The 144,179-nt window shown below is 40.0% G+C and overlaps 1 protein-coding gene across 1 annotated transcript; it reads left to right on the forward strand.

The window, feature by feature from the left end:
* Positions 1-1,405: 1,405 nt before the first annotated feature.
* Positions 1,406-113,097, forward strand: prkd1 (protein kinase D1). Its single transcript, XM_063006890.1, has 19 exons — positions 1,406-1,582; positions 48,248-48,386; positions 58,102-58,233; positions 63,109-63,260; positions 65,148-65,171; positions 76,600-76,798; positions 78,961-79,038; positions 80,381-80,579; positions 81,639-81,762; positions 83,766-83,843; positions 87,245-87,524; positions 90,097-90,149; positions 91,214-91,286; positions 92,946-93,052; positions 97,619-97,780; positions 97,967-98,065; positions 98,761-99,028; positions 103,450-103,535; positions 112,640-113,097. Exons 1-19 carry the CDS (start codon positions 1,406-1,408, stop codon positions 112,856-112,858), a joined length of 2,649 nt encoding a protein of 882 aa, XP_062862960.1. The 3' UTR covers positions 112,859-113,097.
* The last annotated feature ends 31,082 nt before the right edge of the window (positions 113,098-144,179 follow it).

A 144,179-nucleotide genomic window follows, 5' to 3' on the forward strand; every position in this document is an offset into this window, starting at 1 on the left:
CTTCTCATGTGAATGCGCCTTTACTAAACGGAATACAGTATTCCAAGATCGAGCATCTCCATGTTTAAGAAGCATAAGGAAACAATAAAGAAGTAAAGGTAAAGAGCAGGTTCTATTGTATTTTTATTGATTTTTAACTTGTATTTCGGGCGGCACGGTGGCTAACTGGGTAGCACTGTCGCCTAACAGCAAGAAGGTCCTGGGTTCGATCCCCAGGTGGGGCGGTCCGGGTCCTTTCTGTGTGGAGTTTGCGTGTTCTCTCTGTGTCTGTGTGGGTTTACTCCGGGTGCTCCGGTTTCCTCCCACAGTGCAAAGACATGCAAGTGAGGTGAATTGGAGATACAAATAAATGGCTTGTATCTCCAATGACTGTGTTTGACATTAAACTTGTGAAGTAATGGACCTTGGGTAATGAGTAACTACCGTTTCTGACATGAATGTAACCAAAAGTGTAAAACATGACGTTAAAATCCTAATAAAACTTGTGTTTTAGTGTTTTTATATTATATTTGTGTTATTTTAGTGTATAAGTGTGGAAAACAACCCCATTATTTTACACTAGTCTAAAATATATGCAGTTTCGCAGGACCATGGAACGCATTAACAGGTTTCCCGAACATCCTTATGGAAAAAAAATACCTTGAAACTCCACGCCTTTAAAACTCAACCCCACTCCCAGAACCAATTGAAGTTGAGTTTCAAGGTATCACTGTATATACTGTAGAAAGTGATCAGTTGCAGTAATTAAGGAGCAATCGCTTTACTGTCCTTTACAGATATTAAATTATGTTTTAGAAATTGTTTTACTTTAATTTTCAAAGTGCAAAATGCATTTTAATAATCTGAAATCATTCAGCATGACTAATATAAAGTAATTGAGGCAATATGAAGGGTGCATTACTTTTTCACAGCACTATACTTCCTAACGGTTCACAAACTTTTTCTTCATCTTGCATACAAGCCCTTATTTGCGAATTTCAAAACCCCCCAAAACGCAAAACGTGATGAGAAATGACTTTAACTGACTGATGATGTACATAAATGCAGTGATTTGAAGTCATTAATGTAGCGACTGAGTGGAACAGGCGGGAGGCGGTGTCTATCAGAGCCCAACATTAAGCCTATCTGACGCTACAGCTCCATCATCATCATCATCATCAGCTCTCATCCGCCAAATAACTTCATTTTTTTTAATGCAGTCAGCTTTATTAGTATATTTCCTTTATTATTTATCGTTGGCTTCATGACACGGGCGGGAATTCGGAGTGATCGAGGGAAGTTTTGCTTCTCGTTCAGGCAGCAGCGGAGAGCTTGTTAAAAATAGAAAGCACATTGAACACCCTGAGAAATCAGACTGATCCAGCCACCACCACCGTTTAGCTGTTTTATACTGAACGGATTCCTGATGAGTGTACCTCCGGTGATCCGGGCTCCAAGCCCCCTGGCTAGCTCCAGCTCCGGCCCCGGCTTTGTCTCCTTCCACATTCAGATCGGCCTGAGCCGCGAACCGGTGCTGCTGGACTCCGGAGACTTCAGCCTGGCGCAGGTTCGCGAGATGGCATGTTCCATCGTCGATCAGAAGGTACCTAACGCTTATCTCTATGACGATCATACTCCTGTGATGTTATGACATAATAGCTCTTAAAGTAAACGTCAGAAGGTAGTTTAGAGTGTATAGACACCAAGTGTAAACTTTTTAAGAGTGTAGAAGTTTATATTAAGATCCAATATCGACAACACGACATAAAAACAAAGACATTGGAAAGAATTATGAAATAGATTAATTAAAAATCCACTTTTACTGAACACAGAATACACAGTTTTAATATAATCGGTACAGTAGTTTGATAAAATGTATAAAATATGTAACATATTCAGAATACGTTTTGAAAAAGATAGTGGAGCATTGTAATTATTAATCATAGATTATCGATTTATTATCCAGGTCTTGGTGGGTCTGGAAACATTTAGTGCATGGCAAGAGTATACCCTGTAGAGGGCGCAAATCCATTGCAGGGCACCATACACTTATGTATTCACTCACTCACTCACTCACACACCAACAGCATTTTAGAGCCAAGCCACCTTCTGTATGTTTTAGAAATACTTGGCAAAGTGGGAAAACATACCAAACACAGACAATGACAGGACTTTTTGTATAATCTTTATTGATTCTTTATTGTACTTCATAATACTTTTTATTAGTTGCAACTACTAGGATGTTTTTATTAGTTGCAACTTCTAGGATGGGTATTTGAATTATTTGGGTGGGCATTTTTTGCGAGTTTGGGATCTTTTTAAATAGTGTAATAGTAGGACTCACAAGAGATGTTCACAAGTCACAAAATACGAGTCCGAGTCTTTAGGCTGGAGTCCGAATCAAGTCACGAGTCTTTAGGCTAGAGTCCGAGTCAAGTCACGAGTCTTTAGGCTGGAGTCTGAGTCAAGTCATGAGTCAATATAATAAACACAAAACATATATTGCAAGTGTAGCATAGAAATAAACAAATAATCTGTAAGTTCAGATAAAAAACAACAACAGATTAGCGACTGTATTTTGCCGTTTTACTTCATGCCTTTACTCTTTTAGGTACCAGTTAAAAGCTTAAACTGACATTATGTTTTCATTGCAAATTACTGCACAGCGGCCAAAATCCCAAACATAGCAAAATATCCATAACCAGTGCTTAGCTTATGTTGTTCCAGATGCTATTAAATTTAGAAGCGTGTGTCCGATTAGGAATATAATCTGTTATTTTGTAAATGTGCTTATAATTAAAACCTCCAAACTTTTCCCGGTTGTGAAGTAAAACACTAACTTATTAGAATGCCAATCAACCGTTTCATTGACAATCATCTGTGTGATGCTGCAAACTAAATACATGCATACAACAGCATTTCTTACTAACAATTACAATCAGAAGGTCTTACTGGTTCAGAAAGCGGTTCTTACAATCATTAGCGCCAATTCTGTAGGCGTGTTCCATTCACATTATCTGTTACTGTGAAGTGCACTACATAGGGTATTCCACCATTTTAAGTAGGGAGCGACTCTTCATTACTTTGCCGGAAGCTGGAACATTTACCCATTGCGTGCGTTGGGGGTTAAGATGGCTAAAGCGTTATTAGAGAGCAGAAAATGACACAATCAGAATGATGTCGGATCATATATATATATATATATAATTGTCACACACACGTAACTAATGTTGCTGACTGTCCACAAGTCATTTTTGTTAGTCATGAGTCGAGTCTGAGTCATTTGAAATGAGTCCGAGTCGAGTCTGAAGTCGCTGTGTGTGCTTAAGACATGCAGTCAGGTTAATTGGAGACACTGAATTGCCCTATAGGTGAATGGGTGTGTGTGTGTATGTGTGTCTGCCCTGCGATGGACTGGCGCCCCGTCCAGGTTGTTACTGTATGCCTTGCGCCCATTAAAAGCTGGGATAGGCTCCAGCGACCCTAATTGGATAAGCGGTTAAGACAGTGAGTGAGTGAATGTGAATTATTTTGACTTATGGGTATTGTCAGATTATATTGTCATACAATGATATAATAACTATAAAAATGAATCAATTTCAATGAATCAAAGTGTCTTATGACACTTTACAATGAGAGGCAAAGCAACAGTGGGGGAGAGGTTTATAATGTAAAGTTTAATAAGAAGGTGGGCCACACCATACCTTCCAGTTCTATGATGGTCTATGATGATCTGTTCTGCAGTCTGTGCAACTCTATCCACCATAGGACCATTTTTTCCACTGCTCAGGGGTACAGCTTTTGTGCTCTTTACACCAAGTTATATATCTTTTTGCATTAGCAATGGGTTTCATTCTCACTGTGCTGCAGTGTTAATCTCCTTGTGTACAGTTTTTTTGTCAAGACTGGGTCATGTTGGTGCTTCCCTAATTTTATGGTAGTTTTTTCTATCCTGTAAAGTGGCATCTGTTCCTGTCAGTGAGCTTCTACTTTATAATTACTGTTCGTGTTTGACAGAAGTTACTACACTGCTAAAATTATTAAGGGCAAATTTCATCATTACAATATGCAAATTCACCTGCTTTAGGTAGAGATGTAGCAGAAAGACAACCCTCACAAAGGGAATGGTTTTGCATGTGCTGACCACAGTCAATTACGCTTTCATTATCCCTGAATGATACTTCTCTAGTTGTGCTAGTTGTGTAGTCTTTGTCACTACTGGTAGCATGAGGCGGTACCTTCTACTACTGAGTCATTCATACACACTACTGAGTCACATTATGAGTTGCCATGATGAAATTCATGCTAAATGGATCAGCCAGTGTTTTTTTTTTACTTAGAATTTCATTGTGATTTTGAATCCAGGCCTCAATGGGTTAATTATTTTGGTTGCCATTGACTGTTATATAATTTTATTCTCATCAAATGACGCAATTTCAGTAAAAATGTTCTAATGTGTGAAAACTGAATATACATTTTGATTACATAATTTTGTTAGATACACTTGCAATGCTAAAACCTTTTGGCTTATTTAACATGATATACAACCCACCTGTACAGCTGTGTCTGTAATGTGGTTTAGCACTTCAAACTTAAGCTACATTTTCATGTGCTGTTATATTATGCAATCTGTTGTATAGTATACCTCCTGTATTTGGGAAATTCCTACATTACCAATGTGACAATCAGCCTATGGTGATGGGGCAGCACGGTGGCTAAGTGAGTAGCACGGTGGCTAAGTGGGTAGCACTGCCGCCTCACAGCAAGAAGTCCTGGGTTTGATCCCCAGGTGGGGCGGTCCAGGTTATGTTTGCATGTTCTCCCCGTGTCTGCGTGGGTTTACTCCGGTTTTCTCCCACAGTCCAAAGACATGCAAGTTAGGTGAATTGGAGATACTAAATTGTCCAAGACTGTGTTTATATAACCTTGTGAACTGATGAACCTTGTGTAATGAGTAACTACCGTTCCTGTCATGAATGTAACCAAAGTGTAAAACATGACATTAAAATCCTAATAAAACAAACAAACAAACCCATTTCCTGCAGAAGCTCTGCTTTAGTTAAAGAGGGTGCACATTTAATCATGTGACTTCACAAGAGAATGCAGCCTAACATTAAACAGTAAAATATTTATTTACAGATTTATGTTTGGTAACTGCACATTTTATCATACATTGTAAATACCTTTATGAAAGAAAACAATATGAAGTATGTTATAATTAATCACTAAGGTGGTTTTTATCTGACAAATGGTTCCAGTGTTTGTCCTTAAAACTATTCATATGAAAAAGCCAGAAACCACACCAATGACATCAGTCAAGCAGTGAGAAAAGTGTTCCCTAGACCACCTAGTATTTTTATATCCAATCTTTTTAATGACATCAAATTAATACTATGGCTTTAGTTTTCATTATTCAAACTGTACTGTTTTACCAGAGAAACACAGAACCATGTTGTAAAGTATGGCAGTAGAATCCCTTGTTAGAACAGTTCACTATGACTTTAAATTTCACTGTTAGAATACTACTTCTTCTTCTTCTTCCTCTGCCTTTGTCCCGTTGGTCGGCTCTCGGTGGATCATGATCTGCATTGATTTGGCACAATTTTTATGCCGGATGCCCTTCCTGACACAACTCTCCCTATTTTATCCGGGCTTGGGACTGGCACTACAATGCACTGGTTTGTGCATCTAGTGGCTAGGTATCTATAGGACAATTCAGTGTTTCCAGTTAGCCTGGTGGCATGTTTTTGGGCTGTGGGAGGAAACCGGAGCACCGGAGGAAACCCACGCGGACATGGGGAGAACATGCAAACTCTGCACAGAAAGGACCCTGACCGCCCCCACCTGGGGATCGAAACCAGGACCTTCTTTCTGTGAGGGGACAGTGCTACCCACTAAGCCACAGTGCCGCCCGCTGTTAGAATACTACAGTATGACTTTAGATTTACCTGGTAAAACAATACTGTATGGTTCCAGGTTCCACTGTTAAAACAGTAAGGTAAGGCTCTAGATTACATTGTAAAAACAGTATAATAACACAGTATAGTATGACTAAAACAGTACAATATGGATCTAGATTCTGTGGTTAAAACAGTACAGTATGGCTGTAGAATTTCTTGTTAGAACAGTTCACTATTACTTTTAAATTCACTGTTCACAATAGTACAGTATGGCTTTTGATTTCCCTGGTAGAACAATACTGCATGGCTCTGTTAAAACGGTAAGATAAGACTCTAGATTACATTGTAAAAACGGTATAGTATTGTAGAAATACAAAGTGCTTCTATATGGTAAGTGGAGCTGATAAAATGGGCAGTGAGTGTAGAAACAAGGAGGTGGTTTTAATGTTATGGTTGATCAGTGTACACACACATACACTCACCTATAGGGCAATTAACCTGACTGCATGTTTTTGGACTGTGGGAGGAAACCCATGCAGACACAGGGAGAACATGCAAACTCCACACAGAAAGGACCCGGACCGCCCCGCCTGGGGATCAAACCCATGACCTTGTTGCTGTGAGGCGACAGTGCTACCCATCAAGCCACTGTGCCACCCCTATGTGCATATACAATAAAGCTATTACATAAAGCACCCATTTATAAATGTCAGTATTGTTAGCACAGTTTATTTGCTCTGAATCAGCTGTACTGTGATGTGCTGTTAAAATGCTATTAATTTGGTTGACATTTGTCAGATCTCGACAGGGAAGCAGCAGGTGTTGGCAATAAAATCATTATGCACCAGATCTTCTACAATACACTTATTTGTTATTGTTTTGCTTAAGTTTTTAACAGTTTCACTCTGTTTATGCTCTGTCTTTAGAAGTATAGGTGTTAGATTGCGACGCAGCATTTTAATAAGCATAATCATACAAGGCTGAACTAGAAACACCTTTTTTAAGTTCTGAGCTTGTCAGCTCGTATTTGTGAAAAAAAGACGGAAGTGTTTGATATAAAGAAAAGAAAAAAGAGAAGGGCTAAGAACAACAGATTTAACCCTAACTACTTTAGCACCTTGTAGACACTTCTCAGATGTGCAGGGTCTCTGGTGTAAAAGCTCTGAGCTCTTATCACTTTAAACACTCACATGTTTTTATACGTGTAAGAAAATGATGGTGACATTGGTGTGCAGACAGATACTGAAAATGGTGTTTCATTGTCACTGTTTTAACATGGTATGTATGAGTGCATTCATTTATTTCTCTTTGCTAGATGTAGCAAGTTAGACGGCCTTCTGTGGATGTCTGTGTTACAGAAGAAGGGCACAAATATTGTTTTGTATATGTGTTCTGAGCACAGCCAGATAGATGTGAGAAATCTCTGGGTATATTGTAGTAACTCTCTCTGCCCACACATTGAATTACACCTGTCTTCAGCTCCACTGTAATGATACATGTATCACAGTGTAGAGCAGAAAAGCTGATAGGTGATAACAGTGCGTGAACATACAGTTAGCCATTGAACTCTTCATATGCCCCATCCCCCAGTGTCACATTAGGTAGATACATGCGGCTGCACCGAGCACATCGATAGATCCGAGACAATGAATAACAGTTTTCAGAATTTTAAATGCATCCATGTAAGTGTGTCTCTGTTAGCTGTAGCTCAAAGAGATGCTACTTCAGCGGGGCACAATGCGAGACCTGAGTAGGCGGTTAGTTAAAGTGAGTCAGAGCTTTTTGAGTCTGGAGCTACAGAAAGCCCGAGTACTGTGGCAACCTCAGAGGAAACTGAAAAAAATCAAAAGAATAATGTTACAGTCTGGTGGAGGTTCTTAAAGATAGGAATTACACTGATCAGTCATAACATTAAAACCACCTCATTGTTTCTACACTCACTGTCCATTTTATCAGCGCCACTTACCATATAGAGGCACTTTGTATTTCTACAATTACTGACTGTAGTCCATCTGTTTCTCTACATACTTTTTTTGCCTGCTTTCACCCTGTTCGTCAATGGTCAGGACCCCACAGAACCCCCACAGGACCACCACAGAGCAGGTATTATTTGGGTGTTGGATCATTCTCAGCACTGCAGTGACACTGACATGGTGGTGGTGTGTTAGTGTGTGTTGTGCTGCTATGAGTGGTATGGTATGAATTTAAATACAGAGTCCACTCACTGTCCACTCTATTAGACACTCCTACCTAGTTGGTCCACCTTGTAGATGTAAAGTCAGAGACGATGGCTCATCTATTGCTGCTGTTTGAGTTGGTCATCTTCTAGACCTCCATCATTGGTCACAGGACGCTGCCCATGGGGCGCTGTTGGCTAGATATTTTTGGTGTGTGGGCTATTCTCAGTCCAGCAGTGACAGTGAGGTGTTTAAAAACTCCATTAGCATTGCTATGTCTTATCCACTCATACCAGCACAACACACAGTAACACACCACCACCATGTCAGTGTCACTGCAGTGCTGAGAATGATTCACCACACAAATAATACCTACTTTGTGGTGGTCCTGTGGGGGTCCTGACCATTGAAGAACAGGGTGAAAGCTATTTAAAAAAAAAAGTATGTAGAGAAACAGATGGACTACAGTCAGTAATTGTAGAACTACAAAATGCTTCTATATGATAAGTGGAGCTGATAAAATGGACAGTGAGTGTAGAAACAATTAGGTGGTTTTAATGCTATGGCTGATCGGTGTATAAGCAGGTCAAATACCTGGTCATGAGTGCTAAGCCACTCTTTGGGGTACAGCAGGTGATGCGATGCCGCACTCTTCCAGGGTCTCAGTTACCTGATTTTGAACCTTGCCCTGGGTCATTAAGGTGTTTGCCATGTTTCCTCAAGTCATGATGGGTCATAATGTAGAGAATGGCTAACATATCAATTGCTAATGTACTGACACACGCCCCCTCCGAAACGTGTGCAGTAGTCGACTGCATCTTTTCACCTGCATGAGGCGAGTTCATATGCGGATCGGCTTTTTGTACGGAGAGCCACACCCTGACCGCAGTATTTCTCTAATTTATGCAGACGCCATCAACCAGCCAGTGGAGGTTATAATTGCATCAGTTATGAGGTCCCAACCAGCTCCCTCCTGGATGAACAGCAGTCAAACGTTGTAGCCGCCCAGATCTGAGATTTCGATACGATGTGTTCGAATTAGCATAATAATTTATTTAAGATTTGACTTAACAGAAACTTGTTTTCATAAATTCTAATTAAAGTACATAAATAGTCATTATTTAATCAAAAATAAATATGTTTATGCTTCAAGCTTTCAACCTTTCAGAATATTTCATACTAATCAGCGTTTGTGACAGGGCATCAGAATGAAATTAATGTCAGATAGTTCTTCAAAACAAAGAGGTTCTGCTCCGACACGTGTGCAGTAGCCGACTGCATCTTTTCACCTGCATGGGGTGAGTTCATATGTAGATCAGCTTTGTGTACGGAGAGCCACACCCTGATCAATGCATTATTCCTTGCCAGCCAGCCAGCAGAGCTCGTAATTGCTTCAGTTATGAGGTCCCGTCTGGCTCCCACCCTGTATGAACAACAGCCAATCGTTGTTCGTGTAGGCGCCCAGCCTGCCGGATGGCAGAGCTGAGATTTGAAAGGACGAGTTTGAAATGTCAGCTCTGGTGTGCTAGCGTGATCATTTATATTAAAACCCCTGATTAGGCAAGCCGAAAGTGACCACAGCATCAGAAGACCAGAATGGTTTGTTCAGTGAGAGAGCAGCAGCCTCTGCACAGATACAGAGATACATAGAAGTGATTTTAAAGGGCAAGTAGATGATTGCAATTTTGAGAATTATTACAGGAACAGCAGGGTTAAAGTAATAAGAAAAACAAAAAAGAAATCAATACCACGGTGTATCAAAAGTTTACAATGCTATAGCCTTTGGTCTGGATCGTTGTGGACAAGAATTCATCCTGCAGCAATATAGTTGTGTAAAACACACCTCAAAGCTTTGGAATAACTAGTTACAGGCTAAACATATTAAGTGTTTAAATATGTAATAGGTGTTTAAAGACAGAGAAAGCCAAACATTAACACAGTAACATACAGTCATCATTTCACATATCAGATGCTCAAGTATCTGTCACTTGTATGAGACAAGGAGTGTGATTGAAACAACACCTTTTGCTAGTTATGTGCTTAGCATAAAAAGAGGCAAGCTGTTTTGTTTTTAAATCTGCAGAGGTGGTCCTACCAAGTGATAGAGTATCCAGATCTGCTTCATGCATACTGTCCACTGGTGTCCCTCAAGGCTTAGTGTTTGGGCCACTTTTTTTTTTACACAAATTTTCTTAGTTATGTGATTACTGTTTTTAATATTATAGCTATTGGCCACTTTATTAAAAACTCCATACTAATACTGAGTTGGACCGTTGTGCTCATAAAACAGCACTAATTCCTTGTAGATTCAACAAGTTTTTGGAAACAAACAAAAAAAACATTTCCTATACTATTACCCCACAAGCAGTCTAAACTGTTGACACAAAGCAAGTTAGGTGAATATATTCATGCTGCTTTACACTAAATTCTGGCCCCATGATCTACATGTTTCAGCAGGAATCAAGTCAGATTTGATCAGACAATATTTTCTAATGTCAAACTGTTCAGTTTTGATGAGCGAGTGTCCATCATAGCAGCTAGTATGTTGTCCTTGGTCACTGTTCTTCCTAGCACTCTTGCCTTTAAGCTTTAGTAGGTTTTATTATTTGTGTTTTTATTCTTGCAGTGCTTTTCTTTGTACTTGTCTCCTACATACACCGATCAGCCATAACATTAAAACCACCTCCTTGTTTCTACACTCACTGTCCATTTTATCAGCTCCACTTACCACATAGAAGCACTTTGTAGTTCTACAATTACCAACAGTAGTCCATCTGTTTCTCTGCATGCTTTTTTAGCCCCCTTTCATGCTGTTCTTCAATGGTCAGGACTCTCCCAGGACCACTACAGAGCAGGCATTATTTGTGTGGTGGATCATTCTCAGCACTGACATGGTGGTGGTGTGTTAGTGTGTGTTGTGCTGGTATGAGTGGATAAGACACAGCAGTGCTGCTGGAGTTTTTAAACACTCACTGTCCCTGCTGGACTAAGAATAGTCCACCAAGCAAAAATATATCCAGCCAACAGCGCCCCTTGGGCAGCGTCATGTGACCACTAATGAAGGTCTTGAAGATGAGTAACTCAAACAGCAGCAATAGATGAGCGATCGTCTCTGACTTTACACCTACAAGGTGGACCAACTAGGTAGGAGTGTCTAACAGAGTGGACAGTGAGTGGACACGATATTTAAAAACTCCAGCAGCGCTGCTCTGTCTGATCCACTCATACCAGCACAACACTCACTAACACACCACCACCATGTCAGTTTCACTGCAGTGCTGAGAATGATCCACCACCTAAATAATACCTGCTCTGTAGTGGTCCTGTGGGTGTCCTGGCCATTGAAGAACAACATAAAAGCAGGCTAAAAAAGCATGCAGAGAAACAGATGGACTACAGTCTGTAATTGTAGAGCTACAAAGTGCTTTTATATGGTAAGTGGCGCTAATAAAATGGACAGTGAGTGTAGAAACAAGGAGGTGGTTTTAATGTTGTGGCTGATCAGTGTATAAAAAATAGTCTAAATGAGCAACATACAATGGGTTTCCTGCCCTGGACAAGTTTGGCTTTCATCTCTTGGTACCATCTACACCTAACATGTTTAGATACTTAATATACAGTGTATCACAAAAGTGAGTACACCCCTCACATTTCTGCAGATATTTAAGTATATCTTTTCATGGGACAACACTGACAAAATGACACTTTGACACAATGAAAAGTAGTCTGTGTGCAGCTTATATAACAGTGTAAATTTATTCTTCCCTCAAAATAACTCAATATACAGCCATTAATGTCTCCGGTACGCACAAGCAGTACAGATAGTGCATTTTTCACCTGCACAAGTCGAGTTCATACAATTGATGGGCACTGTGCACGGAGGGCCACACCCTCATCAGCATTATTCCTCAGCCCTGTGCAGGCGCCATCGGTCAGCCATCAGGGGCCGCAGTCGCACCAGTTATGAGGACCTATAATCCGACTTTCTTACCCCTAACCCTGAACAACAGCCAATCGTTGTTCATACAGCCGCCCAGCCTAGTCGGAACGGCAGAGCTGAGATTCGATACGATGTATTCGAAACCCCAACTCTGATGAGCTGGCGTATTTTACCACTGCGCCACCTGAGCGGCACCATGTTTAGATACTTTATGAAAAGCACAAACTAAGCATTAATAGACCAGTATAATCTCTATTTTAGGCCAACTTTAGGCCAAACTTTGCAGTTAGTCATTATAGGACTTAGTGATATACAATAGCTAGTTATAATATTTATCTTTATTTAACCAGATTGCACTGATTTCTGTTTTACAGCTCTGTTTTTGTATTTGTGGCGTCGGCACAATGTTCCTCAGTAAAATCCTGATATGAGCTGTGGTGGCTTCATAAATGAAATTTCTCTTAACCCTCTTCTTTCTCACACTGCCAAAAGTCCTTAGTGCTATCAAGGGGCCTCCTAATAGACTGCGAATCCATTAGTGCTCGTTATTATCAGGTTTAATTACAGTGATGGCGCCTTTGTTTCAAGTTTGCACCTTTTTGCATTACCACTTGTGCATGTGTTCTTATTAATCAGTGGGGTAGCTGCACTTCTCCTGCTAAGCGCTAAGCATTTGAATTGCTCGGTCAAGACATGGCGGAGGAAGAAAAGAACAATGGTTGGAGATTCTGCTAGTGTTTTTTATTATCTATGTTTGTGTCACCTTGTTGGTCCAGTGTCACAATACCACCACAGGACAGTACCAATACAACATTTAGTACTATGATACCTACAATAGCATGATACTATTATACAGAAGCTTTATAATGATAGTAATGATGGTATTAATGAATGTATGTATTTGAAAAATGACTACATTTAATCTTGAATCTTGGCACTTGGGTGGTGCAGCTGTCTGTTATGCTAGCCCTCCACTGCTGAGATCCATGTTTGATTCTCAGTGGTGCTATTGGTTGGCCAATCAGAGATTGGCTAGGATTGATGTCTTGGAGGTTGGTTTTGGGAAGAGGGGTTGGGAGGTTAAAGCTCGGTGATGGGTGGCAGTGTCCTAGGTATTCCTGCCTTGTGTAAGTGAGTATGAGGATTGTATAAGGCAGGCATTTCTAGTTTTAATAAAATTAGTGTTAAAAGGGTTTGTATATTTCATACTGAATGTTATGGTGAAGAGTAACCAGCTTTTGACTATATTAAAACAATAAAACCCAACCCTGTCTGGAAAATGTTTGGACACCCCTGGTATTGGAATTAATTACATAAATTCAGGTATAAAACAATGGGGCAGTGGTAGCCTAGTGGATAGAGCCTTGGACTATCAATTAAAAGGTTGATAGTTCAAATCCCAGCTCTGCCTTAGAATAGAATAGAATGCTTTTATTTGTACAGTAAATTATTTTTCCGCATATCCCAGCTAGCTTGGATGCTGGGGTCAGAGCGCGGGGTCAGCCATCATAAGGTGCCCTGGAGCAGAGAGGGTTAAGGGCCTTGCTCAGGGGCCTTGCTCAGGGGCCCAAAGCTCTACCCACTAGGCTACCACTGTCTATATGCAGCCACTGTTGGGCTCAACAAGGCCCCTATATATATACACTATATTGCCAAAAGTATTCACTCACCCATCCAAATCATTGAATTCAGGTGTTCAAATCACTTCCATGACCACAGGTGTATAAAACCAAGCACCTAAGCATTCTTCTACAAACACTTTCCATAGGTTTCCATGGCCGAGCAGCTGCATCTAAGTCTTACATCACCAAGCACAATGCAAAGCGTCGGGTGCAGTGGTGTAAAGCACGCCGACACTGGACGTGCAGTGGAGACGAATCACGCTTCTCCGTCTGGCAATCCGATTGACGGGTCTTGGTTTGGCGGTTGGCAGGATAACGGTACTTGTCTGACTGCATTGTACCAAGTGTAAAGTTTAGTGGATTATGGTGTGAGGTTGTTTTTCAGGAGTTGGGCTCAGCCCCTTAGTTCCAGTGAAAGGAACTCTGAATGCTTCAGCATACCAAGAGATTTTGGACAATTTCATGCTCCCAACTTTGTGGGAACAGTTTGGGGATGGCCCCTTCCTGTTCCAACATGACTGCACACCAGTGCACAAAGCAAGGTCCATAAAGACATGAACGAGTCCTTACCTCAACCCGATAGAACACCTTTGGGATGAATTAGAGCGGAGACTGCGAGCCAGGCCTTCTCAACCAACATCAGTGTCTGACCTCACAAATGCTCTTCTGGAAGAATGGTCAAAAATTCCCATAAACACACTCCTAAATCTTGTGGAAAGCCTTCTCAGAAGAGTTGAAGCTGTTATAGCTGCAAAGGGTGGGTCGACATCATATTAAACCCTATGGATTAAGAATAGGAAGTCACTCAAGTTCATATGCATGTGACGGCAAACGAGCGAATACTTTTGGCAATATAGTGAATGTGGATGCTTTCAGAGTGGATTTGAGGGTTATTTCACACAAAAGCATATTCGTGTCATGGTGCCCTTAGATGGCGTTACCGGACCACTCAAGCCAGGCGTGGCAATTTGCGCCGAGGCTCGCAGTGGGCAAAGTGCGAAACGCCTCTCATGTGAATGCGCCCTTATTGGTTTGGTGTTGCTCTTACACCATGACAGTAATAATATACTGTAAGTATAATATAATAATAAGTCAAACACTCTTAATAATGCACAATATCTTTATGTATCTCTACAAAGTTTTAAGGCATACTGGTATGTTGTGGGAATTCAAAATAACCCTTAAAGATTGACACAGACAACCGGGATAATGATAAAAGCAAATAATCAATTTATTACTCAGCTGAGGGCCAATCTCAATGCAAACGCACACATGCCTTTACAGGAGAGAAAGGGCGACTCCGTCTGCCCTATCACAGTATTTATACCCCCCTTTACTGCCCCTTCAGGCTAACTCTTCTCAGCAACCCAGCTTAAGGTCAACCTTCCACACTAAACTTGTTTATCATCCTACAAGAATAGTCAGTTTGTTAGAAACATGGCGTACTTCCACAAGAATGCACCACTTTCAAAACCCCGCGTGCACCCCCGCACACACAATCCTGACACCCATGCATTCCCACGGAAGCAAGATGCCCATGCCAAGGTCAACATATCTCTGGACCTAAGAAACCTTCCAAAAGTCTCTTCTACCTCTGCTAATTGAACTAAGAAAGCAGAAACTTATGAGTTTAATGCAAATAACTAATAAAATATAAAATTTCCATTCACAGGTACTACAAACTGCACTACTGTTATCTCGAGCACCCATACCTGGCCTAAGTTTAAATGATATTGTTTTTGCACTGAGCCCAGCTACAATGACAGAGCTTCTGAGCTGACAGAGGTCTTTCATTCATCCTCACAAAGGAGTCGTTTTTACCATTAGGCATTGTACGAGTCTTGAATGGGCTGCGACACGTTGCCCTCGTTTTTGAAAGACATCTGCATTAAAGTAAATTATATATTCACACGGACAGAGATATTAGCCGTGAATTGGTGATATTAGCTTATATGGTCATCTTAGCAACACTGGTAGTTTTTGCGTGAGTTGCAGAATGGTCGCTGTAGTTGCTTGGCAACTGATTATGATTGCCGGTGAAGTACTCATTTGAGTGCCATTATGGTGACGAGAGCCATGTGCGCCAGGGTCATGCACTCACACAGGCAAATGCGCACACACACGCTTACTCGCTTGCACATGCATGAAGCGAGAGGCCATTTTGAAGCAGCTGTTTTGGAACGGAATCAAAAAGCCGCCTTCATGTGCGCTCAGAGACTTGATAACGTGTGTATGTTTACGTTCCGTGTGTACGGACAGACGCGTACGTGGCTCGTCTGTCTTGGAGGGTCACGTATCCTGCTACCCTGATCGAGCCCAAGTTCCCAAGGATACGTGAGATCTTTACAAAAGCTTTTACAGTATATGTTCACACAAGATGGCAGAACATAGATTTTTTGACAGCGTATTATATAGATAGGGTTGTTACTCATAAAAGCGAGCAGCTGAGCCTTGTTTTTCATCTCCCTTTCAGCAGCACAGAGACAAGGACTCTTCCTCTTTTACACCACAGAAGCGAGAAGATGCAACAAAAGAAATCCTTTAATTGCTTTTGGTAATAAAGTAAACATTGCATATTGCAGCAGCTAAAATAGGCAAAATATGCAACATTTTCTCTCAGTGTTAATGTGCTTTGCTGAGAGGTTACCTCATTTCCATGGTTGTTTAGGCAAAGCCTGCAAAACACAATTATCTCTTTGCACGAACGTGCTGCTACTTCACAAACTGAGACGCAGCGCCGCAAAATTTTCTCACCGAGCTTTCATCTCGCCAAAGGCCTGTGTAAAAAAACAGATCCTTCAAATGCATCAAGCAGATATAAAATATACGTTTGACCTGTGTGTATTATAATGGCATATCTAATGTGACAATGGATGGCCAACAATTAACCATGCATATGTGGTGAAGCATCAGTTTAGATGTGCAAAATAATAATGTAACTGCAAATGATCAGATTTTGGTAAATATCCGAACATACACTCAACGTTGCAGACTCTAATTTGTATTAAAGTAGAATTGATGATAGGTCCATATATGGCTAAGGTTTTGCCTCATAATTATAGATTAATGCCACAACTTGTATTAAGGTCATTATTTTAATAATCCAGCATATGGACTTCAATTTGGCTAACTGGAGATTCATTTTGCTATTAAAAATCTATGATAATAAGATGTTAGCAGAATACAGTCCGACGTTACCAGTCACATATCAAATAAAATCTCACTTGCGTGCCATGCCTTGTTTTCCTAATGGCAACTGTAAAACAGGGAACACTGTCCCCAACTGATATAGCAATATATTGATGTTTAGACATATATAGTGTATGTGTATATATATACTGGTGCTGGTCATAAAATTAGAATATCATGAAAAAGTTGATTTATTTCAGTAATTCCATTCAAAAAGTGAAACTTGTATATTATATTCATTCATTACACACAGACTGATATATTTCAAATGTTTATTTCTTTTAATGTTGATGATTATAACTGACAACTAATGAAAACCCCAAATTCAGTATCTCAGAAAATTAGAATATTACTTAAGACCAATACAAAAAAAGGATTTTTAGAAATGTTGGCCAACTGAAAAGTATGAACATGAAAAGTATGAGCATGTACAGCACTCAATACTTAGTTGGGGCTCCTTTTGCCTGGATTACTGCAGCAATGCAGCATGGCATGGAGTCCATCAGTCTGTGGCACTGCTCAGGTGTTATGAGAGCCCAGGTTGCTCTGATAGTGGCCTTCAGCTCTTCTGAATTGTTGGGTCTGGCGTATCGCATCTCCCTCTTCACAATACCCCATAGATTTTCTATGGGGTTAAGGTCGGGCGAGTTTGCTGGCCAATTAAGAACAGGGATACCATGGTCCTTAAACCAGGTACTGGTAGCTTTGGCACTGTGTGCAGGTGCCAAGTCCTGTTGGAAAATGAAATCTGCATCTCCATAAAGTTGGTCAGCAGCAGGAAGCATGAAGTGCTCTAAAACTTCCTGGTAGATGACTGCGTTGACCTTGGACCTCAGAAAACACAGTGGACCAACACCAGGAGATGACATGGCACTCCAAACCATCACTGACTGTGGAAACTTTACACTGGACCTCAAGCAACGTGGATTCTGTGCCTCTCCTCTCTTCCTCCAGACTCTGGGACCTTGATTTCCAAAGGTAATGCAAAATTTACTTTCATCAGAGAACATAACTTTGGACCACTCGGCAGTCCTTTTTGTCTTCAGCCCAGGCGAGACGCTTCTGACGCTGTCTCTTGTTCAAGAGTGGCTTGACACAAGGAATGTGACAGCTGAAACCCATGTCTTGCATACGTCTGTGCGTGGTGGTTCTTGAAGCACTGACTCCAGCTGCAGTCCACTCTTTGTGAATCTCCCCCACATTTTTGAATGGGTTTTGTTTCACAATCCTCTCCAGGGTGCGGTTATTCCTATTGCTTGTACACTTTTTTCTACCACATCTTTTCCTTCCCTTCGCCTCTCTATTAATGTGCTTGGACACAGAGCTCTGTGAACAGCCAGCCTCTTTAGCAATGACCTTTTGTGTCTTGCCCTCCTTGTGCAAGGTGTCAAAGGTCGTCTTTTGGACAACTGTCAAGTCAGCAGTCTTCCCCATGATTGTGTAGCCTACAGAACTAGACTTAGAGACCATTTAAAGGCCTTTGCAGGTTTTTTGAGTTAATTAGCTGATTAGAGTGTGGCACCAGGTGTGTTCAATATTGTACCTTGTCACAATATTCTAATTTTCTGAGATACTGAATTTGGGGTTTTCATTAGTTGTCAGTTATAATCATCAACATAAAAGAAATAAACATTTGAAATATATCAGTCTGTGTGTAATGAATGAATATAATATACAAGTTTCACTTTTTGAATGGAATTACTGAAATAAATCAACTTTTTCATGATTTTCTAATTTTATGACCAGCACCAGTATATATACAGTGTATCACAAAAGTGAGTACACCCCTCACATTTCTGCAGATATTTAAGTATATCTTTTCATGGGACAACACTGACAAAATGACACTTTGACACAATGAAAAGTAGTCTGTGTGCAGCTTATATAACAGTGTAAATTTATTCTTCCCTCAAAATAACTCAATATACAGCCATTAATGTCTAAACCACCGGCAACAAAAGTGAGTACACCCCTAAGAGACTACACCCCTAAATGTCCAAATTGAGCACTGCTTGTCATTTTCCCTCCAAAATGTCATGTGATTTGTTAGTGTTACTAGGTCTCAGGTGTGCATAGGGAGCAGGTGTGTTCAATTTAGTAGTACAGCTCTCACACTCTCTCATACTGGTCACTGAAAGTTCCAACATGGCACCTCATGGCAAAGAACTCTCTGAGGATCTTAAAAGACGAATTGTTGCGCTACATGAAGATGGCCAAGGCTACAAGAAGATTGCCAACACCCTGAAACTGAGCTGCAGCACAGTGGCCAAGATCATCCAGCGTTTTAAAAGAGCAGGGCCCACTCAGAACAGACCTCGCGTTGGTCGTCCAAAGAAGCTGAGTGCACGTGCTCAGCGTCACATCCAACTGCTGTCTTTGAAAGATAGGCGCAGGAGTGCTGTCAGCATTGCTGCAGAGATTGAAAAGGTGGGGGGTCAGCCTGTCAGTGCTCAGACCATACGCCGCACACTACATCAAATTGGTCTGCATGGCTGTCACCCCAGAAGGAAGCCTCTTCTGAAGTCTCTACACAAGAAAGCCCGCAAACAGTTTGCTGAAGACATGTCAACAAAGGACATGGATTACTGGAACCATGTCCTATGGTCTGATGAGACCAAGATTAATTTGTTTGGTTCAGATGGTCTCAAGCATGTGTGGCGGCAATCAGGTGAGGAGTACAAAGATAAGTGTGTCATGCCTACAGTCAAGCATGGTGGTGGGAATGCCATGGTCTGGGGCTGCATGAGTGCAGCAGGTGTTGGGGAGTTACATTTTCATTGAGGGACACATGAACTCCAATATGTACTGTGAAATACTGAAGCAGAGCATGATCCCATCCCTCCGGAAACTGGGTCGCAGGGCAGTGTTCCAGCATGATAATGACCCCAAACACACCTCTAAGACGACCACTGCTTTATTGAAGAGGCTGAGGGTAAAGGTGATGGACTGGCCAAGCATGTCTCCAGACCTAAACCCAATAGAACATCTTTGGGGCATCCTCAAGCGGAAGGTGGAGGAGCGCAAAGTCTCGAATATCCGCCAGCTCCGTGATGTCGTCATGGAGGAGTGGAAAAGCATTCCAGTGGCAACCTATGAAGCTCTGGTAAACTCCATGCCCAGGAGATTTAAGGCAGTTCTGGGAAATAATGGTGGCCACACAAAATATTGACACTTCAGGAACTTTCACTAAGGGGTGTACTCACTTTTGTTGCCGGTGCTTTAGACATTAATGGCTGTATATTGAGTTATTTTGAGGGAAGAATAAATTTACACTGTTATATAAGCTGCACACAGACTACTTTTCATTGTGTCAAAGTGTCATTTTGTCAGTGTTGTCCCATGAAAAGATATACTTAAATATCTGCAGAAATGTGAGGGGTGTACTCACTTTTGTGATACACTGTATATATATATTAGGGCTGTCGAAGTTAACGCGATAATAACGCATTAACGCGACCTCAATTTAACGCGATTAAAAAAATTAGTGCCATTAACGCAAATTCTAGTTCATGTTGACACTTGACTGGTAGAACAAACGTTTTAATGTCGGACTTGCCATCGTTTTTCATTTGCGGTTTGTTAACATAATGTAACCGATCGTCGTAGTGATGTACTTGCTTAATAAAGAAATAAATACACGCTATATTCACAAGTTGTCGGGAGCAGAACACTTTATTACACTTAATTAATTTCTTCTTCTGTACCGAATACCGGAAAGCTGAGTCAAGCACGTTAGTTCATGAACTATGGAAGCCCCAAAGGGTCAAAACACACTCACTTCGTGTAGAAACGTCCATCAAACCATCGTCACGATACAACCACAGACAAGTCTGATACAATAACTACGCCTTATCCCACCTAAAGCACCGCTGATCTACAATGTTTGCTGATGGAGAAATTCTAACCTACAATCTGACATTTACTGCCTAGTATGTGAGTGAATAAAACTCCCTTACAGTTTTCTCTTGTCCCAGCAGTTTTTAACATAAGTACATTTAGCATAATATGTGTTCACCATTTTAATTGTAACATTTCACTTAAAAATCCTTGTTTTCTATAACATTTACACAGATTTTTTTAAATGCGATTAATCGCGATTAACTATATGAAATTCTGAGATTAATCGCGATTAAAAATTTTAATCGTTTGACAGCCCTAATATATATATATATATATATAACGTAAAAAGTGAACATTTTATCCTCGAGCGCTAACAATGGGCACGTGAGCATCTGAACTGGACCATGGAGCAATGGAAGAGGGTGGCCTGGTCTGATGAATCACTTTTTTAGTAAATCTTCTGAACTCTGGCTAGCAGAAACTCCCTAAATATTTTTAGGAAGAAACTTTGAGAGGAACCAGACTCGACAGGGACACATATTCCTGTGGTGGCCTAGAGGATATTTGGACAAGTTAGGATTAGATTAAATTGACCGATACTACAAAGGTAAAAATAAAATGGATTATAGCTAATGTTTTAACCTATAAAAATATAATTAAACTAAAAATAAAGTTTTATATTAAGTTTTTAGACATTGTGAGTGCAGAGTCACATTCTGCAGTCCTGCTGAAACAGCATTGTTGGTTAAACAGCCATAAATCTATTGGCTTTAGCTTCTGGTGGTTGAAAAGGTACATTACCTTAGGGTAAAAAAAAAACAAACAAAATAATTATTAATAATGATACGTCAAACATGCAGAGCATAGCATGAGACTCTGGCATCCACAATTATTACAGCATTTTTTTTTCTATTTATTTATATATTTTCTCCCCTTTTTCTCCCGATTTAGCGTGATCAGTCTGTCTATCTAAAGAGATAGAGTAGTACCAATATGATCAAACTTTATTCTGCTTGAGCTTTTTCATTCATCTACCTGAGCATACAGTGACAAGAGCATTGCAATAACTAAAGGACAATAAGTTACATTACATGCAGATACATGATTCTTGCTATTTGTGTGGATGTTGTTAGGTTTGGTTGATATAGAACACTTGTCATCTACATAAGAATGAAAATTCTTAATAATGGTAGCTTTAAAGTTTACATAATCGAGGTCCCAACACTGACACCTGTGTATCACCATATTTTACTATTTCAGTTACGAACAATTTACTATTTACAAACTAGTAGCATTCAGTCACATAGTATATTTTTTAACTGTCTGCTCAGCAAAATATTATGATTTATAGTATGGACGTGTAATTAATCTAAAATTTAATGATGAATCATCAGAGGACATGAATAGATCATTAACTAGCTTAAGGCTGTTTCATTTATATGGTTGGGTCTAAGTTATTGTTGGAAAACCGCTTTCTATTGAATTTTGGACTGTACTGTATAATTAAACAGCACATGTAGCTGCACGTTTAAAGGATTTTGGTACATAATTAAGGCCAAGGGACTTTCAGTAAGCAAGGGTTCTGTGATGACAGTATGTACACCTATAAGTAAGCTTGCTGGAAAGGTCAGGTAGACATGATGGTGACTTAGAATCAATGCAGTTAATTTAATTTGGGAAATTGGATTAAAGGAAATTAGGTGTATATCTGCTGAAAAAACTACAAAAATAGATTCAAATGTGATGGTGAGTGGATTATGCTTATTTTCTTAATAATTAGTAAAACGTTCAACATTAAAGCTTTGACTGTTTATTTTTATTTCTGAGTTAGCCACATAGACATATACAGGTCCTTCTCCAAAAATTAGCATATTGTGATAAAGTTCATTATTTTCCATAATGTAATGATAAAAATTTAACTTTCATATATTTTAGATTCATTGCACACCAACTGAAATATTTCAGGTCTTTTATTGTTTTAATACTGATGATTTTGGCATACAGCTCATGAAAACCCAAAATTCCTATCTCAAAAAATTAGCATATCATGAAAAGGTTCTCTAAACGAGCTATTAACCTAATCATCTGAATCAACGAATTAACTCTAAACACCTGCAAAAGATTCCTGAGGCTTTTAAAAACTCCCAGCCTGGTTCATTACTCAAAACTGCAATCATGGGTAAGACTGCCGACCTGACTGCTGTCCAGAAGGCCATCATTGACACCCTCAAGCAAGAGGGTAAGACACAGAAAGAAATTTCTGAACGAATAGGCTGTTCCCAGAGTGCTGTATCAAGGCACCTCAGTGGGAAGTCTGTGGGAAGGAAAAAGTGTGGCAGAAAACGCTGCACAACGAGAAGAGGTGACCGGACCCTGAGGAAGATTGTGGAGAAGGGCCGATTCCAGACCTTGGGGGACCTGCGGAAGCAGTGGACTGAGTCTGGAGTAGAAACATCCAGAGCCACCGTGCACAGGCGTGTGCAGGAAATGGGCTACAGGTGCCGCATTCCCCAGGTCAAGCCACTTTTGAACCAGAAACAGCGGCAGAAGCGCCTGACCTGGGCTACAGAGAAGCAGCACTGGACTGTTGCTCAGTGGTCCAAAGTACTGTTTTCGGAAATCAAGGTGCCAGAGTCTGGAGGAAGACTGGGGAGAAGGAAATGCCAAAATGCCTGAAGTCCAGTGTCAAGTACCCACAGTCAGTGATGGTCTGGGGTGCCATGTCAGCTGCTGGTGTTGGTCCACTGTGTTTTATCAAGGGCAGGGTCAATGCAGCTAGCTATCAGGAGATTTTGGAGCACTTCATGCTTCCATCTGCTGAAAAGCTTTATGGAGATGAAGAATTCATTTTTCAGCACGACCTGGCACCTGCTCACAGTGCCAAAACCACTGGTGAATGGTTTACTGACCATGGTATTACTGTGCTCAATTGGCCTGCCAACTCTCCTGACCTGAACCCCATAGAGAATCTGTGGGATATTGTGAAGAGAAAGTTGAGAGACACAAGACCCAACACTCTGGATGAGCTTAAGGCCGCTATCGAAGCATCCTGGGCCTCCATAACACCTCAGCAGTGCCACAGGCTGATTGCCTCCATGCCACGCCGCATTGAAGCAGTCATTTCTGCAAAAGGATTCCTGACCAAGTATTGAGTGCATAACTGAACATAATTATTTGAAGGTTGACTTTTTTTGTATTAAAAACACTTTTCTTTTATTGGTCGGATGAAATATGCTAATTTTTTGAGATAGGAATTTTGGGTTTTCATGAGCTGTATGCCAAAATCATCAGTATTAAAACAATAAAAGACCTGAAATATTTCAGTTGGTGTGCAATGAATGTAAAATATATGAAAGTTTAATTTTTATCATTACATTATGGAAAATAATGAACTTTATCACAATATGCTAATTTTTTGAGAAGGACCTGTATATATATATATATATATATATATATATATATATATATATATATATATATATATATATATATATATATATATACAGTGGGGTCAAAAAGTATTTAGTCAGCCACTAATTGTGCAAGTTCTCCTACTTAGAAAGATGAGAGAGGTCTGTAATTTTCATCATAGGTACACTTCAACTATGAGAGACAAAATGAGAAAAAAAAATCCAGGAAATCACATTGTACGATTTTTAAAGAATTTTTTTGTAAATTATGGTGGAAAATAAGTATTTGGTCAATAACAAAAGTTCAACTCAATACTTTGTAACATAACCTTTGTTGGCAATGACAGAGGTCAAACGTTGCCTGTAAGTCTTCACCAGGTTTGCACACACTATAGCTGGTATTTTGGCCCATTCCTCCATGCAGATCTCCTCTAGAGCAGTGACGTTTTGGGGCTGTCGCTGGGCAACACGGACTCCACAAATTTTCTCTGGGGTTGAGGTCTGGAGACTGGCTAGGCCACACCAGGACCTTGAAATGCTTTTTATGGAGCCACTCCTTCGTTGCCCGAGCGGTGTGTTTGGGATCATTGTCATGCTGGAAGACCCAGCCACGTTCCATCTTCAATGCTCTCACTGATGGAAGGAGGTTTTGGCTTAAAATCTCACGATACATGGCCCCGTTCATTCTTCCCTGAACACGGATCAGTCGTCCTGTCCCCTTTGCAGAAAAACAGCCCCAAAGCATGATGTTTCCACCCCCATGCTTCACAGTAGGTATGGTGTTCTTGGGTTCTTCTTCTTCCTCCAAACACGACGAGTTGAGTTTTTACCAAAAAGTTCCATTTTGGTTTCATCTGACCACATGATATTCTCCCAATCCTCTTCTGGATCATCCATATGCTCTCTGGCAACCTTCAGATGGGCCTGGACATGTACTGGCTTAAGCAGGGGGACACGTCTGGCACTGCAGGATTTGAGTCCCTCTCGGCGTAGTATGTTACTGATGGTAGCCTTTGTTACTTTGGTCCCGGCTCTCTGCAGGTCATTCATCAGGTCCCTTCGTGTAGTTCTGGGATTTTTGCTCACCGTTCTCATGATCATTTTGACCCCACGGGATGATATCTTGACCCCAAGGGAGATTATCAATGGTCTTGCCATTTTCTTACAATTGCTCCCACAGTTGATTTATTCACACCAACCTGCTTGCCTATTGTAGATTCACTCTTCCCAGTCTGGTGCAGGTCTACAATTTTCTTCCTGGTGTCCTTCGACAGCTCTTTGGTCTTGGCCATGGTTGAGTTTGGAGTCTGACTGTTTGAGGCTGTGGACAGGTGTCTTTTATACAGATAACGAGGTCAAACAGGTGCTATTAATACAGGTAACGAGTGGAGGACAGAAGAGCTTCTTAAAGAAGAAGTTACAGGTCTGTGAGAGCCAGAAATCTTGCTTCTTTGTGGGTGACCAAATACTTATTTTCCACCATAATTTACAAATAAATTCTTTAAAAATCCTACAATGTGATTTCCTGGATTTTTTTTTCTCATTTTGTCTCTCATAGTTGAAGTGTACCTATGATGAAAATTACAGACCTCTCTCATCTTTCTAAGTAGGAGAACTTGCACAATCAGTGGCTGACTAAATACTTTTTGACCCCTCTGTATCACATGTAAAATCATCACTAACAATTGGGAGATAATAACTAAACATACCACGCTTAGCAGGAGAAAAGAGCCATAATGAAAATAAACAGAAAACTAAGCTCTGACTGATGAGCTGAAGTGCTATTTGGGATGGATCCTCTCTTTGAGGTCCATAAATACATGGTTTGATTAGTTTGTTGTGATCTGACCTCAAACCATTTGGACATATAAGGGATAAATTGGAACACTGTGAGTCGGGCCTTCTCATGCAGTATTGCTTGGTGTCCACATACTTTTTTGGGCAAACAGTGTAGCTAGAATGCTAGTTATAACAATAGTGACATTTCATTAATCCCTCTGCATTGAATTTACATGGCTTTCTGTGCTGGATGTTCACAGAGCTGCATTCTTGTGTATTCAGGGTTGGTCTCAAATGAAATGGTTCTAGACATTCCAGTGAGACTCACAGAAACACTTAGTCTTCTGATTAAACAGTGCTATTTGTTAAATATTTATAAAGAAATCTGCCACACCGTAGCTTTGGAGAAATGTTTTGAGAAGTGAGACACTGAAGCCATACATATTCAGCAGAGCACTCAGTTTGGAGACGTGCCTTTCTGCGAGACCTAGTTTGGCTGGCAGAGGGAGCACAGAGTCACAGAGTGAGATGTCATTCTCCTTATGTGACTCATAAGCACTGATGGGCTTTAGATGCACGGTTTCCTAAATATTGCGATTTCTCTCTATCCTTTTTGTCAGTGCATTGGCTGTCACACCTGCTTTCTCTGAAGCTGTGATGCCGGCTGTATAAAGGTCAGTGTCCTGGTGAAGGGCCTAATGAGAGGAATGCACTGGATGAGTGGAATGCCCCAGTTGTGCCTGATGTTTCTGTTTTCATTTGGGTGCGAGAACGACCGTAAAATCATAGAAATTGATAGCGGTGTCTACCTGGAAGGGTCAAATCCAGGTAGTGCAGAAAGTTCTTGTTTTGTTCTTTTTTCAAAGTGATTGGTTTTGCCACAGTTGATTGCAGGGTAAGGTATTGCGACATCCAGCTCTCCCTCTTTATGCTATCACTAGTCTGTCCCCTTTCCTCCATAGGTTGGTTTTATTCTTTGTACAGTTATTGCTTTGTTAATATATATACACACCGATCAGCCATAACATTGAAACCACCCTCTTGTTTCTACACTCACTGTCCCTTTTATCAGCTCCACTTACCATATACAAGCACTTTGTAGTTCTACAATTACTGACTGTAGTCCATCTGTTTCTCTGCATGCTTTGTTAGCCCCCTTTCATGCTGTTCTTCAATGGCCAGGACCCCCACAGAACCACCACAGAGCAGGTATTATTTAGGTGGTGGACCATTCTCAGCACTGCAGTGACACTGACATGGAGGTGGTGTTTTAGTGTGTGTTGTGCTGCTATGAGTGGATCAGACACAGCAGCGCTGCTGGACTTTTTAAATACAGTGTCCACTCACTGTCCACTCTATTAGACACTCCCACTTAGTTGGTCCACCTTGTAGATGTAAAGTCAGAGATGATGGCTCACCTGTTGCTGCTGTTTGAGTTGGTCGTCTTCTAAACCTTCATCAGTGATCACAGGACGCTGCCCACGGGGCGCTGTGTGCTGGATATTTTTGGTTGGTGGACTATTGTCAGACCAGCAGTGACAGTGAGGTGTTTAAAAACTCCATCAGCAGCACTGCTGTGTCTTATCCACTCATACCAGCACAACACACACTAACACACCACCACCATGTCAGTATCACTGCAGTGCTGAGAATGATCCACCACCCAAATACCTGCTCTGTGGTGGTTTTGTGGGGGGTCCTGACCATTGAAGAACAGGGTAAAAGCAGGCTAAAAAGGTTTGTAGAGAAGCAGATGGAGTTGATAAAATGGACAGTGAGTGTAGAAACAAGGTGGTTTTAATGTTATGGCTGATCGGTGTATGCTTCACTTATCATACTGAAACAGTAAAAGTTTGAATTCATTGAATTCTTAGCACTTACATGTAGGAGATAACATCTAGTGCTCATTTTGTTTAATGATTGTTGCACCACATACTGTGGTGAGGAGTTCAATAAAGCTCATCAAAAAGGAAATATCAGAATTACTGTTAATTTAGAGGAGTACCACCTGCTAAGCCCGTCACGTAATTCTAATGATCTGCCATAGCACCTTAAAGCCCAATAGAACCTGTGTGACGCCTAAGCGTCAGCTCACAGTGCCAGGGGTTAGTTAGTGGGCATGCTGGCGCTGGCTATGAGAGCTGCAAAACACTCACGAATAAAGTGTGAACGTACAGCTATTAAGGTGACAATGAGAATCTTAGCAGGCCTAAAAGAGTGTTTTAATTAGATACAGTGTGTAGTCTTGCTTTAAATGAGAGTATGCTTTTTATGCAGGTTGTCCTCTGTATTAACGACATGCTAATGTATGCAGGCAGTGACTTTCTGTAGGGTTTGGAACAGACACTCAAGGTCTGAACCTTTCAGTAAAATTCGTTCTCATAGTTTTGTTGGTATTTAACTGTATGTATGTATATGTATGTTTAGATAAGCAAGATTTACCATGTCAGATTTATTTTCACCTTTAATTTAACCTACAGTTTAGAAAAGTAAAATAAAAGTAAAATAATGTGGTTGCACACACTCTCTTATTGTTGGGTATGTGGCTGTGTTCAGAAATAACCAATCACATTCAAACTAGTAAATAGTGGTAACACCTACCATCAATTCAAGTGATCCTGATAACCCCATAATATGTATTTATTAGGATTTTAATGTCATGTTTTACACACTGTGGTTACATTAATGACAGGACAGGTAGTTACTGGTTACACAAGGTTTATCAGTTCACAAGTTTAATGTCAAACACAGTCATGGACAATTCAATGTCTCCAATTCACCTCACTTGCATGTCTTTGGACTGTGGGAGGAAACCGGATCTCCCAGAGGAAACCCACACAGACCTTAGAAAAGTTCAGCTGTTCTACCACCCCAAATCAGAAAAACTTGGGACAGTATGGAAAATGCAGATAAAACAAAAATGCAGTGTTCCTTACATTTACTTTGACTTTTATTTGATTGCAGACAGTCTAAACCCAAGATATTTCATGTTTAACTTTATGTAATTTGTTAATATACCTCCATTCCTGCATTTTAGGCCTGCAACACATTCCAAGTTGGGACAGTGTAATGAGGTGAAAAAACTAAATAATGATGTGATTCCAAACAGCTGATGTCAACAGGTGATTGTAATCATGGTTTGGAGTCTTTGATGAGGAAAGATGATCAGAGGATCTCCAGTTTGTCAACAAATGCGTGAGAAAATGATTAAAATGTTTAAAAACAATGTACCTCAAAGAAAGATTGGAAGGGGTTTGCATATTTCTCCTTATACAGTGCATAATATCATTAAGGGCGCAAGCTTAAGCTGAATGCCTGTGATCTTTGTTCCCTCAGACGGCACTGCATCAAGAACTGCCACTCAACAATAGCTGATATAACCATATGGGTGAGAGATTACTTTGGCAAACCTTTGTCAAGCACTACAATACAGAGTTACATGCACAAATGCCACTTAAAACCTTAGTGTGCAAAAAAGAAGCCTTATGTTAACCATGTCCAGAAGCGGCGTCAACTTCTCTGGGTTCTGAGGCATCTGGGATGGACCATCACACAGTAGAAACGTGTATTGTGATCAGATGAATAAGCATTCCAGGTCTTTTTTGGAAAAAATGGACACCGTGTGCGCTGGAGAAAAGATGAAAAGGACCATTCAGACTGTTATCAGTAACAAGTCCAAAAGTCAGGGTCTGTCATGGTATGAGGCTGTGTCAGTGCCCTTGACAAAGGTCATTTACACTCCTGTGATGGCAGCATTAATGCAGAAAAGTACATTGAGATCTTAGAGCAACATATGCTGTGCCCAATAGAAAATTTTGAAACGAAAAATGCGACGACGACGACCCCGTACTGTTGCACATCTTAAGACGTGTTTGCAGGAAGAATGAGACAAAATAAGAGCTGAAACACTAAATCACTTGGTCTCCTCGGTGCCAAAACATCTTTTAAGTGTGGTGAAAAGCAATGGCAACATTACAAAGTGGTAAATGCTTTACTGTCCCTACTTTTTTTGGAATGTGTTGCACGCCTGAAATGCAGGAATGGATGTTTATTAATAAATGAAATGTAGTTGAGCAGATAAAACATGAAATATCTCAGGTTCATCCTGTCTGCAATCAAATAAAAGTCAAAGTAAATGTAAGAAACTCTGTGTTTTTTATTATTTGCTTTTTCCATGCTGTCCCAACATTTGGGGTTGTAAGATTGGCATGACAGTTTTGTGAAGTGTGACAGTGCTCACTATGTACATGTTATGTGTTTGTGTACAAGCATATAAATCTATGCATAAAGAATTTCATCCTGTAATGAATAATAGTAGTCACTGTATGTACTGTATGATTAAAGCTATAGTAAATGAAAACATTAAACACAACAGTTTGTGTTTGTACGAATAGAGCTGTAGTTTCCAAACATGAAACGACATTTGCAGAGCCCTGAGCGTATCTGTTTGCCCTTTTTGCAATGTCTTGAATGTGACCCCATGCCTGCCATTGGCAAAACGTTTAGGCTTTTCTGGTCCTGTAGGCACAGAGGGAGGGAGAAAAACAAAAGCACAATGCTCCAACAGTATTGACCAGTGGTTATCACAGCACAGCTAGCACCTGCTAGCCTGCAGACTCAACATTGCTAGGGACGGCAGTGATTGGTGAACGGTGTGTGTGTTTCGTGGCTTGTTCTGTAAAAGGACGTGGCCTGGTGAGTGAGTCTCTCTGAATGAAAAGATTGACTTTTGCAGTCAATATTTCCTGTTCTTTGTACTGATAAAAGATGTTAACTGCTGTACGCAGAGACATAACTAAATAACAAACATTTGAATACAGATCACATGCAGTATAGTACATTCATTTACTGTCACAAAAGCAATAACTACACCGATCAGCCATAACAGTAAAACCACCTTCTTGTTTCTACACTCACTGTCCATTTTATCAGCTCCACTTACCATATAGAAGCACTTTGTAGTTCTACAATTACTGACTGTAGTCCATCTGTTTCTCTGCAATGCTTTGTTAGCCCCCTTTAATGCTGTTCTTCAATGGTCAGGACTCTCCCAGGACCACTACAGAGCAGGTATTATTTGTGTGGTGGGTCATTCTTAGCACTGCAGTGACACTGACGTGGTGGTGGTGTGTTAGTGTGTGTCGTGCTGGTATGAGTGGATAAGACACAGCAATGCTGATGGAGTTTTTAAACACCTTACTGTCACTGCTGGACTAAGAATAGTCTACCAACCAAAAATATCCAGCCAACAACGCCCCATGGGCAGCGTCATGTGACCACTGATGAAGGTCTAGAAGATGACCAACTCAAACATCAGCAATAGATGAGCGATCATGTTTGACTTTACATCTACAGGGTGAACCAACTAGACAGGAGTGTCTAAAAGAGTGAACAGTAAGTTGACACTGTATTTAAAAACTCTAACACACACTAACTCACCACCACCATGTCATTGTGACTGCAGTGCTGAGAATGATCCACCACCTAAATAATACCTACTCTGTGGTGGTCCTGTGGGAGTCCTGACCATTAAAGAACAGGGTGAAAACAGGCTAAAAAGGTATGTAAAGAAACAGATGGACTACAGTCAGCAATTGTAGAACTACAAAGTGCTTGTATATGGTAAGTGGAGCTGATAAAATGGACAGTGAGTGTAGAAACAAGGAGGTGGTTTTAATGTTATGGCTGATGTGTATCTAGCAGAACACAGAGAAGTCAGTATGGACTTAAATTAAATTGCAAGCAGGTGAGATTAGGTAAATTATGAGCAGTCAAAATGCATAATATTAGAATTACAATTGGTCAAACACAGACCAAGAAACAAGGCACCAGATACAGAAGTCCACTCATGAATGTATGTTGGATGTTATTCCCCTTCCGTTAAAGTGATTTCTTGGCTGCTGCTCTTTTTAAAAGATCATTCCTGATCTTTTGGACTAGAAGGGTGTCCCAATGAAGCTGCCAGATGTTGAGCCAGGTCCTTGTTGGACTTCTTCCAGTCTCTGAATGAAGAAACTCTGAGAAACTTCTCATCAAGTCCTCTTTTTGTCCTTGACCTGATTCTTAAAATTTCTTCATAACAGCTTTGAATACCACATCTTAAGCTTCTGATTTGTTTTCTGATATACCTTTGAGAGTGGCCTGCTGATGCAAAATTATGATTTTATGTCTGTCAAATTCTCTGACTTTTGATTGAAAGTTGGTCTTACTCATATTGGCAAGCTTCCAAAAAATTAAACTCATACAACATGTTCATGTAATGCTCAAACCTGCTGTAATAGAAGTTTTTACAGCAGTGATTTTAACCTGAAACAGTAGAACAAATACAGATGTTATCAATGACATTAATTAGGATGCAATTTCATATAGGTTACAGTAAATACTTGCAACTTAAGCCTATAGAAGCTGTTTTTCAGATTTCTTTTCTGCTTTTGTAATACTGGACACAAATTTTACTTTACTTTCTTGTTGTATTCTAATAAATAGACTGAGAAATAATGAAATTGTGGTTATATAATTATACCATTGCTAAAACAGCAATTGTAAAACGGATAGTTCCGGTCCTAAAATCTGATTGGCTGAGCCGCGTTCAAAGCCGTTGTAAAATCCCTGATAAATGCCTCACATCATTCCATAGTAATACGCCACTGAAAAGAAAAAGTGAATGTTATGTTCGCCCTCATGTTGCCTAGCAACACTGTTAACGAACTACCTGGGGTCGCGGAAGAATGCTTTTTGTAAGTGTTTTTGTAAATAAAAACATTTATAAATTGAACATTGTTGTATTTTATTACGTTTTATGTTGACCGCCGTTTTATAAAAACAATAAGCCACTCGAGACCGTGCATTACTGCTATGATTTTATCACGGGAAAGACGTTTTAGGCACTCCACTTCGCGTCGTGCCAAAACAACCTTCCCCGTGATAAAATCGCAGTCTCTCGTGGCTTATTGCTTTAATCTAATGGTGGCCTAAGACTTTTGCACAGTACAGTGCATCCCTTAATTAGTTACAGAGTATACAGCTACAGTGCTGATTTATTTCTCTCACATTTACAGTGTCTAAACATTATTAGTGTACAGTAAACATATGCTACCATTGTATTTCAATAGAATCTACATGGGTAATGGAATACATATGCAGGCCTTGTCACTTTGAAAAAGACCACCTCCATTAGGATAAAAATGTGACATCTCATAAATCTTCTGCCTGGTACACTACTATAAAATATGACAAAGGTCTTTACAAAAGCTCCTGCTATTCACACTCTAATATTAAACCCCTTTTAGGGCATTTTTAAACTTGTCCTTTAGTTCCAGACTTACTAAATTTGGTACGTTTGGGCATGTTTAGACAGTTTTTGTGTCAGGGTGCAGTCCTGGGTACTGAACTCTAGTTCAACTAAATACAAAAGTCTGGGGTTTACTTCAAAAATGTGTAAATGGGATACACTCCCATGATCAGAAACTAAATAATGTGATTGGCTAAATGCTTTTGTGATGTAACTAACAAATCATATTTTAAAGACAAATATTTGATCCCAGATTTTGCAATCTTTGCAAAGAATTAAAATAAAAAATCCAGCAATCCAGCAAGCCCAAATTCGAACTTGAGTACATACCTCAGTATTCTAAACAAGTGTAAAACAACCTTAAAATGTACATTTGATCTGTACTATCACCATCTGCTTCAGAATAATAATAAAAAATACTCTGTACCTAAATAAATAGGGCTAGTTAGACTGCATCTATTAGAATAAGCCACATATATTACAATTTAAAAGTTCTGGCAGCTCTGCATATTTTTTTAAATACCAGTCAGGATTATCACTTGGAGCCATTTCTATGCAAATGTTAGTTCCTTACTCGGGAAGAAAACCAAACTTTCATCTTATACAGATGGTAAGTTTGTCCGGATGGACTAATAATCTAAAAAACCAAACAACAGCCATGAATTAGGAAATGCTTGAACACAGGGTCACTAAATGTGTTGACATGCACACTAATGCACAGTTAATGTTGACATTAATTTTATTAAGCTAAATTGTATTAAGTATTTAAAGTCTGAATAAGCTACATTTATCTATTGCCTAGTAATATGTGGCTCATGTATACATGTATTCTGATTTGCTGTGGCATTCCAAATACTAATCAGGGGCATCCTGTTCGCTTCAGTTCAGTTGTAGTCCACCTCTTGCAATTAAAATTGATTGAACATTCGGAAAGTTCAGAAAGGCTCACATATGGGTTTATAAGGACGTACCATTTACAGTGCATTGTCCAAGGAACTTTCTAAGGGTGTCCTCGAACTAACTGTGACGAGGCATGAATATACAGTCATTGTCAAAAATAAAAAAGCCATACTTGTGTTTGGCAGAAGCCACAATCTTTCTGGGAAAATTAAAGACTAAGAAAATGAGCTGTTGGAAAAATGAACTGTTGACAGATGTGACCATAATACACTTTTTTTCCCCCACAAAAGGTCACGTTGATTAAAAGAACCAAATAAACTGATATGGCATTCATCACTGTGATTCCTCAGTTGTCATCAATGTAACTAATTTTCAATATTGAACTTTTAAAAGTATTGATTAATACCATATCAATATTTATACATACATATACAGTACGTATACATATATACACTTAATCAGCAGTTTTACTATTTACTATATTCCAGCATAATTCCAACATAATTATAATAATATAACGTACAATACTCAGATTTTTAAGTGATTAATATTTCTGAAACCTTTTGTCAATACACACAGTTTTTAACTTTATTACAATGTTTCCAATGTTTAAGGGGTTTAAAATGAGCCATGTACATACCTGAGCCATTAATAAATTGTTTGTTTAGATCCTTATATTAGTACCATTGATATAAACTATATCTTTTAGAGTATATGGTGTGTGTCTGTTAGAATATGTGCCTATTCCAAAAAGCATTTGTGAGGTCAGACACAATCGATTCCAAATTGATCCCAAATGTGTTTCATAGCTGCTGGAACATGTAAGAACCTTCCACAAATTACTGCCACGAAGTTGGAAGCATAAGAATTATTTTATATAATTTATTCCATACACCCATTATCAGTGGGTGTGTCTAAAACACTAGGACTCAGCAAGTAGGAGTGGTGTTCACATACCTATACACTGATCAGCCATAACATTAAAACCACCTCCTTGTTTCTACACTCACTGTCCATTTTATCAGCTCCACTTACCATATAGAAGCACTTTGTAGTTCTACAATTACTGACTGTAGTCCATATGTTTCCCTGCATACCTTTTTAGCCTGCTTTCACCCTGTTCTTCAATGGTCAGGACCCTCACAGGACCACCACACAGCAGGTATTATTTGGGTGGTGGATCATTCTCAGCACTGCAGTAACACTGACATGGTGGTGGTGTGTTAGTGTGTGTTCTGCTGGTATGAGTGGATCAGACACAGCAGCGCTGCTGGAGTTTTTAAATATCGTGTCCACTAACTGTTAGACACTCCTCCTTAGTTAATTCACCTTGTAGATGTAAAGTCAGAGATGATCGCTCATCTATTGCTGCTGTTTGAGTTGGTCATCTTCTAGATCTTTATCAGTGGTCACAGGACGCTGCCCACGGGGCGCTGTTGACTGGATATATTATTTATGCATACATGACCACAGGCACTTCATGGTGTGCTTTGAGTTTGAACTTATAAACCTTATCTAATTAAGCCTCTACCGCTCAACAATCAGACTTCACACCTCTGCCACACCAGAGCTGTGTGCATCACATCAATGCACCACTGGACAGCATTTTCCCATTAATGAACCTTTTTAACACCTGACGATAACACGTGATGCAACAGGACATGCTCAGTGTTCAGCGTCTTGAAGACCTTCATGAAAAGGTGAGGGTCTTTTCTTACCTCCGTGTTTATTGGCAAAATCAGATCACAGTGTTTATGAGATTACAAAGCAACAGAGGACAGAGGTTCCTGGGTAAAATATAAATAAAGCTAGATTTTTTTCATTACTGTAATTACAGACAGTTTGACCATATGGTCTCTACCTCCAGTCCTTTACTGCACAACATTGGTTAATATGCTAATTATGTTTTTTTTCTCATTATTATTCTCTATGTTTGTCTTAAAAAGCATGTTTAACACAGTCTGGTATTCCCAGTTTATTGTTTTACAAAACCAAATACATACAAAATGGATAAATAGATCTGTCATCTCTTCTTACATTTACATTACATTATTGTTTGAGTCTGGTTCCTCTCAAGGTTTCTTCCTGTATTTTTTAAGGGAGGTTTTCCTTGCCACTGTCGCCCTCGGCTTGCTGAACAGGGATTTTTGGTCTGTTGGTCTTTGATTCTGTAAAGTTGCTTTTAGACAATGTCCATTGTAAAAAGCGCTATACAAATAAATTTGACTTGACTAGGTCTGCCACTAACGACTATTGTTCTATCAATTAATCTAAAGACTGTTTTATCGATTAGTCGATTTTATAAACAAACTGTATGGCATAATAATATGTAAACAGGGTTTATGTTCACATTATTAAAATCTCAAGTGCTCCATATTAAACAAAGTGCAACATGTGTTTATGGCATTGCGTACACAAAGCAAAGTGCTTAAACTTATAGCAGAAATAAAATAGAGGTAGGCACAGCTCATTAAGTCCAACATACAGTAACGACAGAATGAGCCCAGATTCTAACCTACACATTCACTCAAAACTTTCTTCACATTCTAAGCCATGTCAACACAGTGGTAACCAATGGAGCAAGTGTGCGGCGCGTGTGAATGCGCCCTAACTGAACTCGCTAAGAAATACGGTATTCCAAGATTTCTGCAATTAAAAAGCTTAACGGAACAATATAGAATTAAAAATGCGTTCTAACTAAACTTCTTAATCGTGGAGATCCTAAAATACCGTATTCCTTAGCGAGTTCAATGAAACAGTATAGACTAGCAACATCGCGCTAGTGCTGCTGTGGTACCATCAAAGCTTTTTAGCGGCAGCCCTAGACTTGACTTCTTAAATAACTTCTTTAGTTTTCCACAGGTTCTCTTTGTCAGTCCAAAGCAAATTTTCCGAGAAGGACTTGGACAGATAAAAAATGTCAGCTCTATGTGCACAAAAAATTAAGCATTCAAAAAAGAACAGAATCTCTACATTTAAACATGTGAGTGGCTCACTTTTGTTTTGGGGTTGCTTTGTTTGTTGTGGCACTAATTTATAAAGCACTATCAGAGGGCTCTTACTGAATTTTTAAAAAGAAACATATAGCCCACTGTCAGAAAGGTCATGGGTTGTTCAGCAGGTTAATTATATAAAGCATATCTCAAAAACTCCTTGGAATAGTTGAGTAAAACCACTTGACCATTTTAATAAATTGTATTATTATAATTTTATTTTGTATAATTTAATGTAATTATATATTTATAATTTATTATATTTATTATATTATATATATTATTATAATTATATTATATAATTTTATATATAATTATATATTTATATATAATTACATTTATATGTTTATATTTATAAATTATATTTATACATAATTTTATATATAATTTATATAATTTTACATATAATTTTATATAATTTATTTATTATGCATTTTCTCCCTATTTTCCTCCCGATTTAGCGCACTTAATTATTCTTCCGCTGCTGAGAGATACCAGATTGCATCCGAGAAGAGCGCGTCGCTGTACACGCCTCTTCCGACACGTGCACAGCCCTCCTCTTCTTGCCCCTGCATTCTGCACAGGCATCTCTTCCGCCAATCAGGGTCCTTACACAGCGTATGAAGACCCACCCACCCACACATAGTCCGGCCCCCCACTCACACATAGTCTGGCCCCCCACCCTGCAGATATGGTGACCAATAAGTATCTGCTGCAGGCACTGCCAATTATGCCTGCTAGATGGCGCTCAGCTGACCGGATGCAACACCGAGTTTCGAACCGAGGAGTTCAGAAACTCGGTGCTGGTGTGCAAGCGGAATATCCCGCTGCGCCACCTGGGCGATGCCACTTGACCATTTTGATGTAGCCTGAAAAATCTGTGAAAAGAGTAAACTCACAGTTTGGGAGAATGGAGTTTGCTCAAAATTACTAAACCAAGCTACCAGTGCAAACAAAGCTCTAAATTGCACTCATTGCCTCCAAAGGCTTTGCCTTAAAATATTGTTTAAAATGAAATATTCAATAATAAATACAAGTTTTTGTTCAGTTAGGTGTGAAATAATATTTAATACCAGACAATTTGGTAAATTTTTGTCACAGGATTCCTTAAAAATAAAAAATAAAGTAAACAAGGTCAAATAATTATTTTGCCAATATTGTATATTGGTTCCCATTTCATGGTTTGCAATCTTAAATTCATGGGATTTCAAAGGAATATTAAAGTTATGTCAAGAGAAAAATAGATACATAGAATTAATTACTTGATTACTTATCTGGCAGCTGATTGGTTTAGCAGATAGTAATGGTCAGTGGTCCTGAACTTATTCTTTTGACCTAACAGTGAGCCTGATTTTGTTAGGTTCTTAGGTTCTTAATAGCTGTGCCAGCTTCACACCACTGTAGAGTGTTAAGTTTGCTAAACAGCAACAATTAAGGACTGAAAAAATGAAAAAGGGACAGGTCTATTGGTAAGAAATTATGGACACATGAATGCAGCCAAATACTTTCAGCCTGATTTGGCCTATGGAATAAACACAGATGAGGCATAACATTATGACCACCTTCCTAATATTGTGTTGGTCCCTGTTTTGCTGCCAAAACAGCCCTGATTTGTTGAGGCATGGACTCCCTGAAGGTGTGCTATGGTATCTGGCACCAAGATAAGTTGTGAGGTGGGGCCTCCATGGATCGGACTTGTTTGTCCAGCACATCCCACAGATGCTTGATTGGATTGAGATCTGGATAATTTGGAGGCCAAGTCAACACCTCAAACTCTTTGTTGTACTCCTCAAACCATTCCTGAACATTTTTGCTTTGTGGCATGGCGCATTATCCTGCTGAAAGACGCCACAGCCATCAGGGAATACCGTTTCAATGAAAGAGTGTACATGGTCTGCAACAATGCTTAGGTAGGTGGTACGTGTCAAAGAAACATCCACATGGATGGCAGGACCCAGGGTTTCCCAGCAGAACATTGCCCAAAGCATCACACTGCCTCCACCGGGTTGCCTTCTTCCCATAGTGCATCCTGGTGCCATGTGTTCCCCAGATAAGCGACGCACACGCACTTGACCATCCACGTGGTGTAAAAAAAAAAAAAAATTCATCAGACCAGGCCACCTTCTTCCATTGCTCTGTGGTCCAGTTCCAATGCTTACGTGCCCATTGTTGGCGCTTTCTGCGGTGGATGGGGTCGGCAGGGGCACCCTGACTGGTCTGCGGCTATGCAACCCCATACGCAACAAACTGCGATGACACCTTTCTATCGGACCACACGGGCCAGCCCTCACTCCCCACGTGCATCAATGAGTCTTGGCCGTCCATGACCCTGTCGCCGGTTTACCACTGTTCCTTTCTTGGACCACTTTTGATAGATACTGACCTAATATATCCCACCCACTAACAGGTGCCGGGATGAAGAGATAATCGATGTTATTCACTTCACCTGTCAGTGGTCATAATGTTATGCCTGGTCGGTGTACATGTGTAATGTTTCTTCTCCACTTCATCTTCTGAATGTTGTAGTTGACAATGTGACAAGCTGCAGACTTCCTTCCCATATCAGTCAGTGAAGTATAAGCCATCTGTTAGCTTTTTAAACTCATAGCCAAAATATTGAAGAAAACAGTCGTGTCTTATTTTTATGCCTAACAATCAACATGATGGCATAGATTAGAACGTGCATAATTTGTCAGTGCAAAGACCATCTGGGTAATATAGTCAAGTTATTATTATTAGTGTAGCATGATATAGACACATTGATTCAATTGTTACAGTTCTCTGTCATTTGCTTTTAAATTGGTTGAAGGAAACATTTATTTAATAAGTCTAGCATTACAAAGCATTTTACAAAGCACTTAACAATAGCCAAAAGCGACCTGTATTGACATCATTTTGTTCCTTTTTTTCCTACAACCCCAAATCAGAAAAAGTTGGGACAACATGGAAAATGCAAATAATAAGAAACACAGAGTTTCTTACATTTACTTTGACTTTTATTTGATTGCAGACAGGATGAACCTGAGATATTTCATGTTTTATCTGTTCAGTTTTCGAGCCCAGAGAAGTCGATGCCGCTTCTGGACATTGTTAACATAAGGCTTCTTTTTTGCCAAAATAATCCCTCACCCATGTGGTTATATCAGCTATTGTTGAGTGGTGGTTCTTGATGCAGTGTCGTCTGAGGGATCAAAGATCACGGACGTTCAGCTTAAGCTTGCACCCTTGGCCTTTACGCACTGAAATTCCTTCTGATTCTTTGAATCGTTTAATGATATTATTCACTGTAGAGGGAGAAATATGCAAATCCTTTTCAATCGTTTTTTGAGGTACATTGTTTTTAAACATTTCAATCATTTTCTCACACATTTGTTGACAAACCGGAGATCCTCTGATCATCTTTGCTCATCAGAGACTCAGCCTTTCCTGGATGCTGCTTTTGTACCAAACCATGACTACAATCACCTGTTGACATCACCTGTTTGATATCACCTCATTATTTAGTTTTTTCACCTCATTATTAGCCCTAAATTGCCCTTGTCCCAACTTTTTTTGGAATGTTTTGCAGGCCTTAAATACAGGAATGGAGGTATATTAATAAATGAAATCAAATGTTGAGCAGACAAAACATAAAATATCTTGGGTTCAAACAGTCTGCAATAAAATAAAAGTCAAAGTAAATGTAAGGAACACTGTTTTTATTTTACTTGCATTTTCCATGCTGTCCCAACTTTTTCTAATTTGGTGTTGTAATTGTCATGCATATTTTACTACAAATCTTATATCTTTTTAGTCAGGGTGTTTAATTCACTGGGACCATTGGTGTCTACACCAGCTGGTAAACCCAAAAGCGGGTAATTTTAAATGTATTTTTTCTGTGATCTAAGCCAATATAGTTTCAATATTTTTATATATCGATATAAATTAACGGACTGATGGATGAATGGATTGATTAGTGGATGAGCATGAGGTAGGCTACATGGATTGAGTAGTACAGGGTGGATTGGCAGTACAGGGTTAGCAGTTAAAGCAGAATGCATGATTCACTCGGAGTGCTTTCAGAGTGTCTCTCTGTATCCATCTCTTTTTCTGGCCTGGCTGTCCTCTGAATTGGCACACCTGCCTTTTTCAGCCTCGCTCACAAGTGCTTGTTCCACCTTGACAGCCAGCTTTAACAACCTGTTGTTTAAAGGGAAGACAACGTCTAAATTGATGCTCCTCGCATGCAGCCTAGTCTGTCATCCATAAAAACGTCAGAAGCAAATAAAAGGGAGAAAGAGGGAGGAAAATAACAGCTCTGAAAGAGCGGCTTGCATGGAGGCTTGGTGCAGCACCCTACCAGTTTGTACCTCAGATTTATAGTTAGTAGATCCCAGCGCTTGGAGCCAGGCGTCTCCTAAGGGGTTAATGACGAGTATCGGTGGGTGTCACTCCGGCTTTGACGGCTCGGTACATGCTCATCCATTTGTCTCCAGTAAATGGATAGTGCTCAATCAGGACGAGCCTTGCGCTCCTGCTGCCATGACAACCCATACTGTTACAGTGAGGCTGCTGTCATGGAGACCTCGGAAAGTGCTTTCGCCTCTCTGTGTCTTTATTGTAGCAAACTCATTAGAACGAGGAAAATGAAAAATAAAAACCCACACAGACTTACACCCATCTGCAGTGTGGATTTAATCAAATAAACCCATAGTAATAGATCAGCCATAATATTTCAGCATCAGTGTTTGTATTTTCTGTTCTGAGGCTGCTTTCTTACCCTAATTCAGTATAATGTAATGATGAGTTACGTTGATTAATGCAGTATTTAAAAAGCTGTATATTGTTGGACACTTGACCTAAAGACAACACATTAAAACAAAAAAGAAACTGCACTCAATTAAACTGGGTGTCGATCTGTGATTTTTTAATTCTTGCATCTTTATTTAACCAATAGAAGTATTTTCACTGATCAACATCATTGTATTTTGTGAATAAGAACATTCAGTGTCTGCTAGGGGTGGGTTTATAAAATCGATTTTTCGATTCGAATCGATCTTTATTTGAATGATCCGATATATAGATTCATATAAATGCAAGATCGATCTTTTAAATGAGCCCCTTTTTACGGTGTACACGGAGATCTGTTACCCCCTTTAATCTTGCGTGACCAGCCACTATTTTTTCGTGCAACGAGATCTGACCTGCACATCAGTTCAGCATGGCAGAAGCTCCAGTAATGAATATCTGGTTCACACTACATGATTTCTGCCCTGATTTTCGGCGACTGGTCGGCGCTAGATTTGCCGGCTCGGGAGCAACTCGGCTCTTAATCAATGTGAAACAGCGAGGGGAAACACACGGGAGAGGTTGTAAACAGTTATAAACAGTAATATAGTTATCGTTCTCTACAAAACAAAATATTTATTAACCTCCAACTTCAGAACAATCCCTGTTGGTCGTGTTGCCAAATTATTATGTTATTTTTTTCTCTTTGATATTACGCTGCTCATCAGCGCACAAACTTTGATCTCTCGCTACTTGTTGGAGTGTATTTTTGGATGTGGTATCATTAAACCCCTCGTCACTTCTCTCGTGTGTTTTCGTGACAAAACGTAGTTTGGGAGACCAGACAGACTCATCTGAGATTCCTCCTGGTGATAGATGGTGTAGATGTGAAACCCCCTCATCACCGATCAGTCGTGCAGTGTGAATTGTACAGCGACCCGGCAAATCAGAAAGTCGTGTAGTGTAAACTTGGCATAAGCTGTGCAACAGCCAGGTAAATGTTTACATTACATATACACTGTTGTAGCGTGTCAGACATATAAAATAATTATAAAAAAAAAACAAATGTAAAAACAAATATTTTTAATAATGAATGTTCTTTGTACAATTATCACATTCGTTCTCTGAACATCTGTACATATTTAATCAAAACCTGTTAATGTAACTCAAATATGCCTAAATGTGTTGAATCGAAATTGAATCAAAAATCTAATCAAAAATCGAAGATCGAATCGAATCGAATCGAATCGAATCGGGACCTTGTGAATCGGAATCGAATCGATCCAGGAAATTAGTGGCGATACCCAGCCCTAGTGTCTGCAACAAACTCCAAAAGTTTGGGACAGAGGCATGTTTACCCCTGTGTTCTATCACCTTTCCTATTAATGAGACATTTTAATGGTTTGGGAACTGAAGACACTAATTATTGCACTTGGATTTTTGTCCATTCTTGCTAAATACGAGATCTCTGCTGCTTAAAAGTCTGTTGTCTGATTCTCCTCTTTATGCTGCACCATACATTTTAGGGCGCCGCGGTGGCTCAGTTGGTAGCACTGTTGCCTCACGGCAGACCTCACGGTCTGGGTCCTTCCTGTGTGGAGTTTGCATGTTCTCCTCAGGTCTGCATGGGTTTCCTCCGGACGCTCTTTTTCCCACAGTCCGAAGACATGCAGTGAGGTGAATTGGAGGTACAAAATTGTCCATGACCGTTTGACATTAAACTTGTGAACTGATGAATCTTGTGTAACGAGTAACTACCTGTTCTGTCATGAATGTAACCAAAGTGTAAATCATGACGTTAACACTTTACTCTCCACCAGTGCCGATCCCCGCTCTGATTGAGGAGAACGAACCTAACCCACGCCCCCTCCAACATGTGGGCAACAGCCGTATGCATCTTGTCACCTACACATTGATGAGTGCAATGCAGATCAACACTGTGTATGGGGAGACACACCCTGACAGCACTTTTTTCCTGTCTCTGTGCAGGCGCCATCAATCAGCCAGCAGAGGTCATAATTACATCAGCCATGAGAGAGACCCTATCCGGCTTAATCCCACCCCTATCTGAACAACAGGCCAATCGTTGTTCTTGTGGCTGCTCAGCCTAACCGGCAGGCAGAGCTGAGACTCGAAACGGTGGATTTGAGATCCCAGCTGTTTTTGGTGCTGCGCCACCTGAGTGGCCACTGTTACGCTTCACCTCTACCGATACAACCCTCCACCGCTGACTGAGGATTTTCGCAACTGACACACACCCCCTCCGACATGTGCGCACTACCGACTGCCTCTTTTCACCTGCATGAGGCGAGTTCATATATGCGGATCAACCTTGTGCACGGAGAACCATACCCTGATCAATGCATTATTCCCTAACTCTGCGCAGGCACCATCAGCCAGCCAGCAGAGGTCGTAATTGCACCAGTTATAAAAAACCCTGGTCCGGCTCATCCCACCATGAACAACAGCCAATCGTTGTTAATGTAGCCGCCCAGCCCAGCCGGATGGAAGAGCTGAGATTTGATACAATGTATTCGAAATCCCAGCTCTGGTGCGCTAGCGTATTTTACCGCTGCGCCACCTGAGCGGCTACTCAATTATTTTTATTTATTTTTATAATTGTGAATCAAAAATAGCACTAAGGTATACACAACATTCTGATGTATTTAAATTTACACCTAATGTAGTTTTTGCTCATTCACATTAACACAACACAAAATGTGATAATATAGTGTCAACACACACACAAAAAGAATCAAAACAACAAAAAATGTACACATCACATATTAGAGTATAGTTTGCATTTCTATTTCTGAGTTCTTTTTTGCCTCAAACATCTACACACAATCACCAATAATTATGTGACAACGGGGTTCAGAAAATATGCAATTTCTTTTTACTGACGATCTTGTTTCTCATGGTTTGAGAGTCCTCTAGGTGCCTTTAGGCAAACTTCAAGCAGGCTGTCATGTGCCTTTTACTAAGGAGTGGCTTCTGTCTGGCCACTCTACCATAAAGGCATGATTTGTGGAGTGCTGCCTGAATGACCCTCGGGTTCCTGCTTACCTCCCTGGCCAAGGCCCGTCTAACCCCGATCGCTCAGTTTGGCCGGGCGATCAGGTCTAGGAAGGTTTTGGTGATTCCAAACTTCTTCCATTTATGAACGATCATGGCCACTGTGCTCTTTGTCCCAAAGCTGCAGCAATTTTTCTGTACCCTTCTCCAAATCTATGCCTTGACACAATCCTGTTAATATAAGATAATTCCTTTGACCCCATGGCTTTGGAGTTTGCTCTGATATGCACTGTCAACTGTGACCTTATATAGGCAGGCGTTGGCAATCCCCAATCATGTCCAATCAATTAAATTTACCACAGGAGGACTCCAATTACATTGTAGAAACATCTCAAGCAGTATCAGTGAAAACAAAATGCACCTCAGCTCACTTGTGGGTGCTATATTAAAGGGTGTGTACACTTTGTACATATGATATTTTACATTTTGATTTTTAATAAATTAGCATAAATGTCTAAAAACGTACTTTCACTTTGTCATTGTGGCTATTCTGTGTAGAATTTTGTGACAAAAATGAACTCAATTCATTACAGAATAAGTCTGTAATGTAATAAAACGTGGAGAAGGTGAAAGGGGTGTGCAGACTTTCTGGCTTGACTGTACATCAATTCTATGCAGACACGTAGCCAATTTTTCCGCGTCCTAGCTCTGATGAACCGAAAGTCAATCTAGAAGGTGGACCAACTAGGTAGGAGTGTCTAATAGAGTGGACAGTGAGTGGACACGATATTTAAAAACTCCAGCAGCGCTGCTGTGTCTGATCCACTCATACCAGCACAACACACACTAACACACCACCACCATGTCATTGTCACTGCAGTGCTAAGAATGATCCACCACCTAAATAATACCTGCTCTGTGGGTCCTGACCATTGAAGAACAGGGTGAAAGCAGGCTAAACAGTATGTAGAGAAACAGATGGACTACAGTCAGTAATTGTAGAACTACAAAGTGCTTCTATATGGTAAGTGGAGCTGATAAAATGGACAGTGAGTGTAGAAACAAGGAGGTGGTTTTAATGTTATGGCTGATCAGTGTATATTTATTTATATCCACAAAATTAAGATCTTTTAGACAAAGTTTAGACGTTGCTTTTTAAACTATTTCTCTGAGATATTTGTTCTGCTGTTCATTTTCTTTTATTTGTGGATTCTGTTAAATCTGTCACTTTTAATTCGGCACTGTGTTTCAGCTTATTCTGTTCCTCTGTGTATGACAGCTGTTCTTCATCTACAGATGTTTCCTCACTTTTTCTTAAAATCTAAGAGTTATTTGTCAGTTTGCAGGTGCAGAATCACACCGTTACAAATCACACTGATAAATCTACGTATTATAACGTGTGACATATATATGTCAGCCCAGCTTTATACTGAATGGCAGGTTTTGTATATAAAATGTTTTTTTTAATTGTACATTCTGTAATAAAATGACTTCACAATTTATATGGCACATTTTGTTTCCCTGCTTATGCCATGACAGTATTTTATTAGTAAAATAATCCAATTTTTTCTTGGCACATGGTGCATAAATGATGTGCAGAGTAATTACTGTTTAAATCTACGTTTCTTGGATTTTTTGTATGTGAAAAGAAGCAATAATGGGCTCAGTATGAGCATGCTGAATGAATGGTGTAGCGTTGAAGGAGAACTTCATGCAGTGCTGCTGTAACTCAGCCCAGCGGTGATCAATATAGAACGAGGCTAGCAGGTCGTTTCCCCAGCAGCCTACATGGGTCAGTCAATATGTTGCTCTTTTTTCTGACATTGGATTGATTGTGAGACTGTTTATCCATAAAATTGTTTAGGAAGTGGGAAAAACAGAAATAAATAAAGGAGAGTTTGAGCTGTGTTTGCTGTTTTTGGTGACTTTAAGATAAGTAGGTAACAATAAACAACGGAATTAGAAAATGTATAGCCCTTTGACATTTTGAACACTTTATTGTGTTGTGGATTTGATTTTGAATGAATATAATTGCAATACTTGATTAATCTACACCTAATCATTCATAATAACCTAAAAATGTTTGTAGTTTTATAAAAAAAAAATACAACCCCAAATCAGAAAAAGTTGGGACAGTATGGAAAATGCAAATAATAAAAAAACGCAGTGTTTCTTACATGTTCTTTGACTTTGATTGCAGACAGGATGAACCTGAGATATTTCATTTTTTATATGCTCAGCTTTATTTCATTTATTAATAAACATCCATTCCTGCATTTCAGACCTGCAACACATTCCAAAAAAAAGTTGGGACTTTTATATTGCCATTCCTTTTCACCACACTTAAAAGACGTTTTGGCACCGAGGATACCAAGTGATTTAGTGTTTCAGCTTTTATTTTGTCTCATTCTTCCTGCAAACACGTCTTAAGATGTGCAACAGTACGGGGTCGCCGTTGTCACATTTTTCTTTTCGAAATTCTCCACACATTCTCTACTGGGGACGGGTCAGGACTGCATGCAGTTCTTGGTCCGAAGCACACGGTGTCCAATTTTTCCAAAAAAGACCTGGAATGCTGATTCATCTGACCACAATACACATTTCCACTGTGTGATGGTCCATCCTAGATGCCTTCGAGCCCAGAGAAGTCAACTCCGCTTCTGGACATGGTTTTGCACAGTAAAGTGTTAAGTGGCATTTGTGCATGCAACTCTGTATTGTAGTGCTTGACAAAGGTTTGTCAGAGTAATCCCTCACCCATGTGGTTATATCAGCTATTGTTGAGTGGTGGTTCTTGATGCAGTGCCGTCTGAGGGATGGAAGATCACGGGCGTTCAGCTTGCACTCTTGGCCTTTATGCACTGAAATTCCTCCTGATTCCTTGAATGGTTTAATGATATTATGCACTGTAGAGGAAGAAATATGCAAATCCCTTCCAATCTTTCTTTGAGGTACATTGTTTTTAAACATTTCAATAATTTTCTCACACATTTGTTGACAAACTGGAGATCCTCTGATCGTCTTTGCTCATCAAAGACTCCTTCTTTCCTGGATGCTGCTTTTGTACCAAACCATGATTACAATCACCTGTTGACATCACCTGTTTAAAATCGCATCATTATTTAGTTTTTTCACCTCATTACTAGCTTTAAACATCTCCCGTCCCAACTTTTTTTGGAATGCGTTGCAGGCCCGAAATGCAGGAATGACTTTCATGGGTAAAAAAGATTGAAAACAACTGACCACTGGCTCGTTCGACAGCCCATTCCCAAATCATGTGCTTAATAATGATGTCTTTCATCCATTTATTGTTTGTTGGACATTATGAATCATTTGGGAATTTCTGTTTTTTTTATTTTAGTGACTTCAGGCACAGTTAGAAATGTAAAATTTATGTCAAATCCTGCAACACCTGATTAACACACCATTATTTTTTTACTTGCAGTTTCCAGAGTGTGGGTTCTATGGGATTTATGACAAGATCCTCCTTTTCCGACATGACCCAACTTCTGACAACATCTTGCAGCTGGTTAAGAGTGCATCCGACATCATGGAGGGAGACCTGGTGGAGGTAGTGCTTTCAGGTAAGTGAAAAAATAGTTTCTTTTTAAATCTGTTAATTCTTTCATGATGTATGAAACACAACTAATCAGATGTTTCAAACCACCATATTACCACTACATTACATTTTCATTGGTAATTTGTGCTGAAATTAAAGGATAGATCAACAATTGGAGACAATAAATCATGGAACTAGAGGTTAGAACATGTAACCTAGAGGTTAAGGTACTGGACTAGTAAGCAGAAGGTCGCTGTTTCAAACCCCGCCACTGTTGGGCCCTTGAGCAAGGCCCTCAACTCTCAATTGCTTAGACTGTAAGTTGCTTTAAATAAAAGCTCGGCAAAAATGTAAATGAAAATGTAAATAGAACTGTTAACTGAAATACAAACTAAATGTTTGATTGATCGTAATAGCTTGTTTGCAGAAGTAACAGCTAAACATTCATAAAACTGTTTATTTTCTACAATAGAAATCAAATATTGTTTGGAATACTTATTCCCAACACTGTTGCAAAAGTTCCCATAGATGTGTTTTACTTTCACCCTTCTGTCTATTTCACCACATAGCAGCTTGATATTGTTTAAGTTTGGAGACTGTTCCAGACATTTAAATCCTACTGTATCATTCTTGTCTTTTAAGGTAGTTTTGACATAATTTTAGAGATCAAGTCAATTTTATTTTTATAGCGTATTTTACAATGGATTGTCTCAAAGCAACTTTACAGAATCCAGGACCAATAGACCAAAAACCGCTGTTAAGCAAGCTGAGGGCAACAGTGGCAAGACAAAACTCCCTTGATATTACAGGAAGAAACCTTGAGAGGAACCAGACTCAGCAGAGACCCCCATCCTCCTTGAGTGGTGTGGAGAATAGTTTAAATAAACAGAATTTACACAAATCATACATATACAAAATTAAATTGAAATAAAAGTTATAACTAGCAAAAAAAAAAAAAAAAATTCAGTCCAGTCTGTGATAAAACTATGTTTTAGGTCGGTGTAATTGTCACTGGTCTTTTTTCTAATTGTCTAATTGTTAAAAAGTATGTAGAGAAACAAATGGACTACCTTTTAATTGTTTTACATGTTTTGGTTGGAGTTCTGAAAGCTTATACACTGATCAGGCATAACATTATGACCACTTCCTTGTTTCTATACTCACTGTCCATTTTATCAGCTCCAATACCATATAGGAGCACTTTGTAGTTCTACAATTACTGACTGTAGTCCATCTGTAGTCTCTACATACTTTTTTAGCCTGTTTTCACCCTGTTCTTCAATGGTCAGGACCCCCACAGGGCCACTACAGAGCAGGTATTATTCAGGTGGTGGATCATTCTCAGCACTGCAGTGACACTGACATGGTGGTGGTGTGTTAGTGTGTGTTGTGCTGGTATGAGTGGATCAGACACAGCAGCGCTGCTGGAGTTTTTAAATACTGTGTCCACTCCCTGTCCACTCTATTAGACACTCCTACCTAGTTGGTCCACCTTGTAGATGTAAAGTCAGAGACGATCGCTCATCTATTGCTGCTGTTTGAGTTGGTCATCTTCTAGACCTTTATCAGTGGTCACAGGACGCTGCCCACAGGGCTCTTTTGGCTGGATATTTTTGGTTGGTGGACTATTCTCAGTCCAGCAGTGACAGTGAGGTGTTTAAAGATTCCATCAGCATTGATTTGTCTTATCCACTCATACCAGCACAACACACACTAACACACCACCACCATGTCAGTGTCACTGCAGTGCTGAGAATGATCCACCACCCAAATAATACCTACTCTGTAGTGGTCCTGTGGGGGGTCCTGACCATTGAAGAACAGCATTAAAGTAATTGTAAAACTATAAAGTGCTTCTATATGGTAAATGGTGCTGATTAAATGGACAGTGAGTGTAGAAACAAGGAAGTGGTCATAATGTTATGCCTAATCGGTGAATAGTTTGTTATGTTTTTTTACATAGCTCATTGTATCACTGTGCCACCCAAATGTCCCTTCATGAGTGACATTTAAAGACTGATTTTGTTCATTTAAGGCCAATATCTAACCACCTGAAGGTTTTGTACACCTATTGATAAAAAAAGCACAGACGAGACCTAATGACCTTGCTCTTCCTCTGCAGTTGGACATTTGACATTTCCTCTAAACTAATTAGATTATCCATCCAGCATCATCAGGGCTTACTTATAAACAAATGACTCAGACCTTATAAAAATGATTTAACTATTCTGTGACTGTTTGCCAGTCGCCAGTCATTGAGGTTTCGCACAGCAACACAACACGAAATTTGTTTGCTTTTTTTGTCATTTGGCGTGTGAGAAACTTGACGCCCATCCAAATACGACTACTGCAAACTTGTGAAAGCCGGAGCTGTTTCACCCAGGAGGGGGAAGTGATGGAGGTATCGTGTTTGACACTGCTAAAGTGTTTTTACAAATGCTGGAATGCCTACCTTCTTCTTCCTTGCACTGTGCTATGACAGGTAATTGAGTGGAGTTTGTTGTGAGGAGATAAAGAAGGACTGACACTTCAGTCTGCCTCCTATTGACTGGTTTAGTGTGTTAGTGTGTGTGTGTGTGTGTGTGTTAGGGCTGGGCGATTTTGCCAAAAAAGAAAAAATCTCGATTATTTTTAAATTATTACGATTCTCGATTACGATTTCGATTTTTTTGTTCTTGCATAATGCAATTGTACAAAGACTCAAATTTCTTTTTTTTCTTTTTTTTTTTACATTTTAATTTAAAAGACTGCAGAAGTGCGAAAATAGTAACAGCACCACCGATAATTATTCTTTCAAGGAACTCAAACTTTATAACAATAACTGTATAACAATAATTAACAATAATTAAAGCAAAATAGAAATCTGAATTAGCTATATCCTTTATAAGAATAACTCACAAACAACTTACTTTAAATAATGTGCAGCATAACCTCCTTACATCAAGAAAAGTGCAAAACCATATAAGTTATTTAAAGATTTCTTAAAAGGAACACGAGCCTGTTTACTGTTTCCACCACTGAAGTGAGTCTGTATCAGTATCTACACTGGGGAGGTATCAAGTAATCACTCAGCTCAGCTTTGATTTTGTCCTCTTGTGATTGGGGGGGGGATGGAGGTCTTAAGATCTGCTTCTAACAATATAGACTACAATTCCCATGCTCCCACGGACTCTCACGTGATTATCACATGTCCCCGGTCAGCCAATCCTGATCGTGCTCATCGGCTCCAGAGTTTTGATTCATTTCAGCTGTGTTCGATTCAGTGAATCTTAATTAAACTCTTCTGATCGTGTTTGCGCTCCTTATTACTGAATCTAACCGTTACCGTGTATGACACTTGTTGTCTTCCGTTTACTGTATTAGTTTTCGCTGATTTTGTACACTGTTTTTGCATTTTTTATATTAAACTTTCCTTGATATATATTCCGCGAGCGTCTGCTCAGTTTCTGCCTCGTGACATGTTAGTATTTTAATTAAAATATAAAGTATGTAAACAATCGCGATTGTCACATTTCTAACATCGGGTGAAAACGGTCACTCGAATTAACCGAATTAATCGTGAAAATCTCCCAGCCCTAGTGTGTGTGTGAATCTGTGTCAGTGTGTGTGTTGGGGGATTAAGTGATTGGTATGGTTAGATGTGAACACTCTGAGAGACAAGTTTTTGGAAAAGGAAGCGACACTGCTTATCAGTGCACTGGGCAGGTGAGCAGACAATAGAATAATGAATTTCTGTACTTTCTAAAAGTAATTTATGTGTCATTTTTCTAACAAGCAACTTAAAACATATAAAGTATACTGTAAAATATAACCCCAAATCAGAAAAAGATGGGACAGTACGGAAAATGCAAATTAAATAAAAATGCAGTGTTCCTTACATTTACTTTGACTTTTATTTGATTGCAGACAGGATGAATCTGAGATATTTCATGTTTTATCTGCTCAACTTCATTTCATTTATTAATAAACATACATTCCTGAATTTCAGGCCTGCAACACATTCCAACAAAAGTTGGGACAGGGGGCAATTTAGGGCTAGTAAAGAGGTGAAAAAACTAAATAATGATGTGATTCCAAACAGGTGATGTCAACAGGTGATTGTAATCATGGTTTGGTACAAAAGCAACATCCAGGAAAGGCTGAGTCTTTGATAAGCAAAGATGATCAGAGGATCTCCAGTTTGTCAACAAGTGCGTGAGAAAATTATTGAAATGTTTTAAAACAATATCAAAGAAAGATTGGAAGGGATTTGCATATTTCTCCCTCTACAGTACATAATATCATTAAACCATTCAAGGAGTCGGGAGGAATTTCAGTGCGTAAAGGCCAAGGACGCAAGCTTAAGCTGAACACCCGTGATCTTTGATTCCTCAGACGGCACTGCATCAAGAACCGCCACTCAACAATAGCTGATATAACCACATGGGTGAGGGATTACTTTGGCAAACCTTTGTCAAGCACTACAATACAGAGTTACATGCACAAATGCCACTTAACACTTTACTGTGCAAAAAAGAAGCCTTATGTTAACCATGTCCACAAGCAGCGTCGACTTCTCTGGGTTCTGAGGCATCTAGGATAGACCATCACACAGTGGAAATGTGTGTTGTGTACTCCGGACCAAAGATGAAAAGGACCATCCAGACTGTTATCAGCAACAAGTCCAAAAGTCAGGGTCTGTCATGGTATGGGGCTGTGTCAGTGCCCTTGGCAAAGGTCAATTACACTTCTGTGATGGCAGCATTAATACAGAAAAGTACATTGAGATCTTAGAGCAACACATGCTGCCTTCAAGACGTCATCTTTTCCAGGACGTCTATGCATTTTTCAACAAGACGATGCAAAACCACATGCTGCACACATTACAAAGGCATGGCTGCGGAAGAAGAGGGTACGAGTACTGGACTGGCCTGCCTGCAGTTCTGACCTGTCCCCAATAGAGAATGTGTGGAGAATTTTGAAACAGAATATGCGACAACGGCGACCCCGTACTGTTGCACATCTTAAGACGTGTTTGCAGGAAGAATGGGACAAAATAAAAGCTGAAACACTAAATCACTTGGTATCCTCGGTGCCAAAACGTGTTTTAAGTGTGGTGAAAAGGAATGGCAACAATGGTAAATGCTTTACTGTCCCAACTTTTTATGGAATGTGTTGAAATGCAGGAATGGATGTTTATTAATAAATGAAATGAAGTTGAGCAGATAAAACATGAAATATCTCAGGTTCATCCTGTCTGCAATCAAATAAAAGTCAAAGTAAATGTAAGAAAAAGAAGATTTTTTTGTTCTGATTTGGGGTTGTATCACAAAAACAACACAGGTAAACACAAAATACAGTTGTCAAATGTTCATTTTATTTAACAAAGCAAAAAAAGTGTCCAACATTAAGTGACTAAAAAAATGGAAAGCATGTGTGACACACACACACACACACACACACATGTATTTTACTTCTGTTAAGTCAGCACAAGGTAGGTTTTCTGTGCTACTACTATTTCCCTGAAGCATTTAATGATAGTTTACAGGTATTCCAAACTTGCAGACATATTTTGGCCTTTAAACAAAAGGCAAAACAATAATTTGAATGAATTGAGGCAATTTAGCCAGAGAATGGCTAATCAGAACGTATTCTACTTGAGACGGGCTGTGGGGAAGCCATGTTGGAGAGGAGGAGAAGGGCACGTGCTGCATCGAGCAGTCCTCCCGCTGCGTTCGCCACTCAGCTGCTATTGGTCCGCCGACACGCCGCCAACAAGAGCCAATCAAAACACTCCACCCAGCCACTAAAAAGCCACTCTTTCATTGCACAATTTGCAAATGTAAATAAAGGCTGGGTTTGTTTTGGTGGATTGGTGGATTTGAAATGTCCACACCACTCATTACAGTGCCTTGAGAAGGGATTTGAGACTACGCATTTTAACATAAATGTTTGTTGGAATTTTGATTATTCGACTAGGAACCACAAGTCTGAGTCCAAATGGGATTCAGTTTAACAGTCAATTTAATGCATCTTAGTGACAGTTGGTGTCCCAGCAACCATTACAACAAACTCCCAGTTTGTTGACAGAGTTTATAGGGTTTTCTGATTTATGTAGTGTAGCTGTAGCTTCATATTTTTCTTATTGTTTATTATGGACTGAAATAGGCTATGATTTGGGCGCTCAGGTGGCGGAGCGGTCAAACACGCTAGCACAACAGAGCTGACATTTCGAACTCAGCTCTGCCATCCGACTGGGCTCGGCTGGGCCGCTACTTAACCAACAATTGGCTGTTGTTTATGTCAGGGGTTTTCAACCCCTTTAGGCATGCGCCCCCCTTCGTGTGCCGAGCACGACTTGCGCCCCCCCCTCACACCACGCCCCCCTCCCCTTGGTGGAACAGCACTCGGTTGCGTGTACCAAGCGCTGCTTCCGCTGCCCCCCCCTCCCCTGGATAAGGCACGGCTCGAGCACGGATGCCAAGCACGGCTTTTGCCACGCGCCCCTCCCCTTAGTGGACCACAGCTCAATCGCGGATGCCTGCCGCGTCCTCCGCCAGTTTCGTGTGCCACCGGTTCATAATAATAATCTCGTAGTGCCATTACGACCAATTACGACCTCTGCTGACTGATTGATGGTGCCTGCACAGAGTCTAGAAATAATGCGTTCATCAGGGTCTGGCTCTCCGTACACAAAGCTGATCCGCATATGAACTCGCCTCGTGCAGGTACAGTCGGCTACTGCACATGTGTCGGAGGGGGCGCGTGTCAGTCTCCCTTTCTTCAATCAGAGCGGGGATCGCCATGAGTGGGGCGGAGGCATAATACAATTGTGTAATTGGATGCACTAAAAGTTGAGACAAAAAAGGGGAGAAAATTCATAAACAAAAAATAAAGGCTATGATACTCTACCATACTCACAAAGATGGTTTTGATGGAAATCTCACTTTAATTGCTCCACCAAAAAACACCAAAACACCAACAATGTTGGGACAAAATAAGAGTTCTGCATTCTACCATAAGCAGGTGAACTGGTAACAGATGAGGGAATCATGATTTGGTTTAAAAGGAGCATTCACCAAAGGATCAGTCTTTTTAAGCAGTGATGGGTTGTGGCTCACCACTTTGTGTGATATGTCTGAAGAGAATTGCCACTTACTTAAAAAAGAACACTTTTCAATGTAGGATTACAAATAATTAAGTCTTTTATCATCTACTGTCTATAATATTATGGAAATCTCAATACATGTAGTGCAATATATATGACCTTTGAGCTCTCAGGTGATATTACATGAGAAACCATCAAGCTACTGTAATAAATGGCTCTGAGATTTCTGGAGCTGAGCTCATCTCAGGTGGTCTGAAAAACAGTGGAAGTGTGTGCTGTGGTCAGATCAAGGCCACAGTTCAGCTATTTATTTATTTATTTTACTTTGAATTATCTGTGGCTAAGATAAAAAGGGCCATCCAAACTGTTATAAGTTAAAGGTGCAAAAGCCAACATCTGTCATGGTATGGGGGTGCATCAGTGACTTGTATATGTGTGAAGGTTTTATTCACACATACACAGAGATGTATATTTACATTTTAGAGTGACACATGCTTTTATCAAGGGACGTCTTTTTTCCCATGATTATTAGCCAGATAATGCCAGGCCACATTCTGTACACACTACATTAGTGTGGTTTCATAGACACAAAATGCAAGTGCTTGACTGGTATACCTGCAGTTCAGGTCTGTCCCCTGTTGAAAATGAATAGTGCATCATGAAGAGGAGAATCAGATAATGATGACCACAGACTGTTGAGCAGCTGAAGTTTAGGATTAAGCAAGAATGGGCAGAAATTCCATTTCCAAAGTCTCATTAATTGGGAAGGTACTGGAACACAGTGCTAAACACACCACTGTCCAAAACACGCCAGGTATTGTCTGATCTCTGATTTTTTGCAGTTGAGGCGGGTATATTGCTGCTCACGCCTCCTCCAACCAGTGTGCAGCCCTCAACGGAACCCTTTTCCACCCATGCACTCTGCACAGGTGCCTCTATCCGCCAATAAAGACCCCGTTCACATATTCCAGTCATCTCTCCATGCAGGCAGGACAATTATGCCTGCTAGATGGTGCCCTGCCGACTGGTGGCAGCGCTAAGTTTCAGAATTTGTCCGCTGGTGTGCTAGCCGAATATCCCGCTGCATCACCTGGGTGCCTTTAAATTTGTTTATATTTACAAAATACAATAAAGCTGATCAGTGAACATTGGAAATATTTTATTTCTAATTTTATCAATTAAAATTAAAATTTAAGAGCATTTACAAATCCTTGCTTTTAACAGATCCTTGCTTTTATTGTGTTTTACAAAATGTCCCAACTTTTCTAGAAATGGGGTTTCTAGATTTCTAGCTAAAACACACATTCCCTTAGAAAGGTTTATTCCTATAAAAAATTTTCTTCCCTTAGAAATTTAATGTTATAATTAAATAAAAAAGAAACCAATGCCCAGAGCAAGTCAGTGCCACAGGGCTTTAAATTGGCTCCTTTGTACGCCTGTACCACATTTAGATTGCCCAAACAAAACTCATAATTAATTTGCCCATGACCATCAACCCCTCTCAGGGAGCAACTAATCTCGAGCCCATTAACCTTAATAGACAGGCGCTTTGCTAATGCGTGCAGAAAAGGGTCGAGCCATCAAGAACGGGTCCTTTGACTTTGGCCAGGACTCCCGTCCATCTGCACCTCCGGAGGCACAACTCCCGCGAGGGCTGCCCCGGGAGAGGAGATGTTATCGAATAAAAATATCTCCCTCTTCACCATTTGTTTGCCTTTTTCTTTTCAAAAACTTGTGACATGTTTATTAGTAATGCCTGGGATTTTTGATACTGAATTCCCTTAAGAAGTTTAAGATCCAAATGAAATAATACATGAGCACAGTGAGAGAAAAAATATTAAATATACACTGATCAGCCATAACATTAAAACCACCTCCTTGTTTCTACATTCTCTGTCCATTTTATCAGCTCAAACTACCATATAAATGTGCTTTGTAGTTCTACAATTACTGACTGTAGTCCATCTGTTTCTCTGCATGCTTTGTTAGCCCCCTTTCATGCTGTTCTTCAATGGTCAGGACCCCCACAGGACCACCACAGAGAAGGTATTATTTGGGTGGTAGATCATTCTCATCTGGCATCCGGCGTAAAAATTGTGCCAAATCGATGCGCGGATCGTGATCCACCGAAGAGCCGACCCCGCAACCGAACGGGACAAAGGCCAAGGAAAAGAAGAAGAAGAAGAATGAGAATAATTGAAGAATAATTATGTAAAACCTATGTACCTCCACTTTTTTTCATATATGTTCATAAGCATAGACTTTATAAAGTTCCACAGATTTCTGCACTGTTCTTTGTTAAATTTGGGTCTATTGAGTCACTTCCTTTCACCATCTTTAGCTTTGCGTGTTGAGCTGTTGGTGTCATACCTTTGTAGGACACTCACCCTTGGGAACATTAGGAACAGTACAGTGTCTGCTTTATCAGAAGACAACTTGACTTGTCTTAAAATGATGACTACCCTGTTACTGTTATCTGTTACTGTGTATATGAATAATTAGTCATCAGTTAAACAGTTTATTATTGAAAATCTAATCTATTATTTAAGCAATATAACAATACATGGCTTAGGAATATAAAATGTATGTTATATTAAATCTGATGTTAAAATGTTAAAATTCTAATAATTTTATTGTTTTATTAAACCCATAGCTTCAGCTACAGTTGAGGATTTCCAGATCAGACCTCACTCTCTGTTTGTTCACTCGTACCGTGCTCCAGCGTTCTGTGACCACTGTGGAGAGATGCTGTGGGGTCTGGTTAGGCAGGGACTGAAGTGTGAAGGTAAACTCTACATACACCACCATCCTATAAACAAGCCACAATCCTTACATTATTTTAATAATCTAATAATTTGTGGAATTGAGTTTATGTACATGTATATTCACTTCTACATTTCTATTTACTGAGAAACAATTAGCTCACACTCAAAGTCTTTATTAATGTAATTAAATTATTGTATATTATATTTACTGGAGTTTCTATAAAACATGTATTGATTATTGTGTTATTCAATTATATGTTTTATATGTATAATGTTGATTAATGGCTTTTCTTCATAATTTGTAAATGTAGGAACAAAGAAATATAGTTTTACATTAATATAGTATTTAACACTTTATTACTTTATTATTGCAGTAAGTCTGGGTAAGGAAGGTAAGTCTTCAGCAGTTAATGCCAAGTTCACACTACACAACTTTCCAAGTCATCAGGTCGCTGTACAGTTCACACTACATGACTAGATCTCTTGTAATCGGGAGTCTTTCAAGTTGGTGTGGGTTTCACACTACACGACTGATCGGTGATAGGGGGTTTCACACTACACCATCTATCACCAACTGGAATCGCAGGCGAGCTTTTCTGGTCTCCCAAACTACGTTTTGTCACGAAAACAAACGCAAGAAGTGACGAAGGGTTTAATGATACCACGTCCAAAAATGCACATCAACAAGTAGCGAGCGATCAAAGTTTGTTCGCTGATGTTCAGAGTAAAAGCAAGTAGGACAAATAAATGAATCTAATTGAATTGTGCTCATTAGAGAATGATATGGTCAAAAATACTGTAAAACTTTAGTGTGTGCCCCTGTCCCACCTTTTTACAACTCCTCCCCTGCATTTCCCCTCAGCATTATGCAGTGTCTTGCATTCTGACTGGCTGTTTGACACCGCACTCATTGCCAGTCGGCCGATTTAAATCCAGATATCTAGCAAGCTAGATAACTATCTTCAGTCAGAGCCGCTCGGATCGAGTTGTTGAGCAGTTCACACATAGCAATTGAGAGCCGAGTTGTTCCCGAGCCGGCAAATCTAGCGCCGACCAGTCGGCAAGTGAAAATCAGGGCAAAAATCGTGTTGTGTAAACTAGGCATCAGTCTAATATGTAGACTAACCTACAATGATATCCCATTTGATATGTGTGTGAACAATCACAATTAGATGAATAGACAGATGCTACATTTTATGCAATCATTTATGTACAATGGACATTACATTCAGAACAGAATTAATCTTAGGTCTGGATGTTGAACGCAGACTGTTGTTTGGTGACACATAATCTAAGCTATAGTATAACATAGCGTAATTATTGCTTTATCCTAAATAGTACCTCGTTGGGTCCATCGCCTACCTGGAATGCTTGGCTCAAGGCAAGCATACACCTTGGACAAGGCTGTAAGACCTGTTCATGTCAGTGTATTACACACTTACTTACTCACTGACAACTAAGGGAAATTTAGAGCAGCTAATTCACCTTCTGTGTGATTTAAAAGGTGGGAAAACTGAGATACTCCTAGGCAACCCTTATGGTCACAAGAAGAGCACGCCAGGCTCCTCACATACAGTGATGAAATGTTTGCACCCAGGTTGGAAACCGGGTCTAAGGCATCCACCCACACTACCAGTGATGACACAGTTGCCTATTCAAATTGCCCGGTGTTTTAGTGAATTAGTAAATGTGTGATTAGTAAATGAGTGCACAGTGCCTTAAATGGACTCCGTGTGTGTAGGGTGTTTTCCTGCTTTGCGCTCAGCTTTTTGGATGTGTTCTGTGGACTTCTTGTCCACAATTACATTGACAATCATCTGCTAAAAGTCTTTTTTTACAAAATGCCCTGTAAACTCTTTATTAAGAATTGCCAGTTTTTAGAATCAACTTTTAATCAGCTGGTCAGGGTTTTTCCTGTCATTGTAAATTTAAATTCAAATGTAAATGTTGTATTTAAATTAAAAACAAATGTGTCCAAATGACATTAGTCTTACTTAGTTCTTTTTTATTTACTGTACCTGCACAGTAGATGTACGTCCCGACCCGCCATGCCTACTTTGGCTGACAGGTAAAAGAGGCATAGGCGATCCAAAGGGTGTTTTAGACTTTCCCAGCACAGAGCATTCCCAGCACCTCAGTAGCTTGACTCTATACATCTAAGTATTGCTTCAAATGTGTACCTTAGACTCTTGACAATTCTTCCAGAAGAGCATTTGTGAGGTCAGACACTGATGTTGGACGAGAAGGCCTGGCTCGCAGTCTCCACTCTAATTCATCCCAAAGGTGTTCTATCGGGTTGAGGTCAGGGCCAGTGCAGGCCAGTCAAGTTCTTCCACACCAAACTCGCTCATCCGTGTCTTTATGGACGGACCTTGCTTTGTGCACTGGTGCACAGTCATGTTGGAACAGGAAGGGGCCATCCCCAAACTGTTCCCACAAAGTTGGGACCATGAAATTGTCCAAAATCTTATGGTATGCTGAAGCATTAAGAGTTCTTTTCACTGGAACTAAGGAGCCCAAAACCTGAAAAACAACCCCACACCATAATCCCCCCTCCACCAAACTTTACACTTGGCACAATGCAGTCAGACAAGTACCGTTCTCCTGGCAACCGCCAAACCCACACAGGTGGCATCCTATCACGGTACCACGCTGGAATTCACTGAGCTCCTGAGAGCGACCCATTCTTTCACAAATGTTTGTAGAAGCAGTCTGCATGTCTAGGTGCTTGGTTTAATACACCTGTGGCCATGGAAGTGATTGGAACACCTGAATTCAATGATTTGGATGGGCAATATAGTGTATCTTGCTAGTTCCCTTGAAGAACTCTCCAGTATTTGCTTCTGGGGACTCACATCCTTTACTAAACTAATTTTGTACTCTACTTATATATTGCATAGATTGTTTTTTTATTAATGAATTCTTGTCATTATAGCCATGCTTCTACACTTACCCTGAATCAGTTTACTTAGACCACTCACCATCCAGGCTAAGAGGTATTATCAAAATGTTAAAAAAGGTTATGATTACTTACTTTATTATAAACAACATTTGTTTACTCAGTAATCATATTGACTTTAGACTATATTTTGGGTCTGTTTGAAAACCTAGTGAGCTGCCTACCTGTCTACTGCCTACATAGGCAGCTGCCTAAGTAGAGAGGATTCTAAGAAGTCATCGACTTATTGTGGTTCTTACTCACACCAGGGCTTAGATATGAGTTAGAATCCACATCGACACATACATTTAGAGTACCTGAGCTGTCTAGTTGGCCAACTTGTCCTCCACTATGTCATGTCAGTTTTTTTTAAGCTGGTATTGACAAAGGGCATAGCAGCATTTGGGTCATCAAACGTGTGGGAAGTACCATCTGATGAAGTAATCTTCAGAATAGCTGGATACAATAGTTTGAATTTGATGCCAGAACATGTGTGCAGCTGCCGCTTCACTGCTCCAAAGGCGGCCCATTTCTTGGCAATGGAAGTAGTATAGTCAGCAAAAATGAAGATGATTTTTGTTCTGGTACCGTAAAGGTGTTGAGCGAGAGAGTGTAGGATCTCATTTCGGACATGGAAAAAGTGCACCCTAAACACAAGAGGACGAGGTGTGTCACCGTCTTTAGGTTTTGGACGCAAAATGCGATGCGCTCGGTCTAGTAATGGCACCTCATCTAGGCCGAGAAGATCCGTTAACAACGAAGCAACGAAGTTAGTTGGGCGTTGGCCTTCTATGCCTTTGGGTAATTTACCTAGATGAATGTTATTCTCCTAGATCTTCCTCACATTTGTCCATTAATACACTTATTTGGGATTTAAAAGCATTAACCGTAGCCTCGATTTCGGTTAGCTTGCCGCTATGATCTGAGTATGCATGCTCCAGGTCCTTAATAGTGTGTTCATGTGCGTTGATCTTGAGTTTTAGATGTTCAATTGCCCTCCTTCGCATCGAACTGAAGCAACCTCTTCATGGCAAACCGATGCCAGAGAGTCAATCCTTCCACAAATGTCATGTTTTAATGCCTCCAACATATCCCGAAGTTGAAGAACTCGACATGGTTGATCCAAACTTGCAAAACAGCCCCACGATGTGCAAAATATGTAACCTAATAATAAAATAAAATAATAATAATAAAAAAAAAAAAAAAAAAAAAAAAAACTGCAATAATTAATAGAACTTTTTAATACTACATGGAGTGACCGGGAAAAGTGTCCCACTTCCTCGAAACCTTGAGCCACCCCCCCCCCCCTTTCTCGACTTACAAGACTTATATTCTGACACGCTACTTAGACAGCGATTACATCAGTTTTCGCGTACTAAGCGAACACAGTTAGCCTTATGCCATTTAAACCAATGGGATGAAGTGGCACAACGCGCTAGCATGTCAGCTAACATCTTCCCCCTGTACCGAAAATGGTTAAATTCTCACTGACAAGCCTGATTTAACAAATAAATAACACATGTACATAATTATACAAATTAAAATTAGTTGAGAGCTTGTTGCTCTGCATTCGTCCGCCATACTTTTTTGTGAGAAAAGTTGTGCCTCACTGAATGCTGGAATTGCCATTACCGCTAAGGCAGCATCAGATGCTCCCTTGTTACTCAGTCAAAATACTGTTCAAATTTAAGGTGCCTTACTAGACAGCATTTTAAGGTATCTAAGGATCTGAACAGCCCCCTTCTCGGGAGCGTGCATAGGATGACATCAAATGCTATCTATGTAGAGAGCTCCCTAGGTTTTCGAACAGACCCATATACTTATTTGACTAACATTAGGCTTGTAAATGTGTTACACACTTACACTTGTATTGCTTGATGTCATTGACATGATAATGACAAAACTAATTCTTTAGATTTAAAACTAATCCTTTTTTCTTTCGTTGTTGTGGGATAAGGTTGTGGACTAAACTACCACAAGCGCTGTGCTTTTAAGATCCCAAACAACTGCAGTGGTATTCGGAAACGACGACTGTCAAATGTGTCCCTGACCAACACTCGATCTGTATCAGCTGAAGCTTCATTAAGCCCCTCTGATGAAGCTTTACTGGTGAGTCTTAATACTGCAATTTATAATCTGTAATGTTTATTGTTTTATTATTTAGGATTATCTAGTGTTAGACTAGTTTTATATAGGCACAACAAACTGTTTAAAAACCAAACCTGTGCTATGTGAATCAGTATTTATCGTGATTTGGGCTGGTTTATTCATTTTTTCTACCTTGTATTAGATCGTAAATCTATCCATTGCAAACACATTAGTAGATAATTAATATTTATTCAACAAAACAATATTACAAGGTTTAATTCCTACAGTTTTTACAACCCCAAATGAGAAAAAGCATGAAAAATGCAAATAATAAATAAAAAACAGAGTTTCTTACATTTACTTTGACTTTTATTTGATTGCAGACAGGATGAACCTGAGATATTTCATGTTTTATCTGCTCAACTTCATTTCATTTATTAATGAGCATCCATTCCTGCATTTCAGGCCTGCAACACATTCCAAAAAAAGTTGGGACAGTAAAGCATTTACCACTTTGTAATGTTGCCATTCCTTTTCACCACACTTAAAAGACATTTTGGTACCGAGGATACCAAGTGATTTAGTGTTTCAGCTTTTATTTTGTCCCATTCTTCCTGCAAACACGTCTTAAGGTTTTGTAACAGTACGGGGTCGTCGTTGTCACATTTTGCGTTTCAAAATCCTCCACACATTCTCTATTTGGGACAGGTCAGGACTGCAGGCAGGGCAGTCCAGCACTCGTACCCTCTTCTTCTCCAAAAATGCATGGACGTCCCTGGAAAAGATGACGTCTTGTAGGCAGCATATGTTGCTCTAAGATCTCAATGTACTTTTCTGCATTAATGCTGCCATCACAGAAGTGTAAATGACCTTTGCCAAGGACACTGACACAGCTTCATACCATGACAGACCCTGGCTTTTGGACTTGTTGCTGATAACAGTCTGGATGGTCATTTTCGTCTTTGGTCCAGAGCACACGGCGTCCATTTTTTCCAAAAAAGACCTGGAATGCTGATTCATCTGACCACAATACACGTTTCCACTGTGTGATGGTCCATCCTAGATGCCTACGAGCCCAGAGAAGTCGACGATGCTTCTGGACATGGTTAACATTAGGCTTCTTTTTTGCACAGTAAAGTTATAAGTGGCATTTGTGCATGTAACTCTGTATTGTAGTGCTTGACAAAGGTTTGCCAACGTAATCCCTCACCCATGTGGTTATATCAGCTATTGTTGAGTGGCGGTTCTTGATGCAGTGCCGTCTTAAGCTTGCGCCCTTGGCCTTTATGCAAATTCCTCCCAATTCCTTGAATTGTTGTTTTCACCTCATTACTAGCCCTAAATTTCCCCCGTCCCAATTTTATTTGGAATTTGTTGCAGGCCTGAAATGCAGGAATGGCGGTATATAAAGTAAATGTAAGGAACACTGCATTTTTATTTTATTTGCATTTTTCGTACTATCCCACCTTTTTCTAATTTGGGGTTGTAGTTTATAATTGTCTAAAATCTTACATTTAAAATCCCTTGGTTAGTAATTGACAACTATTGGACAGATGTAAACATTTACTGTGTTTTTTAAAGTTTTTATCACAATATTTAATTTAGGGTGTCATAATGCCATGTAACAGCTGCAGGCTCCCATGAACCTGAGTTTAATCCTCACATTTGCAGAATGACTGAAAATTTGACAGGTGTTTTTACAAGGTACATCCTCAAAAATGCTACACTTACAGTACCTGAGAGAGTAAGAAATATAGGTGAATAGATGGGCACCTGGTTTAGGATGTATTTTTGCCTTTAACCAGGCAGATTCTGGACCAGTTAGGACTAAGATTGGGATACAGTTTACTGGTAATAAAAATATATATAATTATGGTTTAATAAATATAATGTTTGCTTTTTTAACAGTCACCTGTCAGTCCCAGCATGGAGGTAAGTACAGAAAATATTTATTCATTTTAATTTTAGTAACATTTACCTTCCAGGCTTTTACGAAATAACCAGTCAATAGTCAGAGATGTCAGTTTTAAAAATAGTAAATAGTAATAGGCGGAAATGAACTGTTTCTCTGTGGGGTTTGAAGTATTTAAAGGTGTTGGAGTTTTTTTTCAGCCATCATATGGCAAGCTTCAAAGCTCTCACTCCCAGAGGTTACGACATTTTATCTTGACACTAGAAATGCTGTGATACACACTTGAGTTTGTTTAAAAGAAACTGTTAATAAACTGTTGACTGCAAAACCCAACATCTGCTGCACCCACTTTACCTTACTAAAGCCATGTTAGAGCAGTGCTTTCTCATTTGGTTTTAAAAGAACTGCCTTTCTACTTATTAAGGTTAAATCTAGGGCTGGTACTCTGTATCGGTATTGGTCCGATATTGGCCCAAATCACTGGATCGGATATCGGAAGGAAAAAAGCGGGTAATCTGATCCGATACTGTTGCTTAATGTAAATAACACTTAATGTAAATAAGGCCATTGTTTGTGTTTAAAGCAAACAACAGACGAAGATACGTTCCAACAGAGTGCCGTTTATTGCCAGCTCACTCGGCAACTGCCAACTGATGACATCATTAACATGTGCCACTGATCTACAACTCATCTGCAATGGCCATTCAGAAATTAAAACACACTGATCTACTTAAACTTTTAGCATTTAAAAAAATCATCTACTACTTCCACATCTAAAAAACTGTTTAAACACAATAAAAATCTACTACTGCCACATCTAAAAAACTGTTTAAACACAATAAAAATTGCTTTATAAATGATAAATCGCTCACCTGAGATAAAGAAAATCTTGTCCTGGCTTGGAGATATTTCACATCCTCAACGATTAATCCATTAGTGTTTTGAAATAAAACAAATTACACCGTTTCCTGTTTAGCCACAGATGTCCTCTTCAAAATCCAGCAGGGTTTAATAATCTAAAAAAGTGACAGAACTTTAATGGAAAATCTCAACTCTGTGTCAATTCTAATTGGTCCAACGCATTTGATTGACATCCACATCTTCCAATTGTAGACACTTTGGACGACACACCGTAAAGCGAGATGTGTCACGTGAACAACATCTCGAATGTAAGTGAAACCAAAAATGCTGCTGAATGTTCTGTGTGTATAAGTTAAAATAAAAACAGCAGTTTTGCATAAGTGTGATTAGTGCTGGACAATAATTCGATATCGATATATATCGCGATAGAAAATGTTTCAATAACGGTGATATGATTTTTAAACAAATTCGATCGATATGCATATGTATTACACTCCGCTACAACACGGTGGATATTAGCGGCAAAATTAGTTCAACAGCTGTGAGTGAACGAGCATCCACAGTTAAAAAAGAAGCAGTAGAAATAGTTGATAAGAGAGGAAAGACTAGACTCTTTTTTTCTGTATTCTTTAAGCACATCATCTGCTGCAGCAAATTCTGCAGCAACTCTTAAGCACTTTTTATATTCTTTATCCTGGTTGAGCACTTTTGTTCGAAAATGTTATAATGTTATAAATAATAATCAGTCCATGTTGTGGATTAAAGTTAGTTAAGACCAGAGGTGGAAAGTAACGAATTACATTTACTCGCGTTACTGTAATTGAGTGTACTTTTTTGTTTTTTTGTGTACTTATACTTTTTAAAGTAGATTTCACAGCCTGTAATTTTACTTTTACTTAAGTATGTTTTGTATTAAGAATTGTAATTCGCTACATTTTAAATAAGATCCGTTACTGAGTAAAATAATAAATGCTAAAGAAATCGCGTCTGGGAAACTGCTGCAGTGAATTCTGCGACGGGGAGTCGGATCTTTTGTCTCGGTTCCTTTTAAAGAGCCGTATATATACATAACGACTCCCAGAAGCGCGAATCGATTCCTTTATTTCAGTTTAAAGGGCCGTTCAATAGATTCAAATAATTCTACGACACATCACTAGTGGTTATACAGTTTGAAAAAGTTTTATGGGACTAAAATGACACATTACACATCCCTAAATGTTTTAAATGTTGTATCAACATGTTTCTTCTATTATATTTCAATTAAAAACAACTATTGTGAGATTTATATCCACTTGTCCTGTTTGCATTACACAGAAGAGACCCCCCCCCCCCCCCCCCCCCGCTGTTAATAAAGTAACTAAGTAACGTTTACTCTGAGTACATTTTAAATGAGTTACCTTTTACTTGAGTAGATTTTTAGACTAGTAACTTTACTCGTACTTAAGTAAAAATTCATTAAAGTAATAGTACTTTTACTTGAGTACAATATTTTAGTACTCTTTCCACCTCTGGTGAAGACATATGTTAATATATTATATTATATATTGTCAAAGCTTATGTTTTTTTGAGAATGATGTCGTGTTTTTGTCTGTATACAAATGCTGAATACAAGTAAAAGGTGAAAGCTAATTTATTTGTATTATTATTATTATTATTATTATTATTATTATTTCTAAAATATTATGTAGTTGTAAAGGGTGAGATTTCATAGACTTTGCAAATAAATTTTTCAGAGGTTCGCAGGTACAGCCTTTCAATGTTGGTGTTCCTGGCAGTTTTTCTGACATTTGTATTATTCATATCGATATCGGAATTATATCGTATCGACCGAAATTAGGAGTTATATCGTGTATTTTATATCGTTATATCGTATATTTTAGCCATATCGTCCAGCCCTAAGTGTGATGTTGTAGGTTCTATATTATGTATATTGTTATTTAGATATCTAGTTTAACCATGGTGCAGTGAGACGTGTATTATTACTGCCTAGTGGTTTGAGAGGAGAAATTATGGTATCGGATTGGTATCTGTATCGGCAGATACTCAATTTGCAGTATCGGTATCGGACATAAAAACGTGGTATTGAGCCAGCCCTAGTTAAAACTAGGGATATTTAATACCACTTTTTAATACTGATGTTCTTGTAGAAGAACCTGAGTTAGGCTACAGATTCACATACGTTCGCACTGACTAACACACCTAATCGCCCAGTCAGCAGTGGTTAGTATTCGACTTGGCTGTTTCTTGAGTACATTGAAACAAAGCATTCGACTGATCCATAGTGAAATACTGTACAATTTAACACAAATGTGGAGAAGTAATTATGAAGTCCCACACCAAACTGACAATACAACTTTGGGAATGCACCAATTTCTGCAAACAACATCTGTTTACAACTTCCTTGACTATTTTTAGTGCTGCATTTATAGCATTAGTTAACAGTATCACTCAGTGGCTCTCAACTGTGAACAGCAGTAAGTTACTACTCCTACAAAACCACTAGACTTATTAACTTTAATGCCGTTTGTCATTAAAGTCAACATAAGGTTTGGTGGTGGGTCAGTGATGGTCTGGGGAGGCATATCCTTGGAGGGTCACACAAATCTCCACGTGATAGCCAACAGTACCCTGAATGCTGTTAGGTACCAAGGCAAAATCCTCAGTCATTGTTAGACCCTGGGTGCAGGACAATGCCTGGCCTCATGTGGCCAGAGTGTGTAGGCTGTTCCTGGACGATGAAGGCATTGATGCCGTTGACTGGCCCTCACCTTCCCCAGACCTGAATCCAATTGGGAACCTCTGGGCTTTTAGGTATCAGTGCATCCGACACCACCACCACAGAGTTGCACCACAGACTGTCCAGGAGCTCACTGGCACCCTGATCTAGGCCTTTGAGGACATCCCCCAGGACAGCATCCGCTGTCTCATCAGGAGCATGCCCAGACATTGCTCGGAGTGCGTACAGGTGCATAATGTTACTACTGAGTATCATTATGATTTGCCGTGATGAAATTCACAGAAATTGAATTGAGATTGGATTGAATTTGATCCAGCCCTCCATGGGTTGATGATTTTGGTTCCCACTGACTGTTGTTATGTCATTTTGTTCTTAACAATTACACAATTTATATCAGTTAAGATTTTCAACTTGAATCTTTTGTTCATCGAGATCCGATGTGTGATTTAAGTGTCCTCTTAATTTTTTTGAGCAGTGTATATTCATTACAATATGCTCAGGTTCAAAGTTTCCAGGATAGGCTTATTACTATCTACTACACCCTGATCAGGGTAAAGCGCTAAGTAGAACTACTTGTCCAGAACCTGTGCAGTGGCCATGGGTCAACAGATACTGCCCATCACACCTTTAAGCTAAGACTCTACCTTACTTTCCACAGAAACTCTAACAATAAAGCTCCAGTGAAACAGTAAGATACACCGATCAGCCATAACATTAAAACCACCTTCTTGTTTTTACACTCACTGTCCATTTTATCAGCTCCACTTACCATATAGAAGCACTTTGTAGTTCTACATTTACTGACTGTAGTCCATCTGTTTCTCTGCATGCTTTGTTAGCCCCCTTTCATGCTGTTCTTCAATGGTCGGGACCCCCACAGGACCACTACAGAGCAGGTATTATTTGGGTGATGGATCATTCTCAGCACTGCAGTGACACTGACATGGTGGTGGTGTGTTAGTGTGTGTTGTACTGGTATGAGTGGATAAGACACAGCAGCGCTAATGGAGTTTTTAAACACCTCACTGTCACTGCTGGACTGAGAATAGTCCACCAACCAAAAATATCCAGCCAACAGCGCCCCGTGGGCAGCGTCCTCCGACCACTGATGAAGATCTAGAAGATGACCAACTCAAACAGCAGCAATGGATGAGCAATCGTCTCTGACTTTACATCTACAAGACCAACTAGGTAGGAGTGTCTAATAGAGTGGACAGTGAGTGGACACGGTATTTAAAACCTCCAGCAGCGCTGCTGTGTCTGATCCACTCATACCAGCACAACACACACTAACACACAACCACCATGCCAGTGTCACTGCAGTGCTGAGAATGATCCACCACCCAAATAATACCTGCTCTGTAGTGGTCCTGTGGGGGTCCCGACCATTGAAGAACAGCATGAAAGGGGGCTAACAAAGCATGCAGAGAAACAGATGGACTACAGTCAGTAATTGTAGAACTACAAAGTGCTTCTATATGGTAAGTGAAGCTGATAAAAATGTGTGTATAAACAAGGAGGTTGTTTTAATGCTGATCTGTGTAATTGGGATGCTCAAGTGGCAGAGCAGCTTAATCCACTAACCAAACCCTAATGCTCGAACACTAAGTCTAATGCACTAGCCAGACAAATTAGTCAAATGTGCTAGCCAAACCTTCAACATGGAATGCTCAGCAGACACAATTGGTCAGGCATTTTATCCACTCAAACTGTTTACACTACTAATTTAAAGGCTGGGAACCTGCATGTACCTCATGTTAAAAATTGGCAGCGATCTGTTCCTCTCAGATGGATGACGTCTGAGAGAATTTGGCTGCATTTCCTCTTTTCGCAGAAGGTTTGTTGGTCTTACCTGGGTCAATCTCTTTTATAGCCATGACAGATCTGTGTGTATGGCAGCATGTGTACTGCTCACCAGAATAAACTAAAGCTGTCAGACAAGCCAAGAAATTGCTGGCAAGAACCAGAAAGCTCAAGAAAGCAAAATGAAACAGCACTCCCCTCCATTACCCTGCAGAGGAGGGGTGAATTCTGCTTTAGAAAATATATCACCCACAGTGTTGCACAGTATTTACACGGGATTACTGTATTTATTACTTATACAAATCAAATCAGATAAACATTTAACATTCTACCCAAAAATATTAACACACACAATATTGTAATGAGTTGGTCTGTCCTAGAAAAATGCTCCCAATGTCTAGCTCACATAAATCAGAAGCATATGTCACAAGATCCTGGAAAAAATCATGCATAAGACTGTAAAACATCCAAAATAATTTATATATATGTATATGTATATATGTATATATATATATATATATATACAGTGTATCACAAAAGTGAGTACACCCCTCACATTTCTGCAAATATTTCACTATATCTTTTCATGGGACAACACTATAGACATGAAACTTGGATATAACTTAGAGTAGTCAGTGTACAGCTTGTATAGCAGTGTAGATTTACTGTCTTCTGAAAATAACTCAACACACAGCCATTAATGTCTAAATAGCTGGCAACATAAGTGAGTACACCCCACAGTGAACATGTCCAAATTGTGCCCAAAGTGTCAATATTTTGTGTGACCACCATTATTATCCAGCACTGCCTTAACCCTCCTGGGCATGGAATTCACCAGAGCTGCACAGGTTGCTACTGGAATCCACTTCCACTCCTCCATGATGACATCACGGAGCTGGTGGATGTTAGACACCTTGAACTCCTCCACCTTCCACTTGAGGATGCGCCACAGGTGCTCAATTGGGTTTAGTCCATCACCTTTACCTTCAGCTTCCTCAGCAAGGCAGTTGTCATCTTGGAGGTTGTGTTTGGGGTCGTTATCCAGTTTTCGAAGGGAGGGGATCATGCTCTGTTTCAGAATGTCACAGTACATGTTGGAATTCATGTTTCCCTCAATGAACTGCAGCTCCCCAGTGCCAGCAACACTCATGCAGACCAAGACCATGATGCTACCACCACCATGCTTGACTGTAGGCAAGATACAGTTGTCTTGGTACTTCTCACCAGGGCGCCGCCACACATGCTGGACACCATCTGAGCCAAACAAGTTTATCTTGGTCTCGTCAGACCACAGGGCATTCCAGTAATCCATGTTCTTGGACTGCTTGTCTTCAGCAAACTGTTTGCGGGCTTTCTTGTGCGTCAGCTTCCTTCTGGGATGACGACCATGCAGACCGAGTTGATGCAGTGTGCGGCGTATGGTCTGAGCACTGACAGGCTGACCTCCCACGTCTTCAACCTCTGCAGCAATGCTGGCAGCACTCATGTGTCTATTTTTTAAAGCCAACCTCTGGATATGACGCCGAACACGTGGACTCAACTTCTTTGGTCGACCCTGGCGAAGCCTGTTCCGAGTGGAACCTGTCCTGGAAAACCGCTGTATGACCTTGGCCACCATGCTGTAGCTCAGTTTCAGGGTGTTAGCAATCTTCTTATAGCCCAGGCCATGAGAGCAACAATTCTATTTCTCACATCCTCAGAGAGTTCTTTGCCATGAGGTGCCATGTTGAATATCCAGTGGCCAGTATGAGAGAATTGTACCCAAAACACCAAATTTAACAGCCCTGCTCCCCATTTACACCTGGGACCTTGACACATGACACCAGGGAGGGACAACGACACATTTGGGCACAATTTGGACATGTTCACTGTGGGGTGTACTCACTTATGTTGCCAGCTATTTAGACATTAATGGCTGTGTGTTGAGTTATTTTCAGAAGACAGTAAATCTACACTGCTATACAAGTTGTACACTGACTACTCTAAGTTATATCCAAGTTTCATGTCTATAGTGTTGTCCCATGAAAAGATATAATGAAATATTTGCAGAAATGTGAGGGGTGTACTCACTTTTGTGATACACTGTATATCAGCCATACCATTAAAACCACCTCCTTGTTTCTACACTCACTGTCCATTTTATCACCTCCACTTACCATATAGAAGCACTTTGTAGTTTTACAATTACTGACTGTAGTCCATCTGTTTCTCTGCATGCTTGTTAGCCCCCTTTCATGCGGTTCTTCAATGGTCAGTACTCTCCCAGGACCACTACAGAGTAGTGGTGTGTTAGTGTGTGTTGTGCTGGTAGGAGTGGATCAGACACAGCAGCGCTGCTGAAGTTTTTAAATACTGTGTCCACTCACTGTTCACTTTATTAGACACTTCTACCTAGTTGGTCCACCTTGTAGATGTAAAGTCAGAGACGATCGCTCATCTATTGCTGCGGTTTGAGTTGGTCATCTTCTAGACCTTCATCAGTGGTCATAGGACGCTGCCCACGGGTCACTGTTGGCTGGATATTTTTGGTTGGTGGACTCTTCTCAGTCCAGCAGGGACAGTGAGGTGTTTAAAAACTCCATCAGCGCTGCTGTGTCTGATCCACTCATACCAGCACAACACACACTAACACACCACCACCATGTCAGTGTCAGAGAAACAGATAGACTACAGTCAGTAATTGTAGAACTACAAAGTGCTTCTATATGGTAAGTGGAGCTGATAAAATGGACAGTGAGTGTAGAAACAAGGAGGTGGTTTTAATTTTATGGCTGATCAGTTTATATGTAGTGCTCAGATTTGAAAAAGTTAGTAATTTGATAAAATACATAACGGTTTAAAGATACATAAGAGTTTAGGCATATACATACTTTTTTTTAAAAATATTTTTGCCTTTTATACTGTCTTGGGTAAAGATCAGAAATGAAAATATCCTGGTAGTTCCGAACGTTTTTCCTGTGTATATTTTATCTGTAGTTTAATTATACCATCAAGCTGTATGTTAAACACAGTGAAGGTCTTTTATGACTGAATCTAATTAACAGTGCACAATCATCTTCCTCTTTTTATTAAAATTTTTAAGAACAGAGGCCATGTGTACAACCTGATTAAGAGAAGGTTATCGATCTCTTGCTTTCGTTAGCATGTAGTAGTTAATTTAACACACCTGCATGATATCAGACCTGTTCCCAACAGGTGGTAAGACATCTGCACGTCTGCCAATCAGTGGCACATTAAAAACAGCTTGATGCTTGAAACTTGTTGTTCTGAGTTTAATGCAAATTTACCACCGGTCCTTCACAACCTGTTTTTCTAGACAAACATTCTTGTTTACTTTTTGCAAAAATGTAGTCCAATGAACATCAGTGAAGGTGACAGCTGCCATGTTTTAATGAAAAAAGGGCAGAACTTTATTTATAACTTACCAATGTTAAATAAACACCTAGAGTGCCTGTATGCTCTGGGTGTTCATTTATCATAATCAGTTTATTGTGTTTTTGTTAAAGAAAAAAAATTTGAAATTAATAAAAATGTATTTATATAAACCTTAAACATCACATTCAGTCTTTATGGTTAAGACTGACCATTAATGAATATCATGATATTAAATGACTATTTGAAAAGTGATTGCTTAACATAAGCCGGTAGTGAAAATATACACAGTAAGAAAATTGTATTCGGAATGGCTTCAACTGGACTAGTCTATTCTGATTAAAGTGCACACCGACCAGACATAACATTATGACCACTGACAGGTGAAGTGAATAACATTGATTATCTCTTCATCATGGCACCTGTTAGTCGGTGGGATATATTAGGCGGCAAGTTGATGTGTTAGAAGCAGGAAAAATGTGCAAGCGTAAGGATTTGAGTTGGTTTAATGGCTAGGCGACTGGGTCAGAGCATCTCCAAAACTGCAGCTCTTGTGGGGTGTTCCCGGTCTGCAGTGGTCAGTATCTACCATGGGTGGCCAAGACTCACTGATGCACGTGAGGAGCGAACGCTGGCCTGTGTGGTCTGATCCTACAGATGAGCTATTGTAGCTCACATTGCTGAAGAAGTTAATGCTGGTTCTGATAGAAAGGTGTCAGAATACACAGTTCATCACAGTTTGTTGCGTTTGGGGATGCATAGCCGCAGACCAGTCAGGGTGCCCATGCTGACCTCCACCGCCGAAAGCGCCAACAATGTGCACGTGAGCATCTGAACTGGACCACAGAGCAATGGAAGAAGGTGGCCTGGTCTGATGAATCACAATTTCTTTTACATCACATGGACGGCCGGGTGCATGTGCGTCGCTTACCTGGGGAACATCCATCCTGCCATCCATGTGGATGTTACTTTGACACCTACCACTTACCTAAGCATTGTTGCAGACCATGTACACCCTTTTAATGGAAACGGTATTCCCTGATGGCTGTGGCCTCTTTCAGCAGGATAATGTGCCCTTCCACAAAGCAAAAATGGTTCAGGAAGGGTTTGAGGAATTGGTGTTGACTTGGTTTCCAAATTCTCCAGATCTCAATCCAATCGAGCATCTGTGGGATGTGCTGGACAAACAAGTCCAATCCATGAAGGCCCCACCTCACAGCTTACAGGAGTTAAAGGATCTGCTGCTAACAGCTTGGTGCCAGATACCACAGCACACCTACAGGGGTCTAGTGGAGTCCATGCCTTGACAAGTCAGGGCTGTTTTGGCAGCTAAAGGTGGACCATCACAATATTAGGAAGGTGGTTATAATGTTATGCCTGATCGGTGTATACATGGATGTATTCTCTTACAATTGAGCTATTAGTCGAATAATTATTGAATCTGGCACAGCTTATGTTATCTAAGTATCTTTATCTGTTTAGTGGTTGTTGGTACCAGGCAGGCTGGTTTATAGAAACACACAACAGTCTCATACATTACCTCACAATTACCTCCACAGTGAGTGTAACTATAATAACTGTTGGAAAATCACTTAAGTATTTCACAAAGGACCACTTAAAAATTTTGGTGCAGTAATGAAATATAAGAATCAAGACATGTCGAAGCACTAGACCACCAGTACTGAGATCACAAGTTTGAATTTCAGTTATGCTATCAGCTGGCTGGGTGCTTACACAGACACACGACTGGTTGTGTGTCTGTAAAGGATGGGACAATGGCTGAACAGGGTTTCCTTATAACTACTGCAGTTATGACCTCTGCTGGCTGATCGATGACATCTGCACAATGAGACGGGGAATAATGGAGATCAGTGCGTAACTCTATGCGCAAGAAATGGATCCCCATTTGAACCTGCTTCGTGCAGGTGAAAAGATACAGTGGGTACTGCACTTGTGTCAGATGAGGCGTGTGGTGGTTGCGAATGTTTTTTGGTCAGGAATGGAGATCTGCAGCAGTAGGGACGAGTTACAATCAAATTTAATTTAATACAACTAGATTATTGGGGGGAAATGCATAAATAGAAAAAAATGAACAGTCGTGTGTTAAAACCTACTAAACAAGCGGTGTTGTGTAGTGCAGGGGGTTTTCAGCCAGCCCCCCCCAAGTGTGCCGACCTTGAACTTGACCCCCCCCCACACACATGAAACCTCGCCCAGAGACCATTGTGAAAGCTCTTGACAAGCTAAAATAATATAATTAATGTAGTGCACAACATACATACGATGCAATTATCGAACACATTATAGAAATTCGTAGTTCAGTTACAGCTAGTCGTAAATCGTAAGCGGTACTTGCTTTTGATGTAGATGAGAGCAGAAAACGTTGCTTCACAGAACCAAGTAGAGGCAAAAGTACATTAACTGCTAAGTTCGCCAGTTTAGGATACTCTGCTTGACTGACAGCCAAAACTATTGTTGTAGATTGCTTATTGGATGACCTCGCTAGTGGAGACCTCGGTTTAAACAACGCAGTCATTTAGTTTTAGAAGTAAAAAAAAATCTCATGTCACGCCCCTCCTGGACAGGTACTCCCCAGAGGTTGAAACCCCTGGTGCATCGTACACAACAGGGACGCAAAGATCAATGATTTCTACAAACGTTTCGGTTTTCCCCAGCAGAAGGACATGTTCCCAGGAAGAGGGCGCTCCAACTCACAGTCGTATATTGGACGCCCCATCGAACTCGACAAGATCCTGCTGTCTAAAGTCAAGGTGCCACACACGTTCGTCATTCACTCCTACACTCGCCCCACCGTCTGCCAGCACTGCAAGAAGCTGCTCAAAGGCCTGTTCCGCCAGGGCCTGCAGTGCAAAGGTATGAGCTCACCAGTCGTTTTTATTTCTAGCAGCCTTTTGATAGCTTTTTATGTCTTTTAAAGGTCTTGCTATGATTCAGTGCTGGTGAGACATGTTTGGCAGGCATGGATTTGTTGTGTAAAAGAAATCCGAGTAAAGGAGTACTTGCTGTATGGCTGCATGAAAATGTTGAAGTTTTTTTTTTTTAATAATAATTGACTAATTATTGTTTTAATTTTCATTAAATTAAGCAACAAAGTAATTTTAAATTTTTTTCTTTATTATGTAATTGTGTATGCAAAAAATTGGCATACATGGCCAGCAAAATTCAGCAAACATGTTTTTGCAAAGTTATGAACATTTACTTTATATTTAATGGGAAAATACTGTATATACAAATAATAGAAAGTAATTGTGATGTTACACTTTCAGAGGTCAGAGTTGGGACAGTTTTATTTGATTACAGACAGGATGAACCTGAGATATTTCATGTTTTTTCTGCTCAACTTCATTTCATTTATTAATAATTATCCATTCCTGCATTTCAGGTCTGCAACACATTCCAAAAAAAGTTGGGACAGTAAAGCATTTAGCACTTTGTAATGTTGCCATTTCTTTTTTACCACACTTAAAAGACGTTTTGGCACCGAGGATACCAAGTGATTTAATGTTTCAGCTTTTATTTTGTCTCATTCTTCCTGCAAACACGTCTTAAGATGTGCAACAGTACATCATTGTCGCATTTTTCACTTCAAAATTCTCCACACATTCTCTATTGGGGACAGTTCAGGACTGCAGGCAGGCCAGTCCAGTACCTGTACCCTCTTCTTCCTCAGCCATGCCTTTGTAATGTGTGCAGCATGTGGTTTTGCATTGTCTTGTTGAAAAATGCATCACAGAAGTGTAAATGACCTTTGCCAAGGGCACTGACACAGCACCATACCATGACAGACCCTGGCTTTTGCACTTGTTGCTGATAACAGTCTGGATGGTCATTTTTGTCTTTGGTTCGGAGCATACAGCGTCCATTTTTTCCAAAAATCTGACCACAATACACGTTTCCACTGTGTGATGGTCCATCCTAGATGCCTCAGAGTCCAGAGAAGTTGACGCCGCTTCTGGACATGGTTAACAAAGTTAAGTGTCATTTGTGCATGTAACTCTGTATTGTAGTGCTTGACAAAGGTTTGCCAAAGTAATCCCTCACCCATGTGGTTATATCAGCTATTGTTGAGTGGCGGTTCTTGATGCAGTGCCGTCTGAGGGATTGAAGATCACAGGCGTTCAGCTTAAGCTTGCTCTCTTGGCCTTTACACACGGAAATTCCTGACCCTGATTCCTTGATTGATTTAATGATATTGTGTACTGCACTTTGCTCATCAAAGACTCAAACTTTCCTGGATGCTGCTTTTGTACCAAACCATGAATACAATCACCTGTTGACATCACCTGTTTGGAATCACATCATTATTTAGTTTTTTCATCTCATTACTAGCCCTAAATTGCCCCCGTCCCAACTTTTTTTTAAATGTGTTGAAGGCCTGAAATGCAGGAATGGATGTTTATTAACAAATGAAATGAAGTTGAGCAGAAAAAACATGAAATATCTCAGGTTCATCCTGTCTGCAATCAAATAAAAGTCAAAGTAAATGTAAGGAACACTGCATTTTTATTTTATTTGCATTTTCCATACTGTCCCAACTTTTTCTGATTTTGTGGTTGTTTTTTTAAATTCAAAACTATAGTAATTATGGAGTGACACTTGAAAAATTAAGATTTTGGCTGGCTGCAAAAGATGTGTTTTGTTCTTTTGTTATATAATTTGGCCACTTCTGTATGCAGCTGTGGTCTTTTAAGTCATTAAGTTAGTTAAATTGTAATATTAATAAAGAATACAACATTTAAACATAATGACAGATTATAGGAATAATGACAGACATTGTAGGAATGCAGCAGTGTAGCTGTGTGATATGATTTTAATCTTATACAGGGTGTCAGGCGGTAAAGAGCGCTGTCAGCTGACAGAGAAACAGCTTTAATGTGCTTTAGCAATGTGCAAGGTCTCAGCCTGTCAGCCAATAGCACAACACATGCTCCTCTCAGAGTGCCAGCTCTCTCTCTCTCTCCCTCTTTTTCACTTTGCCATTTTCTCATCTCCTTTCCCCCATCACACCATTTCAGATTGCAAATTCAACTGCCACAAACGATGTGCACCCAAAGTGCCAAACAACTGCCTTGGAGAGGTGTCAAGGAACGGAGGCAAGTACAACTTTACAGCCTTGACATGCTTCTTAATGTCACAATCACAAACTGCATTTTCACACCAAATACAACAATATTTATCCCACTAAGCACATACATCACTGACTCGGTCTGTACACAGTCAGCTCAGTGCAAAACATTCTGTTTAATATCTGAATTCATTAAAGTATAAATACTGCAAGTGATGCATATTTTATCTTCCTCTTTTTGTTGTTTTCTTTAATAGTTCTTTTCTGGTGATATGGAATTGTATTGCATTACACCAATGAGGCATAACATTATGACCATCTTCCTAATACCATTTCCAAGAAAGGGTGCACATGGTCTGCAACAATGCTTAGGTAGGTGGTACGTGTCAAAGTAACATCCACATGGATGGCAGGACCCAGGGTCTCTCAGCAGAACATTGCCCATAGCATCACACCGCATCCACCGGCTTGTCTTCTTCCCATAGTGCATCCTGGTGCCATGTGTTCCCCAGTCAAGCGACGCACACGCACCCGGCCATCCACGTGATGAAGAAACTGTGAATCATCAGACCAGGCCACCCTCTTCCATTGCTACGTGGTTCAGTTACGATGCTCACATGCCCATTGTTGGTGCCTTCAGTGGTGGACAGGGGTCAGCATGGGCACCCTGACTGGTCTGTGGCTATGCAGCCCCATATGCAACAAACTGTGATGCACTCTGTATTCTGACACCTTTCTATCAGAACCAGCATTAACTTCTTCAGCAATTTGAGCTACAGTAGCTCGTCTGTTGGATCGGACCACACGGGTCAGCCTTCGCTCCCCATGTCACAGTCGCAGGTTTACCACTGTTCCTTCCTTGGACCACTTTTGATAGATTCTGACCACTGCAGACCGGGAACACCCCACAAGAGCTGCAGTTTTGGAGATGCTCTGACCTAGTCGCCTAGCCATCACAATTTGGCCCTTGTCAAACTCGCTCAAATCCTTACGCTTGCCCATTTTTCCTGCTTCTAACACATCAACTATGAGGATAAAATGTTCACTTGCTGCCTCATATATCCCACCTACTAACAGGTGACATGATGAAAAGATAATAATTAATTAATAATTATTATGTGTTATTCACTTCATCTGTCAGTGGTCATAATGTTATGCCTGGTCGGTGTATAATGTGGCAATTAATGTGCCAGATTTTCCAATGTATTCTGCATTATTTAATTTTCATTATATTTCCTATGCCAAATTTTTAATTATTATTTTTATTATTATTATTATTATTTTAGTGTGATTATAACCATTTTTCATAAGCGCTTTGGCCACTCTCTGCTTGTCCTTCCCTCTCTTGTCTTTTCTTGTCTTCATTATAGACCTGTTGAGTCCAGGAGCTGAATCTGACCTGGTAATGATTGAAGGGTGTGATGACCATGACAGTGAGAGGAACAGCCCTCTGATAGATGACATGGAGGAAGCACTTGCTGCTGACTCTTCAGCTCTTCTAGATGTGGGCCATGGTGATCTCGGAGACTTTCATGATCCAGATCCGGATGAGTCCAACAGAATTATTAGGTAGAGCTGTTCTATACCAAATATGCAGTACTTAACATAGTATTAAGCCTATAGAAATATACAGAGATTACACATTGATCAGCCATAACATTAAAACCACCTCCTTGTTTCTACACTCACTGTTCATTTTATCACTTACCATATAGAAGCATCTTGTAGCTCTACAATTACTGACTGTAGTCCATCTGTTTCTCTGCATGCTTTGTTAGCCCCCTTTCATGCTGTTCTTTAATGGTCAGGACCCCCACAGGACAACCACAGAGCAGGTATTATTTGTGTGGTGGATGATTCTCAGCACTGCAGTGACACTGACATGGTGGTGGTGTGTTAGTGTGTGTCGTGCTGGGATGAGTGGATCAGACACAGCAGCGCTGATGGAGTTTTTAAACACCTCACTGTCACTGCTGGACTGAGAATAGTCCACCAACCAAAAATATATCCAGCCAACAGCGCCCCATGGGCAGCGTCCTGTGACCACTGATGAAGGTCTAGAAGATGACCAACTCAAACAGCAGCGATAGATGAGCGATCATCTCTGACTTTACATCTACAAGGTGGACCAACTAGGTAGGAGTGTCTAATAGAGTGGACAGTGAGTGGACACGGTATTTAAGAGAATGATCCTCCACCTGTGGGGGTCCTGACCACTAAAGAACAGACTGAAAGCAAGTTAAAAAAGTATGTAGAGAAACTACACTACAAAGTGCTTCTAAATGGCTTCAAAGTGGAGCTGATAAAATGGACAGTGAGTGTAGAAACAAGGAGGAGGTGGTTTGAATGTTATGGCTGATCAGTGTATAACAGGGTCAGTAGTAAATATGATTATTCATGAAGCATGCCACATAAATGACATCTACCATGACCAGTGTTTTTCATTAACCAGATGTAATTATGCTAAGACCACAGTCTATAAATATTATATAAGCACTTATAAGCACTATAGTATGCAGTTTGTCAGATAGATTAATTATGTGTTTAAGTAAGCATCAGTGTGTTATCATAATTATTTGAATTATTTTATAACATTTATGAATTGTGACTCATTATTGTGTTTGAAAGCCCCTGCACTAGCAACAATATTCCTCTTATGCGAGTGGTCCAGTCAGTCAAGCACATCAAGAGGAAAAACAGCAATGTGATGAAGGAAGGGTGGCTTGTGCACTACACCAGCAAGGACACACTGGTGAGAAATCTATTTCCTAATTGTTTCTGATGATGCCAGTTTGGATCAGTCCAGTTATTGCAACAGAACTAGCATTCACATCTGTTTGAGCTTTACCCAGCATGCTTTGAACACACTTAGTAATATCATGCAATTAAAAACACCCTTTGAGAAGATACATGGAATTTTCTTATTGTTTGTTGCTGGGTAGCACTGTTACCTTACAGAGAGAAACTCCTGGATTAGAATCCCAGATAGAGCGTTCCGGGTCCTTTCTGCGTGGAGTTTGCATGTTTTCCCTGTGTAAGGCTCTTACGAAAGCCGCAGTTTTCCTCCCACAGCCCAAAGACTGTAAGTTAGGTGATCTGGACATACAAAATTGCCAGTGATGGTGTTTGACATTAAACTGGAACTGATGAATTATGTGTGACCTGTAACTACCTGTCTTGTCCTGAATGTAACCAAAGTGTAAAACATGACAATGAAATCCTAATAAACAAATTAAAACTGAAACAATGATGAATATCATATTTATATTGGATGTACACCGATCAGCCATAACATTAAAACTTTGTTTCTACACTCACTGTCCATTTTATCAGCTTTGCTTACCATATAGAAGCACTTTGTAGTCATACAATTACTGACTGTAGTCCATCTGTTTCTCTACATACCTTTTTAACCTACTTTTACCCTGTTCTTCAATGGTCAGAACCCCACAGAACCACTACAGAGCAGGTATTATTTGGGGGGTGGATGATTCTCAGCCCTGCAGTGACACTGACATGGTGGTGGTGTGTTAGTGTGTGTTGTGCTGGTATGAGTGGATCAGACACATCGACGCTGCTGGAGTTTTTAAAATACTGTGTCCACTCACTGTCCACTCTATTAGACACTCCTACCTAAGTGGTTCACCTTGTAGATGTAAAGTCAGAGACGATTGCTCATCTATTGCTGCTGTTTGAGTTGGTCATCTTCTAGATCTTCATCATTGGTTACAGTATGCTGCCCATAGGGCGCTGTTGGCTGGATATATTTTTGGTTGGTGGACTATTCTCAGTCCAGCAGTGACAGTGAGGTGTTTAAAAACGCCAGCAGCGCTGCTGTGTCTTATCCACTCATACCAGCACAACACACACTTACACACCACCACCATGTCAGTGTCACTGCAGTGCTCAAAATGATCTACCACCCAAATAATACCTGCTCTCTAGTGGTCCTGTGGGGGTCCTGACCATTGAAGAACAGCATGAAAGGGGGCTAACAAAGCATGTAGAGAAACAGATGGACTACAGTCAGTAAATGTAGAACTACAAAGTGCTTCTATATGGTAAGTGGAGCTGATAAAATTGACAGTGAATGTAGAAACAAGGAGATGGTTTTAATGTTATGGCTGATTGGTGTATTTTGGAAACTAGGTAAAATAGTTTACAACAGGTTATAAAATGTCTTTGTAAATAATTAGCTCATTCTTACACTAAAAATATCAGAGAAATTGAACATTTAATTAAAGTAATTTTGCTGTAATGAAATAAAAATGAGGTGACACAGAGATCAGATTCTCTTAGCTCATCAACAAGAGCAGGATTAGAAAATACACAGTATTTTGTTGGATATTTTATTGACTCTTAATTATGTAAATAATGATGACAGTTTTGTAACTGATACTCGGCAGTATTCGGTTTCTAATAAGGTTAAGTAACCTATTTATATTTATGTGATTCATACGTTAACAAAACTGCTCTGTGCTTCAACTCAGACCAAACAAATACATTTATTTTACTAATTGCAGTGCTCTTTTCCATGTGAATAGCATTTATTCACTTCTATGTCAAATGTAGTTAAGCTTGTTTGTGTGTCTTTGTTTAGGTTTTATATCTTAGATATGTTGTTTTTGCATATTTTAATTTCAGGTGAAGAGTGAGATATGGTTGTATCTTTTTTTCTAAAACACTACTATTTAGACCTAGAGACAAGACATATTTCACCTTTGTGATGATAAATATTGTCCTATTTTACACCAGCGTAAGAGGCATTATTGGCGTCTGGACAGCAAGTGCATTACTCTTTTCCAAAATGATACTGGCAGCAAATACTATAAGGTAAGTTTATTTAATCAGTCAATAAATATTTATTATACTGTGTCAATGTAGCATTTATACACTGTTGACCAAAACCTTTGGATCACTCCCAAAAAATTTCATGCCAGTTTTGTAACAGTTTACAACCCCAAATCAGAAAAAGTTGGGACAGCATGGAAAATCCAAATAATAAAAAAACACAGAGTGTCTTACATTTACTTTGACTTTTATTTGATTGCAGACAGGATGAACCTGAGATATTTCATGTTTTATCTGCTCAACTTCATTTCATTTATTAATAATTATCCATTCCTGCGTTTCAGGCCTGCAACACATTTCAAAAAAAGTTGGGACAGTAAAGCATTTTTACCACTTTGTAATTCTGCCATTCCTTTTCACCACACTTAAAAGACGTTTTGGCACCAAGGATACCAAGTGATTTAGTGTTTCAGCTTTTATTATGTCCCATTCTTCCTGCAAACACGTCTTAAGATAAAAATTCTCCACACATTCTCTATTGGGGACAGGTCAGAACTGCAGGCAGACCAGTCCAGTACCCGTACCCTCTTCATCTGCAGCCATGCCTTTGTAATGTGTGCAGCATGTGGTTTTGCATTGTGTTGTTGAAAAATGCATGAACGTCCCTGGAAAAGATGACGTCTTGAAGGCAGCATGTGTTGCTCTAAGATCTCAGTGTACTTTTCTGCATTAATGCTGCCATCACAGAAGTGTAAATGACCTTTGCCAAGGGCACTGACACAACCCCATTACATGACAGACCCTGTGTTTTGGACTTTTCAACTTTGGTCTGGAGCACACGGCATCCTTTGTTTTTTGGGTTTTTTTTCAAAAAAGACCTGGAATGCTGATTCATCTGACCACAATACACGTTTCCACTGTGTGATGGTCCATCCTGGATGCCTCCAAGCCCCAAGAAGTTGACGCCGCTTCTGGACATGGTTAACATAAGGCTTCATTTTTGCACAGTAAAGTTTTAAGTGGCATTTGTGCATGTAACTCTGTATTGTAGTGCTTGACAAAGGTTTGCCAAAGTAATCCCTCACCCATGTGGTTATATCAGCTATTGTTGAGTGGTGGTTCTTGATGCAGTGCCGTCTGAGGGATCGAAGGTCACGGGTGTTCAGCTTAAGCTTGCGCCCTTGGCCTTTATGCACTGAAATTTCTCCCGATTCCTTGAATGGTTTAACGATATTATGCACTGTAGGGGGAGAAATATGCAAATCCCTTCCAATCATTCTTTGAGGTTCATTGTTTTAAACATTTCAATCATTTTCTCACACATTTGTTGACAAACTGGAGATCCTCTGATCATCTTTGCTCATCAAAGACTCAGCCTTTCCTGGATGCTGCTTTTGTACCAAACCATGATTACAATCACCTGTTGACATCACCTGTTTGGAATCACATCATTATTTAGTTTTTTCACCTCATTACTAGCCCTAAATTGCCCCCGTCCCAACTTTTTTTGGAATGTGTTGAAGGCCTGAAATGCAGGAATGGATGTTTATTAATAAATGAAATGAAGTTGAGCAGATAAAACATGAAATATCTTGGGTTCAAACTGTCTGCAATCAAATAACAGTCAAAGTAAATGTAAGGATCACTTTTTATTTTTTTATTTTATTTGCATTTTCCATACTGTCCCAACCTTTTCTGATTTGGGGTTGTACAGACCCTTTTATCCAAAATAGCTTACAATTGTGACTGTATACAATGCAAACAATTGTAGGTTAACAGCAATTTGGTGGTGGTGTGGTCTGAATCAGGAAGCTTCTCATCACTAGGCCAGAATCTTAACCACTGAGCTACTACTCCACTATTGTGCATGTCACATTGAGGGATATATTAAATGTTGGGATAATGACAGTTACTCATAGTACACATGTTAAATACAGCAGGTATGAGCACCATATAGACCTGAGTGATATTGAGAAAACCCTAATTGTTAAAGCCAGATGGGCTGAAGTATCCCCGGAATTGCAAGAACTCCTCACCCACAAAGCCACAAACCTCTACATGTTGTTGGAAGGCCAGGACTCATTGATGCTAGAGGGCATAAATGCTATAATGTCTGGTATAAACCAACAGAGTGGCTACTGTGACTCAAATTGCAGATTGTTTTAATACTGGTGTTGAGCTGAATGTTTTACAGCACTCAGTACATTAAACCCTTCAGGCCTGAAAAGCACCTACAATAGGCATGCAGTCATATTACAGGAATAAATCAGGTGTGAGCTGTTTTAACAGTATATTTGGCAGGTGGTCTTAATGCTTTGGCTTATCAGTGTAAAAACTGACTAGTTTTTAATATACTATTATATACACTGATCAGCCATAACATTAAAAGCACCTTCTTGTTTCTACACACACTGTCCAGTTTATCAGCTCCACTTACCATATAGAAGCACTTCGTAGTTCTACAATTACTGACTGTAGTCCATTTGTTTCTTTGCATGCTTTGTTAGCCTGCTGTCACCCTGTTCTTCAATGGTCAGGACTCTCCCAGGACCACCACAGAGAAGGTATTATTTGGGTGGTGGATCTTTCTCAGCCCTGCAGTGACACTGACATGGTGGTGGTGTGTCAGTGTGTGTTGTGCTGGTATGAGAGGATAAGACACAGCAGTGCTTATGGAGTTTTTAAACACCTCACTTTCACTGCTGGACTGAGAATAGTCCACCAACCAAAAATATCCAGCCAACAGCGCCCCATGGGTACCATCCTGTGACCACTGATGAAGGTCTAGAAGATGACCAACTCAAACAGCAGCAATAGATTAGCGATTGTCTCTGACTTTACATCTACAAGGTGGACCAGCTAGGTAGGAGTGTCTAATAGAGTGGACAGTGAGTGGACACGTTATTTTAAAACTCCACTCATACCAGCACAACACACACTAACACACCACCACCATGTCAGTGTCACGGCAGTGCTGTGAATGATCCACCATCTAAATAATACCTGCTCTGTGGTGGTCCTATGGGGGTCCTGACCATTGAAAAACAGGGTAAAAGCAGGTTAAAAAGTATGTAGAGAAACAGATGGACTACAGTCAGTAATTGTAGAACTACAAAGTGCTTCTGTATGGTAAGTGGAGTTGATTAAATGGACAGTGAGTGTAGAAACAAGGAGGTGGTTTTAATGTTATGGCTGATCAGTGTATAAGTTTTGCAGGATTGTAATTAGTCTGGAGGTCGATTGTTTTGTAGCGTTGCAAGCTTTCCCCAGTCCAAACACACTCAGCTTACTGGCTTAATAATTAGCTTACAAGCTAAATCAGGTATTTTTGAGGCTAGGAAAAGACCTAAAACCCTACAAGGCAGTGGACCTTGAAGATTAGATTTAAGAAAGACTGCTTTAAAGTATTTCACTTGTTTTGTTTGTTTGTTTTGTTTCTACAGGAAATCCCTTTATCTGAAATCCTGTCTTTAGAACCCGCTAAAAACTTTAGCCTGCTACCTGAAGTTGCCAACCCACACTGCTTCGAGATCGCCACTGCCAGTCTGGTGTACTATGTAGGGGAAAACCTCTCTTTGGAGGAGTGCTCACTGAGCCTTGGGAGTGTGCTAATCAGCGGAACTGGGCAGGACGTGGCCCACATGTGGCAGACGGCCATCCAGCATGCCCTCATGCCCGTTATCTCCAAGGGCATGATGCACGGCAACCGGCACAGCCATCACAGTAGGACCTTTATATTAAATAAACATAACCCTGACACATTTAGATTCTTGATCTTAATCATTTTTAATCTTAATCTCATTGGCATATTTAAAATTGGTGTTTAAAAAACCAAAAACACTGCTGCACCTGATACACTCATACAACAACAGGACACATTATCATGTCATTACCTTGTTAGTGTTATTGTAATGCTGAGAACCAACATTTTACCACCACCAAAATATCATTTGGTCAGTTGTGGTCTTATGGAGGTTGCTTTTGATTGATAAATGGCATACACAGAGATAGCAGTATATAGAGCAACACATTGGCTACAGCCAGTGATTGTATACCCACATTTAATCTGATGCCGATCCCTGCCCTGATTGAGTAAAGCGAGACTGACACACGCCTCTCTGACACGTGTGCAGTAGCCGACTGCATCTTTTCACCTACACGGGGCAATTCATATGCGGATCAGCTTTGTGTACGGAGAGCCACAACCTGATTAGCGCATTATTCCTCGACTCTGTGCAGGCGCCATCAATCAGCCTGCAAAGGTCGTAATTGCCTCAGTTATGAGAAGTCCCTATTCGGCTCCCACCCTGTATGAACAACAGCCAATCGTTGTTCAGCCAAATGGCAGAGCTGAGATTTGAACTGACGAGTTCGGAATGTCAGCTCTGGTGTGCTAGCGTGTTTTACCGCTGCGCCACCTGAGCGCCCCAACATTCATTTTTTTATCAACAGTTGTTTCTTTCCATTTGGTTTTCGTGGTAGAGTACAGAAGTGGTTTACCATCGCCTTCGTCCGTGCAGCTGAGTTGATGTCATTAACGATGCCACCTTTGTGATCACCTACCTCTAAAATTGTCCTGTATTGTTGCTGCCCACTGTAGGTGGAATCTTTAGTCTGGCACCTCTGCTAAGACGTTTGTGCAATGAGAGACCCTGAAAGGAGATAAAACTGTAGGCAGCAAAGCTCTCTGCTTGCCCGATGCACGCAAGCCTTCTCGCCTCAACCAGGCACCATACCATGAGAAAGCAGTCCTTCACCAGATACACATACCCCCCACACACACTCCGACTGCAAAAGGGTAGTAGAGTGCTAAATCAGTGGTAAATTCACCCCTCATAGAAGTATTTTTAGATCATTCTAAATGATTAAAAAGGCTGTAAGTAAGGCGTTTTGGTAACCTCCCTCATCTCACACAGAAACTGTAGGAGCTTTTAGTAAATTATGACCGATACATCAAATAACAGAGCACGTACTGGCAACACGTCTAATACAGGTGGTGGACAAAATAACAGAAAAACGTAACTGCAAACCTGCCTTTGAATTACACATTATAAATGTTGACCAGGTGATAGTGTTCTGATAGTGATTTGAGCGAGTTTGACAAGGGCCAAATTGTGATGGCTAGATGACTGGGTCAGAGCATCTCCAAAACTGCAGCTCTTGTCGGTCTGCAGTGGTCAGAATCTATCAAAAGTGGTCCAAGGAAGAAACAGTGGTTAACTGGCGATAGGGTCATGGGCGGCCAAGGCTCATTGATGCACGTGGGGAGCGAAGGCTGGCTCGTGTGGTCTGATCCAACAGACGAGCTACTGTAGCTCAAATTGCTGAAGAAGTTAATGCTGGTTCTGATAGAAAGGTGTCAGAATACACAGTGCATCACAATTTGTTGCGTATGGGGCTGCATAGCCGCAGACCAGTCAGAGTGCCCTTGCTGACCCCTGTCCACTGGTGAAAGCGCCAACAATGGGCACGTGAGCATCGGAACTGGACCACAGAGCAATGGAAGAAGGTGGCCTGGTCTGATGAATCACGTTTTCTTTTACATCATGTGGATGGGGAACATCACTTACATGGCACCAGGATGCACTATGGGAAGAAGGCAAATCGGCGGAGGCAGTGTGATGCTTTGGGCAGTGTTTTGCTGGATAACCCTGGGTCCTGCCATCCATGTTACTTTGGATGTTACTTTGACATGTACCACCTACCTAAGCATTGTTGCAGACCATGTACACTCTTTCATGGAAACGGTATTCCCTGATGGCTGTGGCCTCTTTCAGCAGGATAATGTGCCCTGCCACAAAGCAAAAATGGTTCAGGAAGGGTTTGAGGAGCACAACAATGAGTTTGAGGTGATGACTTGGCCTCCAAATTCCCCAGATCTCAATCCAATCGAGCATCTGTGGGATGTGCTGGACAAACAAGTCAGATCCATGGAGGCCCCACCTCACAACTTACAGGAGTTAACGGATCTGCTGCTAACATCTTGGTGCCAGATACCACAGCACACCTTCAGGGGTCTAGTGGAGTCCATGCCTTAATGGGTCAGGGCTGTTTTGGCAGCAAAAGGGGACCAACACAATATTAGGAAGGTGGTCATAATGTTATGCCTGATTGGTGTATATACTTATATATTCATTTAACACATAATGATCAGACTTGCACAATGTAGGAGTTGTTGGGATTTCTAAATCAGATCTGCAGACTCTATACCAGAAGAGGATGTTTGCATGAGCACAGAATTAATTGTTAATCTTGTGTTTAGTATTATAATTTAATTTGTTTCCTTCACTAACAGAAGATGTCTCCATCAGCATCTCTGTGTCCAACTGCCAAATTCAGGAAAATGTGGTAAGCATTGATTTATTGTATTTTTTAAATTCCGTTTTAATCAGATAGAAAAGTAGAAATACACTGCTCAGGTGGCGCAGCGATAAAAACACACGCTGGAACCAGAGCTGGGATCTCGAATACATCGCATCGAACCTCAGCTCTGCCTGCCATCTAGGCTGAGCAGCCACATGAACAACGATTGGCCTGTTGTTCAGATATGGGCGGGACTAAGCCACCCATATCTGGGGTCTCTCTCTCATAACTACGATTCAGCTCTGCTGGCTGATTGATGGCGCCTGCACAGAGATGAGAAAAGAGTGCTCTCAGGGTGTGTCTCTCCGTACACAACGCTGAGCTGCACTGCACTCGTCAAAGTGTAGGTGATAAGATGCATACGGCTGCTGCCCACGTGTCGGAGGGGGCGTGGGTTAGCTCCGTTCTCCTCAATCAGAGCAGGGATCGGCATTGGTGGAGAGGAAGCATGACGCAATAGGGCAATTGGACGCGCTAAAAGGGAGAAAATGGGGAGAAAATATTAAAAAAAGACACGAAAAGTAGAAATACTAGAAATAGACCAAAATAAAACCTGAACTTGAATTGTAAAGCTTGTTTTCATGCATAGCTCATACAACACATCAGACTGTGTTTTTCTAACATAATTGAGGCGTATGTAAAAGAATGGCATCAGGATTTAACCTTATGATTCATATACGGTTTCTGCCGTGCAGCTTTGAATTACTTTTATATTTGAAAAGCGCTCTCGCACCGTTTGAGCTGTTTTGCTGTGCATTGGAGAATTGTGTTAGCTTGCCGATTGCTGCAGCCTTGGGTTTCAGTGGAATAGAAACACTCAATGCCTCGGCTGGAGCTTATTTTGATTACCTGTGTGACCATGAGATTGCCATAGTTACCCAGGCTTTTCTGGCACAGTCCTAGTTGGATGCAGTAATATTTGCTCTTAATTCAGTCACTGTACTGCACAAAATATACAGCCTAGTTCTGTCAGAGCAGAGTGTATAAAGCAATATATGTTCTGGTACTCTTTGTTTGTTGGTCATGTCTGATTTTTTCTTCTCTTATAGGACATTAGCACACTGTATCAGATATTTCCTGATGAAGTGCTTGGATCTGGGCAATTTGGGATTGTATATGGCGGTAATAAAACACTATTTACTATATACAGTGGTACCTTGTAACTCAACGTCCCCTAAACTCAAAATCTTTGAAACTCAACACCCTTTGTCGGGAAATTTGTACCCCTAAACTCAACGTGTTCAGTTTGTTTTGTAAAAATTATTATTATTTTTTTTTTTCAAATTAACAATGAACAGTCGCTTTGTTCAGCGCCCGGCTTGAGGGGTGCGGTAATACGCCATCAAAGTGTGCATATGAGACAAAACAGTGTTTGTGTGGAATAACCATCAGATTCACTCTGAAAGCTCCACATGTATCTGTGTTTATCTGGATTTTCCTCACTGTTTCACTGTTAAACTTGTGTTACAGCTCGAGGTTCTGAGAAATTGTAAGAATTAGCTTTTTATTTCAGTGTTTTTTATATTTGTGTTATATTTGTGTTATTTTCAGTGTATATGTGTCAAAAACAACCCCATTATTTTACATTAGCCTAAAACATATGCAGTTCCACGGGACCATGGAACACATTAACAGGTTTCCCATACATCCTTATGGGAAAAAATACCTTGAAACTCAACGCCTTTAGAACTCAACACCAGTCCCAGAACCAATTGACGTTGAGTTTCGAGGTACCACTGTATTTTGTTGTTTGTTTTGTTGTTTGTTTTTCCCCAACATAAACAGCCCACAGTGTCCCTTATTTTCTCCCATCATAATTTGCCTCTATTGCTGAAGACTTCCACCCCTGACCAAGGAAGGATGCAACCTTCACACGTCCCCTCTGACATGTGTGCAGTAACGACCACATCTTTTCACCTGCACAAGGCCTGGTTATACTGGGATCTGTTTTACAAACAATAGTCACGCACTGATCTCCATTATTCCCTGTCTCATTGTGCAGGCGCCATCAATCAATCAGCAGCAGGTGTGAGGAAACCCTGTTCAGCCATTGTCCCGCCCCCTACAAGCACACACAGCCAATCGTGTGTCTGTGTAAGCACCTGGCCGGCTTCTAGCAGAGATTTGCACACGACTTTTTGTCAACGTTACCCTCACCCATGCTGTGGGCACTGATGCACCATGTCATGCACCACCATACCATGACAGATGTTGACTTTTGCACCTTTTGCTGAAAACAGTCTGGATGATTATTTTCATCTTTGGTTCTAAGAACTGAAACTGTTATTTGAAAGTGGGTAACAATGTCCCCTCACAGCGCCGCTCAGGTGGCGCAGCGGTAAAAGACACTAGCACACCAGCGCTGACATTTCGAACTCAGCGGTTCGAAACTCAGCTCTGACATCTGGCTACATGAACAATGATTGGCTGTTGTTCATACAGGGTGGGAAGCCAGATTGGGACCTCATAACTGATGCAATTATGACCTCTGCTAGCTGATTGATGGTGCCTGCACAGAGTCGAGGAATAATGCATTGACCAGGGTGTGGTTCTCCATACACAAAGCTGATCCGCATATGAACTCGCCTTGTGCAGTTGAAACGATGCAGTTGGCTACTGCACACGTGTCAGAGGGGGCTCTCCTCAATCAGAAAAAGTGGAGATCAGCATCGGTAGAGAGGAAGTGTAATGCAATTGGTGTAATTGGATATGACTACTGTAGATTGGGAGCAAAATTGGGAAAAATGCAACAAAAAAAAAAGATTTGTTTGTACGTTGCAGGAAAACACAGAAAAACAGGCAGAGATGTGGCGATCAAAATCATAGACAAACTGCGCTTTCCTACTAAACAGGAGAGCCAACTGCGCAATGAAGTCGCCATTCTGCAGGTAAATACACACAAACATTAACATACGACATTAGCAGGTCATAATGCTTAATAATAGGTGAATAGCACAGGGGTTAGAGGATATGAAAAGGATATGTCTGTTGTAATCTGTCTTTTACTGGCATTTAATTGAAAACAGTTTAAAATAGAGATGCATTTTTTTTTTATTAACTTTATTTTGTAAATATATGCAAATCCTAATTGGATGACTGCAACACATTCCAAAAAATGGGACAGTGTATAATTAGTATTTATAACTGGGTATAAAATATGGCTAATTCATTTATATGGTTTACTACTTTGCAAAAAAACATAGTCCAAAGCTTTGATAAGAAAATTTTTCTACACAATTGCAAGAAATGTAGAAATTTCACCATCTACAGTTAGTAACATTAATGAAAGATTTAGAGAATATAACATGGCATGTCATTTTGGCTGGCAGAGGGGGCTTCTCATGAGAGTTATTTCGCTCCAGGTGGAAGTTTTTCTATATATCACGGTTTTTCCCTCTCAGACTCGCCAACTCCTCTATATGCAAACCTATGATTTCTTTAAATCCGGTCCAGTTTTCTGCTGTTGTGCGATGCCAACGGCTGGTCCCAGCTGGGTGTGATGGTTTTCTTTTCATCTTTATTTCCAAGACCTGAGTTTTCTCAGACAGCCAGATCAGTTCTCAGCTCTGTGAACTTGGTCTATCTTTGTGTTTTTGTGTTTTTAATATTTTGGCTAACTACCATAAATGTTTTTTTCCAAATATATAAAGGCATTTTAAATGTTATACCATAAACATTAACACACTCAAAAAATTGGGACTGGGCAAAATAAGAGTAAGAATATTACAGTAAAAAGGTCATAATTAAACTGCACTGTTTTGAAACATTTCACAATAAGCAGGTGAATTGGTCATCCAACTGGTCCTGAGTCACTGCACCGATACACCACTAACACACACCGACACATCACTAACACATGCCGACACACCACTAACACACATTACTAACACACACCAATACACTACTAACACACACTAACACAATAAAGACTCGGGAACAGGAGAAATCTGCAAACCCAATTAGAAGAAACAAATTACACAAAAACTCAGAACTAAATATCAGAATTATTGGGAAACTGAAACTATAGCCCAGAGTAAAATTGCAGTGTTATTTGGCCCTAAACAGACACTACAGTGCAGCAGATTATCTGAGCACAGTATCCGACCCTAATTTAAGAAACACCTTGACGAGATACAGACTGAGCGCACACGGCCTGGCCGTGGAGACGGGGCGACACACCCGGTCCTGGCTGCCCCGGGAGGAGAGGCTGTGCCAGCACTGCACTCTCAGTACAGTAGAGATGGAGCTGCACTTCCTCACCCAGCGTACCAAGTACCACCACATTCGGTTCCAATTCTTCCCCAAATTTAACACCGTCATCTCCAACTTTAACTCCCTCCCAGACCCCGACAAACCGCCTTACTTACTGGGGGAGCACAGAGAGAGCTGCACACTAGCAGCACTCTATACACACACCTGCCACCAGGTGAGGGACAGTGGGTGACCATGTCTCATACACACACACACACAACAAACGTTTATGACTATCTCATTATTGTAAAAGTCACCTTTTTTATTGTTATTATTTGCACTGTTTATATTATTACTTTATTCTATTCTACGAATGTCCTTATTTGTCATGCCAATAGAGCTTCTTTTGAGTTTGAGTTGAGTTTGGTAGGAGGTGAGTGCATAATTCAAGTATAATGCAATTCTGTGTATAAATACTGAGTATATATATACTTTTTGTTTCATAATAATTCATATTTTATAAAGGTGCTGTTGTCGGGTATAGAACTAGTGCGTCTGTGAGTTTTTTTTAGACAAATTAGCTGCATTTATTGTTTTTGTGCATGCAAACTTCAAGTTAAGAAGTACTTAGTGAGTTACAAATGGGTCAGACTACTCGTAATTTATGAACGAGTTTAAGTACTATGTTAGTTGCTAACGGTTTTGGGAAACACTTGTAAATTTAAGAATGTTCTTAAGTATGAGGTTACGAAGTACTTAACATTATGAACATTTTGGGAAACACACCCCAGATTGTAGAGAAAGCTGCAAAAGCTATAATCTGTCATATCATGGTGGTAAATCAGTGCCAGTGGAACTGTTGATCCAGAGGCATTTATTTGGGATTATAGAGAGACACATGCTACCATCAAAGTGGTGTCTTTTTTTTAGGAAAGTCCATGGTTATTTCATAAAGGCATGGCTTTGTAGACATAGAATGCATGTGCTTGACTGGCCTGTCTGCAGTCCAGATCTATCTCCTGTCTTGTGTCCTAAATGTATGGTGCATTATAAAAAGAAGAAAAATCTGAAAACCGTGACCAGGGACTGTTGAACAGGTGAGGTTTTGTATCAAGCAAGAATGCAAATTTGCGACAATTAGTATCACCAGTTCCCAAACTATTAAAATGTGTAATTAATAGAAACATTAATAGAAGAGTGTGTTACAGGCATCAAATTTTACATTTGTTTATACACTGATCAGCCATAACATTAAAACCACCTTTTTGTCCATTGTCTACACTCACTGTCCATTTTATCAGCTCCACTTACCATATAGAAGCACTTTGTAGTTCTTCAATTATTGACTGTAGTCCATCTGTTTCTCTACATACCTTTTAGCCTGCTGTTACCTTGTTCATCAATGGTCAGGACCCCCACATGGCCACCACAGAGCAGGTGTTATTTAGGTGGTGGATGATTCTCAACACTGCAGTGACACTGACATGGTGGTGGTGTGTTTGTGTGTGTTGTGCTGGTATGAGTGGATCAGACACAGCAGCGCTGCTGGAGTTTTTAAATACCGTGTTCACTCACTGTCCACTTTAATGGACACTCCTACCTAGTTGGTTCACCTTGTAGATGTAAAGTCAGAGACGATTGCTGATCTATTGCTGCTGTTTGAGTTGGTCATCCTCTAGACCTTCATCGGTGGTCGAAGGACGCTGCCCATGGGGCGCTGTTGGCTGGATATATTTTTGGTTGGTGGACTATTCTCAGTCCAGCAGTGACAGTGAGGTGTTTAAAAACTCTTATCCACTCATACCAGCACAACACACACTAACACACCACCACCAGGTCAGTGTCACTGCAGTGCTGAGAATGATCCACCACCTAAATAATACCTGCTCTGTAGAGTAGGGCTGTCGCGGTGAAAGAATTTCCCCTTGCAATATTCAGCCTGTCTCAATATTGCGGTATGCGGTAATATCGCCATTTTTTTTTGTTTTGGAAAATTACTTAATTTATCTGGATTTTAGAGCTATATAAACAAGCTTTATTATTAGGCTATGATTCGGTATATTATTGCTTTATAATGACAAAGATGAGACAGCTTTAAGAGCAATGAAATGCGTGTTTATTGTTAAATACAGAACAGAGCAGGGATGCACATCTTTTCTCTATTAAAAAAGGTTTAAATTAAGCTTCTAGCCTAGGCTAGATATACACTGTGAAACGAAAAAAAAGTGTTTAGGCTAAATATTTTAAATGCACATCTAATCAAAATATGGTAAAAAAAAATAGAATAAAGAATAAAGTCTGTAAGAGTTTAAACCTGCGTTATCATGCGCGCTAGAAGAACCAACACGTTCATCTGATGTGGTTTAGAGAGGATCTGAGTGGGGTAGCGATGTTCCCCTCGGTACTAAAACTCTCTCTGATGGGGCTCATTACACTAATACACGTGTATTAGCATGCGACTTTACAATGCGACAAACTATCTATTTAGTAGGTATAATTAACATAACAATATATACTACATTTCAAGTTATTATTCGTTTCAATACATTTTTATTCAACGAAAAAATACATTTAAATCTTTCCAGCAAGAGAATATTTGCAGCCTGCAATGCCATATTAACCGTCATTAAGTGTTTTAGTACGCCAAGGCTGTTTGAATATAGTCTAAATTACAAGTATTTTATTGAGTGTGAACTCAATTTCATCATTAATAAACTTGCCTATAATTCATGTTGCGATTGTTTACATTTTAAAACACAAAGCCTGACACTCAGCAGCAACGCATGCGAACAGGTTGCGGGAAAATGTCGCTCTTAGCTCATTTTCATTATGAATTTATTTAACATTTATTACGCCTGAATGTAAGCGTATAAAACAAGATGGACCCTGCAACAATAAAAAAAAAAAAAAGAGAAGAAAGAAAGAAAAAACTTGAACACCGCGGTGTTGCGGTTGCTTGGCATGCCCTGCGGTTGGCTGGTCTATATCGTGATATTTCAAAATTGCGGTTAGCGTGACAGCCCTACTGTAGAGGTCCTGTAGGGTTCCTGACCATTGAAGAACAGCATGAAAGGGGGCTAACAAAGCATGCAGAGAAACAGATGGACTACAGTCAGTAATTGTAAAACCACAAAGTGCTCCTATATGGTGAGTGGAGCAGATAAAATGGACAGTGAGTGTAGAAACAAGGAGGTGGTTTTAATGTTGTTGGACATTCAAGAGAATTGCAGTGTACCATAATGCCTCATATCTGCTCTTTGTAGAACCTTCACCACCCAGGAGTTGTGAACTTGGAGTGCATGTTCGAGACGCCAGAGCGAGTATTTGTCGTCATGGAGAAGCTCCATGGTGACATGCTGGAAATGATACTATCTAGTGAGAAGGGGAGGCTGCCAGAACGCATCACCAAGTTCCTCGTCTCACAAGTAATTCTTTTAGACGTGTACTCAGTTCACCGTGTCAGACTTGGTAGTGAACAGTCACAGAGATCTTATTTAGTTATCATTCATAAAACAGACGTTTATTAGCAACAGTTCATTTGTTTTTGCCCAGTTTAAGGTATAAGGTGTGATGATCTGAGTAAAGCTCGTTTTCTTTGTGTATTTGGACAGATCCTTGTTGCACTACGCCATCTTCATTTCAATAACATTGTACACTGTGACCTAAAACCTGAGAATGTCTTGTTGGCATCTGCTGACTCATTTCCACAAGTAAGTACCATGCTGACAGAAAGCCATTCAAAAAAAGGGAGGAAACGGCAAAATACACATGAATTAATCTGCTTTTACAGAAGCAAAAGGATAACAATAAGTAATGGTAATTACAGTTTATTCTGTGTTCTGCACACAGAGTGTGCACTCGCATCTCTGTACTAAAAGACTGCTAAATTATCTCCCCATTGTTTTAGCCGTCTACTGTTCCAAGCTTTCTCTAGAAGCACTCAAGCAGAACCAATGACTCACAGTGTTTGGGCACTGGCAAACATCTCAGAGGAATACTAAACCGAACCCATTTGCATTATTTACCACAAATATTTTCAAGAACAAATGCAAAGAACTTAAAATAGCTGTCATTTTAACCTGCCGAGCTTTTTCGCTTTGGCATTAGGGGTCCTGTGATTCCTTCAGATGCTGTTCTTTCTTCTGCTGAAGTAAACGTTTTAAAAGTGAAGCTGGCTGGATCAGCAGGAGAGCAGCACAGTAACTGCTTTTAACCGCATGATAATTTCATTTGAGTTTAGCACCGTCTCTGGCAACGACTCATTAGGGTGTCTGTCGAGGGAAATGGGGATTGGGGAGAAATAATGGATGCTATTTGTTGCACCACAGTCAAGTTAAAGTAGCTGTCTGCCTCCAGTGTCTAGCTCTGAATGAACTCTTACCGATCACTCACCGCTCTCCCGTAGGTTAAGCTGTGCGATTTTGGCTTCGCCCGGATCATTGGGGAAAAGTCGTTCAGGCGCTCAGTGGTGGGCACGCCGGCCTACCTGGCACCCGAGGTACTGAGAAACAAGGGCTATAACCGTTCCCTAGACATGTGGAGCGTGGGTGTCATCATCTACGTCAGCCTCAGTGGCACGTTTCCATTTAACGAGGACGAGGACATCCACGACCAGATCCAGAACGCTGCCTTCATGTACCCACCCAACCCGTGGAAGAAGGTGACACCAGAAGGTAGGTTCACAGATATAGCCTGGCCTGGGTTAAGTGTTAAAATACAGACAGCTACAAAGAAAAAAAAGTAAAATCCTTCTAATCTTGGTTGAATGTTTCAAATACTCAGAAAACTTGTCTTTAAATGTTTACTGACTAATTTGATTGTATTCTGACAGTTTATAATTGTAATGTAACAAATTTAGAATCAAATGCGGGCGGCACGGTGGCTCTGTGGGTATCACAGTCGCCTCACAGCAAGAAGGTCCTGGGTTCGATCCCCAGGCGGGGCTCGGGTCCTTTCTGTGTGAAGTTTGTATGTTCTCCCCGTGTGTGCATGGGTTTCCTCCGGAAGCTCCGGGTTTCTTCCCACAGTCCAAAAACATGCAGTCAGGTTATTTGGAGATACTAAATTGCCCTATAGGTGAATAGGTGTGTGTATGTGTGTCTGCCCTACGAGGGACTGGCGCCCCATCCAGGGTATTACTGTGTGCCTTGCGCCCATTGAAAAGCTGGGATAGGCGTCCTGTGACCACTGATGAAGGTCTAGAAGATGACCAACTCAAACAGCAGCAATAGATGTGCGATCGTCTCTGACTTTACATCTACAAGGTGGACCAACTAGGTAGGAGTGTCTAATAGAGTGGACAGTGAGTGGACACGGTATTTAAAAACTCCAGCAGTGCTGCTGTCTGATCCACTCATATCCGCACAACACACACTAACACACCACCACCATGTCATTGTTACCGCAGTGCTGAGAATGACCCACCACCCATATAATACTTACTCTGTAGTGGTCCTGGGAGAGTCCTGACCACTGAAGAAAAAGAAGGTGAACAAAGTATGCAGATGGGCTACAGTCAGTAATTGTAGAACTACAAAGTGCTCCTATATGGAAAGTGGGGCTGATGAAATGGACAGTGAGTGTAGAAACAAGGAGATGGTTTTAATGTTATGGCAGTGTATGTAGTCACATGAGCTTGAGTGTACTTCTGGTACTGGTACTGGTACTTCTTGAGTGTAAGTCTGGACTCTGGCTTTTCCACTCAAGGACATTCACAGAGTTGTCCCGAAGCCACTCCTTTGTTCTCTTAGCTGTGTGCTTTGGGTGGTTGTCATGTTGGAAGGTAAATCTTTGCCCCAGTCTGAGGTCCAGAGTGCTCTGGAGCAGGTTTTCTTAAAGGATCTTGGTGTACTTATCTGCACTGATCTTTCCTTCTATCAGGACTAGTCTCCCCGGTCCCGCTGCTGAAAAAACATCCCCACATCATGATGCTGCCACCGCCATGCTTCACTGTAGGGATGGCATTAGCCAGGTGATGAGTGGTGCCTGGTTTCCTCCAGACGTGACGCTTGTTATACAAGCTAAAAAGTTCCATTTTGGTTTCATCAGACCAGAGAATCTTGTTTCTCATGGTCTGAGAGTCCTCTATGTGCCTTTTACTGTGAATACTTATGAAAAAGTGAAGTGCTGTGAATACTTTTCGGATACCCTGTATGTGCACAAAGCAAGGTCCAAAAAAGAAAATAATTTTGATGTAGACATACTCCAGAGGCCTGGACAAAGACCTGACCTTAACCCTACTGAACATCTTTGGTATGAATTGAAACATTAATTGCAAGCCAGGCCATCTGACCTCATGAATGTTGTTTTGACTGAATCATAAATTTGTTACTTCTTATAGACTTCTTGTTTTCCAAAATGGAGTGGAGTCTGTTATATCTATATTAATTGCCTATGGCTTTGGAAATGGATGGCCAACAAGTTCATGATCAGATGTTAACTAACTGCTGGCCATGTGGTTCTTTTTTGTCAGATTACGTTGTAGCTATTTTTCTTTAGTTACACATCTGGTCCTGGTAGCTTCCTGAATATAAAGTATGACGCTGCATTATGTAAAATCTTATTTAGTAGAAAATCATTTCATTCACTCTTTAAAGAAAATTTTAATAGACTTTTGCAAGCACCTCCACACACAGGAGGAAATCCACCTGAATCCCAGCAGGAAGGCTGACTTGTAGGCAGGGCTTTCATAAGGTGAGCCATGTTAAGCACAAACAGTCACATTTATATTATGCAAATCTAAAGGACTTTTTACTTTCACTTAGCACTTTAACTTATTATTAAAGTGTTACATAGCTAATATAACATTTTAATTACTTTAAAACTGCACAGTACAAGATTATGCAGGAGGCATAGCAATTAAACCCTTGCAATTACACAGCAAGGCCTTTGATTAATCAATCCAAAATACTGTACTGGTTCTGATTCTTGAGAATTCGGCAATAAATGTTAAATGTCATCCTAACCTTTATAAACAAGCAGCATGGATATTGCTTATTATATAAACAATGTGATCCCACTTACCTGGAAAACAAAAATTCTAAATGCTCTGAGTGTCATGCTGTATATTAATCCACACTCACCAGGGGTCTACATTTACATTTATTACATGTATTTTTTAGTAGATGTTTATATCCAAAGGTAATTACACAAGAGGCTGAAAACAATCCCAGAAGACATAAACACACCAAGGGGGGAGGGGGGGGGGGGGGGGGGGCTTTTGTCCTATTGGCTTATGTATAATAATTTTAATGACCTCAAGATTGTTGCTTGTGGAGCAAAATGTGAAGATGCAGCAGTAAAGAATGACATAGTACCCTACAACCAGGATTGTGAGATCAAATACCAGTGCTTCAGCAAGTTATGGTCACTGGATCATATCTAAATTAATCATAGGCCAGATTGTGCTAATGTACACCGACAAAGCATAACATTATGACTACTGACGTGACATGAATAACACTGATTATCTCTTCATCACAGCACCTGTTAGTGGGTTGGATATATTAGGCAGCAAGTGAACATTTTACCCTCAAAGTTGATGTGTTAGAAGCAGGAAAAATGAACAAGCGTAAGGGTTTGAGTGAGTTTGACAAGGGCCAAATTGTGATGGCTAGGTGACTGGGTCAGAGCATCTCCAAAACTGCAGCTCTTGTGGGGTGTTCCCGGTCTGCAGTGGTCAATATCTAATAAAAGTGGTCCAAGGAAGGAACAGTGGTAAACCGGCAACAGGGTCATGGGTGGCTAAGGCTCATTGATGCACCAGGGGAGTGAAGGCTGGCCCGTGTGGTCCGATCCAACAGACGAGCTACTGTAGCTCAAATTACTGAAAAGGTTAATGCTGGTTCTGATAGAAAGGTGTCAGAATACACAGTGCATCACAGTTTGTTGCGAATGGGGCTGCATAGCTGGGATATGCAAAGAAAGAATTTCATTGTACTGTACACCTGTATATGTATATATGACAAATAAAGGATATCTTATCTCTATCTCTCTCTCTCAAACCCCACCACTGCCAGGTTGCCACTGTTGGGCCCTTGAGCAAGGCCCTTAACCCTCAATTGCTTAGACTGTATACTGTAAGTCGCTTTGGATGAAAGCATCTGCTAAATGCTGAAAATGTAAATGTGTGTGTGTGTGTGTGTGAGACATGGTCACCCACTGTCCCTCACCTGGTAGCAGGTGTGTGTATAGAGTGCTGCCAGTGTGCTCCCCCAGTAAGTAAGGCAGTTTGTCGGGGTCTGGGAGGGAGTTGAAGTTGGGGATGACGGTGTTAAATTTGGGGAAGAATTGGGCCCAAATGTGGTGGTACTTAGTGCATTGGGTGAGGAAGTGCAGCTCCGTCTCTACTGTACTGAGAGTGCAGTGCTGGCACAGCCTCTCCTCCCAGGGCAGCCAGGACCGGGTGTGTCGCCCCGTCTCCACGGCCAGGCCGTGTGCGCTCGGTCTGTATCTCGTCAAGGTGTTTTTTAAATTAGGGTCGGATACTGTGCTCAGATAATCTGCTGCACTGTAGTGTCTGTTATAGCACTGAATTAATACAGTAATTCTGAAGGAGTGAGTATGCTAGTATTATGACGCTGAATATGATTTAATTAAATCTTTATTTTCTTGTGTTAATATTCCTCTGATGCATTTATATTAACATTAGGAAAATGTTTCTTATTTTATTTACATGTACATTAATAATGTTTGCGATTGAGAATTATTTTAATTATTTAAGAATTTTAAGTAATTCATTAATTCATCTATAGTACTTAGGATTACTAAGCTAACAGCAAAAAGTGCTACAGAGAGAAAGATTTGTGGGAATAAATGTAAATCATGAGGGAAAAGGAAGAAAAGATCAAAAGAAAATAAAGTTAAAGAAGCATGCCACTGACAGCATGTTACGTTTTTCTTGTGGCTTATTGACATAATACTCTGCAATCCCTTGGACTAAAGTCTTAAGGTAAACTACTCTCAGCAGTTCTCGGTGCTCTGTGACCCCTGAAACAACGTTAATGTTGGTTTTGTTCATTATTGCTTCTAGTTCTTTATCCTTTCGGTTTTCCCACCGCAGCCCAGTTACTGACAGTCTGCTTTGTTGTTTCAGCAATTGACCTCATTAATAACCTGCTGCAAGTCAAAATGAGGAAGCGCTACAGCGTGGACAAGTCCCTCAGTCATCCCTGGCTACAGGTCAGTCTCGTTTCCTCTGTATTTTAAACAGTAGGTTTTTATACTTTATACATAAATGTAAACTTGCAGTCCAGAGTTTCATTTTAATATCCCAACAAACCATAAAAATATTTTATTAATACCCTAACCCTAGAAATATATTGAATATTAAAATATAGAATTTTCTTCCACAATGTTTGAGATATCGCCATCGTTCCAACATCAGTCCAGTTAATGACACCATGGCTTGTTTACAGCTTTCGTATATGTGCACTCGTTCACCCACTACACCTGTTTTTAATTAAAGCAATAAGCCATATAATAAAATACAACAATGTTCAATTTATAAATGTTTTTATTTACAAAAACACTCACAAAAAGCTTTCTTCCGTGAAATCAGGTAGTCCGCTAACAGTGTTGCTAGGCAACATGAGGGCGAACATAACATTCGCAATAAACATTCCTCCACAATCACTATTACACTATTTCTTGGACGAATGATTAGGATTACTGTTTATATTAATCTGGACATTTCCATGTATAGTACATGGTAATAACTTAATAAATAAGTATGACTTGTTTCAAAACAAAAATTGTCTCAATCCGCTCTGATCTCTCTAGCACCAACTCTCTACAAGTGCAGACTCTTTTTTATACACAGGCAGAGGTTTCCCAGCCCCTTAACTGTTTCCCAGAAGTCTCACAACAACAGATTGAAGACATTATCAGGAAGATGAAATCCTCCACCTGTGCCCTGGACCCCTTTCCTACTGCTCTAGTAAAAGTGCACACCGTTACTATAAGTCCTCTGATTACAACTGTAGTAAATTACTCCCTCCAAGCTGGCTATGTTCTACCTTCTCTAAAAACTGCCATAATTAGACCACTTCTAAAAAAAACCAGCACTTGATCCTGAAGTTTTGGCAAATTATAGGCCTATCTCCAATCTTCCTTTTCTCTCTAAGGTATTGGAAAAAGTAGTTGACACTTATCTCCAGGATCACCTTAAACACAACAACCTTTTTGAAAAATTTCAGTCTGGTTTCCGCTCTGCTCATAGCACAGAAACGGCCTTGGTTAAAGTTACCAATGACCTTCTGATGATGGCTGACACTGGCTCACCTTCTCTGCTTGTCCTACTTGATTTATCGGCAGCATTTGACACCATTGACCATGGTATGCTCTTACGCCGGTTATACCACACCATTGGACTCACTGATGCTGCTCTGGCTTGGTTTCAGTCCTATCTTATCGACAGAACAGAGTACATCTCTATTGGAAATGGAAGGTCCCAGTCATATGCTGTGACATGCGGAGTCCCCCAGGGGTCAGTCCTGCGCCCTGTCCTTTTCACCCTATACATGCTTCCCCTTGGCCATATTATAAAGCGCTATGGAGTTTCATTTCACTGCTACGCTGATGATATACTGTACATCTTTACATGAAAATTGACACAAATTTCCTCCATTCTGCTGCTCCCGCATCATCATCTTCATCAGCATCTCTTTCAATACTCTCTGCCTGCCTGGAGGAGATAAGTTTGTGGATGAAACACAACTTTCTTCAGCTAAATAGTGCAAAAACTGAAGTGATGTTGGTTGGCACCTCACTCCAGACCCAGTCATCCCCTATAACCAATATTACACTGGCTGGTCATACTATTTCTCCCTCTTCAACGGTTATCAATCTTGGCATAAAATTCGACCCTCAACTAATTTTTGAAGCCAATATTAAACATCTATGCAAGACCTCCTTTCATCATCTCAGAAACATTGCCAAACTTCTTCCTACCATCACCGTCTCAGATGCTGAAAAGCTGGTTCACGCATTTGTTTCCTCCAGGCTGGATTACTGCAATGCACTTCTCATCGGGATTTCTACCAAGAGTCTCCAGAGATTACAGTATATCCAGAATAGTGCTGCACGGATCCTGCTGAGAGTACGAAAACACGAGCACATTACACCTATCCTTCATTCACTCCACTGGCTCCCTGTCTCTGCAAGGATAGAATATAAAATTTCTCTCCTTACATATCAGTGCATCTATGGAAATGCACCGCCCTACATGAAAGAACTTCTTACTCCTAAAATTTCATCGCGATCGCTCCGTTCTGCAAAATCAAATCTTCTCCACATTCCCAGAACTAAACTAAGTACCATGGGTGATCGGGCTTTCTGTTCTGCTGCTCCTCGTCTATGGAATGCCCTTCCCGACCATCTGAGGGCACCACAGATGATTGAGAGTTTTAAAAAGGGTCTAAAAACGTTTCTTTTTAACAGATGTTATGACTGTTAGATAACCGCTGATTTTATGATGTATGTCTCATAATGCTATGTTTATATTTGTTTCATATTTCATGTTTTTTTTTTTTTTTTTACTCTTTTTCTGTAGCACTTTGAGATTTGTTTTCAAATGTAAAGTGCGTTATAAATAAAATTTATTATTATTATTATTATTACATGACTTAAAATAGTGTTCAACCAAGTTTGTACTTTTTCTTTTTAGTGGCATATTTATATGGAATGATGTGAGGTGATCATAGGTGTGCGTATATCGGGGATTTTACAACAGTTAGTTCCGACCTTACAATCTGATTGGTTGAGAAGTGTTCTAACAGCACGGCCTTTTCACACCACAACTGTATTACTCCGCTGACGCGTTGCCAGTAACGACAAGCTTCAAGCACACAAACGTGCACGCAGGCGACACAGCCTTTTTTCCAGATCGCGTTTTAAATGCGTTATCTGATATACAATCTAGCGCACTGTGTAGGGAACATAAATCAATTGTCTAATATATTGTCTAGTGCACTATGTAGTGAACATGAATGCGTTATCTGATACACAATCTAGCGCACTGTGTAGGGAACATAAATCAATCGTCTAATATACTGTCTAGTGCACTATATAGGGAACATAAATCCGAGATCTGATACACAATCTAGTGCACTATGTAGGGAACATTAATGTGTTTGTAACGCAAACAGTTAGCTTAATAGCCCAGTTAGCAGCTCCTAAAAGTAAATATCCTTTGGTGTGTGCGAGAGGTTTTTTATTTCCTTTTTTTTCCCTTCGGTTCTTGCCTTTTTCTTTTTGTTCTTCTTACCTCCCTGAAATGAGTTTTTGCAACTTGGGATGTCTGCTTTGTAGTGTTAAACTTTATATTCATTGTGGAACTACTTTTTGGCGGAAGGTATTGTCAATATTAGCATATTTATTATGAAATTCAGGGCTTCTTTGATTTATTTTCTTTCTTTATTTTGTAAAAACTGTTGTATAAAAGCAATAGAACACTTGAGGTCGTGTGTTATCGCGAATAACATCACGGCTGTGATTATCTACTGCACTCACCTTCAGCTCGTGCCTGCAACCAAATCACAGCCGTGATGTTATTCGCGATAACACACGACCTCAAGTGTTCTATTGCTTAATTTTACAACGGCTTCGAACGCGGCTCAGCCAATCAGATTTTAGGACCGGAACTATCAGTTTTATAACCCCTTTTTTGTCCCATTCACTCCCATTAATTTTTTTAACATCTATCTACTGTTCTCTACTTAAATGATAGTCACAGTTTCAGATATATCATCTCAGTGCAGACCCACCACCACAAATTCAAAGTTGTTTTGACCCACAATTGTTTAATTTTCCCCTAATCCCTCGTTCCTCTCATTCACTCCCAAAACACGATCTTTCCTTTATTTCCACAATGCATGTACAGTTTCAGTGCTCAGTACAGTCATCAAACTCTAATTAACAACATACTGACCTGCACTCCTCCATCTCTTCTTTGTCCTTCCTCTTTAGTCCCATTCACCCCTATTCAGTTATTTATTAGGATTTTAACGTCATGACAGGAACGGTAGTTACTCATTACACAAGGTTCATCAGTTCACAAGTTTAGTGTCAAACACAGTCATGGACAATTTAGTATCTCCAATTCACCTCACTTGCCTGTTCTGGACTGTGGGAGGAAACCGGAGCACCCGGAGGAAACCCACACAGACACGGTGAGAACATGCAAACTCCACACAGAAAGGACCCGGACCGCCTCGCCTGGGGATCGAACCCTGGACCTTCTTGCTGTAAGGCGACAGTGCTACCCACTTAGCCACCGTGCCACCCCCCACCCCCATTTATTACAAACACACTTGAAATTTAACATAAATACATTCAATCATAAATATTTTAAAAAATGTCTCAAATTTCTCAAATACATGCTTACACACACACAATCACCAATCTGAGCAAAAGTAATCACACCAGTCCCTCCATATAGATGCTTGCGTACACCATAGAAACCACCGATTAGCACCCTCATAACCACCTGAAACACCTTTCTAACCATTCAGAAACAGCATACTAACTCCAGTGCATCTTGGCAACTACCTAGCTACACCTTAGCAACCATTACTGTAACATTACCTACACCGTACCAATCAACCCATTACCATAGCAACTTCCTAAGAATAACTTATTAGCCACCCCCTTTATACAACTACCCACTGGCAACACCTAAGCAACTACTCAGTATACCTTGGCAACCGCCTAGCAACACATTAGCAACGACCTAATAAACAACTTAGCAACAACCCGACTCACCTTGGCAACTGCCTAGCAACACCTTAACAATCACCTAGCAACAGCTTAAAAACCCTTAAGCAATTAACTTGTTGGCATAACAACTTACTAGTAACAACTTAGCAACCATCTAGTAACAGCTTAGCAGTCTCAGGACACCTTGGCAACTGTTTAGCAGAACCTTAGCAACCACACAGCAACACTTTAGCAACTACATGTTAGCAATTGCTTTGCTACTATGCAACCACTTGGCATCATCCTAGTAACTACCCAGCAACTGTTTATTAACAATCTGTTACCATCTAGTAACAGCTTAGCAGCCTCAGGGCACCTAGGCAACTGTGTAGCAGAACTTTAGCAACCACACAGCAACACTTTAGCAACTACATGTTAGCAATTGCTTTGCTACTATGCAACCACTTGGCATTATCCTAGTAACTACCTAGCAACTGTTTATTAACAATCTGTTACCATAGTAACTGTCTAGCTATACCTTAGCACCATCTAAGAAAACCTTAACAGCCAATGAGTACACCTTGGCAACCACCTAGCTACACATTTGCATCCACCGAGCAATACCTCAGTAACCATCTGCATACACACAATTACCTATCTGAACGCAAGTATTTACCCCTAGCCCCTTGTGTACATACCTTCACACTTACATCTCTAAAAGTATTAAACCCACCCCATACCAGTGCTGCTAAGCTGCAATCACACTCACATTTCATTCAAGAAATGCACCTCTTTAGTTTAACCTTTACAGTATTCTTTGGTATTATAACACTATTCCTGTTTGTCCTGTAGCATTAAGGCTCCTGGGTCATTTTAGTAATGTCACTTATAATAATTATTTATGTCTAACTACATTTAACAACTTAAGTAATCCTAGGATATTCATTTTATATGTACTAATAAAATTCCCATTCAGTGTGAAGTAGGGCAGTCGTAGCCTAGTGGTTAAGGTACTGGACTAGTAATCAGAAGGTCACTGGTTCAAGCCCCACCACTGCCAGGTTGTTGGGCCCTTGAGCAAGGTCCTTAACCCTCAATTTTTTGGACAATATACTGTCACACTACTGTAAGTTGCTTTGGATAAAAGCGTCTGCTAAATGTAAATGTGAATGTGTCTGTAAGCATTTAAAATACATTTTAATTCCATGATCTTATTTTGTTGAACCACTAATCCTTAATCAGCCTGTCAGACACAAGTAAGCCATTTGCACTGATATGCCTGATATGTTTTATTTTCTATGGTTTTACTCAGTAAAGCTGTTTCTCTTCCCGACATCCCTACAGAAAGTACTTTAATGAATAACATTAGAATTATTAGAGCCAGTGGCACCAACATAACATTGTGCAGCTGTGTTTATTGTACTCAAAGCTTTGGCAAAATACATCGGCGAAACTTCTACATTTGCACTGGATGAGTCACTTCAGTCAGAATTCCTTTGCTGATGTAAACATAGAGAAATAGAGCTGCCAGGGGTAAACAGTACCATTTAAGACAAAATTTAACTTTGCAGAAGTTTAGAGTTATTAATCCTTATTTTTTTCTGGGATGTGGCCACTGTGTATTAGTGAACAGTCAGTTCTTGAGGTTTTTTGACAGGGGTAAAATTTTGATGCCTATACAATTGGTCCAGTAATCCAAGTAAAGACAACCTGTGAATCAGCTTGGTATCCATGGCTTATTGATGCATAAGAGGAGCAAAACTATCTTTGATAGTTGATCCCAAATAAGAGCTGCTCTAGCACAAATTGCAGACAAGGTTCATGTTAGCTATGATGAAAGGTGTCAGAACCCAGTGCACTGCAGCTTGCTGTGTATGAGGCTGCGTAGTTGCCTGTTTCGAGTACATATGCTGACCCCTGTCCTTCATCAGAACTAATGGAATGGAAGAAAGTTGCCTGCTTTTATCAATCTCGTTTTACATTATAAAGGACGGCCAGATGTGTGTGTGTGTTACCTGGAAAAAGATGACATCAGGATGCACTGTGGGAGGAAAGCAAGCTGACTGAGTCTGCTGTAAAACCTTGGGTCCTGGCACTTACATGGATGTTACTTTGACAAGTAACGGCAATCTAAATGTTCTTCACGACAAGACCATGCTTTAATCACATATTGGTGTAACTTTAATTGGCAGCAGTTGTATTATATAATACACCGATCAAGCATTACATTATGACCATCCTATTATTGTATTGGTCCCCCTTTTGCTGCCAAAACGGTCCTGACCCATCGAGGCATGGACTCCACTAGACCCCTGAAGGTGTGCTGTGGTATATGGCACCAAGATGTCAGCAGCAGATCCTTTAACTCCTGTAAGTTGTGAGGTGGGGCCTCCATGGATCGGACTTGTTTGTCTAGCACATCCCATAGATGCTTGATTGGATTGAGATCTGAGGAATTTGGAGGCCAAGTCAACACCTCAAACTCGTCGTTGTGCTCCTCAAACCCTTCCTGAACCATTTTTGCTTTGTGGCAGGGTGCATTATCCTGCTGAAAGAGGCCACAGCCATCAGGGAATACCGTTTCCATGAAAGGGTGTACATGGTCTGCAACAATGCTTAGGTAGGTGGTACGTGTCAAAGTAACATCCACATAGATGGCAGGACCCAAGGTTTCCCAGCAGAACATAGTACAAGTATCACACGGCCTCCTCCGGTTTGCTTTTTTCCCATAGTGCATCCTGGGGCCATGTGTTCCCCGGTTAAGCGACGCATTGTGCATCAATGAGCCGATTTACCACTGTTCCTTCCTAAGACCACTTTTAATAGATACTGACCACTGCAGACCGGGAACACCTCACAAGAGCTGCAGTTTTGGAGATGCTCTGACCCAGTCGTCTAGCCATCACAGTTTGGCCCCAAAAACCCATTTTTCCTGCTTCTAACACATCAACTTTGAGAATAAAATGTTCACTTGCTGCCTTATATATCCCACCCACTAACAGGTGCCGTGATGAAGAGACAATCAGTGTTATTCACTTCTCCTGTCAGTGTGTAACGCTATGTGGGCTAGACAGACAGGAGGGACGGACACAAATGCAGAGATGAATGAAAACAGAGGATTTATTGATAGACAAAGACAAACAAAGGAATACAAACAAACCTACAGGGCTAACGGAAACTATGCTAAGCTAAACAAGAACTAGACAGGACTAAACAGACTGAACAGGACTAAACAGACTGAACAGGACTAAACAGACTAAACAGGACTAAACAGACTAACAGGGCTAACAGACAGGCTAAACAAAGACTAAACAGGCTAACGGACAGGCTAAACAAAGACTCAACAGGCTAACAAACACACACTAACAGACAAGGATCAAGGTACAGACAGGTACAGACAGGTACAGACAGGTACAGACAGGTGCAGACAGGTGCAGACAGGTGCAGACAGGTGCAGACAGGTGCAGACAGAGCAGACAGAGCAGACAGAGCAGACAGAGCAGAGTTACCATGAAACAAATCCAAACCAAACCAAAATAACCCCTGCCAGCCTGTTCCTCAGCTCTCCTTTTAAATGGTCCCTGATTAGGATCAGCTGGGGCTGATTGGTCCCCCTGAGCAATGTAGGAGTGAGGCATGGCAGGAGTGAGTGTGCTCACGGAGAAGAGGGGCGTGGCACATATGAGCACACAGATGCTAGCAGTGTGACAGATGCCCCTCCCAAAGGCACTACACCTGGAGTGCCTTAAACAACAAAAACAAGGAGGTCCTGGGCCCTGAGGGGTTATTTTGTAACGCTATGTGGGCTAGACAGACAGGAGGGACGGACACAAATGCAGAGATGAATGAAAACAGAGGATTTATTGATAGACAAAGACAAACAAAGGAATACAAACAAACCTACAGGGCTAACGGAAACTATGCTAAGCTAAACAAGAACTAGACAGGACTAAACAGACTGAACAGGACTAAACAGACTGAACAGGACTAAACAGACTGAACAGGACTAAACAGACTAAACAGGACTAAACAGACTAACAGGGCTAACAGACAGGCTAAACAAAGACTAAACAGACTAAACAGGCTAACGGACAGGCTAAACAAAGACTCAACAGGCTAACAAACACACACTAACAGACAAGGATCAAGGTGCAGACAGAGCAGACAGAGCAGACAGAGCAGACAGAGCAGACAGAGCAGACAGAGCAGACAGAGCAGACAGAGCATGAAACAAATCCAAACCAAACCAAAATAACCCCTGCCAGCCTGTTCCTCAGCTCTCCTTTTAAATGGTCCCAGATTAGGATCAGCTGGGGCTGATTGCTCAGGGGGACCAATCAGGAGTGAGGCATGGCAGGAGTGAGTGTGCTCACGGAGAAGAGGGGCGTGGCACATATGAGCACACAGATGCTAGCAGTGTGACACAGTGGTCATAATGTTATGTCTGATCGGTGTATATCTGAATGTTTCTTTATGAATTGTGTAATTCTTTAAGGTTCTTGTCAAATGCAATAATGTTTAGAGAAAACCAATCAAGACTGCATCATGAATAATCACCATATCTGTGTGTCATTTTTTTTGTATGACAGGACTACCAGATGTGGCTGGACCTGCGTAATCTGGAGTGTAAGATGCAGGAGCGATACATTACACATGAGAGCGATGACTCGCGCTGGGAGCATTTTGCTGAGCAGAACGGCCTGCATTACCCCGTTCATCTCATCAACCCTCATGCAGATGTTACTGAGGAGGCAGAGACAGAAGAGGCTATAATGAGCGCGCTCAGTGATCGAGTCAGTGTACTGTAAACTGCTGTCTGTCCCTTTAAGAGCACCACACAACTAAATCACACAGACAGAATAACACAAACACCAGCAGATTTATTCTCCGCTAACGTCCTTAAACTATTTTATTTCACTAGAGTCAATTTTATCAAACAGTCAGTGCCTAAAGAGTGTAACTACATTGTGGTAAAATCACAACCATTTACCTGCACATTTCATTTAAACTCAGAACACTAAACAAAGCACAGGGAGCACTGCCTAACCAAAAACATCTACAACCCCAAATCAGAAAAAGTTGTATGGAAATAAATAAAATAAAAACACAGTGTTCCTTACATTTACTTTGACTTTTATTTGATTGCAGACAGTTTAAACCCAATATATTTCATGTTTTATCTGCTCAACTTCACTTTATTTGTTAATATACCTCCATTCCTGCATTTCAGGCTTGCAACACATTCCAAAAAAAGTTGGGGCGGGGGCAATTTAGGGCAAGTAATGAGGTGAAAAAACTAAATAATGATGTGATTCCAAACAGGTGATGTCAACAGGTGATTGTAATCATGGTTTGGTACAAAAGCAGCATCCAGAAAAGGCTGAGTCTTTGATGAGCATAGATGAGCAGAGGATCTCCAGTTTGTCAACAAATGTGTGAGAAAATTATTGAAATGTTTAAAAACAATGAACCTCTGAGAAAGATTGGAAGGGATTTGCATATTTCTCCCTCTACAGTGCATAATATCATTAAATCATTCAAGGAATTAGGAGGAATTTTAGTGTGTAAAGGCCAAGGGCGCAAGCTTAAGCTGAACACCCGTGATCTTTGATCCTTCAGACGACACTGCATCAAGAACCACCACTCAACAATAGCTGATATACTGTATAGCTGATACATGCACAAATGCCACTTAAAACTTTACTGTGCAAAAAAGAAGCCATATGTTAACCATGTCCAGAAGCGGCGTCGACTTCTCTGGGCTCGGAGGCACCTAGGATGGACCATCACACAGTGGAAACGTGTATTGTGGTCAGATGAATCAGCATTCCAGGTCTTTTTTGGAAAAAATGGACACCGTGTGCTCTGGACCAAAGACGAAAAGGACCATCCAAACTGTTATCAGCAACAAGTCCAAAAGCCAGGGTCTGTCATGGTATGGGGCGGTGTCAGTGCCCTTGGCAAAGGTCATTTACACTACTGTGATGGCAGCATTAATGCAGAAAAGTACATTGAGATCTTAGAGCAACATATGCTGCCTTCAAGACGTCATCTTTTCCAGGGACGTCCATGCATTTTTCAACAAGACAATGCAAAACCACATGCTGCACACATTACAACGGCTTGGCTGTGGAAGAAGAGGGTATGAGGCCTGCCTGCAGTCCTGACCTGTCCCCAATAGAAAATGTGTGGAGGATTTTGAAACGCAAAATGCGACAACGACGACCGTACTGTTGCACATCTTAAGACGTGTTTGCAGGAAGAATGGGACAAAATAAAAGATGAAACACTAAATCACTTGGTATCCTCGGTGCCAAAACGTCTTTTAAGTGTGGTGAAAAGGAATGGCAACATTACAAAGTGGTAAATGCTTTACTGTCCCAACCTTTTTTGGAATGTATTGCAGGCCTGAAATGCAGGAATGGATGTTTATTAATAAATGAAATGAAGTTGAGCAGATAAAACATGAAATATCTCAGGTTCATCCTGTCTGCAATCAAATAAAACTTTTTTTTTATTATTTGGTTTTTTTTCCATGCTGTCCCAACTTTCTGATTTGGGGTTGTATATTTAAGAAAAAAAAAGACAAAAAACATGTTTTGTGTGTGTGTGTGTTTATGAAGATGTGACCCTCTATATTAAAAAACCTTGTTAAACCAATGCTGTGGAAGATACATCTCTAAAGCCATTAATACTGAATCTACAGTATAAATAATTCCACAATACTGTGGTGGTTGTTGCCTTAGTGTAAGCTTAATTCATTAGATAAAGTGTTAACCTCCTTGCTGCTGCTGTAGGCTTTTGTGGTTCTTAAGGTGCAATTGGGCGTATTTTGTATATGTGCATGTGTGTGTGTTCTGTATTGAATGTACATGCTTCTGCAAGTCAACCAGCCTGAAACGTAACACTGCCTGCAGAGATTTTTTCTCCTACTGCTTTCTTCAGTATGAAATTGGAATAAAAAATGAAAAAGGGCCAGTGTGTGATTATTAAAGTGGTATTGCCGTTTCTATTTTGTTTTTAAGTATATATTTATGTTTAGTTTTATTTATTACATTTGTTATAACTCTGGACTGTCTGGATGCTTGGGTGGTGCAGCCAGTAAAGACGCTAGCCTACTACTGCTGAGATCTGGGGTTCAAATCTCAGCAGTGATATCGGCCAATCGAGCATCTATAAAGACATGATTGAGTATGTTTAAAGGAAGTGGAAGTGGCTAAACAGCCTAGCTATGTTCTCCCTGTGTCTGTGTGGGTTTCCTCCGGAGGCTCCGGTTTCCTCCCACAGTTCAAAGACATGCAAGTGAGGTGAACTGGAGACACTAAATTGTCCAAGACTGTGTTTGATATAACCTTGTATGAACTGATAAATCTTGTGTAATGAGTAACTACCGTTCCTGTCATTAATGTAATCAAAGTGTAAAACATGACGTTAAAATCCTAATAAATAAACACACAAACAGCCTAGCTATTGCAAGGTGCACTTGTTAGTGCACTGTTAATGCTGGTCCCAAGCCCAGATAAAATAATGAGGGTTGCATCAAATTAAAGTACACTTAGTTTTTAAATGTTATTATTTACAATTATCTTTTTTAAATCATATTAACTGTCATAAAAATACTAAAGAATTGTCAGAGCAACTTTTAAAATGTATCCTCATTAAACATACCTGCATTAAAAATAATATGCGACTTGTACAACCCCAAATTAGAACCGATGATATGAAAATGCAAATAAAAAATACTACTGTTTCTTACATTTAATATGACTTTAACTTACTGCAGACAGTATGAGCCCATGATATGTCCTGTTTTGTCTGATCAACTTGATTTCATTTGTTAATATACCTCCATTCAAAAAAGATGTAATTTCAAACAAGTAATGCCAACAAGTAAGTGTAATCATGATTTGAAACAAAAGCAGAGTATCTGAGAAGCAAAGATGGGCAGAGGATGTCTAGTTTGTCAACAAATTCGTGAGAAGTTTTTAGAAATGTTTAAAAACAATGTACCTCAAAGAAAGATTTGAAGAAATTTGCAAATGTCTCCCTCTACAGTGCATAATATCATGAAACAATTTTAAGAAATCTGTAGCAATTTAAGTGTATAAAGTGCAAATGCGCAAGCTGAAGCTGAACATCTGTGATCTCGTATTCCTCACCGTATCAAGAATCGTCACTCAACAATAGCTGATATAACCACATGGGCAAGGGATTACTTTGGCAAACCTTTGTCAAGCACTACAATACAGAGTTACATACACAAATGCTACCTACAGCTTTACTGTGCAAAAAAAAGAAGCCTTATGTTAACCATGTCCAGAACCAGCGAACAGTTCTTTGGACTCAGAGGAATCAGGGATGGACGATCACACAGTGGGAATGTGTATTGCGCTCAGACAAATCAGTATTTTAGATTTTTTTTTTTTTTTTTTTTTTTTTTTTTTTTTTTATAAATGGATGCCATGTGCTCAGAACCAAAGACAAAAATGACCATCCAGACTGTTAACAGGTCCAAAAGCCATTTTTAATGGTTATGGGTACTGGACTGGCCTGCCTGCAGTCCTGACCTGTCCCCAATAGAGAATGTTGGAGAATTGAAAAGACAAATGCATCAATCACAACCTCATACTGTTGCACACTTTAAGACATATTTAAAGGATTTAAAGAATGTGACAAAATAACACCAAGTGAATCAGCCAGGACAGAGAGACTGGAAGAAATTGAAGGATGAAGCAGTACAGCAAAATACAAGAACATTCTTGAAGAAAACATACTCAGACTGGGCTGAAAGTTCACCTTTTAATAAGACAATGACCCAAAGCAGACCTGAGGATGACAATTCATAGATGCCCTCCAACCAATCTGACAAAGCATGTGAGGAACCATAAAAAATGGGAACTTCCCAAATCTAATTGTGTAAAGCTTGTAAAGAGAAATTCAAGAGGACTTGCAGCTGTAATTGCTTTTAAATGTGTTTCTACATATTATTGAATAAATGGTCTGAATACTTTTGTGAATAAGATCCACAAAAGATCAGTTTATTCTGTATAGGTTATTAAGTGTAGAATAATGGATACATAAAGGATAAACAATTCTATCAATTCAGTATCAAATTCATAAGCTTTAAATACATAAATTACTGATGTTTTAGTATTTGGCAATACTGAAAACCAAGTTAGCACCTTTGTAAAATTGGCCATGTCGATTTCCTTGTACAAAACAACACATTTCTTTAAATGTTTGTATTAAATCCCAACAACACTGCTACACCTGATGCAATCATACCAGAACACACATTTTCATCACAGTGCTGGAAATGTTCCACCACCGCCCAGACACCATCTGGTCAGTAAGGGTCCTGTGGGGGACCTTTTTGATTGATAAATTGGGAACAGGGGGTGATAAAGTAGACAGACTGACAGTTTGGCTACAGACAGTAATTACTGAAATATACTGTAAGCACAAAGTTCTTCTGGATAGTAGGTGGGGCATTAAAGGAGCTTGCTGATTGTATAGCTAGAACTTTTGTTTGTTTGTTTATTAGGATTTTAACGTCATGTTTTACACTTTGGTTACATTCATGACAGGAACGGTAGTTACTCATTACACAAGGTTCATCAGTTTACAAGGTATATTGAACACAGTCTTGGACAATTTAATGTCTCCAATTCACCCCACTTGCATGTCTTTGTACTGTGGGAGGAAACCGGAGCCCCCGGAGGAAACCCACGCGGACAAGGGGAGAACATGCAAACTCCACACAGAAAGGACCCAGGACCTTTTACAACTTTTGTATAGCCAGAAATGTCCAATATAGAATGATTAATAATATTAATATTATTAACTTTGGCACAATAGCACAGCAGGTAGTGTGATCGATGCCCAGCATGAGGTTCTTGGTGACCTGGGTACTTTGTTGGGATCTTTGCCTATAATCAACTTTACAGCAAAAAATATTTTTGCCATCATAAAAATGACTTTAAAGTCAAGTTTTAATGTACTGATTTTTTAAAATGTATTTACATATTTTGTACAAATATTAGACATTTGTATATGTAATATGTAGACAGTTGTGTCTATTTATTTCGTTTACTCATTGTATTGTTGTAATAAAGATATAGACAATAATATATAAATATATTTTTATTAAATATGATAAAATATTAAATGATAAAACTTTAACAATATGTGGATACATTCTAAAATTATTCAGTTTTTTTATCCTATGAGTTTATAGTAATAATAATAATAATAATAATAATAAATTAATAAAATCCTATTAATTTATTAATTATAAAAGAAGTACGTAATACCCATTGCCTGAATACTGTCTAAAAACTTAATGTATACTGTAGAATCTATCTAATAAAAAAAAACCTTAATTTCCTATCTATCTGTCTGTCTTTCTGTCTGTCTGTCCGTCCGTCCGTCCATCCATCTAACTATCTATCTATTGTACAATTTAAAGTAAAGGTTCCAAGTATAAAGTATTTTCATAGTCATAACCAACAGAACAAAGGTAAACTGTTAGATTAGAAGTAAACAACAAACTGCATTATTTGTCTTCAGAATAGACTTGAGCTAATGAACCCTTGCTCGTGTTTGTTTACTTGTTTGTATGTCGACGTTCTTGCTCTGAGTGAGTACATGTTGAGTGAGTGAGCGGGTGTGAGTGACAGTCGGCAGATGGCGCTGTACCCTCAGAAAGCCTGCTGGAGTTTGTGCGCGACAGATTATACTCATACGGAATGTGTGTGTGCGCGTGTGTGTGAAGGTGTTGGTGGATTTGTCCGAACAAGGTGAGAGAGTGACCTTCATTAAAAAAAGAAGACCATTCGATGCGAATTTTAAAATAGGAACAAAAAGGAGACTAGTAAAAGAGAAAAAAAGCTGATTCATTTTGGATTTGCTGCACAATTTCCTATAGGGACATGACCAGATCATTATAGATCATTAAGGTGCATTTTTAAATAACCCCCCCACCCCCACTAAATAACTGATTCTACAATCCTAATTTTGTGTGAAGATATTTATGGTGTGTTAATATTAAATTCCTTGTACTAATTTTTATCAACACAATCAAACATGTTAAATGATGCGACACTATTGGTGCATATAAAAAAACGAATTAAATGTCAGTTTATTTATAAGCTTAAAATTTTTTTAAAACATCTTAAAAACACACAAAATTTTTTTTTAAAGGTGTCCTAATTTGTGGGTAGGTTGTTTTATTAAAAAATAATAATAAATAAATAAAGAGCACGATGCCTTAAAATAAGTCCATAAACATAATTATTAATGTTAGCACATTTTCAATAGTGGTGACTTAAATGACTTCAAGTCAAGTTTTAATGTACTGATTTTTAATGTATTTACATATTTTGTACAAATATTAGACATTTGTATATGTAATATGTAGACAGTTGTGTCTATTTATTTCGTTTACTCATTGTATTGTTGTAATAAAGATATAGACAATAATATATAAATATATATTTTTTTAAAACTTTAACAATATGTGGATACATTCTAAAATTATTCAGTTTTTTATCCTGAGTTTATAGTAATAATAATAATAAAATCCTATTAATGTATTAATTATAAAAGAAGTCTATCTATCTATCTGTCTGTCTGTCTGTCTGTCTGTCTGTCTGTCTGTCTGTCTATCTATCTATCTATCTATCTATCTATCTATCTATCTATCTATCTATCTATCTATCTATCTATCTATCTATCTATCTATCCAACGAAACAATATTATGGGTCTGTTTTTCGCCTGCAAATTACAGAGGAAATGCAATCCACTGCTGCTCACCGTGTGTTGGCTATCCTACATTATCTATCAACACATACACACACACACGCACGCACACACACACACACACACACACCTGTCAAAACAACAGAAAGTTGAGCGAGGCGCGGGCGTGTGTTGGCGCATGGGAAGAGATCCTGACACTGTGAAAGAAAAGAAGTGAGCCCGGAGCAATGTCTACTCTTACCAACCTCCTCAATTCCTCCAGTTCAACACTCTACCATCGTATTATAGCACAGTGCAGAAGTTAGCTTTGCACAATGCAGGAGCAAACAGTAAAGCACGGAATACACAGTGCAACACAGTGCAACATATTTTATAGCAAAGTGCAATCATGAGCACTGCACAGTGAAGCATATGACATAGCACAGTTCAGCACTGAACAAAACAGCACGTGGTCTTGCGCAGAACAGAACATACTACTGCATAGTGCAGCGCTGCACAGAAGAGCACATAGTGTTGCACAGTAAAGCATATATAGCACATTTATAGTACAGCACTGCAGGGGACAGAACATAGAAGGGCACAGTAAAGCATATTTTATAGCACAGTACAGCACTGGATGGAACAGAACATAGAAGGGCACAATAAAGCATATTTCATAGCACAATCAGCACTGCATGGAACAGAACATAGATGGGCACAGTAAAGCATATTTTATAGCACAGTACAGCACTGCATGGAACAGAACATAGAAGGGCACAGTAAAGCATATTTTATAGTACAGTACAGCACTGCATGGAACAGAACACAGAAGGGCACAGTAAAGCAGATTTTATAGCACAGTACAGCACTGCATGGAACAGAACATAGAAGGGCACAGTAAAGTAGATTTTATAGCACATTAAATCACTGCACCCAACATTACATAGCACTGCACAGTAAAGCATATGGCATAGAATAGTTCAGAACTGCACAGAACAGCACATAGCTCGGTACAGTACAGCACTGCACAGAACATCACACTGCACAGTAAAGCATATGGCATAACACAGTTGAGAACTTCACAGAACAGCACAAGCACAATGAACAGAACAGTGCTACACTAGCACAGCAGGGTTCCGCACAGCACAGCAAAACCGAGCAGAATAGAGCAATAAGCTGCCAGTCCGATCTGAATCAGCTGCACCGATGCCATGAGCTGTGTGACAAAGCCGGGCAGATGATGCCGAGCTAAAACTGAGGCCTGAAACAAACGGCCAGAATCTTCTACAGATGGACTGTCTGTCAGCTTCCCCACGCTACAGGAGCACCAACCTTTCACTAGAGTTCATTCAAATTCTCTCATTCAAACTGCAACTCCACCCGGCGTGTGGGACATGTCTGTTACACACCAAACACATAGTTTATATACAGTATATATATATATATATATTATATATATATATATATATATATATATATATATATATATATATGTATATATATAGCTCAAACTTCAATAATAATATTTAAAAAATGACGATAGTAATAATAATAATAATAATAACAAAAATAATATAATAATTATGAAAAGTAATAACAATAATAATAATAATTATTATTAATAAATAATAAATAACAACAATAATAATCATTCTTCTGGTCTTGGTCGCGGAACAGGTGTTATTTAAAAATGTTTATATGCGTGAAATATTATTAGCACAAAAATAAGAAATCAACACAGTTTTTTTTTTTTACATTTTTTTAACAGTTTTTTTAGCAGCAGTACATAATTTTTGTGTGTTTAATGTGTGGTTAAATTTTTATCAATACATTAAACTTATTTTAAATAAATAAATCATAATTTATTCATACCAATAACAACAACGACAATAATATTACTAGTAATATGTTTAAACAATCACATTAAAATGTATGTCAATGCTGGCAAAAGGGAAATAAACGTAATAAAATGTATGTGGTGTATACATTATGAATAGGATTTTTTAATGATTACTTAAATGAATTAATTTTACAAATAAAATTGTATTTAATTTAGCTTATTTTATTAAATAGCCCTTAAAGTGAAAAAAACAAAAACAAACAAACAAACAAACAAACAAACAAACAAACAAACAAACAAACAAACAAAAAAAAAACCTAGAGCCTTTACAGGATTTTGGTAAATAATTCCTTCAGTAAAACAAAAGGGATATATATATATATATATATATATATATATATATATATATATATATATATATATATATATATATATATATATATATATATATATAGAGAGAGAGAGAGAGAGAGAGAGAGAGAGAGAGAGAGAGAGAGAGAGAGAGAGATTTAACATATTTAACATGATTTTCTTGGTGAGTATAATATACACTTTTATGCAACTTATATATATATATAGTATAACTTTCATGCGTGATTTTTCAGCTGCAGGCTGTAATGAGACATAAAGGTTTCTTAAAACCATCTACCAATAATTTTGAGTTTAACACAAACAAATCGTAGATTCGTCTAAAAAAAAATTATTTAGATACAGCTTATGTTTTTTTTAAGTATTTAGACTCAGAGTAAGCTTAACCAAATGGGTGAGCAGACCATTAAAGGGTTAATGAAGCTTGCCTGTAGGCTTAAATATGTTTAGCGTTATAGCATTAGCGATAAGGAAATAAAAAAATAAATTAAATATATATAGTCACTTTTTTTTTTTTAAAGAAAATTGGTAATTAACCCAGGCCTATGTGTCTTAATAGTTTCACTTGTATATTGATTATTGAATTAAATGTATTTATTTATTTTGTGACTGATTAAACTACAGTATATTACTTTAACATAAATGAACACTGACAGTATGACAATCATCTAATGATGATGATGGTTGCTAATATTGTTGTTGCTAATGCTGTTATTAGTATTATTATTATTATTCAGCAGTAGTAGTATTAGTAGTAGTAGCAGAAGTAGCAGTAGTAGTAGAAGAACTATTATTATTATTATTATTATTATTATTATTCAGTAGTAGTAGTAGTAATAGTAGTAGTAGTAGCAGGAGTAGCAGTAGTAGTAGAAGAACTATTATTATTACAGGCTTAATACCGAGGGTTTCCTGCTAGCTCATTTAATACCCGTCTGCGAATAACAGCATAAATATAAAAATAAATAAATAAATATATAAATATCCACATTACTTAGAAATACACGTCTTTACTTATTTTTTTACGTAAGAAAAATCCAACAAGTTGAAACAAATATATATATATATATATATATATATATATATATATATATATATATATATATATATATACACTGTGTATATATATATATATATATATATATATACACTGTGTATATATATATATATATATCCACATTACTTAGAAATACACGTTTTTTCTTAATTTTATGCAACAAAAATACAAGCTGAAACAAACTAGCCTTTTAAATTCGTTATTTTTAACGTGAGTCCTAGACCTTCAGAAATGGAATTAGCTAAATGTACCCTTGAATTTAGGGTAGACAATATATACACCCACCAGCCCCTTTATTTGGAACATCTATCATCATCTATCAGCACAGTGCATAATTTATAAAGACACAGGTCAAGAGCTTCTATTAATGTTCACAAACATCGAATGATAAAAAGTGACCTATGTTACTTTGACCATAGCAGTTTTACACAAGTATTACTGATCTATTGGACTTTCATGCACAATAGTCTTTGGATTTTACACAGAATAGTGCAAAAATGAATCAAACAAACATAAAACATCCAGTAAGCAGCAGTTCTGCAAAGACATTAGTATAGAGAAGAATGCCAGATTGGTTTAAGAAAGGCTACAGTATCTAAAATAACTCTGTACTTCTGTAACAAATAGAAAAGAACAGCTTTAAGCTTTAAGAACACAAGTTCTAATAAAAATCTAAAAGGTAAAGCTAATTAAACCAGTGTTATCATTGTTTTAACATTTACTTAGCATTTTAAGGCACCAACTTAAGAAGCGCATGGTTCTCAGACTGCTTATGTGAAAGGATTCATCACAAGCTAAACGAGCCCCTGAGGAACATTATCTATCAGAGCCTTTGTGTTGAAAGGTTTGTGTTTGTGTGTGTGTGTGTGTGTGTGTGTGTGTGTGTGTGTGTGTGTATGTGTGTGTTATGTAGGTAAAGGGCACCTGCAGCTGATGAACTTCATAACCTTCCCACACATCAACACCCACCATTACAAACAGCTGTTCTGCTCCTCCTGTGTGGTATTAGGAAACAACAAACAGCCTAAACATCATCATTATATACATATTAACAAGTTTGAATTAGAACTAAAACATATTATAAGGAATAAGTCACGCCATAGAGTTGAATTAAATTATTTATTTATTTGTTGGGTGCTTCTGTATTTAGGATCATTCTGGTCCACATACCTGATTTGGGTGTGAACATCGGATGCCCTTTCTGATACAAGCCTCCTTATTTTTATCTGGGCTTGGGAACCGCATTAAGACCTCACAGAATCCCTGCCTCCTACCAACACGTGTCTTTGTGTATGTAAATGACTGACTGGCCAATAGCATCACCCAAGCACCTAATGCCACAGAGTTAAATAACAATATACACTGATTAACCATAACATTAAAACTACACTCACTGTCCTTTTTATCAGCTCCACTTACCATATTAAAGCACTTTGTAGTTCTAGTCCATCTGTTTCTCTGCATGCTTTGTTAGCCCCCTTTCACGCTGTTCTTCAGTGGTCAGGACCCCCACAGGACCACCACAGAGCAGGTATTATTTAGGTGGTGGATCATTCTCAGCACTGCAGTGACAATGACATGGTGGTGGTGTGTTAGTGTGTGTTGTACTGGTATGAGTAGATAAGACACAGCAATACTAATGGAGTTTTAAAACACCTCACTGTTACTGCTGGACCGAGAATAGTCCACCAACCAAAAATATTCAGCAAACAGCGCCCCATGTGCAGCGTCCTGTGACCACTGATGAAGATCTTGAAGATGACCAACTCAAACAGCAGCAATAGATGAGCGATCATCTCTGACTTTACATCTACAAGGTGGACCAACTAAGTAGGAGTGTCTAATAGATAGGTAAAATAGGTATTTAATAACTCCAGCAGCACTGCTGTGTCTGATCCACTTGTACCAGCACAACACATACTAACACACCACCACCATGTCATTGTAACTGCAGTGCTGAAAATGATCCACCACCTAAATAATACCTACTCTGTGGTGGTCCTGTGGGGCTCCTGACCACTGAAGAAAAGGGTTAAAGCAGACTGTAAAGGTACAGGGTATCACAAAAGTGAGTACACCCCTCACATTTCTGCAGATATTTAAGTATATCTTTTCATGGGACAACACTGACAAAATGACACTTTGACACAATGAAAAGTAGTCTGTGTGCAGCTTATATAACAGTGTAAATTTATTCTTCCCTCAAAATAACTCAATATACAGCCATTAATGTCTAAACCACCGGCAACAAAAGTGAGTACACCCCTAAGAGACTACACCCCTAAATGTCCAAATTGAGCACTGCTTGTCATTTTCCCTCCAAAATGTCATGTGATTTGTTAGTGTTACTAGGTCTCAGGTGTGCATAGGGAGCAGGTGTGTTCAATTTAGTAGTACAGCTCTCACACTCTCTCATACTGGTCACTGAAAGTTCCAACATGGCACCTCATGGCAAAGAACTCTCTGAGGATCTTAAAAGACAAATTGTTGCGCTATATAAAGATGGCCAAGGCTACAAGAAGATTGCCAACACCCTGAAACTGAGCTGCAGCACAGTGGCCAAGATCATCCAGCGTTTTAAAAGAGCAGGGTCCACTCAGAACAGACCTCGCGTTGGTCGTCCAAAGAAGCTGAGTGCACGTGCTCAGCGTCACATCCAACTGCTGTCTTTGAAAGACAGTGCTGTCAGCATTGCTGCAGAGATTGAAAAGGTGGGGGGTCAGCCTGTCAGTGCTCAGACCATACGCCGCACACTACATCAAATTGGTCTGCATGGCTGTCACCCCAGAAGGAAGCCTCTTCTGAAGTCTCTACACAAGAAAGCCCGCAAACAGTTTGCTGAAGACATGTCAACAAAGGACATGGATTACTGGAACCATGTCCTATGGTCTGATGAGACCAAGATTAATTTGTTTGGTTCAGATGGTCTCAAGCATGTGTGGCGGCAATCAGGTGAGGAGTACAAAGATAAGTGTGTCATGCCTACAGTCAAGCATGGTGGTGGGAATGCCATGGTCTGGGGCTGCATGAGTGCAGCAGGTGTTGGGGAGTTACATTTCATTGAGGGACACATGAACTCCAATATGTACTGTGAAATACTGAAGCAGAGCATGATCCCCTCCCTCCGGAAACTGGGCCGCAGGGCAGTGTTCCAGCATGATAATGACCCCAAACACACCTCTAAGACGACCACTGCTTTATTGAAGAGGCTGAGGGTAAAGGTGATGGACTGGCCAAGCATGTCTCCAGACCTAAACCCAATAGAACATCTTTGGGGCATCCTCAAGCGGAAGGTGGAGGAGCGCAAAGTCTCGAATATCCGCCAGCTCCGTGATGTCGTCATGGAGGAGTGGAAAAGCATTCCAGTGGCAACCTGTGAAGCTCTGGTAAACTCCATGCCCAGGAGAGTTAAGGCAGTTCTGGGAAATAATGGTGGCCACACAAAATATTGACACTTCAGGAACTTTCACTAAGGGGTGTACTCACTTTTGTTGCTGGTGGTTTAGACATTAATGGCTGTATATTGAGTTATTTTGAGGGAAGAATAAATTTACACTGTTATATAAGCTGCACACAGACTACTTTTCATTGTGTCAAAGTGTCATTTTGTCAGTGTTGTCCCATGAAAAGATATACTTAAATATCTGCAGAAATGTGAGGGGTGTACTCACTTTTGTGATACACTGTATGTAGAGAAATAGATGGACTACAGTCAGTAATTGTAGAATTACAAAATGCTCCTATATGATAAGTGGAGCTGATAAAATGGACAGTGAGTGTAAAATTAAGGAGGTGGCTTTAATGTTATGGCTGGTCAGTGTACAGTGGTGTTTTCTACACCACAGAATGAATTATCTTTGCTGTATGCTATCTACTTTAATGAAGTCTATTCTCATAAAACTGACACTAAATTTATAATAAAATTCGAATTTAAGTTGTGGACACCCCTCCTAATTACTGAGTTTAGGGGGTTCAGGCACATCAAGCAGGTGTATAAAATTAATTATATAAAATCGTCATAACTTTTTTTTCCTGTTTAGCAAAACTGTGTCTCTGTGCACAAAGCAATGTCCCTGAAGACATAGTTTAATGAGGTTAGTGTGAAGGAACTAGTATGAAGCCCTGACCCTCAACTGCATTTAATATATTTTGGATAAATTGGAACCTTGACTGAGAGCCAGGGCTATTTATCCCCTATCACAACTTCCACAAACACATTTTAACAAAGTAGATGTTGTTATAGTTGCATATGGGGCAGGGAAGATCTAAAACACTTTAGTACTTTTACATGTGTTATAAGATTTTTTAAATTCTCTTGAACCTTTATTCAACTAACAAAAATACAAACCATGTTTTCATAGACTAACTTAACTGTATTTTGTAAATATAAACACACCTTTTTTTTTTGGGGGGGGGGGGGGGGGGGGGGGGGGTCGTTGTGGATAAAAGAACTGCAGCTCTTGTGGGCGACCGAGGCTCACTGATGCACGTGAGGAGCAAAGGCTGGCTTGTGTGGTCCGATACAACAGGTGAGCTGCTGTAGCTCAAGTAAGAATACACAGTGCATTGCTGTTTGTTGCGTATGGGGCTGCATAGCTTCAGACCAGTCAGGGTGCCCATGCTAACCCCTGTCCATTGCCGAATGTGGCAACAATGGGCACGTGAGCATCAGAACTGGACCACGGAGCAATGGAAAAAGGTGGCCTGGTCTAATGAATCACGTGTTCTTTTACATCATGTGGATAGCCGGGTGCGTGTGGGTCACTTACCTGGGGAACACATGGCACCAGGATGCACTATGGGAAGAAGGCAAGTCGGTGGAGGCAGTGTGATGCTTTGGGCAATGTTCTGCTGGGAAACTCTGCCATCTATGTGAATGCTACTTTGACACCTACAACCTACCTAAGCATTGGTGTAGACCATGTACACCCTTTTATGGAAACGGTATTCCCTGATGGCTGTGGCCTCTTTCAGCAGGATAATGCGCCCTGCCACAATGCAAAAATGGTTCAGGAATGGTTTGAGGTGTTGACTTGGCCTCCAAATTCCCCAGATCTCAATCCAATCGAGCATCTGTGAGATGTGCTGGATAAACAAGTCTGATCCATGGAGGCCCCACCTCACAACTTACAGGAGTTAAATGATCTGCTGCTGACATCTTGGTGCCAGATACCACAACACACCTTCAGGAGTCTAGTGGAGTCCATGCCTCGATGGGTCCGGGCTGTTTTGGCAGCAAAAGGTGGACCAACACAATATTAGGAAGGTTGTCATAATGTTATGCCTGATCAGTGTACATTTTGAAGACAGATCTGGACTGCAGGCAGGCCATGTAAGCACATGCACCCTGTGCCTACAAAGCTACGATGTTGTAGCTCATGCAGAATGAGGCCTGGCATTGTCTTGCTGAAATAACTAGTGGATCAAAGCTCAGCTGATGTCTGGCTTTATTTGGGAAAAAATAATTTTAGGTTGCCTTTTTTGATACAGTGGCAGACTGTGCTAGGTGACAATGGTTTTTTGAGTATTTTGAAAGTAATTGAGTCCATGTGGCCTATTAATCACAGTAACATGAAGGTTTCTCATGCCGTCTGTGGGTTTAAAGATCAGGGACACTCAAAAAGTGGTTTTAGCCCATTCCTACATGGACTGAGATTTTCTGAATATTTAGTTTGGATGATGATAAAACTCAATCTCTCTTGATTGACAGTCACCTGCGCATCATAAGCGTTAAACCGCTTTAGGTAGAAGGTTTCCTATACATCACAGTTTCTCTCTGTCTTCTTCACCAGCTACTCCTGGGAGAGCAGATTAGCCCAGAGGTGGTGTGATGTCCTTGTTTCCCGAGTTGGATTTGCCTGTGAAACCACTGGTATGTGCAGGGGAACATGAGTTCATGTGGTAGGGGATCCACTCGCTCAGTGCCAGAACTGGCAGGTTTGGACAGTTCCCTGTCTTTCCTGTTTTCCAAAAGCTGACTTTGATACAGACAGCCCCAGTAGCTTGTAATATTGCAACATCCAGTTCTCATTGCTGCATTCTTCCTTTTCAATCAATTTCCTCTGTTGTGGGTTGCAGATGTTTTTGTGTCTTTTGTTTGATCTTAATTTTCTTTTAATTTAGTCTCCTAAATCCTAAATTATTTGTAATTGTGCTTTTTGTTAGTGGCTTTTGTTTGTAGCCACAGTATTCTACATAACATTATAACCACCCTCCTAAAATTGTGTTGGTCCCCCTTTTGCTGCCAAAACTGCCCTGACCCGTCGAGGCATGGACTCCACTAGACCCCTGAAGGTGTGCTATGGTATCTGGCACCAAGATATTAGCAGCAGATCCTTTAACTCCTGTAATTTGCGAGGTGGGGCCTCCATAGATTGGACTTGTATGTCTAGCACATCTCACAGATGCTCGATTGGATTTAAATATGGGGAATTTGGAGGCCAAGAAAAGGGTGTACATGGTAGGTGGTACGTGTCAAAATGCTTAGGTAGGTGGTACGTGTCAAATTAACATCCACATGGATGGCAAGACCCAAGGTTTCCCAGCAGAACATTGCCCAAAGAATCACACTGCCTCCGCCGGCTTGCTTCTTCCCATAGAGCATCCTGGTGCCATGTGTTCCCCAGGTAAGCAACGCAGTTTTGCCCTTTGGCACTATTAGGCCCTTGTCAAACTGGCTCTTATATGTATGCTTGCTTGTGAGGTGTTTTGAAACCATTTGAAACCATTTAAATACAAAAAATTTATATATTTACATATTCTTTGAAATGAAATCTATACATCACTGACATCTAAACTCTGTTTTAAGGCACTATTATTAAAACAAATGTATCAATTCAAACTATTTTAATGCTTTCTTATCATTTACCTTATTTAATAGGTAAATGATGGCTCAATTTGGCAACCCAATGCTAAGTTTAATATAGAGGAACACACCATGGTTCGTTGAAACCCCACTGGGTCAGGTAAGGGCAGAGGACTGGAGATAAATTAAAGTAATTTCCATATTCAAACACATCTTATTTAACTCATCAGGTAATTATCAGGTTTAGTAGGTGTTAGAGCAGGACAATCACTAACTTAGCTGGACTTCGACTTTTGTTGCAGACCCCCAGTTAGAGTGTTGACCCATCATGCTGGCAAAGACAAAAAAAGTATTCCATTGCTGGAATAAGTAAAAATAAGTAATCCATACTTTGTTTCAAGGGAAAAAAATCAAGGGAAAAAAATTATCAGCCTACCTGGAAATATAAGAAAAGAGAACATTTGTTAAACTAGGCAACAATTAAGAAGTAATATTGTGAAAAGGTTCAAAGAGTATGGAGAGATCTCTTTCATTGTAGGGCAATAACAGAAACCACTACTAAATGTTTATGACCTTTGAGCCCTCAGACAACATTGAGTGAGATACTGTTATGCTACTGTGATAAATATAGTCACATGGGCTAGGAAGTACTTCACTTAATACAGTTCACCACTGTATCAAGAAAGGCAACCTGAAACTTTTATTACACAAAGAGAAAGCTAAACAGGTTTATCCATGTTATAATCAAAATTTAGAACAAATATACACTGATCAACCATAACATTAAAACCACCTTCTTCTTTCTACAATCACTGTCCATGTTGTCAGCTCCACTTACCATATAGGAGCACTTTGTAGTTCTACAATTACTGACTGTAGTCCATCTGTTTTTCTGCATCCTTTGTTAGCCTGCTTTCATGCTGTTCTTGAATGGTCAGGACCCCCACAGGACCACCATAGAGTAGGTATTATTTAGGTGGTGGTTCATTCTCAGCACTGCAGTGACACTGACATGGTGGTGGTGTGTTAGTGTGTGTTGTGCAGGTATTAGTGGATCAGACACATCAGTGCTGCTGGAGTTTTTAAATACCATGTCCACTCACTGTCCACACTCCTACCTGGTTGGTCCACCTTCTAGATGTAAAGTCAGAGACGATCGCTTATCTATTGCTGCTGTTTGAGTTGGTCATCTTCGAGACCTTCATCAGTGGTCACAGGACGCTGCCCACTGGGTGCTGTTAGCTGAATGTTTTTGGTTGGTGGACTATTCTCAGTCCAGCAGTGACAGTGAGGTGTTTAAAAACTCCAGCAGCGCTGCTGTGTCTGATGCACTGATACCAGCACAACACACACTAACACACCACCACTGTGTCATTGTCACTGCAGTGCTGAGAATGATCCACCACACAAATAATACCTGCTCTGTAGTGGTCCTGGGAGAGTCTTGACCATTGAAGAACAGCATGAAAGGGGGCTAACAAAGCATGCAGAGAAACAGATGGACTACAGTCAGTAATTGTAGAACTACAAAGTGCTTCTATATGGTAAGTGGAGCTGATAAAATGGACAGCGTGTAGAAACAAGAAGGTGGTTTTAATGTTATAGCTGATAGGTATATGTCAAAAATATTTCTATATAATACATAGAACATTCAAACCTGGGCACTCAGAATCTCAATGCTGATGTGCTAGCGGACTATCCCACTACGCCACCTGAGCACACCTTACAGGTAACATATATGGAAAACCATTATTGATATAGGGGCATACTATATGTCATATATTACATTTCCATGTGGGGTGACTTGTAGGCCTATTTTTAGATGCCTTTCCAGTTGTCTATAAACCCAATGAAAAAACACCAATCCTTCATCAAATTTCATAGCGTGTTTGACATATTCTGGCTTGTAGGCCTTTCCAGTAGTCTGTCCAACCAACTGAGAATCAGTTGTTGAGCTAAGCTGCAAATTTTGAGGCCTTTTGCAAACCTCAGTGTGACTCTTCCTTGCTTCTCACTGATAAAGTGTTTTTCTCTAGCTTTTCACAATTTCAGCCCAGCTCCTCGCCATGAACTGTACCTCAGCTGCCATTTGCTGTTCTTTTTGCAGGTAGCTTTATGTCATCCTGCAATTGTTGAGACATTCAAAATAACATTCAAATAAGCTGGCTTATCCCGGTCAGTGGAGAGACTTTTTCACCTCTCTCAGTCTGTAGCTAAAGATACATGGCTAGCTAAGAGCAGCATTTGTGGAAGTACACAGTCTCATAACTAACATCACACTTATACCATTTTTTTCTTTACAAAAGTTAAACAGTGATTTTTTTTCTGAAACAGCTAAATTAAAATAATGAACTGCAATGTTAGCTTCATTATGAGTGCATGCATTGTAATGACTAATATTACCTTTGTACAATTTGTTTTTTAATTGCGGTTAAACAACAGTCATTAGCTGGTATAATCAGAATATACTATATTGGTCAACACAATGTGATTTTATTATTTATATATTTATTTTCTCAGGCTTTTAATTAGTATAGACAAAGGAGCAGAGCTTGGGGGTTCTTGGTCATAGAAACTTGTGGTGATCAGGGATGTTGGGTTGCTGTCGTTCTGCCTCTCTTGTCCGATCACTCAGGTTTGATGACGGTGGGGAGATGGGCGCTGATGTCCTATGAAAGCCTTCATGACCTTGTTACCTGCTTGCTCTCCCTTTTAGTTATGCTGTAATAATTAGGGCTGCCGGAGTCTAAAACTCTCTGTAAAACTGTTTTTCTAAACTAGCATTGTACATTATTAACTACATTCTCTGTTGTTTTACCCCGAGGGCATTCTGATGGAAACCTGTTTACCCACCAAGGTTAAGGATTGAAGTCGAGACTGCCGTGACAACGATGCTGCTCCTGCCGGATGTGACGGGTCTGGCGTAATTGCACCAAGAATGACAAGAACTCACTACAGACTTTATTGAAGACTAGCTCTATTATTATTATTTATTTATATATGTATTGCTAGTTATAACTTTTAGTTCATTTAATTCTGTGTTTGTATGATTTTTGTAAATCCTACTTATTTAAAGTATCCTCCAGGCCACCCGAGAAGGATGGGCCCTGCTGAGTCTGGTTCCTCTCAAGATTTCTTCCTGTAATTTTCAGGTAGTTTTTCTTGCCACAGTCGCTCTCGGCTTGCTCAACAGGGGTTTTTGTATCTGTTGGTCCTGGATTTTGTAAAGTTGCTTTGAGACAATGTCTTTTGTAAAAAGTGCTATATAAATAAAGTTGATTTGACTTGACTTTAATTCATATAAACTTGAACTCATTGACTGTGGCTTTTGAAATCAAAATTGCATCTTCAAGTTTTCATCTGTCCTAACTGATGCACTATTTCATTTATAGGACATCCACAATATATTTAAATACATTTCACACATTATACAACTTAAACATTACACATTTAGGTTAATGTGGATCTACAATTAACAGCAAAATACATGTAGAGACTACAGAACAATAAAACATTAACCAAACCAAAAATATAAATGTAAAAAAATACAGGTCTAAGGCAATACAATACTGTAATTTAATACATTCAACTGTAGAAGTCATAACTTTAAAACTGGCCCAATAAAAATTCAATAATTTATTTTGTACTACACGTGCTATTATACTACATACACCGATCAGCCATAACATTAAAACCACCTCCTTGTTTCTACACTATCAGCTCCACTTACCACATTGAAGCACTTTGTAGTTCTACAATTACTGGCTGTAGTCCATCTGTTTCTCTGCATGCTTTGTTTGCCCCCTTTCATGCTGTTCTTCAATGGTCAGGACTCTCCCAGGACCACTACAGAGCAGGTATTATTTGGGTGGTGGATCATTCTCAGCACTGCAGTGACACTGAAATGATGGTGGTGTGTTAGTGTGTGTTGTGCTGGTATGAGTGGATCAGACACAGCAATGCTGATTGAGTTTTTAAATACCTCACTGTCACTGCTGGACTGAGAATAGTCCACCAACCAAAAATATCCATCCAGCAGTGCCCTGTGGGCAGCGTCTTGTCACCACTAATGAAGGTCTAGAAGATGCCACATCAAACAGCAGCAATAGATGAGCGATCGTCTCTGACTTTACATCTACAAGGTGGACCAACTAGGTAGGAGTGTCTAATAGAGTGGACAGTGAGTGGACACAATATTTAAAAACTCCAGCAGTGCTGCTGTGTCTGATCCACTCATACCAGCACAACACACACTAACACACCACCACCATGTCATTGTCACCGCAGTGCTAAGAATGATCCACCACCTAAATAAAACCTGCTCTGTGGGGGTCCTGACCATTAAAGAACAGGGTGAAAGCAGGTTAAAAAAAAGTATGTAATGAAATAGATGGAATACAGTCAGTAATTGTAGAACTTGTACTGTATATGGTAAGTGGAGCTGTTAAAATGGACAGTGAGTGTAGAAACAGGGAGGTGGTTCAATGTTATGGCTGATCAGTGTATGTATATATGTATATCTATAAACCTAAATATAAGGACAAAGGTTTTTGAGCGTGTTTACATTTAGAGTTGAATGGGTGGGTAATACCCGTATCTGGTTTAGGAGGATGCTGTAAACTACAGAGTAGCAGTCCATATTTAGCATCGTGCCACTCATATTTAGCTGTTTGACCACCCATAACTCCATGTGTTAAAATATCATTTAGATGACATCAAAAATAAAATCATTCATTTGCTTTTTGTGACAGTAAAATATGCTCAAGTTTACTATTTGGTGTAGTTAAATATTATGATAACCTTTTTCCAGCTTTATTTGTAGCACAGCCTTCAGAGATACTAGGATCAGCATCAACATTTTTAAGTGCATCATTAACTAAAAATGTCAGGGAGTAAGTGAAAGTGAATGTCATAGACAAAGAGTGTGTCCAGATCTGTCTTCTAGTAAAGTACAACATTTGCTTGCAAGACTACAACAGTTGGTATCCTAAGTTCCCAAACTAATTAAGTATAATCAGTCGGAAATGTGCTGTAACAGTTGTCTTGTCTCTTTTGAACTTAATCCCAGCAAGATGGAGCTGTTACTTATTACTGGAGATCAATCTCCAACCCAAGACCTAGTAATCTCTCTTGATGACTCCCAGATCAGACCGTCTGATAATGTAAGAAGCCTTGGTGTTGTCCTGAATAACCAGCTGACCTTCTCTCTTCATGTAGCCAACATGACAAGATTGTGCCGGTTCCTCCTTTACAACATCAAGAAGATTTGTCCATCTCTCTCTATGGAAGCCGCTCAGATTCTTGTGCAGTCACTTGTAATCTCACGGTTGGACTACTGCAACTCCCTCCTGGCAGGTTCTCCTATGTCCACTATTAAACCACTGCAACTCATCCAAAATGCAGCTGCTCGCCTGGTTTTTAACCAACCTAAACACTGCCACATCACCCCACTGCTGCGTTCTCTTCACTGGCTTCATGTAACTGCCCACATTCAGTTCAAAACAATGATGCCTACAGTGTCAAAAATGGACCAGCCCCAAGCTACCTTCAGGGTCTAATCAAACCCCCAATCAAATCAAATCACGCAACATCAGAGCAACTAGTCTCGCTTGCCTTGATCCTCCACCCAGAACTCAAGGAAGATAAGCATCGAGACTCTTCTATGTACTTACACTCAAGTGTTGAAACGAGCTTCTCTTGTCTGTCCGAACATCTGAGTGTCTCACTGTCTTCAAAAGACGATTAAAAACCCACCTCTTTACTAAGCACTTAAGCTGACATGTACTTACTAATGCTCTTATTCATTTCTTGCATAAAAAACTTTGGTTCTAACAGGGTTTCAGCAGATTTATAATCTTTGACTGTTGTCTACATAAACTAGAGTAAGGTAATGTTCACTATGGAAGCACTTCTGTAAGTCGCTTAGGATAAGAGCGTCTGCTAAATGCTAAATGTAAATGTGAATGAATGCACTTCAGGTGTATAATCATAAATTTGTTTAGATTTTCAAAATCCATATATACATATATTTACATGTACATACACCGATGAGGCATAACATGATGACCACCTCCTTGTTTCTACACTTACTGTCTATTTTATTAGCTCCACTTACCATATAGAAGCACTTTGTAGTTCTACAATTACTGACTGTAGTCCATCTATTTCTCTACATACTTTTTTAGCTTTCTTTCACCCTGTTCTTCAATGGTCAGGACCCTCACAGGACCACCACAGAACAGGTATTATTTAGGTGGTGCATCATTCTCAGCACTGCAGTGACAATGACATGGTGGTGGTGTGTTAGTTTGTGATGTGCTGGTATGAGTGGATAAGACACAGCAGCGCTGCTGGAGTTTTTAAATATTGTGTCCACTCACTGTCCACTCTATTAAACTCCTACCTAGTTGGTCCACCTTGTAGATGTAAAGTCAGAGACGATCACTCATCTATTGCTGCTGACCTGTGAAAATCAGCATCAGTAACAGAGCATGCAGAGAAACAGATGGACTACAGTCAGTAATTGTAGAACTACAAAGTGCCTCTATATGGTAAGTGAAGCTGATAAAATGGACAGTGAGTGTAGAAACAAGGAGGTGGTTTTAATGTTATGATTGACACACACACACACACACACACACACACACACATATATATACAGTATATATATATATATATATATATATACGTATATATACATATATTTTCTTTGGTCAAATAATTGAGATAAATATTTTCTTTGCACTTCTGTCATTATAAAAAAGGTTTACGAGATTTATTTTTCAAAACAATTTTCAAAATGTCCCAACTTTTTCAGAAATGGGGTTTGTAAATTAAATAAAGCATTTTTTTTTTGTTTTGTTGTTATTTAGTGTTTGCCATTGAACCAATAGGACATGCCTCAAGTTTCATCCCTCCTCAAGTCCTGTTTAGTCTGGGATGATGACGAGTGGTCAGGGAATGTGTAATGGTTGATTTTTTAAATTAGGGCACGTGCGAGCATTTTTCTGACCACTGGCTGCTTTTTAAATTAGTAAATATTGACAGCAATGGCATGCAGCTGACTCGGTCATGACAACCTTTATCTCTGATCGCTATCACTGATATCACCATGGCAACCGTAATCAAAAATGTTAAAGGACCCCCCCCCCCCCCGTATGTGCAAAGGAGAAAATTGGAGTTTGTCTTTAATAAGGCCGTTCTCTGATAAATCATTGTACTGAGGATGAAATGAGCAGGATATTTTCACCTCCCTCTTTCAGACTTTCTCTGTCTCTGCAGACATAAATGTCATTTCAGTGGAAGTGAGCAAAATTAGAAAACTGCCTATTAGTGCAGCCAATCTCGAGCTTGGCTCCAATTTGTTGGAAATAAGATATAATAAATCTGTTGATTTGATTTTCTTCCCCTTGCTGCTTTGTATGGATGTGGCCTTACGTGCATTACAACCTGCACTAGAAATAAACAGTAATATATTAACTTTTTATTTCAAAGTACACTGACTATAAAGACGCCGTCGCCTGTCTGACATCTTTGACAGGATGCATAAATGAGTTCTATCATCTTAACATGCAAAACAATCTAAACCATCTTCAAGATGACAAGTCATTCCACCAGGAGTTTGTTTTGAAGTGCTTGCTTCTATTACTTGCACAGAAGCATGTGCATGGTGTCATATGGTGTCATCCTCATAATGTTTTTTTTTTTTTTTGCCGTTGTGTTCAGATTTTTTATTTCATTTATATTGTGATATAGTCAAAGGTCACAGTGTGTATAGTCATGTACCAGCAGAGAACGGTGAACGAATTTATTTATGGTTTTTAAAATAACACATTGGTCAAAGCAGACAGATAGAAGAAATACTTTTAATTCAATTCAATTAAACTTTATTGTCATTATACAGTACAGGGTTGTACAGTATAACAAAACACTGTTAGGCTACATCTCCAGTGCAGACAATGAAAGACAATTGTGCAAAGACAATAGGGGACAGGGGATGGGGGAGGTTTAAAAAAAAAAAAAAAAAGGTGCATACATAAGGTGCCTAGACAAGGTGCATAGACAAAGACAAAGGTGCAATGACCAGACAAGGTGCATAGACAGGTCTGAGGTAGTAGATTAACGATAGCAGCTTAGGTTCGAGTAACCAAAGTCCAGTTAACATACAAGTGCAATGGAGGCACAGTCTTATGAGTTTATTGAGCAGGGTTGGATAGTGGCAGTCAGAGTTGTGTATGTTGTGTTCTGGTTAGTGTTGCAGGAATGACCAGTTTAACTGCTCGCGGATAGAAACTGTTCTTAATGCCAAGTTCACACTACACGACTTTCCAAGTCGTCGGGTCGCTGTACAGTTTACACTACACGACTGAATCTTTTGCACTCAGGAGTCTTTCAGTCGGTTCAGTTTTTTTAGTTTTTTTAACAAAAACACATGTGAGAAGTGACGAGGGGTTTAATGATACCACGTCCAAAAATGCACATCAACAAGTAGCGAGCGATCAGTGTTTGTGCGCTGATGTGCAGCGTAAAATCAAGGAGGAAAAATAAATGAATCTGAGTGGATTTGGCAACACGAACAGCATGGATTGTTCTATAGTGAGTTGGAGGTTAATAAATATTTTTGAAATGCAGTGTTGGTGTTATGTTTTGTAGAGAACGATCAAGTCAGAAATACTGTAAAATGTGTGTGTGCTGATGTATTCTGATATAAAGTATATTATCCCCCTGTCCCACCTGTTTACACTCCTCTCCTGCATTTCCCCTCACACCGTATCTTGCGTTCTAATTGGCTGTTCGACATAGCACTCACTGCCAGACGCACAACTCAGATCAGATATCTGACATGCTAGAAATCTCGATCCGGTCGCCGAGCGCTCGGCGAGCCGTTCGGATCGAGTTGTTGAGTAGTTCACACATAGCGATTGAGAGCCGAGTTTTGATCGCCGAGCAAACGCCGAGTTGCTCCCGAGCCGGCAAATCTAGCGCCGACCAGTCGCCGAGCGAAAATCAGGGCAAAAATCGTGTAGTGTGAACTAGGCATAAGTCTTGTGGTTCTGGCTCGGATGTCGCTCTACCTCTTCCCAGATGGGAGTGGCTGGAACAAGAAGTGGCAGGGGTGTGTGGGGTCGGAGAAAATATTCCTGGCTTTCCTCAGACATCTTTTGCTGTAGATTTCAGTGCAGACTGGTTTCAGCTGATTAGTGTCACTCATGCTTTCTTTTTCTGGAGTGAATTTAAGTTCCAGCCAGGTGTGCAACATTTTATTCAAACTACATCACTCTTAAAACAGTGACTCAATGCATTTCAGCTTTCTCCCAACCCTCTCCCATTCATGGCAATCTGAGCAAAAGCTCCTTAATGGGCTAGCAGGGGGGTGGGGGTGGGGGTGTTAAGCACACCAGCAGAGAGAGGAGAGAGAGGGGAGCAAAGTTTATCTTCCACTTCAATGGCCGTGAAAGCAGCTGAAGATGAAAGGTGCTATTTGGTTAGCCGAACAAACTATCGGCTTCTCTCTGATTCGGTTGTGAATGGAGCTCTTTGCTCTGTTCGGACACACTGTAAGCTTGTCTTAATGGGGCATCGGCGTTCTCGCATCCTGTCCACACACGTAATAGAAATAGGTACTGAATGCCACTGAGTGTCAAAATTAAGCCTGAGTTTAAGTTACATCTTTGGGAAAAATAATGAATTAATAATTAAAAAAACCAAAATGTATCTAGTTGTATTTAATTACCCCAATTTGTACTATCACCTCTACTGCTGCAGGCTGATCGAGGACAGCAACACGAATATGCAGTTTGAAGTACCAACTGTTTCTTTTTACCTGCACAAGACAAGTTCCCATGGCGCTCAGTATCCCACTGATCTCTATTATCCCCTGTCTAACTGCACAAGAGCCAGGTGTACATAGTCTGCAACAGTGCTTAGGTAGGTGGTACGTGTCAAAGTAACATCCACATGGATGGCAGGACCCAGGGTTTCCCAGCAGAACATTGCCCAAAGCATCACACTGCCTCCGCCGGCTTACCTTCTTCCCATAGTGCATCCTGGTACCATGTGTTCCCCAGGTAAGCGACGCACACGCACCCGGTCATCCACGTGATGTAAAAGAAAACATGATTCATCAGACCAGGCCACCTTCTTCCATTGCTCCGTGGTCCAGTTCCGTTGCTCATGTGCCCATTGTTGGCACTTTCGGCAGTGGACAGGGGTCAGAATGGGCGCCCTGACTGGTCTGCGGCTATGCAGCCCCTTACGCAACACACTGTGATGCACTGTGTATTCTGACACCTTTCTATCAGAACCAGCATTAACTTCTTCAGCAATTTGAGCTACAGTAGCTCGTCTGTTGGATCGGACCACACGGGCCAGCCTTCGCTTCCCACGTGCATCAATAAACCATGGCTGCCCATGACCCTGTCGCCGGTTCCCCACTGTTCCTTTCTTGGACCACTTTTTATAGATACTGGCCACTGCAGACCGGGAACACCCCACAAGAGCTGCAGTTTTGGAGATGCTCTGACCCAGTCGTCTAGCCATCACAATTTGGCCCTTGTCAAACATTTTTCCTGCTTCTAACACATCAACTTTGAGGATGAAATGTTCACTTGCTGCCTCATATATCCCACCCACTAACAGGTGCCGTGATGAAGAGATAATCAGTGTTATTCACTTCACCTGTCAGTGGTCATAATGTTTTGCCTGGTGTATAGTGCCATGAAACATTCATAAAAATTCCAAATTTACCAGGCTTTTATAATTTAAGAAACATATTGCTTAATTTAGAGCGTACATGGTGGTTACATGTCAGTAGCCAAACTGCGACTATTAAAACTATTATTTACAAACTGAAATTATATCATTAACAGCAGGGCGATGTAGTGGGTAGCACTGTCACCTTACAGCAAGAGGGGCCTAGTGGAGTTTAGTGGAGTGGAGTTTACCTGTGTCTGTGTGAGTTCCCTCTGGGTGCACTATTGTCTTCCCACAAGTCCAAAGACATGTAGTCAGGCCAACTGGAGCTAAAAAGTGCTGTGTGTGTCTGTTCATGTGATGGACTGCCGATCTGTCTTATGCTCTTATGTTACCTAAGCACATGGTGAGAGGGCAGATTTGATGGAGATGAGATAGGAAGTATCTTTAAGTATCAATGAAAAACTGTAACGTCTTCTCTTGCTGGCAACTGTCACTTTGAGGAATACCCCTGATGTCTGAGGGGCAGGTTTCTGGTCCGTCACAGGTCCCTCTACCTATGACAGACCCTGCCTTTAAACAGGAGCACCAAAGTAGTCATTTTCTAAAGGACCAAGAGTCCTTTTCTAAAGTGGGTCCTCTGACCTCCATGGGTAATTTAGCATTGTCCTGGAAAATGGAATACAGGAGTGACTGTCCAGTAGGGTTTACCAGGTCCTAAAACATTAACTGACCAAGCAATGTAATAATTTGACCTATAAATCTAAATTAGATAGCTTCCAATGCCATTATTGAGCCAACTCTCAATTTAACAGCTGGCAGATGATATTGTGGATTAAAGACCTGAACATAATGTATTCAGATACAGAAAATAATGTGAACATTGACCCGTCAGACCCTAATACTTTCTTCCATTGCTTGAGGATACAGGTTTTGTACTTATTAACTCAATCCATGTATAAAATGAAATTTAAACTGGCATCAATTCCATTCATAACTGTTCATACAGTTTTAGGACCGGGTAATAAATGTGACTTTTTAATGTTGTGATTATTTCTGTATGCTGATGCTGTTTGTACACTTCATACATACACTGCCAAGACTGTTCCATTAAAAACATTAAATTATCTTTCCGTGTTTATGACTGACACACCTGCGAGATTTATTTAAAACATGTAATCAGAAAATCATTGACTGACAAACAACTAGCTGTATAAGGTGCTTTAAAAATGCCAGACAGTTTTTCACAGTATGCTCTATCCTGCCATGTCAATCCATAATTAAATCTTAAACAATCCAGAATCACCACTTCTAGATTAACCATTATAGCTGAAACGCTTAACATTGTAAATATTCAGCAATACATGACAAGTGACCTTAATAATGGCTAAATTATCATGGCCACTGTCGAAGTAGCTCTGAAACCACTAATGGTGCTTACAGGCAGCCATGGTGAACAACCACTCACAGTGGTCAAGCCTCATTGATGCCAGAGATCCTGAAAGTCTTGAATGGACAAACTGAAGAAAGCCTGTTGTGGTTTAAACTGCAGACTATATTAAAACTGGTGATGAGGTAAATGTGTCACATCATCCAGTGCAACAACAACTTCAGTCTGTAGTGCTGAGTAGTAACAGGTCAGTCAGAGTGTCATGCTAACCCTTTCTCTAGAGTCGCAAGCAGGATGTGAAGGATTGTGTTGGAATCAGAATGTCAGAAACTACAACCCCAAATCAGAAAAAGTTGGGACAGTATGGAAAATGCGAATAAAACAAAAATGCAGTGTTCCTTACATTGACGTTTTATTTGATTGCAGACAGTTTGAACCCAAGATATTTCATGTTTTATCTGCTCAACATCATTTCATTTGTTAATATACCTCCATTCCTGCATTTCAGACCTGCAACACATTCCAAACTAGTTGGGACAGGGGCAATTCATGGCTAGTAGTGAGGGGAAAAAACTAAATAATGATGTGGTTCCAAACAGGTGATGCCATTTGATGAGCCTTTTGAAGATAATCATAGGATCTCCAGTTTGTCAACAGATGTGTGACAAAATGATTGAAATGTTTAAAAACAATGTATATCAAAGAAAGTTTGGAAAGGATTTGCATCATTCTCCCTCTACAGTGCATAATATTATTAAACGATTTAAGGAATCGGGAGGAATTTCAGTGCTTAAAGGCCAAGAATGCAAGTTTAAGCTGAACGCCTGTAATCGTTGATCCCTCAGACGGCACTGCATCAAGAACTGCCACTCAACAATAGCTGATATAACCACATGGGTGAGGGATTACTTTGGCAAACCTTTGTCAAGCACTACAATACAGAGTTACATGCACAAATGCCACTTAAAACTTTATTGTGCAAAAAAGAAGCCTTATGTTAACCATGTCCAGAAGCAGCTTCGACTTCTCTGGGCTCTGAGGCATCTAGGATGGACCATCACATAGTGGAAACGTGTATTGTGGTCAGATAAATCAGCATTTCAGCTCTTTTTTGGAAAACATGGACGCTGTGTGCTCTGGATCAAAGAGGAAAAGGACCATCCAAACTGTTATCAGCAACAAGTCCAAAAGCCAGGGTCTGTCATGGTGTGGGGCTGTGTCACACCATGCCCTTAGCAAAGGTCATTTACACTTCTGTGATGGCAGCATTAATGCAGAAAAGTACATTGAGATCTTAGAGCAACATATGCTGCCTTCAAGACGTAATCTTTTCTAGAGACGTCTGTACTGGCAAAGGTCATTTACATTTCTGTGATGGCAGCATTAATGCAGAAAATTACATTGAGATCTTAGAGCAACATATGCTGCCCTCAAGACGTCATCTTTTCTAGAGACGTCTGTACTGTTGCACATCTTAAGATGTGTTTGCAGGAAGAATGGGACAAAATAAAAGCTAAAACACTAAATCACTTGGTATCCTCGGCTCCAAAACGTCTTTTAAGTGTGGTGAAAAGGAATTACAAACATTACAAAGTGCTAAATGCTTTATTGTCCCAAGTTTTTGGAATGTGTTGCAGGTCTGAAATGCAGGAATGGATGTTTATTAATAAATGAAATGAAGTTTACCAGATAAAACATGAAATATCTCAGGTTCATCCTGTCTGCAATGAAATAAAAGTCAAAGTAAATGTAAGAAACTCTGTGTTTTTCATTATTAGTATTTTCCATGCTTTTCCAACTTTTTCTGATTTGGGGTTGTAAATGTAAATTAAAGCCCTGTTACACTGTCTTTTGTTAAATTGTATCTTAGTGCCTGTAATCATTTTTTATATGAATAACTAACTTCAGATTATAAATTCTATTTGCAGATCAGTCTGCCTACAATGCCCTTACAATTCAACAAACCTAATAGAGGTCGGTCATGTCATGTTCTCCTTTGCTCCTCCCACACCCAATGTTGCATGTTTGTGTTTCATGCTGACTGCAACTTCATTTCAGAACAAACAGGTATTTACATTTCCCATTAACCTGATGGGCACAGCACTGTTTGTACCCTGGGAAAGCCGCACCTCCCCCAGGGGCTCACCGGCCCAATCTGGCGGTGTTGTTTCTAACCCTGGGGAAGCCTAGTGCTTATTGTGCCCACGGTGAGAAAGATAATCTGGATGGATGGCCT

The sequence above is a fragment of the Trichomycterus rosablanca genome, chromosome 13 (assembly GCF_030014385.1).
Source record: "Trichomycterus rosablanca isolate fTriRos1 chromosome 13, fTriRos1.hap1, whole genome shotgun sequence".
NCBI classification, from domain to species: domain Eukaryota; kingdom Metazoa; phylum Chordata; class Actinopteri; order Siluriformes; family Trichomycteridae; genus Trichomycterus; species Trichomycterus rosablanca.

What these genes read in the sequence shown, in the direction of transcription:
- prkd1 (XM_063006890.1), top strand. Translation starts at nt 1,406, where the DNA reads ATGAGTGTACCTCCGGTGATCCGGGCTCCAAGCCCCCTGGCTAGCTCC. An exon ending in GGTGGAGGTAGTGCTTTCAG is followed by an intron (nt 48,387 to 58,101) that starts GTAAGTGAAAAA and finishes TTAAACCCATAG; the next exon opens with CTTCAGCTACAGTTGAGGAT. An exon ending in TCAGTCATCCCTGGCTACAG is followed by an intron (nt 103,536 to 112,639) that starts GTCAGTCTCGTT and finishes TTTGTATGACAG; the next exon opens with GACTACCAGATGTGGCTGGA.